Source organism: Notolabrus celidotus, chromosome 5, assembly GCF_009762535.1.
Source record: "Notolabrus celidotus isolate fNotCel1 chromosome 5, fNotCel1.pri, whole genome shotgun sequence".
In the NCBI taxonomy this organism is placed as follows: Eukaryota; Metazoa; Chordata; class Actinopteri; order Labriformes; family Labridae; genus Notolabrus; species Notolabrus celidotus.
This window is the reverse complement of record NC_048276.1, coordinates 13,120,118-13,231,475: the sequence shown is the minus strand read 5'-3', so window position 1 is coordinate 13,231,475 and position 111,358 is coordinate 13,120,118. Positions and strand designations below refer to the sequence as shown.

The 111,358-nt window shown below is 39.9% G+C and overlaps 6 protein-coding genes across 17 annotated transcripts; 1 reads left to right on the top strand and 5 right to left on the bottom strand.

The window, feature by feature from the left end:
* Positions 1-5,225: 5,225 nt before the first annotated feature.
* On the bottom strand, positions 5,226-19,286 carry LOC117812593 (A disintegrin and metalloproteinase with thrombospondin motifs 15-like). The gene is given in 9 exon segments (XM_034683477.1): positions 5,226-6,731; positions 6,860-7,035; positions 8,595-8,767; positions 8,875-9,052; positions 9,138-9,421; positions 12,046-12,102; positions 12,105-12,212; positions 12,353-12,485; positions 16,868-19,286. Coding segments are annotated over 9 exon segments (2,835 nt in total). The 5' UTR covers positions 17,804-19,286; the 3' UTR covers positions 5,226-5,941.
* Positions 19,287-19,464: 178 nt separating this feature from the next.
* stk36 (serine/threonine kinase 36 (fused homolog, Drosophila)) lies at positions 19,465-26,716 on the top strand. Of its 5 annotated transcripts, XR_004631254.1 has the most exons (21): positions 19,569-19,955; positions 20,037-20,177; positions 20,957-21,034; positions 21,122-21,252; positions 21,344-21,593; positions 22,039-22,132; positions 22,259-22,446; positions 22,533-22,705; positions 22,789-22,867; positions 23,074-23,205; positions 23,287-23,463; positions 23,552-23,643; positions 23,734-23,797; positions 23,893-24,003; positions 24,099-24,173; positions 24,263-24,380; positions 24,463-24,589; positions 24,689-24,869; positions 25,080-25,620; positions 25,700-26,015; positions 26,402-26,716. XR_004631254.1 is itself a non-coding variant. In XM_034683473.1 (20 exons), the coding sequence occupies exons 1-20, from the start codon at positions 19,872-19,874 to the stop codon at positions 26,504-26,506; spliced, it is 3,336 nt and encodes a 1,111-aa protein (XP_034539364.1). In that variant the 5' UTR covers positions 19,465-19,871; the 3' UTR covers positions 26,507-26,556. The 5 variants fall into 5 exon arrangements, 4 of the variants coding, with proteins under 4 accessions (XP_034539364.1, XP_034539367.1, XP_034539365.1 ...); XM_034683473.1 differs by having other exon boundaries at positions 19,465-19,955; positions 25,080-26,015; positions 26,402-26,556; XM_034683476.1 differs by lacking the exon at positions 26,402-26,716 and having other exon boundaries at positions 19,566-19,955; positions 22,789-22,894; positions 25,700-25,838.
* Positions 26,717-27,473: 757 nt separating this feature from the next.
* atf5a (activating transcription factor 5a) lies at positions 27,474-32,437 on the bottom strand. Its single transcript, XM_034682896.1, has 4 exons — positions 32,199-32,437; positions 31,063-31,311; positions 29,562-30,750; positions 27,474-29,449 (listed from the first exon to the last, which is right to left on the bottom strand). Exons 2-4 carry the CDS (start codon positions 31,202-31,204, stop codon positions 29,263-29,265), a joined length of 1,518 nt encoding a protein of 505 aa, XP_034538787.1. The 5' UTR covers positions 31,205-31,311; positions 32,199-32,437; the 3' UTR covers positions 27,474-29,262.
* Positions 32,438-40,021: 7,584 nt separating this feature from the next.
* Positions 40,022-81,004, bottom strand: phldb1a (pleckstrin homology-like domain, family B, member 1a). Of its 5 annotated transcripts, XM_034684373.1 has the most exons (26): positions 80,937-81,004; positions 78,071-78,111; positions 71,109-71,207; positions 70,366-70,489; positions 69,290-69,460; positions 67,656-67,781; positions 65,426-66,450; positions 60,642-60,863; positions 60,413-60,544; positions 60,170-60,328; positions 59,399-59,527; positions 58,414-58,569; positions 58,206-58,316; positions 57,083-57,172; positions 56,848-56,970; positions 54,961-55,083; positions 54,654-54,812; positions 54,333-54,473; positions 53,375-53,482; positions 53,211-53,289; positions 52,334-52,481; positions 51,931-52,021; positions 50,269-50,415; positions 46,743-46,962; positions 41,710-41,795; positions 40,043-40,978 (listed from the first exon to the last, which is right to left on the bottom strand). In XM_034684373.1, exons 3-26 carry the CDS (start codon positions 71,166-71,168, stop codon positions 40,838-40,840), a joined length of 4,071 nt encoding a protein of 1,356 aa, XP_034540264.1. In that variant the 5' UTR covers positions 71,169-71,207; positions 78,071-78,111; positions 80,937-81,004; the 3' UTR covers positions 40,043-40,837. The 5 variants fall into 5 exon arrangements, with proteins under 5 accessions (XP_034540266.1, XP_034540267.1, XP_034540264.1 ...); XM_034684374.1 differs by lacking the exon at positions 78,071-78,111 and having other exon boundaries at positions 80,937-80,989; XM_034684372.1 differs by lacking the exons at positions 78,071-78,111; positions 80,937-81,004 and adding an exon at positions 74,088-74,197.
* Positions 81,005-81,856: 852 nt separating this feature from the next.
* On the bottom strand, positions 81,857-82,518 carry LOC117813118 (histone H2AX). Its single transcript, XM_034684215.1, has one exon. It carries the CDS (start codon positions 82,417-82,419, stop codon positions 81,991-81,993), a length of 429 nt encoding a protein of 142 aa, XP_034540106.1. The 5' UTR covers positions 82,420-82,518; the 3' UTR covers positions 81,857-81,990.
* Positions 82,519-84,048: 1,530 nt separating this feature from the next.
* c2cd2l (c2cd2 like) lies at positions 84,049-109,244 on the bottom strand. Of its 4 annotated transcripts, none has more exons than XM_034683692.1 (15): positions 108,945-109,242; positions 108,222-108,649; positions 95,218-95,313; positions 94,828-94,947; positions 93,152-93,262; positions 92,224-92,337; positions 91,118-91,217; positions 90,899-91,031; positions 90,314-90,378; positions 89,534-89,655; positions 88,846-89,017; positions 88,649-88,741; positions 88,100-88,233; positions 87,377-87,590; positions 84,049-85,847 (listed from the first exon to the last, which is right to left on the bottom strand). In XM_034683692.1, the coding sequence occupies exons 2-15, from the start codon at positions 108,573-108,575 to the stop codon at positions 85,597-85,599; spliced, it is 2,079 nt and encodes a 692-aa protein (XP_034539583.1). In that variant the 5' UTR covers positions 108,576-108,649; positions 108,945-109,242; the 3' UTR covers positions 84,049-85,596. The 4 variants fall into 4 exon arrangements, with proteins under 4 accessions (XP_034539583.1, XP_034539585.1, XP_034539584.1 ...); XM_034683694.1 differs by having other exon boundaries at positions 88,100-88,194; XM_034683693.1 differs by having other exon boundaries at positions 84,722-85,847; positions 88,100-88,194; positions 90,899-91,034; positions 108,945-109,244.
* Between the last annotated feature and the right edge of the window lie 2,114 nt (positions 109,245-111,358).

The following is a 111,358-nucleotide window of genomic DNA, read 5'->3' as shown; positions in this document are numbered from 1 at the left end:
CAGAACGTGTCAGATAAAGATGCATGAAGTTTAAATCAGCCACTCTCAGCTGAATCATTGGAATAGTTTCCATCGGCAGCAGACAGCTGTGGATCTGTCATCACTGTTGTTTTTCAGACGAATTTTGTTCCTGCTGCAGTCAGCAGACCTCCTCAGAGATGTGCATTAATGAGCTCTTGTTTACTGAGCCTGTCCATTTACCCATTCAGAATCACATGGGCTGTGTGCAAAGCTTTTCTCTTAGAATGGATATCTTTAAAATGGGCTGTGGCATGCAGTCCATCTGACTCAGCAAATACTGCAAAAACAAAATCTGCTGCATATCAGACAGAAGACACCGCATAGATGAGATATCACTGGGCTTCTTGTCCTAATTGCTAACAGGAACCCTTGGGTCTATAATGGTTTAAGTAATTAGGGGTAAGCCTTTCCTTGGTAGGGGGACTATAAAAAAGAAGCAAAAGAATGTGGAGTTATGTTGGGTTTTTTAGTGGTAATGTAATGATGCGCTGCTGGCTCCTCTAGCTAGTTAAGACTGTGGCTCAGTTTTAATCTTTTGCAGCAGTGGTGAATGAAGAAGAGCTTCTTTTTGCCGAAATGAAATAAAGAACATTCAACTTTTGTCTATTTGTTTATTGGTGAGATTTGTTCTGGACCCAGAATAAAGAAGAAATGATAGCTCTGCTTTAATAAAACACGGCTCTTATTTGATTAGTTCTAGCTATAAACACTAACATACCTACCGAAGCAATTTTTGAGTTCTGGGAATTCTTTGAACAAACAAAAGCAGCTAAATGATCAGATAGGTTGTAAACAAGTCATCAGTCAAGCCAAATTACCTTCACCACTTTATTTTGAGGTTGAACCAAAATGTCTTGGGAATACTTTTTAATGCTGGGGAAAACACAGAATTACAGTCTGTGTGGCAGAGCAGACCAGGAGCAGAGAGAAAAAAGGATGTGCATGGATGCTAGAGGGTAGTTTGATAAAGATTTGTACTGTTTGTCGATCTATAAGAAGAGTTTTTTTCAACCCTTTTGTCCAACATTCTTCTTTTCAAGTTTAGGATTCTACTTTTAGCCTTGTCACAATCTCTGTTCCCGATTCCACCAAACTCATCCTGTGTGAGAGATTTCTTGAATCTAATGATCTGTTATTCTACCAAAGTAATTTCAGAACAGTGGAAGTATTTTAAGCTACATAAACTGATCACTGTTTAAAAGACCGAAACCCATAATCCTTGAAGCTAAGTTCAAGTATAACATAAACCTCTGAGTGCATGAGGTTTATTGTTTTAATTCAAAAACTTCACTTTAGAAAAGCTGGTAAAGCCAAACTATCTTTTGATAAGAAGTCCGGCACAACAAGCCTTCAAACCTGCAACAAGATATGACCATAAACCCAGGCAAGAGGCAACTAGGGGGAAAGAATAAACATTTCCATTGGCTCTCCTCCAGTATTTTCTCTATCTGCACATATGTAGGTCAGTGTATTCAGCCTTTTTGACGTATTACTTCTTTTACAAAAACTTTTAAAAATGTCTGACATAAGACCTCCCGTGCTAGGCTCTGACCTTTTTCTCCAAGTCCCCAGACATGCATGAGTCATGGTGTCAAAATCGCAAAATTTCCACCCTCTCACACACAGCTGCATTCTTGGACTGGTCATGGACACAGACAGACAAAATGAGTCCACGTCAACCGGCGGAAAATAGCTGTAGTTGCATGTCTGAAATGTTGAGCGTGAAATAAAGGCACAGCAGAGGGGAGTTTACAAGCTACAGTGAGCTGCTACAAGGCATGCTGGCCACCCAGCTTACCTTTAGATTCACTGACGCTGCAGATGTGATGGCCTGATGTTTTAGAGAACAGAAGTCCAGACATTAGAGAGATAAAAGAGAGCGAAGCACATTGTCATATGTACTGGAACATGTTTTACAGTGAACACTCTCTTAGTACTACTCTTTCTAATGCTTATTATTAATGCTGATTTTGCTATTATTTGCCCATCATGGAGCAGTTTCTCTCTCTAGAATGGGTGAGAATCGCAGAGTAACATATGATACAATACAATGCAATACAATACAATATAATACAATACAATACAATACGATACAATACAATACAATACAATACAATGCATTATGATACAATCCAATACAAAACAATACGATACATTACGATACAATACAATACACCACAATACAATACAATACAACAATACAATACAATTCAATACAATACAACGCATTACGATAAAGTACAATACAATACCATACATTACAATACAATACAAAACAATACAAAACAATACATTACAATACAATACGATACATACAATACAAAAACACTATGATACATTAGGATACAATACAATACATTACGATACGATACAATACAATACGATACATTACGATACGATACAATACAATACAATACAATACAATGCATTATGATACAATCCAATACAAAACAATACGATACATTACGATACAATACAATACACCACAATACAATACAATACAACAATACAATACAATTCAATACAATACAACGCATTACGATAAAGTACAATACAATACCATACATTACAATACAATACAAAACAATACAAAACAATACAAAACAATACAATACAATACAATATGGTACGATATGATATGTTGTGTTACGTTGTGATGCGTTACATTACATCACGTTAAGTTGCAATGCGATATATGTTAAAATTCAATTCAATATATTAGTGATATTAGTAACGTTAGTTACATTACATTTCGTTATGACAGGACAAAACAGTATATGACTGCATAAGATGCGTTACCATTCAATATCATAGTATATGATACAAATGACCCATAATAACAATTATACTATGAAAACAGGGCTTCTATGATCATTTATCAATTAAAAGACAATTGGAATGATATACTACAAATAACTAATGTATAGAAAATGTCCTTAAAAAAAGGTAAAGTGAAGGATTAATGTCACTAGCGCCACCAGGAGGATTCGCGAAGTAGTGATGCAGTGAGTCAAACTGGAGGGGAAATCTGTTCATAGCTGTTACTTTTCAATTCAAATATCTTTATTTGGCGCCAGCAAAAAGAAAATTGAATTGCACAAGGAGTCAATGCTGAATAATGATATATTGTTGTATCAATATCCTGTCCCACCCCCAGTAAGTACTATACATTATTTGGAATAATTTTGAATTACTTGAACTAAGAAAAGGCTCTCAATTTTTTATTCCCGGCCTTACTTGTTTAGGCTCAGAAATTGCAATACCTTAGATGGCTCAGAAATGATTCAGTTTAAGGATTTAAATTATCTTTTTCCAATGTCAGCACACCCTTACAGAACAGGTTTTATGTGAAAAAGCAATGTATCAGGCTGGATTTGCTTTATGTTTTGTCGATATATTACTTCTTATTTCAGTGTATGTTCTTGTGTTTGTCTATGTCTGTGGAAATGCAGAAAGGTGCTGTGGAAAATAATTTTCCCAAGCGGACAATAAAGTCTAAAGTCTTTTGAAGTCTGTTTTAATTCTGAGTTTTAAAAAAAGGCTTATTCTAAATATGAAGATTTTAACTTTTGTAGTTTTGTTGTTCAGATTTCACATCATTAGAAAAGTTGGTGGACTGGTCACAGCAAGAAATGACTCATGTCTGATCAGTGAAAGCTTGTTGGGGTACAGGCCACTGGCTGGGCTAATTGATGAGCTACTATAGTTTGCAAGCTAACCCCTTGCACAACAGTTGTTTGGGCTAGTGCTCGTCAGTCAGAGTCAAAGAAGCTCTTAGAACCCTATTTTCCTGGTCTGGGTTGTTTGCTCCCCTTGCTTGGAATGGTCAAATAAAAATCCTTAGGAGCTTTGATGCTAACAGGACTAGAATTTCACAGTTTATCTAAAATCATGTAGTTCTGTAATTATTGTGCCTAAGTTATTATGAAAACAATCATAGTATAAATCTATAACTGCCTTTGAGTGTTACTTATAATAGAACTGCATGATCTGCCATTGATTCTCATTGGAGTAGTTGTACAGTCGCTGTTGTTGTGACCACTCACCTGTTCTGTTGTAGACATGAGAAGTTCATCTGCACTTGAGTTAAAGCGTTCCACAGACTTAGGACAAGAAAGAATGAAACACAAGTTGTAACTTTCCACTGATGTCTTTATTTTTGAATAAATATATTTAAGTCAAAGACAATTAGGCCTACAAATGCCTGTGTAAAAAAAAAAAGATTAAAAAAGTATTTACAGATTTTGCACAGAGCTGAATAAATGTATACATAGTATACAGTACAGTCCATGCAGGTCATACGTTTCTTTTGCTGTACAAAGTGCAAAAGCAGATAGAATAAAAAAATAAAAAAGAAAGTGATAGTCCAACTAACATACGATCCATCGTTTAGTTGAAGGTTTGACTGGACAATGTGGCCTCTTTAAGAAACAAAACAAGAATATAATGGATTACAGGATTTCATCAAGTGTGTAGAGAGAACAGCTTGGCTCAGGCTGCCGGGCCATGAACAAGGAGATCCAGGAAAACACTCGTCTGTACAGCGTAACAGAAGACCTGCCAGATTTTCCTCCCTCTCGGCTTTATTATTTCATTGATAATAAATTATCTGTTATAACTGTGCCAGACAGGCATGACTTAACATGGTGGAACATTATGAACTGAGAGAACCATCGCTGTGGTCACATAATAAAGGAAGTGAGGGAGGCAATCAAACATGCTGCACACATGAGGCAAGAATTGAACACTTGTGTCTACATGTGTGAGTGTGTGAGTCCATATGATGAGCTGTACAATGTTTGGTGCGGCCTGATGAAGTCACCGAGCTGGCAGCCACGAGCTGACAGGGAGAAAAACCACTGGCCATTGTTTCCTGTTCTGCTTCATTTAGGCAGATCTGTCCTGAAAGGGACCAGTGTGACTTTAGATCTAGTTTTAACTGTTTCCATCACAGGGGCTGAGTTGGCTCTGCAGACAATCAGAGTCTACTAAGCAGATGAGTTTTTGTTAGCTTTAGAGGACAAATACTAGCTAAGTCTGATCTAATCTCTGCAGCATATAATGATCTGAACTTTTCTTTATTGAATCACTTTTAATCTTTGGAAAGGCTCCCTGAAAAATCTGGAGTTGCTCCAATTCTGATATCGTGGTAGTGGAAGTGCTTAAAGAGTAATCACAGAGAGCAAAATATAAGGAATCTGTGCTTTTCCACCTTATATTGACTTTTTATTTTGCACTTGGATGATTAGCAGCACCTGGTATTGATTGCTACTCCAGTCCAGACATCAGGATTGACATTTAAAAGGGTATAATCATATCAGCACATCTCTAGAAAAATCATGGATAAGTAAGATTTTGTTGAGCCATGAGCGTATTGTCCTTCTCTGTAAAGTGTTGAGCAGCCCATGAGCATTACCTTTTGGTCCATTTTGTAAAATGTTATGCATGTCAATGCTGGTATGTTTGCTTTTTTTGGACCACCAGGAGGCTATATAGAGACTTTTGCAAGCCTGAATCAAAACTTTCAAACCTGCTTTTCAAATATTATGACTTGAAATGGGTTCCAGACTTCAAGGATAAACTGGATTAATTGCTTGCAAATGGGAATTCTGTATACTGAAGGTAGAAAGAATTTAGTAAAAATGTAATTTGACTGTCTGATTTGTTAATTTGCAATCAGAGCAAGGCCTGGACAGCATCTTATGAAGTCAGAGTAATGGCAGTGAGAAATATCTTCCAGCATTTATCCTGCAGCTTTCACTCTGCATCAGATATTCTTGTAGTTCCTCTGAGCAATTTTCCCATGATGCAGGTGGAAACCCCGCACCTTGCAGACATAGGTTTGTTTGATATTTGCAGGTGGATGTAATTCAGTCCACTGAAATAAAACAACGATTTTTTAGTCTGTAGGTTTAAGTCACTAGCAAGGGCTTAGGTTACAGAAGTCCAGCTCCTGTGGCTTACGCAAGCCAGTGCAGTGGTCTCTGGGGAGAAGATGTCCCTTTGTGGTTTTGCAGTTCAATGGCCGTCTCTTGAAGCCCTTCCCACAGCTTCGGGAACAAGGTGACCACTGCCCAGTAAACCACTCAGGACATGGGTCTCCACAAACCCTGGTGGCAGGGGGTCTTTGAGAAGAGTCACAGTCCAGCCCTGGCTTACCGTCCGGTGTCAGACACTGCACCATCCTCCTCTGGATCCCAGTGCCGCAGGTCACAGAGCACCTGTCCCAATTTGAAGATATCCATTTGCCAAGAACAGGATCCACCTTGCTGTATGACTTCTTCAGCATGTCATCTTGCTTCTCTTTGACACCATCCTCAGCCAGGACACTGTTATGGGAATTCACACTCTCCTTCTTCAGAGTCTTGTCTTCTTTGGTTTGACGGGCGAGGTAGAAGGAGTAGCGGATGCGAGGAGGTGTCATCTGGCCTGCACATAGCACCTCCACAGTCAGGACTTCTCCCAAAGGCTTCACAGCCTGTATGGTCTCTGTGTGTCCCGCTGTGCCACTGTAGCGCAGCAGGCTGTTCTTTACGATGATGTCCCTCTCCCCAGCTGACACAATGTAGTTCCCATTGAGCAGGTAATGGCCCTCACTGTTCTTCACTGCCAAGTAGTTGTCATCCCCCGTCATTCCCTTGTAGCCTCGCTGACGGATGTCTATGTTGGCTGAGCCTACTGGCAACATGGCCACAAAGTTGTAGCCATGCCTGAAAATCAAAACATATTACAGTCAATGAGAGCTCGGAGTGAAGCTAATAATTCGATCATGTTTTCAAACGTTGGAATCAAATAAAGCAATAAGTAATAGTTTCATCACAATGCAAATTTTACTCACTCAGGCTTCGTGAAGAGTCCTGACACTTTCTTGCAGCCTTTGTTATCTCCTCCACAGATTCCACACTTATCAAACTTTTTGTTGGAGCCAATTTTTCCATCACAGCCGGCCTTGATGCACTTCCCTTGGACGCACACTCCTGTGGAGTCTGGGGAACACGGAGTCCCATCCACAACCTGAAGAGTACAAAGAAGCTTGCCCTTTAATCACCATTCTGTTTATACAGTATACTAGTTTATACACTATACTTGGCACAAGGAGGTTAAAGATCATCCAAAACCCACTGCAGTCCAAACAACAGTCATTTTGATTGAGTCTGCGGCATTTCTCACTGCGGAGATGTTTCTACTACACAATGTATTCAATGACAGTCCCATAACTCAAAAACACAGTTATTTATTTCTAAATTGAGAGGCATGAAGGCAAAATAAACTTTGAAATTGTCCCCCATACATCAGTCATTCAGATAAATAAATGATACTCAGTGAACCCATCAGATACCAGGATGATTCAAGATGCAGTATATTCTGTGGAGAGGGGTATCCAGGGCGTAAAATTAACACCCACCAAGCGCCAATGCCGGGTAAAAAGTTAGTTTGGCGTGTAAAACAAAAACACACACCCACCAGTGGCCGATGGAAAATTTTGTATTGCATGTGAAGTTTTGTTTTCATACTTTCACCCATTTCTGCCGACTGTCATGCTATTTTGACCCTCGCGGCACGCTGTACTTGTGTTGTGATTTGGTATGTCGTGAACAACGTGATGTCAGCTACTGGAGTTCTATTCATTCCCTTTGCTTGAAGAAGCACAGCGGGAAGAGCATTTCAAGGAAGATGTGGCAACACATTCCAAGCATGAAGCCACCGCAAACAAAAAGGACGAACAAAGAGGCAGGAGACGCTCAAGAAGAGGCACACACAGCTAAATGGAGTAATGTCACTACGTTTTTATTTGGCTGGTGAAAAATATTTTTGGCCAGTACATTTTTGGAGGTCACTTGCCAATGGCAGATGAGGTAAAAAGTTCATTTTATGTCCTGGGGGTATCTTAAGTGTGACTTTCAACACAACCAACCACATCACTGATCTGCAAATACATGATGGACAAAGTCACTTCATCTAGTTGTGAAATCTCTGACACAGACGATGTTCAACTTTCTGTATTGACCTTTATCTTTATAACATCATTTACAGATACCAAACTAAATACATCATGAGCAAGCATGTAGCAGCAGTGGCGAGAACAACCTCCTTTATCAGATGACTTGAGCATGACTGGACCAACAGTCATCTACTTTGACAAGTGCGGCCGAGACGTATCATAAACTCAAGCTCAAAATATTTCACTCAACTTCCCAAAGGCAGAACTGTAGACTCATTTTTTGGTTCATCACTCTGTGGTTAAGACACCCAGCTGCTATGTGATTCAGAGCTACGTGTCCCCTGAGTGCTCTTATCAACTCCTCCTAAGCTGCTATGATGGAGTGAAGTGTGAATTCTGCTTCACTGCTGCTAAAGCTCACTCCACACCGTTATCTGAATGAGCTAAACCGTCCTCCACCTCTCCTTCATTCCTTCCCTCACACTCTGCACTTAGTCCCAATGCAGCTGGCTGACATAAATTCATGTTCTCCCAGATGAACCTGCCGTATTTTCAACTTCATGTCTCAAAGTCACACCTCATCTGACGACCACTTAACTGATCTTTATATTTCCTAAGTAAAAGGGCTTACCTTGGGTGACAGGACGTAGAAGTAGCCGGTGCCATTAGCCCGGCAGATGAGTTTACACCTGTCATTGGTGGACACTCCAGAGTATTTGGGCACCCAAACCACAGAGTGAGCAATTCTGTTAGTGTTGAAACTGTGTCCGCTGCTCTCACACTGCTCCTCACGATAAGTCTTTCCTGCACATGGGGTAAAGAGGGAGGAAGGGTACAGGAGGTGAAAGGTGGGAACGCTCTAGGGGGAAAAATGTCATTGGACATAGCTGTCTGTTTTGAACGTCCCGTACCTGTATCAGAGCAATGGTTCAAGTTGCAGGAGCGGTATTTGACCCGAACCCCTTGGCAGTATTTACCCCCATTTGACGGAACTGGGTTGTTACACTCTCTTTTAGACAGTTGGACACCACCTCCACATGTACGTGAGCAGGAACCGAATGGGCCCCACTTTCCCCAACGGCCGTCCACCTGGAAATGTACAAAGCAGTACATTATTGAAAAAAGTACAACCATGTGAACCTTCTGTGTGTTGATATCAAAACTCAGTCCTTACCTTTACAGTTTGGACCTGTTTGTTGGAGCATATTCCCCGGTCGCAGACCTGTTCATCCCCACAGTGGGTGCCATCAGCCCAAGGGAAGTGACGCGTCATACACACCAGATGGCCATTGGATTTCCCTGTGCACCACAGGCGGCCGCATGGTGGCTGCATAAACGGACAGGGCTTGGAGTTTTCTCCGAATGCGAGCTCACACTGGCGTTCAACATTGTAGGATATACCCGGCCGGATGTCAGGGAGAACCAAAGGTTTCTGAGGCTGATCGAGCAAACATTCCCCTAGAAGAAGAAGAAACACCATTTAATACATTGAGGCAATACCTAATGTCTTCTGGTTGTAAGCAAGCGGCAACCTCCGGTCTCAAAGGAAGAAGCTCATGCGGAAGTGTCATAAACTGCAATTCATCAAGAATCCGCTCGAGGCTGGCTGCAGAAACACCGGACACCACATAGACACCAATTCAAAAAAGAAAATCTTTACAGCATTAATAAACATGTTTACAGACTGGTTCAAAAAATGGCTTAGCTACAGTGGCTCATTTCTCTATCGACACACTGTATGGGGGGTGAATTTTTTTCTGACGTGACGGTTCAGAAGATATTAAGATTACGAGTTTTTGCCCAAATAAGGACATGACTGACTTGACTCCCGGTCCGGAACACATAGCTGTTGGCTAGGAGGCTCAAACTCTGCCTCTTTACGTCACACTTTGACTGGTTGAGTTCCGCATTTCCAATATGGCTGCCGCCGTCGATTGGCAGCGTTCAGGAACAGATGGGTGACGTCACGGATACTAAGTCCATATTTTATACAGTCTATGGTTTTAAGGCTTCTCTTTAACATCTATGAGCACTTAAAACCCATGATTAATGATGAAAGCTGAAATGTGTTTACAAAATAATAAAACAGAATTGTAAAAAAATCTTGACTGACCTTGTCATTAAATGTATGTGAATGTGTGTGAATGTGTTGTGGGTGGGTGGCAATGTGGGTTTGGGGTAGTTTGCAACTATTGCCCTTGTGATTTTGGTTCTTTCAAGGGAAACCACAACTTGATGCAGTGCATGCAGTGTATGCCACATACCACACACAGATTTATACACACAAACATAAGCAGAGAAAATAACAAAAGCTCCCCACACACAGCCACCCACTCTTATCCGATCCTCAAACTATACTCCAAAACCCACAGCTTTTGTTTGACTTGTAAAGACAAAGCTGCATGAGATTAATCTTTTAGTTTTTGTTATGAGCATAAAACCTTAGCTTCCAACTCTTGACCTGCAGCTAGCCTGCAGTGCAAAGGTCAACTGCATGGACTCCATTTACAAAAAATGGGGCACAGAAACCTTTCCTGGAACAGGCTAGTAATGGGTGGAGTTTGACAGGTGCTTGGAAACATAAAAGATCAATGTTGTTGGATGAGAAAGTTTCCAGGTGGAGGTTTTTATCACTCAAAACAAGCAGTGCTTCTTCTCACCCTTATGGGGAATTTATGCATCCACAGAGTCATTCACACTGGGGGAAAAAAGGGTTCTCTTAATTTCTTTATTATGGCATTTGTGTTGCAGTGAATCCACAACACATAATAGGGCAGTTAGTGAATGGGCTGTAAGTGTTGGCAAATTAGTTTCCTCTCATTTCACTGCAAATTTGGCAGATGAAACGCACAGATTAACTGATTGTACAGAATGTAAACAATTCACTGAAACAGCTGAACTCCACCTCTTCCTTTCTGTTCTTTCTCCAAAGAGCAATTATAGAAAACAATAGCTGGCATCTTGTGCATGTGTGTATGTGTGTGGAGACAGGAACAGGTTACAAATGATTGTGGACGAAGCCCTTCGTGAAAACTGCCTCAAACATGTGGCAACATGTTTTTTTTCTCCCCACTGCTTTTTGAAGTTTAGATTTATGACAGGCAGCCTGGAGAAACCAAGTTCCAACATTGTAAGAAATCACTCCCTGTCAAGTCCAAATTGTTCCTTTTCGTCTCCAGTTTGTGTTCCTTTGTTTAAGACCGTCTCTGAAATGGACTCACAAAGTAGCAAAAGGGTTTGTCTATTTGGAGCAAACCTGCATGGGAATCACTGGGCAGATACACCTCGCTGTCCAAACCGTTGTGGTGACTCTCCCTTGAACAAGCCCTCTAATTTGGGACAGATGTGGAGGCAATTTTAAAACAAACGTTTAGCATTGCTCCAAGGCCAAGTCCTGTGGTTTGGCCTGCTTGGCAAACAATCCGCATCCAACCAAATACATTTCTCTTTGGCATTTGTAAGTCCTGTCTATGACCACAGCACTGAAGAAGGGTAGGCAGACGCCACATTCGAATTACAGATGGATACTGAAATTAAATTATGCTTTTACTTTGTGTTTGCCTCGAATGATTGAAGTCATATTGAAACCCAAGATGTTGACAACACAGGAAAATTAAGTAAAAACAGAAAAAGTCAGAAGAAGAGCTGCTTTTCAACAACTGAATAAAAGTCACGTTTTGATGAAATGTGAAATTTTTAACAGAAGAAAAACTAAGATGAAGTCCTGGCTTTTAAACTACCCAACGCAATGCTAGTGCAGTTTGTTAAGGATGGAGGTGATTTATGGAACAGAACAGGCAGCTAATGAAGCCTTGAGCGGCTTGCTTTAAACAGGGATGAGAATTGGGGCCACTTTCTTTTTCTAACTCTGCAGACCCAGATTATTATCACCTTATAATGTTGTTTTTAGCTACATCATTTGAGTCTCTTTTTGAAACACAGCTCCTTCTGGTGCCACAACACACTTGAAACAACCTGACTTTTTATCACATATGTAGCAGTACTCGCCCTTCTCACCTCTTCAAACACACTTTGAGGCTGTTTGCAGTCAAACATGAGAGTCAGAGGTCATGGAAACTCACCGTGCCCGCTGTCCAGGAATTCCGTGATGATGGCAGCACTGCAGGGAGACCAGGGCTGGTGCGGTTGATCTGAATCAGAGTGGGAGACATCATGTGGTTGTCCTGCAGTTTGCCAAACACATCTTCACAGGCCTTCACGTTGTCATGGGGCATGTTGAACACGTGTCCTGTCAACAGGGGGGGGGGGGGTGGGAGGTCAGATTTCTTTCACAAATTCAAGACACAATATAGTTTTGTTGACAAATTGGTATATGCACCAAAACCACAGGAAACATAATGTTTTTGATTGATAAATGATGTTGCTCACCAAGTTCATGAGCAGTGGTGAAGGCTGAGGGGAGGCCATCATCTTCGATCACAGAGCAGCTCCTTTTGGGGTCACACATGGTGCCGACATCTGCCATGCCAAGGGTGTCACAGGTGGATGCTCCACACAGATCCTGGGGAAAAAAAGCCATTTCATTATTACTTATGAAAACCATAGACTGTTAATAAATTTGGAAAATACCCAACCATATCCTCCTGACCTAAACAAATGAAACCAAAAACTCCTGTGACAGGTGCTGATGACATATTATGTTTGACCCATGACACATCTACTGCAGTCAGTCGCTAGGTGGAGCTAAACATGTTTGGGCTTCACTTTTGGAGAGTTGTTGTGCTGTCTACCTTTTTATACAGCCTATGATCAAAACAAAAGGAAAAAAACATATCAGGAAACTCAAAAGAACTTCGGCTTGCTACAATTTCAGTGGAATTTTGTGTAAACCGTGGATGTCATATCCATCTGTTATGTTGACATAGTAATCCTGTTGCAACATACGAAGATGCACTGGAAGACATCATCAGTGTTGTAACTTGGGGTCATTTGGTGTTACAGATATTACAGCATCAGACTCTCTTATGTGATAATGTCGGTCCAGACAGTTATTTCCGATCATTTAAAAATGAGACCAGTCCTAGTGTGACCTGAAAAGTTGATCTTTATGGTTGGATTGTCCTGCTGGATTACAGAAATGACGTACTTTGACGTAAATGTTAGCCAAAGCTCTCCAGAACTATGGTTGTATTGTAAGTACAACGGACAGTTTGGACAGTGAGGAGTTGGTTTGGAAACTTGTCCACTGTCTGACAATTTGACCTTGCCTGTTTCTAGCCATGACTTATTTCATGTGGTGTCACCTTGTTCCAAGACCTCAGCATTTAACTTGGAACTACAATGCTATTGAAAACAATGGCCAGAACTGTTGAATAAAAACAGAAAGAGTCATTCGTGTTAACAAGGATTTCCACCACTCAGTTTTGAGGTGTCATAAGTGGGCGCAAGTGTTTAGAGCACCGTCTCCTATGACGTAAGGCAACCATCCTCATCACAACATTTCCACAGCTCAACCAGAGCAGAGTTTCCAGATGACCTATTTCTCCGCCACATGGGTTTAAAACCTAATCTTAGAGAGTATCCATTTGGAACTGAACCTCCTAATCACAGGACAACATCAGCGGTCACCGCCACAGGGAACCGCCCATCTGCCTGGCCCATAAACAGCTCCATCTCTACATACCGAGAAACACAGGAAAACCAGCGGCCGGCAGCTAAAACAGATAAAGCACAGCACTGGTTTACGTCACACTGCCCCGAAAATCCTGTGCTGTACTATATGTACACTAAAAAATTCTGTGCCAAGTGAAGACCTCGAGTCCTGTGACAAATCATTCCTAGAATAAACCGCAGAACCGCAATTGTTGGCCAGTGCAAATCTAGTCCAGATGTTCTCATGTGCAGACGACATCTGAAAGTTTGGTCCATTTAGGAGCAGAAAATAAAAAAGTGTAGGACGGACAGGAGAGAAGAAACAGCCGTGTCAATGAGTTTATACTTTGCTTTGACCTACTTCCCACATCTGTCATCTATCTTAACATTTTTATGTGTTTGTGCAATTTAAAAACAATATGTGAGTTATCTCAGCCAATTACATTTCTACTTAATTTTGTGTACACAGTTTGGTGCATGTGAATACCATCTGGCTTATGACAGTCTGTGTTTTGGCTGCAACATTTAAACCATCGTGTTGCTAGGAGTTTCACTTTGTACCTTCTCAATTAAAAACCATGAGAAGTGGAAAAAAGGTCTGATAAAGCAGTGAGACAATGTCTTGACAATGTAGGTGCACTCTCTTTCCCAACCCATTACCTGTGATGTAAGTGAAAATTAACATGCTGTGAGTTAAAGTAAAACCACCCCCTCTCTCCCAGGGGAAACATAAATACATCAGATTTACAGTTAGTTTTTTTTTTTACACAATCGCTGTTCACAATGAGCTTTCTGTGTAACTTAATGAACTGAATAAACATTCTTTGCACAAAAAAAATCATCCTGGCTGGAAGTTTAAAGAAAACCACAGTTTGCCTGTGGACAACACCGAGTTGGTCTTCATAAAACCAACAAATTACTCTGTGGGCTGTAAACAGCAGACAATGGATGTGTCTTGAATGCCCACTGAAAGCTGAGGTAAACCTGAACAGCACCACTGACTAAAGTGACTAATTTTGAGTCACCAGGTTGAGAAGGAACAAAAGAAAGACTGCTGTCTGATTTCCTTTAATGCCTTCTCTGACTGGCTGAGCAGAATGCTCCATAATGAGAGGACATGTATGCAACAGATAGTTTGATACCTGCAACTGTAACATCCTTGAACCTTGAGTGTGTGGAGGGTATGTGTATGCACTCTTCTTCAATGGCGAAACACGTCATTCAGATTCTAAGAAAACGAGAGCTGACAGCTTTAAGTGTGATGTTATGTCCATTTGCATTATGGCTCTTGAATATGTACTGACCTAGTCCTTTTCGTGTTGAGATCCTTAATCTTTTGTAGATGATGTTATCATCCTGAAGTTATCTTGTGTGCATTAGTTCACTCTGGCAGTCAGTACAATATTATATCTTAAAAAAAGGCTTAATTGTTGTTGTGCGGAAAGTGAAAAGTGACTGAAGCATAAATAGGATAATCTAAGCTGTAGGTTTCTTCTGTAGTACTGCAGCAGGAGATTGCAATGACAAATAAGAACATGTATGTGTGTTTATAAATAGTTGAAGACTGATATGCAAATATGTGTTCAATTATTGTTATTTATGGCAGTTTTTCTTGGACCATATAGTTCAGATGGTCCATCCAGAGAAAATGTTAAGGGTAAGAGTCACAGACAATTATTCTCTCCAGTTAATTCTGTCTGCTTCTGAAATACAGAAACTGCTTATACAGTCTGTCAGCTCTCCAACCAAAGCAGCTAACCTACCTCATCCAAAATAATGTTAAGTCTAGCGGTAACACAGTCCTTTGACGTGTCTTTCTGCTTTATATAGCATTTACAACCACATGACTCACTGTCTAGTACAACTGAATGGGGTCATCTAAATTTGTGATGATTTACAACATCAAGTCTGCTTTTGAACTTTTGATTCACAAACCTAGTGACACCCCTGATGTCATGAATGGAATACTCTTATGGAGAATAGTACCTGTGTTTGAGGAATCATGGCCTTAACAGGAAGAGCAGGAGTCCATCAGCATTTAGCAGCAATACAGGGATTGAATGAGAAAGAAAATGAATAAGAGTAGAGAGTGTGCAGAGAAGCAACAGTGCAAGTCAACTGCAGCTGTGCAGAGCTGCCCCTCTGGACTTGGGACAAGCAGGTGGGGCAGAAACATTGAGGAGAATGACTTTTCTGACATGCACAAAGACCCTCTTCCTCCCCGCCTTCACTCCCCCACACACTCCATCTCTCCCTTCAGGGGCCTGTTTAATGAGGAGCAGAGAAGTTGGTGGGCAGGGCTGGAAAGCCCACAGCTGGAGGAGGAATGGGAAGGGCTGAGAGAAACAAGACACTTCCGAATGATGCATCCCTGAGGGCTTGAAGTTTCTTAAATATGGCAAAGTTACAGGTAAAACAAGCATATGTTTGAAGTCTGGCAGGATCATGTGTCATGTCACGACTCTGACCAAAAGCAATCAGATGCCTTATTATATTATGTTTAAGTTTTTATCTCAAGGAGTGGATGTTTTGAGACTGTTATTGTATCTGCAGTTGACCATTTGGCTGTGGATTGTAGACTATCCAAACATGATCTCTCTACAGTTATCCCTCAGCTTGATTTGTCAACTTTTTTCCAAGTTTTCAAGGTTGAAATTATCGCAAAACGGCTCAGCTCCACCAAGCACTCACTTCATGCATCAGTGTGTTACACTCTGGCCAATGAACGTGAGCAATGACTTCATCACTGACCCTGTGTCATCCTGCAAATATTTGGGAGTGCAGAGAAAACTCAGAGGTGGGTTCCAAGTCCATAAACTGCCCTCAAAGGATCCATGAAGTGCAATCAAGACTCCCTCTGTTAAGCTCAAGTGATTCCCTAAGTGACACTGCCTCAGAGTCAAAGCTATGATGGTAGATGTTCACTGAGTGCATGTTCACCGAGTTCAGCAGAGGTTGAGAGCGTGTTTGGAGAGCACACAAATTAAGTGATTGCAGGAGAGGTTTGGGAAAAGTATGTCAAGTCTACAGCATTCTGAGAACCAAGTTAATATCTTACCATATTAATGTTTTCCTCGAATACACAAGTGGCAAAAATGTGTTCTGTAGTAAGATTATTTTTATTAATATTCAAAAATATATGAAGACGAAAATGTGCATTTCAATGAAACATATTCGATTCAAGCATTTTTGTGCGCAATTACGCATACTAAAATACTACATTCCCCCATGTTACCACAAACCCTTTAGTGTGAAACTTTTTTTTCTGTTTTTTTTTTTTTTTTTTTTTACCTGTCTGGTGAATAGGATTGCCGTGTCCCAGTAGTCCGGATGCTTGTCGTTGTTCTTGTTCATCTTCTTTTGCCAGGTGCAAAAGTTTCGCAGCGTCATGGCAGCGTTCCCGGACACCTTGGGTCCTTTGTCCTCCTCAGTTATTATCACGATCTTAACCACTGTTATGCTGATGGAGTTGAGGATACTGGGGTGTCTGTAGAGCTTCGCAGCCACTGACATCAGAGTCAGGAGGTAATGTTTTAGGTCATCTCCATGGAACTGGGCCATGGACTCGTCCGCCACCACAAGCGTCTCCACGTACCTGGGCACGGATGCGAATCTTTTAGTTCTCCCCATTCTCTTCAGCATCGTTTCTGTCACATTGCTGTAATCTCTCAGATGCTTGTATTTCTCCAATGATTGTGCAAGCTGGAGACTGATGTCGCTGTCCACTGCGCACCTAGAGGTTGAATTGAGCTTCAGGTTGTTGCTGGTTCTGCGCCGGATGATGTGTGCGCTTTCTGCGCTTGCGGTGTAATTCTGCACCGGGCTGATAAAATATTCCCATCCTTGAAAGCCAAACGCACCTTGTAAACCCTTACAGAGGCTTAAAGCAGCATAGGAATACGGGTCTGAATTCACATGTCCGGAGTAAAAACACCGGCTCAAGTCAGCTGTTGCATCGGTGTTGGAGATCCTGAATGCGTCCTGTTCAGAGAGTGAAGGAGCGATGAAATTGGAGTCCTGCATTAAATCGATCACTAATTCCTGCTGAAAAGCTTTTATTTTGAGGATACGTTTTCCGTTGAGAATATCCACTTCGTTGTCCAAATGCTTCCCGTCATGGTTGTGGTTGTCCAGTCTAATCGGGAAGCAAAGTTCACTTTCCATACAACGGGCAAGCTCTAACAGTGTCACCACAAAGTAGAGGAGAAAAGTTGTTCTGATAAACATGACGATGTTTGCATCCAAGAAGGAATGCAATGATCAACGGAGAAATATATCGTTTTGAATTTGCAAACTCAGGGGAAGCAGTGAGAGCCACAAATGAGGATGAAGAGAATAATCCAGAGCGCAGGACTTTAACACAATGAAGGTCGTACAAGTCCACTCAGTGCAAACTCCTCCTGGTCATGACCCATTCCCATTCTCCACCTGTGCGTGCTGAGTCGACTGCTGCCCTCTGTGTCTGTGGACTTTATGCATTTTAGTCTTGTGTCAGAAATATAGAAGCTCAATATCTCCTCTGAAGGGGGCAGTCTTTGGAGGCGCTCATTGAATGCGCGTCTCAGACTTCTTCTCCGGCCACTTGAAACTGAACAGACAGCAGGCCTGTCATCATGTCCCAACACACTGTGATGAATTATCAGATCACATACTTTCAGGCTTTATGTTCTCAGACTCTATCTGACTCCACATACAGAACTCCATCAAGTCTTGACCAGACTTACATGTTTGGGAACATTGAAAAGATGAAGTTGTTGGATACATAAACACAGACTATTGGAACAGCAATATGCATCAACCCCCCAATTAGGAATATGACAACAAATTATGCTGCAGTCATATTGCACAACATTGCATTTTCAGTCATTATCAGTGGAACTGACGATACTTCAAAAAGACATGAAGAAAGGTGAAGTAGCAAAATAAACTTTAATGTGCAGTTAAGTTTCTCTGAGGAGTATCAGGCTACTTATACATATCAACTTTCATGTCTTGTTCAGATAGATCTGTTTCTCTATGAAGGCTATATCACATATGACACCTGGTGGACACTAGAAGAACTGGCAGCCCTCTATTTTAAAATCTATTTTAATCAACATTTTACCCAGCATCCCAACTCTTATGGAATAGGGGTCAACAATCTTTTAGAGAAATGTATTGTATTTTTACTCAGCTGTGGTGACATAGTACTTTCCAGATTTTTTATTTTACTTGCCATGTAATCAACCTGCAAAATATATTAGTTTGTTTTTTTTTAAAAACCACACACAAACCTTACAAAGAAAATATTAAACAAACTTGAATTCACACACACACTCTTCAGTACACCTGCTTTTAGCTTAATTTATGTCAGTGAAACACATTTTTTGATTCAGGGCTGCTACTTGCCCCAAAGAAGAAAAAAGAAAAGTGAGGCTGAAAACTCTGCCTAAATAAATGGGGAACTCCTCATGTACTGTAATTATACTTGGAGTAATTAAAGCATTTTGTCCCCAGAGTGTTTGCAATGCTTAACAGCACTCTGTTTAACTCTTATTCTTACTTCTACTTTTTTTTTTTTTTACTGTACGGGTACATGCATGCATCTGTGGCTATGCCTCTGTGTAGGCATGCCTATGTTTATATATATACTGTATATGCTGATGGGTGGGTAAATGTTATATTATTTGACTGTACTTTTGTAATGTACCTCTTTTGAAAATATAAAAGTTGAAACAGAAAGCATTTTGTTATAATTATGTGGATAACCTGGGGTGTGGCGCCCTCTGCTCTTCACATGAAGTCACTTTCCTCATTTGTTGTCCGCTCTCAGTCCGTTGCCAGGCACGCGGCAGTGGTTGCGTGGCTAAGGACCCTTGTTTAAATGGTGTCCAAAAATGAGCCAGTTTAAAATTTGTACTACAAACCAAAGTTATAATTTCAACAATGATCACTTGTTTACTTAAACCCCTTAAAAGCTTCGTGTGCTAATATGGAGTTTTTAAACTCTGACAGCAAAACTTTACTTTGACTTTTGTTACTTTTGTGAAACGGCAGTTAGATATGCTCACCAACTTGTGTCATAAAAAAGAAGTTACCGTCAAAAGTAAACTGAACAGCTCAAACGTCGAAAATATTAGCATTTTCCATTATGCTTTTACCGTAATTTGTGTCTTTTTTACTTTAAAGTTCGAATTTCTTGCATTCATTTTCATAAAATGAAGCAAAAAGTCTATTCACTGTCGCCGTCTTAACAACAGTTTAAACGTTTTTCCGTTCTCTGTCGGTTGTGTGTTTCTGTCCGTTAACCGTAGACATGAATTCGTATCACGTTTTGGAGCTGGCCGGTGAGGGCTCGTTTGGCCGAGTTTACAAGGGAAGAAAAAGATATACTGGCCAAGTACGTAACTTTTGCAGGAATGGTTTGTAGCAACGTTTTGTTCAGCTATCACTTCATCCTGTGTGTATATGTGTCCATCAGGTGGTGGCTCTGAAGTTCATGCCGAAAGTGGGGCGATCAGAAAGGGAGCTTCGAAGTCTGAAGAGGGAGATTGAGATAATGAGAGACCTCAAACATCCAAATATTGTCCAACTCTATGACAGTTTTGAGACTGAAACTGAGGTATGTAAACTATAATCACATAAAAGAAAACACTATCCTAATCGGTGGTGGACAAAGTGGACAGCTTCATTACTTCAGTCAAAGTATAGATACTCCATGTCAAATATTACTCCAATACATTACTTGAGTTAAAGTACTGAAGTACTTGCTTTTAAAAATACTTAAGTATTCAAAGTACTTCTTAAAACATTCTATTTTCACAATACATAAGTGCAGTCAAGAATGCATAGAAGTACATTCTGTTACATTCTGTTTATTTAGAAACCATTACTTGAAATCTCTTAAAACTATACCATGGAATAGAAACAGAAACTAAGTTACTCCAAGCACAGACAACTTAGTTTGAAATGTTCATCTGGAATGAAACAAATGTTAAGTAGCTCAGCACGCTTTCTCAGGTTGGACAGTGAATGTTTGTATGTTTGGGCAGAGTGGGAAACAGGGAGAACATTTCCAAACGATACATATCATTCTTCATTTCAAAAACCTCTAACATGGGCTGAAGATATGGCCATGGGTGCTAGGGTGGAGAATTATAGCCATCATTACCACCTCTACATGAACTGCCTGATCTGAGGGAAAGTTGCTCTGTGTTTGCTCCACATTCAACCGTGGTCACTCAGTACTCAAGTAAATTTACTTTGTTACTGTCTACCACTGATCCTAATACACAAAACATATAACCCAGGTAATCATTTTAGATTACTTGATATAAGTAAGGATTTTAACATCTGAATTAACAATCCCACAACCCATACTTCCTTACATGTCTGCAACAGGTTGTGGTTGTAACTGAGTTTGCAGAGGGCCAGCTGTTTCAGATTCTTGAGGATGATGGACACTTACCAGAAAGCCAGGTATGTATTATCAGTGAACTATTCTATAAAGAAATGATAAAATGTGTCACATTATTAATAACATTTGCTCATTGTAATTCCTCCTAGGTGCGTGAGATTGCCTGCCAGCTGGTCTCAGCTCTGTATTATTTACACTTCCATCGTATTCTTCATCGTGACATGAAACCACAGAACATTCTGTTGGGGAAAAGTGGGAAGGTGAAACTGTGTGACTTTGGGTAAGTAGATGTCATGAATTTTAAAGTAAAAGTTGCTGAATTGATAGTTTCCACTAAAACAGAAAAATCTATGATGCAAACATTGTTGTAGGTTTGCTCGGGCCATGAGCGTCTCCACCTTGGTGCTGACTTCTATCAAGGGAACCCCACTGTACATGTCTCCTGAGCTGGTGGAGGAGAAGCCGTACGACCACACCGCTGATCTCTGGTCTCTGGGCTGCATCCTATATGAACTCCACACGGGGGCGCCTCCTTTCTACACTAACTCCATCTTCCAATTGGTGCAGCTTATAGTCAAGGGCCCAGTCAAGTGGCCAGACAGTATGAGCCCCATGTGTATGGTACAGTACAACCACAGCTTACTCATCCTTGGGTCAAAGTTATTATTTGTAAGAAATGAAAACAGAATAGGATTTCAACAAGACAAGCCAATCGAAGGTTGATTAGGACATTTTTGGTTAAAGATGGCCTAAAACTCAGCTCAAGGGTAGGATCATAGACATTTTTTAGGTTTTAAGTCCAAGTAGAACCTGAAAACCTGAGATATTTTGGTCCAGAGTCGGAAAAAAATGTTTGATGATTTGAAGTTTTCCGTCATTTTGTGGCTTTAAATTTGTCTAGCATAATATTTATGTTCCTTACATCTTAAACAAAAACACAGGATTTTTCCCAATGACCCTCAGTGACTGCTTCCAGCCTCCTTATGGTACCAATGAATTTGAAGCAGCAAGTTCTTCTGATGTATGACATTAAAATCTCTATGCTTACTTCCTGTTTCCTTCGCAGAATTTCCTGAAAGGTTTGCTGACCAAAGACCCTCAGAAGCGGTTGTCATGGCCAGATCTCCTGCACCACCCTTTTGTTGCTGATGGTGTTCTAGGTGATGCATAATAACTTGAGTTATAATGGGGCCTTTACTACATAACCCTAATGCTGTCTTGTGACCTGAGATTATTCTGATGTCTAATATTCACTCCCTTCTCTCCATGTGGGGGTTTTGGCACAGTGCTGACAGACACAACCTCTTACATCCCTCTGACGGTCACACCCAGCCCAGACACGCTGGCGTTAAAACTTCAGCAAGTAGCAGAAAAGACGGTACCCATCTTTGGAGAGGGCAGATTGTTACGAAAGGTCCGGGAACAGACAGAGGCTGGTAACAGAGTAAAATCAGCTACCAGTGACTCTGCAAAGGTAAGCCTCAAATGGATTTTTCATTCTGGAATTAGTCACGTAGAGACTCATTGTGGAGCCTTAATCCATTCTGTCTGCGTTTATAGAAAAAGAAGGATGGAGTGAGAAATGAAAGAGTTACCTCTGGGATGGTACCAGCACCCCCTCGAGTCAAACCCCCATCTTTTGATGTCTCTGTTACCTCAAGTCACTCTTCAAAGACAGCTGCCAGTCAAAGCCTTGATGCAAAGACTCAAGCCTGCATGAGATCCAGAACCAGGTGTTTATTCAAGTTCTGATCCGATAAATACAACACTAATACATTGATCTCTGTGTATTCACTATGGGCTTTTTCCTCTGCAGGGGTCAGATCAGCAGAGACTATGATCAGGAGTTCCCCTCTGTAGAGGTCGGGCCCCGGCTGGTGCGGAGATGTAGTGAGGTCAGTCAAAACACACTGCATGGTCAGGTCAGTGCAGACTGCTTTTATTCAGATGTTAAACATTTTTCCACTTATAAGATGTCCCTGTTCCATACTGTAGGGCTTATTTTCTCTTCCAGCAAAAATCTATTCTGGTCACAGAGAAAGTGGTCATTATGTATAAGGAAAGCATGGCCCACAGCATCTATCATCCTCTTTCCTTTCAGGATATCGACAGTGAGGACTACTGGCAGAAACTGGCCCACGAATCAGATCCAAACAGGCAGCCGCAAGAATTACTAAACCATAGCGCAATTATACCTCAACTTAAATCCAAGTTACAAGCATTTAAAGCTCAGGTAGGTCATTATTTTCAACAGAACATAAATTGATTCCACCTCAGAAGAATTTTGCATTTAGCCTCTTTTATGCTTTTCCAGCTAACAAGTGGTGATGTAAACGTAGCATGGCAGATTCAGCTACCACTGAGGGTTTTGTACAACATGATTTTGACCTCTGACCTTGAGAAATTGAGCCAAATCCACCGTGGACTTGGACTACCTCATATCCTATTTGATCTCATCCATGATACAGTAGAAAACTTCACTTTCAACCGGGTAACTGCACACAAATGGAACAGTATTAAACAATGAATTTTTTTACAACAGCTGGATACAGACTTTGTTGTACTTTTGTTCTCCTCAGCATCCAGAGAGTGTGCCAGCACTTCCAGAGATGATTGTTGTGCTTGTCATGTACTGGGAGAAGCACTGTGATTGGGTGGAGGCAGAGCAAAGGTTTGACTACTCAGATTTGTTGTAGTGATTGATTAACATAGATCACAGTCATTCAACTATTTAATTGTATCATCTGTTCTCTTACTGTAGACTGGAGGAGTTCACCAAGCCCTTCATTACAATTCTAAGTCAACAAGACCTCATACATTTGGGAGTACGTATTCATCAATGTGTGTGTGTTGCTATTGATTCTGGTTTAAAGTGATTTTGCAGGTTGTGTAACCAGTTGATTTTGATCTCCTCTTTTAGCCACTGGCTGCATCTGTTTTGTCTTTGTTTATAAAACACAATACTGATGTCCAAATCCATATGGATGATCTCTCCTCCTTGCTGAAAACAATACTTTTGGACTCATTTGAGGTACAGAATCTGTGCAAAGACACATTGAATGTTTGGCAGTAAATTGACTATTTTGGATATGAAATGATCCAGCATTGTGTCCTCTGCCTTTTCAGTCTCAGTGTTCTGTTCCCTTTGGCTGGGGACTCTGTGACGGCCTCCTGTCTTTACTCCTGCACACACTCTCTGAGGTCAGACAAGTGATAGAAAATAACATGTAGGATTCAGAGATGATAAGCAAAAATGTTCCCTTGATTTTTGCCTTTATACCTTTCCACAGCGTGACAGTGTGTCCGTATCGTCAGGTTTGGATCCAGCACTGTTTCTGGATCTGTTTAAGAGAATCAGTACTTCACTGGAAGCGACGAAACCAGATACAGACTTTTGTTCAGCAAATGGTAAACATATAAACCCTATTAAACGCTTTATGATTGAATACCTTTCAATAATTTGTATCTTATTTTTTTCTTTCAATACCAGGGTTGTATTCCTTTCTGTCAGCTGCACTGTTAGTCTTCACAAAGGACCCATACTCGTGCATCCCTCTGTTTTCTGACTGCCAATCAAAAAGTGTTTTCACTCTTGGCCGCCTGCTGGGCACTGACTGGTTGGTGTTCAGATTTCCTAAATATTGACGCACTGTTTTATGTGCACTAGCACAGCTATTGCGCCTGGAGCTAACAATAACATATTTTATACCCAACAGTCCTCATTTGTTTGCTGGAGGCAGTCCTGGGAGACGTGAGGCGGATCTGAGTCACGACAGCCTGTCTGTGTTGAGCTGCCACTTGTTGTGTTTCCCATTCGCCCTGGACCTGCCTTCACACATCATGTCCACCATTATCCAGCTGTACGACAGTTGTGGCATTGTTACAAGCCTCCTGCAGGTCAGGGCCTTTACATGCTCCAATAGAGACCTTACTGACAAACATAATACTCTGATGCAACACAGGATAACTCTTGCAATAGGCTCTCATCAGGCAAACACACCGCTGTACATCTTAATGTCTCCTGTGAGAGCATTGTGTTGTTTGTTGACAGCTGTTTGATCTGTGACAGGCTGTCTGGATGATTTTTGTTTTTTCGTGCTTTGGCAGGTAATTCAACTTCTTCCCGCTCCACTATTAGAGCTGCCTCTCTCCCTGCTGAGCCGTTTGCTCCTGTGTGACCCCAAGCGCTTTGTTTCTCGCCTCAAGGACAATAGATGTGGTTTTCTTGTGTCACCTGGTCAACTCACTGCAATCAAAAGTCAGGCTCCACTTACCAGAACTGCCAGCTCCCTGCTCTCTGACTTTCTCCTGGTGAAGGAGCTGTGGGATTCGGCAGTGGAGCTCCTGAATTTGTTGTCCCAAGTAGCCCGATTTTCCCCTCCACATGCCTGTTTCCAGCTTCACCTGGAGACCTCAGTGCTGCACAGAGCACTGGCTCACTCTTATTACCAGATCAGGGCTGCCACATGCAGACTTTTGGGAAATCTGGATCCATTCAGTCCCACTACACCACAAACTTTAAAACCTGACATCTTCAAAAGCATGATGGATTGTCTTTGTGATTCCTACATGCCAGTCCGACGGGTGGCTTGCAGGGCAGTTGGGAACTGGCTGGGGTTCATCGCAGCAAAGGAAGAGCTAAAACAAGGTAGGTCCAGTGGAAAGGACAGAGGCACAACAGGGTGGGGCGCAGAGGAGCGACAAAATAAACACGCATTTCCACACAGTATGGCTGTGGGAGATTTGGCTACTATAGCAGAACTGGAAATGGACAAGGAGGAGATGAGCAGGTGGCTGGAAGAAGCCAGAAGAACCGTGGCCTTGTTGGCACCTCTGCTCTCCGACTGTGATGCCCTCACGCGTCGTCACTGCTGTGCTGCACTGGGCAACCTGGTATATGTTGGAGGTGCTGTGTCCTTGTTGTTGAAGGAAGACGTGACAAACTTACTTCTAAAAGGTGCTTGTGCTGATCCCAACAACGCAGTGAGACAAGCCGCTGTAGGAACTCTGTACCTGTACAGCCAGCAGGATGCAATACATCAGGTAATGAAATGAAGAGGAGGGCGGTGTCAATATTACATTAAGTCTTTTTCCATTTTCATAATTGAGTTATAAAACCTTTTTCTGTACTACTTTTTATTATACAATTACACTGTCTTTGCTACATGAGAGTATGTAGCTTCTTAATTGAAGAAAACAACTCATTGTTTCCCTTTGAAGCCTTTAAGGCTTACCTATAAATCCCTAATACTGCCTTCAGCAATGACTAATGCTAATGCATTTATTCCTTAAAATGAGAGTATTACTGGTTATAGTCAATTACATATTCTTAAAATATTGAATACAATTTTATGCCCAAATTAGACACACCTGTGCTGGCACAACAAACACTGATACTCTCAGGGTACTGTCTTTTGTCTCTACTGCAGGTCCTGATCACCGTGAATGCCATCACAAAACTTCGTCAGGCTTCACAACATGCTTCTCCTCAGTGTGACTATCAGCGGCTCATTGCACAGCTGACGGAGAGATAGTCAGCGATTCAATGTCATGTGGAAAAAAATAAATTTTCTTTACACTTACACTTCGTCTTTAAAAATTGGAGTTATTGTCACCATGTACACTTTTTTATTAAGCATTCTTTTAAGTAAATGGAAGGGGTGAAAAAAAAGTGAATAGTGTGAATTAAAATGAAAATGTGAACACAAGACCTTACTAAATAAAACTGCTTTTCTTTCAATGAGGCGATCTGATGTTTCATTTCATATTACAACTTTTTCTAATTGAATAAAAAAAGTGGAGTGTAGCTACTTTTGAATTAAGACAGAAAACAATTTTATATAACTTTAATTTGTCTGAGGAGATTCTTTTAATTTACACTCCTCAAATCATAAGTCGCTATGAAAGAAATCAGTAACGCACTTCTGTATGAAAAGGAAGAAAAGGTTTAACTTTTGTACAATTTGATATTTTTCGAGTGTGTGTAGTTTTTAGGGGTTTAAAGAAAAGCAGATCATTCTGATGGTCTTGGGAGGTTGAGCAGATTTTGAAGACATTTTCAGTAAAGTTGTGAAATTGTCCCTTTGAAAAAAATGTGCTTGATTTATTGAAGGGTCGGGCGCGTCGGTAACTGCGGCGGAATTTCCTGAACTTTTTTCTTTGGACCGCAAAAAAATCTTATTTCTCGCAGCTTGACAATTAAGAAATAAACATGAACGGTTTACTTATAAAATTTTAGTTTTTTCCTTCCATTCGCATCAAACTCAACATCTGTGTTTGACCTGTATCGGCCTAGTTCGACCAAAAGGCGGAATGTGTCTGCGTCCTTTAGGCCGTAGAGTTTTCAACTTTCATTTTTCAACTTTATTAATTTAATTTAAACAGGTTTTGATTGATTTTGAATCACATTAACATCATATTTATTTTTCTATGTAAAGTATAAAATACCATTTTAATTAAATATCTCCAAACTCGCGGATAATAAAATATAAACACACATCACACTGTTTGATGATTTTTTTATTCTTAATGGAAAAAAAGAAGACGTCACAGGAAATGTGCATTACGGATAAGTGAACTTGAAATTACAAAGCATTTTATGTGCCTTCACTTCACATTTTTGGTTGTAACAATCGCAGCTGATAGTACACCGCAGGGGGTCAAACAATGTGACATGGAATTCTTTACAAGAACTGAACAAACAGTATGAATAATGTCGGCGAGCAAGCGCTCATACCAAGATTGTCTCAAAATAAATATGCATAGAAATAAATCTACCCTCGGTATAGGCATGTTGAACGGTAACAGTTGTGGTTGTTTGCTTAGCAATAAAGAAAATTTGAAAAATAATTTAAGATAGTATCCTCTTACACCAAAGCTAACACTTTAAACGCCTTCACAAATAATCTAATGAGATTTTTTTAGTTAAATTTCTACAAAGAAAAGGCTAACACACTCCACTCCCTGAACATACAAAAGTTCTTACAAATTAGTGCAGATCAGCCAGAGGCCTAGAAAACTTATTGCCTTAACAAGCAGTTTAGAGAAAGAGTCTCCTACTTGTCCAGAAATCCTACATTTTCTATTCCATGAGAGAGAAAAACATGCAGAGGAAGGCTGCTAGATCTCCACTATAGTTACAATATTTGTACAGAAGAAAACCTTTTTTTTTTAACATCAGGAGAACCCACAGCAGTGAAATCTTTACCACGTAAAATAAAGGACATACGTCTGTACACTCCTGCATCACATCATCCTTCAAATTTGTTGCACTGGAGAGCAAATTGCATATCCTGAGCTGCAAAACAGATTGTATTATTTGCAATATGCAATAGAAAAAAAACAACACAATTTGCCACAAAGTACCATAAAATATCCACTCCAGTGTCCACTTTCAAAACAGTGCAAATGATAAATGTCCCTTTTGGTCACAGATTTTATAGTTTCATTCATATTTTCAATCACTGCAGAAGAAAAAGACAGGTGATTTAATTAATGGGTAATAAAAAAAACTAATCAGACCAAGTGAAGTTCATAAAAAAGCAGTTTGACATTCTGCAAAATATAAAAGTAAAGAAGGAAAAGGAAATCATGCTTTACACATTGTCCTGAAGTTTGTTGTAACAATGTTAAAATGATAAAATGCTACATTTTGCTTCGTATTTCAGCTTCTCCATCAACAATTGACAAGTCAATGCATCCACTATGCTTGTAATATTTGACATTTTCATAGCGATTGAAATAACAGTTGTTGTTATAAGGGGTTCTGTAAATTCTCATCTAAAATATTTGGTTTGATAAATGTATTGAAACAGAAATGATGATGCTGTTTTACATGTTGACACAAACAACAAATAGTACTTGATAAGCTATTGAACAGGATGCGAATATTGGGGAAAAAAAGAACAAACTTGAGTTCTATTGCTGACATCAATTCCAACGTAAGGCTACAGAAATGATTAAACCTGCGTTACACATTATATATCATAACTATTTCAGAAAAAAACTCTTTAAATTCATAGATTTACGCAGTGCGAGTTGTATTGAAAATGATTGTCATTTAAAGCATTGCAATAACACAGTGCAGGCTCAAGTGATCAGAATTGCGAAAGCAATGGAAGCATTGGATAGTGTTGATTTAAAAAGTTAAAAAAAAATTCACATTAGCCAAGCATGCATTTACCCCGTCTGTCATGAAATAAAAAGATTTAACATTCAATTCTGGACAATCATAAAGACACAAACGTTTTCCCTGTTTGCCTGCTTTGTTTGTACTTGCAGGAGTTTGGTGTTAGGCTGTTGAGTCCTGCTTGAGCCTTTGGCTGCGAGCCTTGTAAACTTCAATCAGCAGGTCTTTGACGTATTGGATTTCACGTTCTACCGACTCTGCCTTGTCCCGAAGCTCCCGGTTCCTCCCTTCAAGGCAATGCAACTGATCCTCCAACGAATCTAGCTCCGCCCTTTTCCGCTGGCGATACCTACACACACGCAGAAAAAAACAAAAACAAAAACAAAGATAAAATGGGGATCTCCACATTTGAAATCATCTCAGAAGATATGCGTCAAACAGTCTAAAAACAAATTTTGCACCTGTGAGCAGCAGTTTTGTTCTGATCTCTCTTCTTCTGTTTGCGCTCGCCACCTTCAGCTGGTAAGAGGTCCTCTTCGTATTTCAAAGCACAGTGGTCTTCCTTTAGCCTGCATGCTTGTCTGTGCCCCGATGTTTCTAGGTTCAGACTCTCCCTTGCCATTAAGAGACACTCTGGACCCGGATCGTCCAGGAAGTTACAGTGTAAATCATGCTGCCCTATCTGCAGACTCTCTGACTTCACCTGTTCATTGATGGTGCCTAGGAAGCTGTGATAGGCCTCCGACTGTGGTGTTGTTGGAATATAACACCCCTCACCGCTCTCTGATTTCCAGGATACACTAGCTTTTGTGACCTCCACACTTGCTTTGATACTATTCAGCACCTCGTTGTTAGTGCTGCTCCCGCTGACCTCCCTCATGCTGTACATCAGCAGATCCTCCTTCTTATGTTGGACATCAAGTGATCCACCAAAGCCGAAGCCACCACCAACAACCTTCGCACCACCTATGACATCTTGACTGAAGCAGCAGTTTTTCTCTTCTTTTGGTAGAACAGCACATCGTCTGACCTCGACTGCACTACCCAGACAGTAGCTCTTCCCTACCAGCTGCTCCTCCTCAACACAGCCGTAGCTACCGGTGAGGGTCACGGCTGAGTTACCTGAGTTACTTCCTTTGGAACTCAACAAACTGTTATCGTAGCTTTCACTGAACCTCACACTGTCGGGGACTCTTTTCCTACCACACCCACTGGGGCGACTGCAGCTGTACGGGGCGTGTCGTGGAATTTTGGATCGCCCAATGGGCCCTCCACAGATGCTCAGCAGGTCCAGTTCTCCAGTTGCCAGGGTAACAAGGAGTGGGCTGGATTCCGATTGGCTAGATGTTGAGTATGATGCGTATGGCAGCTGAGTGAACGGCTGGGGACCCACCGGCAGTGGACCCCTGTCGCATTTTCCCAGCCGGGGCCCTTTCTCCGGCAGTGGTTCGGACAGGAAGTAGTCCTCCAGCTGGGCTAGTTCCTCTTGCAGCAGAGAGGTCATGACCTCCAAGTCAGAGGGCACCTGGATATCATTGTGAAGGGGTGAAGGGGGAAGGGAGGCGTTGGTGGAGGAGGGAGGGGAAGGAGGGTTTGGGAGGTACGAGGAGAAATCCACTTCTTCCGTCATCCAGTCAGTGAGACCATCACCTATAGAGGAGGGAAAATAAAAGCTATCGTTACGTGTTGTTTCATGAAGGAAAACGTTACAGGCAAACAACAACGCTCATGCATCGTTTTAAAAAAAAAATCTGTCATCCAACACAAGCAGCTACCTAACTTCATAAACGGATCAATAACAGGTGATGAAAAGCAATCATAATTTTAAATAAAGTTATAGCATATTGATATATCAGACGTAGCTACTTTATTACTTACTGTTCAGGAAGGACGAATGTGCTGCAGTGCCGAGCCCACCTGAAATGGGGAAAAATATAAAAAAGCGTGCTCGCCGCAACTCACCAATTAAGTGCTGACTCTCCTCTGACACCTCCCCCCTGCACCCCTGTGATTGGCTGTGGTTAGCCTGTGGGTGAGAGAGAGCGAGGGGGTCTGCCGGGCAGACACGAAGACTCTTCCAAACAGGAGCTGATGTTGCCATCATTTTGTCTGCTGGTGCTTTGATTCAGTCCAAGTCCAAGCATATGCTGAGAGCAAGCAGGGTCTGACAGATGGGCCACAGAGAGCAGGGCTGGGTGAGCATAATGAAACCTGGAGGGGAAACACAAACAGGGATCAGTAATGTGCTGCCGAAAGGATGCAACTTATTCAGGAAACAGAAAATGGGAATTCCACTCCTTCTGATCGCAGAAAGTTTGTCAAAATGACTCGGTCTGTCGATGGAGATACTACAACGGGGAAAAAAAGCACCTGCAGATATCATGTTGGAACAAAGGTGTTTTCATCTACCTTACCAACTTGCCTTACCCTATTGCTTGACTCAAAAATAGTGATGACATATGACTCAAAAATTAAGACTATTCAAATGAACAATCCAAACATGAGGTAGTTGACGATGTAGAAGCAGAAGCTGTGTCCTTTGGGTTTTGATCTGCCTCAGAGCAAATACACTAGGGACCTTGTGACGCTGTCAAGGGCCAAACTGTTGTCAAGAAGCACCTGAGTTAGGCTGAGTGAGTCACTGATCATTAATCCAGATTAATGCAGATCAGCTACTCCTAATCTCCAATCCTTTGTAAATTGATCACCTCTGCTAGATCACATAATCAGGTTAACAGTTTTAAGTGATAATATCGTTGTATTAGAATGAAAACCTGACAATATTCAAGTGACAGCCCAATGCATCTCCACACTTACATCACTGACTATAATACCACCACAATGTAACACACCTATCTTTTGTTAAATAGTCCACACTGTTGATTTATAAACAAAGCCCTTTTGAATCCTAGAAGGACCTTCTTCAACAAAGCATGAAAAAATCAGGAACTTGTCCAATTCATGATAAAAAAAAAAAATCCAGCCAAAAAACAAACGGACCTCTCTGCAATGGTAAACACAGACAGACAATTACGACACACTGATGCATGTGCCACTACAAAAACAAACTTCACACACAGTAGTACAGTCTCACTTACTCCATTATTGCAGAGAAATGTGTAGAGTTCTTGGAGGTGCGTTGCTAAAGCAAAGCACGACTTCTGTTCGGGTCCAAACACGTAGTAAGTTCAGAGAGCCATGTTTTCGCTCTAAATGTCCGGGACAGTTGTTGCTTTGTTGTGGTCGACCTGTAAACTGAGGAGCAGTTTAATTGTGAGACGGCATCAGTTCATTCACACCTAGCAACCAACTGCGTCACCAGGACAAACCGTGCTGCTCAGTGTAGATCCCTCCGCCCCCTCCCCTCCGAAGGACGTCCCACAAACGCTCTGCTCCGCTACATGATGAAAATAAACACTTACTAGTTCCTTCATGTAACATTTTATGTAAAAACAAGAAGTGAATAAATAATAATAAAAAGAAAAAAATGGTTTTAAAAATGTCCTTTTGATTTATTATGAATATAATAAAACCACGTGCACAGAATCAAATTATAGCCTTCCCCCAAAACGCCAGGACAGTAACTGATAGTACTATCTGTACAATTTGGAAGAAAAGGAACAATGATAGAGGACAAATGCTCACCTCACTATAGTTAATTTAAGCAGGGGATAATAAACAGGTGGTTCCAGTTTGCTTTGTAGTGTTCATAGAGAAGCAGTGGAGTGTCCAGAGGGGTGGACAAGGGTGGCACTGGCACCCCTTGAGATCCAATTGGCCACCCCAAAATCCTAAATTATGATTGGCTATTTGCCTTATCAGAGGTGGGGTTTCTGTTTAAATCTGTAATTTGGGATGAGTTAAAAGCAAGCGGCAGCTATGAAGCCCATGCGGAAGTGTTATAAACTGCAATTCACCGAGAATCCGCTTGAGGCTGGCTGCAGAAACACCGGAAACCACATAGACAATTGCAAAAAGACGATCTTTGCAGCATTAATAAACATGTTTACAGCCTGGTTCAAAAAACGGCTTGGGTCTATACGTAGCTAATCTCTCTATCGGCACACACTGTACAGGGGGTGATTTTTTTTTTTCTAACATTACGGTTCAGAAGATATTAAGATTACGAGTTTATGCCCAAATAAGGACATGACTGACTTGACTCCCAGTTGGGAACACATAGCTGTTGGCTAGGAGGCTCAAACTCTGCTTCTTTACGTCACACTATGGCTGTTTTTTATTTTTTTCAATATGTTTTTATTATATTATCATTTTCAGAACAAAACAACAAAATTCAAGGCTCAAAACCAAAAAAAAACACGAATAAATAAAATTATAATAACAGACCTTTACACTATGGCTGGTTGAGTTTCGCATTTCCAATATGGCTGCCGCCGTCGAGTGGCTTCAAAACAGCGCTAAGGAACAGGTGGGTGACGTCACGAATACTACGTCCATTATTTACACAGTCTATGGTCCAGAGGGGTAGCCAAGGGTGGCACTGGCACCCCTTGAAATCCAATTGGCCACCCCAGGGGCCACCCCAAAATCCTAAACAATGATTGGCTATTTGCCTTGTCAGAGGTGGGGTTTCTGTTAAAATCTATAATATGGGATGAGTTAAAAGGCTGACAGTATGTTTCTTTATTAGTGCCCTCAAATGTGACTTGAAAAAACATCTTCTGTAAGTCCTTAAATTAAGAAATGTATTTATTGGGATAAACCCCTTGAGATGTGCCATCTTGTTTTAGAGGGGGGTAAGCTTTTTTTTATTTTTTTAAGTAAAGGGCAACTGTTTAATACTTAAATGAAAGTAGGTTGTGAAGACAGAAAGGGTAAATGTTATTTCGGGATAAATGCCCTGGCCACCCCTGCCTGTGTGAGAGCCTCAGTTGGGCCACCCCGGTCAAATAGTTCTGTACACACCCCTGTAGAGAAGCAATCTGATTTAGAGGCTGATTTATACTTCTCTTTTAAGTGTCTCCCTCAGCCTGTTGTCAGAGATGGGTGGCGCCACAGTTTCTTGACAGACATAGACCGCCCCCTTTAAAAGTGTATATGACTGACCATTACCTGCTGATAGGTTTTGAATACACGAACATGGCTTTCGTATTACTACTACAGTTCTCAAACTGTACACAACTCTGTGGCATGGCTTTGTTTTGGCAGGGGACTATTTGATTCACACCGCACTTTGTTTTGCGGCAGCACTCTGTTGCATCTCCGTTGCATCAGTGGTCCTCGCTCTGAGCGATTGGCTGCGCGTGCTCAGACTGTGCTGTTCTCATTGGTTGGAATCAGTAACATGTGAAATGTGATTGGCTGACGGCAGGTGAGGCACAGCGTCACTGTGTTGTTTTGTCTTTTTTCTGCAGTGCAGACTGTGCACATGTTTGAGGTAAACAAACCGGGCGTGGATGTCAGTGCGGCAGTTTTTAAGACTGAAAAAAAGCTCAGACGTCTTGTGGCACAAAGCTCATTCATATATTGTCAGAACGGAACAGCTTGTTGTAATAAAGTCCGGAAGGAGAATGTATCAGAATGTAACAAACTGTATGAGAGTACATACAATTTATGACGCGACTTAGGAGATACCCTGTAAAGTAAATTCACTTATGGGTGCACATTTTTTAGAAATGATTTCTAATGATTATGTCAAATAATGATATTTTCATTTTCTCAAATGTGTTTTAAAAAAAACTATCATATAAGATTATTCACTTTAACAGTAACTGTGTCATAAAATAGTTTGACACATTATTCACCCTTTGTTGATGACTTTTATTTAAATATATTTAGTGAACCCTCATTATTGTGGTTAATTTATTAAGCCACAGAAAAATATATTTGCTGTAAATGACTGTCAATTACTTTTATTTGAGGAATAAAGCTTTGTTTTTCAGTTTTCAGCAAATCCCGACACTAAGTGAATGAGCTGTTCTCCTGTTGCTATAGTAATAGCGGACACTGCCCCCTATTTTAGACTTGTTTTTTGGTTGCTGTTGCCATGGGATTTGCATCTCTCTCTCTCTCACTCCCTCTCCTTCTCTCTCTCTCTCTCTCTCTCTCTCTCTCACCGTACCTGCTGTTTTCCTTCCACCTCTCCTCTGTTTGTGCACCCCTCCTTCTCCAAAAAGTTCCTCCATCTCATTTGCTGAGTTGCTTCTCTGTGACATTCTACATTTTGCCAAAACCAATTGGCTCATTTCCAGTTCTGCTGAATTTGCATATTGACGGGACACTAGTGTAAAGCCTCTAATAGATTTGTCCACAGAACAGCATGTCTATGTATTGATTTATACCCTGAAAACATTCTACTTGTACTGATTACACGCGAGCACATTATCCAGGATGGCCCTAGAGCAGTTTTTCCAACACAAAGGCAGACCTGTCCTTTGAAAAGAGTTAATCTACATTAAGTCTGTGTGTGTAATTTATATTGAATTGGATCACATGTTGTCTAGGTCTCTGACAAGTCCATCTGCGTCAATCTGAGTCATTTAAAGTGACAGTCCTGTTTCAGGCGAGCCATTCAGCAAAATGCCCACTAAGTAATGGCTGTAGTATGAGTAAAGCTTTTAGACGTTTGTCGAAAGGCAACCTGATGCAATCTAGATAAATGTAGTTGTAATGGAGACCAGATTGAGATGGTAGAAGCTGGTGAAGTTGGAGGGTCTCTCAGGAAATGGCTGACAGCTCTCCCTGTCGGTATTAATTGGTCCACTGAGGGCTTCCTGTTTGCGTATCATGAGAGAATCCAAGGTGCTTCTCATACAGGTTCTTCTACTTTTCCATCTTGTCTTCACCATTTAACTATGACTCCCTTTGTCTTTATTAAGGGGTTAAATGTTTTAATTATGCAGAAAAAATGTCTTTACGTCTCTATCTTGTCTCAGATAATCTTCGCGGCTCAGACACTCAGACCAAAGTTTGGATAATCTACATTTTCCAGGCGTCTGTAACAAAAGAAAGGTAAAAACTTTAAACTGGTGGTAGAGTGAAGACACCCCTAAACTTTCTTCAAACTTGCATTCAAATGTTTTTCAGATGTTTATAATCATATCCAAAGCAAGACAAGTCAGTCCATCAGTTGACATCCAAACATTGTCTGAATATTGTGTATGAGCCCAGAAGTCAGAAAAGTCAATGCTGCACGCCAAGTGCACGTATGGCACGTTAGTAGGGGTTTCACCATCATTTCATCATCATCTCTCTCAGAATTTATTGTCCTCAACTTTTGCCCCTCTTTGAACATACGATGAAAACATGGAATTCGGTTACAACTTGTGAATAGGAGCCTCTCAGAGGGGATTTGGGGATGTTTTTTGTGTGTGTTCAGTTTACAAATCACTTCATTTGTTTCTGTGTTTGGCATGAAAACAGATAATGAAGTCTCCAAAAAGTGACAAGTGTAATATGATTTTCAATCATGAACATTATCAGGGCAATTTACATTCAGCCATGACAGATCTGAGGCAGTCTGTCACAGGGTTGTGTTTGTTTACTATTCCTCAAGGACTCCATGGTACATTAGAGGTTTTTTGATGTAAAGGACTACAGCTCCTGTTTTGCTCTCCTCTGGGATGTCACAGCTTTCAGGAGATCTCGCTTAACTCGCTTTAACTGACAGCATATCGGCCAGCAAAGCTCAGACATGATATGAGTAAACTTCACATTGTGAAAGTTTGTGTCATATCCTCATGTTGAATCCACAATGAAAAAATGAAAAACGGAGTTTTAGTTAAAAAGTCTAGGAGGTGTATCTGGAGTATGTCACAGAATTCAAAACATTTAATAATATGAATGTAACTTAAGATATTTTTACAGTTTGTGCATCACTTTAAAATTTCAGCTCCTTAAATAAACAGATCTGGATGGTTTCCTATGTGTCATTCACAGCACTCAGACTGTGTCACGCTGCCCTTCAAAGCCATGCAGCCCCCAGAGTCTGGACGTCTGCCACCTTTGAGTTTTACACCTATTTTCATTCAGCTCAAATGCTTCCTGTTTAACTTAACTGTCACATAGCTTTTTTCATTCTGACACTGACCTTTAATTTTAGTCAATCTGACTGAAGCTGCAAGCAGGAACACATCAATTCCTTGTCATTTACCGGTCTGTTTTCATGTCATATTTGAGTCTTTTTTAAGAAAAGCTTTCATTTCAAGACTTTTTATGAACACATCTATTGATCCATTTCCTTCTGAACTCATATGAAAACAAATAGACAAACAGGGTGAAAGGTCATTGCCATGCATTCCTGATTAGTAAAAGAAGTGATATTCAAAGGTGTTAGTTAAAGAAGCTATAAGGAACTTTTATTCTGTATTTATTTTGGGACCCTGTGATCTAACTCTTCTCCACTGTCAAACCCTCTCCTGCTTCCTTTGGCGAACTCATCACCAACTCTGAAACTTTGCACAGGTAATCAAATGAAAAAACACTTTTGGTCCAAATGTGGCACATAGTAAAAATAACAGATTAATGTTAGTTTGCTTTTTTTAGTCGTGCGCAGGCATGAGTACTAAAGACAACTGTTTTAAAAGCAGTCAATGCTCTTCATTGGAGATTTGAGGTGTATTAACCCTCCTGTTATGTTGCGGATTAAATTGACTCTTTTAAAATCTATTTTAGGCAGTACATGCCTACCAAACCAGCTAAATACAGCATAAAAATCTGGGCAGCATGTGACAGAAGAGGTGTTGTGTTAATTTATAAACATCACTTCATAAAAACATAAAAATAAAAATAAAATAAACAAAAATCTATGTCATGTAAAACTATTGTATTTATATTTAGGGATTTCTAATGTACATTTAAAAAAGTTTTAACATTCATTTTCATGAAAAACTAGTGAGTTATCCTCATTGAGCCATGATCTGTGAGAATTAAAGAACACCAATGGACTAAATCTTTATTTAAATGGTTAGTAATGGAGTTAAAAATTAGATTTAAAAAAACCTGATTTGGATTTTTGGGGGGTTCTGACACTTTTGGAATACCTGAATATGCCCCGGGTCAAATTGACCCGGGAACATTATTGCTGTTCCAGAGAAACTAACATAACAAGAGGGTTAAAAAGCACTTATTTTAACATATGTTTTAAAAAACAGATTTGAAATATGAAGACACTTAAAAAATAATTTATTGTCTAAAGTTGGATTGATAGAACCAGGACTGAACACATTCAGTTACATCAAGTTTTCCCACTGTGATCACACTGTTCACTCAACTTTAATGTTCAGTTCAATAAAAAGAATAATCTCTCACACTGGGGTGCAGCCTGCAATCTATATTTCTGTTGCCCTCATTAGGTCAACATGCGGCGCTTAACTTATTCTCCCCTCTGGATATTTTTCACTCATCATTGTTGTGCTTGGCGTGAAATCTGAAAAACATGTTTCTTTTATTGTAATTTAATGAAGTGTATGTATAGTATGCGCCCTTTTTAAAATTTAACTACTGTCAGTTTAGTTTGCCTTCAAAGAGAGTGACGATCATTTGTTCAAAGCGGTAAACATATAGAGAGGAAGTATCACTGGTGCGTCAGATGCATTAAGTGAAAGCTTCTTTCATCTTCTATATGTGCGTCTGTGTGTGTATGTGTGGGTGTGGGCATGTTGGAGGCAGGGCAGCAGAATTTTCCCTTTAATCTCCTAAATTAATTTGAACTCAGACGCGGATATAAAAACTTATAAATTACAAATGTCTGCGCTGAAGCTTTATGAAGGATGTAGGAGTGGAAGTCTTTGACGGGCGCAGATATAAACTCACACTCATGGCAGAGAGACGTCTCTATTTCATCAGAATGCTTGAGCTTGTTTTCAGACAAGGTTAATATCTCCCATTAATATTGACAAAACACATGTGAGACCAGTGCTAATTCACAGTTCGCCTATCATATTTTGTGCTTTAAAGGCCTGGGGGAAAGGCCAGTCTCATTAATATTTCACCAACAATAAGGCTGGGTGTCACTCACACTCATCACCGCGGTAATGAGCTCACACCGGCCTCTTAAAGATCTGTTTATTATTCAGACGGCTGCAGCAGAGACTTTAAAGAAAGTCAGAGTGTGGCACCATGTGTGAAAATCTCTCCCAAGGTCAGAGAAAAGCAGATGATTGGAATGAAAAGTGCACACACACATATAAGTGTGAACCTTTACCTGTTGTGAACTAAACTGGATGTTCGTTTTAATAAATATCTCTAAACGTAATTTTTTTTCCCCCGTCAAACCCGGGAAAATTGAAACTTAACCTTTCATGAGCTGAATCTAATCAGTTCCTGTCAGGGGGGAACGTGTGTTTCTGTGATACCTGAATGTCTGTTAAATATTCCAGTAATTCCTGCTTTAATTAATCACGAATCCCAGTCATATATTATCATCCATCTGCACATGTACAACAGATAGAGGGTGTGAATATATATTTACATGCAGACATTTAAACAAGAACTTGTTTATGAAGACTTTTTGAGATGCTCTTTACATGATTTTGAATTTCTCGATGTTGAATCATGCACGCTAAGTTCCATGTAATTTCACTCCATGTTGTTTTTTTATCCACGTGGTCTACATTAGTGCAGAGCCAGCCACACAGTTAATTACATTGTGCTAGAATTAAATATACGGGGTCTGTTTTTAAACACACAATCAGAGCTAATGAACCCATTAACTGATTCAACCACCTGACCATTCTTGTGTAAAGAGAGCGCTGTGTTAAAGGGAACACCTATTGTGTGCTCTCATTTAAATATGAATGTTAGAAGCTCATTAGGGCATATGAGATTATTGAACGCAGCTCGTTAATTAACAACTTGTTTGTAAGGAACACTAATTAAAGAAACAGGAACCGGTTTGTAACTGAATGTTCTCAGTTTAGCCAATTTGTCAGCAACAATCAAACAAACCAACAGCTGCATCATACATTTTTATTTTTTACATGGTAGTTTTACAATATCTTCATTAAAGTATGGTCTATGAATTTTGTTAAAATTGCTTATAGAAGGTTTCTTTAATAACTTTTTTGTTAAATACAGATACATAAAGCTGCGTTATTTTCCTGAATAAAAAGCTCTTATACCAATATATAAAGTCATATTAACATTTGTATTGTAAAAATCTGACAAAATTATTACAGAAAGTATTTGGCACCAAGTAATGTTCAGCAGATAAGTAACATGAGTCTTTAAAATAGCTTCGTTTTTTCTGATTTTTTTTGTGGTGTTGTATAATATTAAGATATTATTTATCATCTGTGAAAAGTTAACAAACTTGAGGGAAAAAGTACAAATGTATGTAAAAAAAAAAAAAAGATAGTAAATATCTGTTAAAGTGATAACAGCCCGACAGTTTGAGCTGAAGTGTGAAATATTTCATGTGTTTGTTTTGATATATATAAAAATGTATTTGTCATGTTAACATTACATTTTGTTGCTGGGTGTGTTCGATTTTAAATCAATTGACAAGCAGCTCAAACTATTCTCTTATAGTGGCTGAAAGATAACAACAAACCATATATCCTTACAAATGTACCTCCCACTCCGCCCTCATTTGCTCGAATGCATCAGGCTTCTTTTTTGAGAGCTCCACATTTTTCATCTCTTCAAACGTCCAGCTGTTACAAACCGTCTCGAGCTCGAGCTCCGGCAGGGAGCAGCTCAGGTGGAGTCTCAGGTGTCTTGGTGCTCATTCATTCAGTCCCTCCTTCATCCTTCACATCTGTCACCCGCTGGTCCCTCAGCTCATGAACTGCGTGTAGCCCTCGGCGCCCGTTACTATGACATCCATCCAGATCCTCATGGCCTCCGGGGACGGGGCCACCATGTAGTAAAGGCGGTCGTGGGTTTTCACACAGAAGGTCAATGACGGGTTTGGGCTCTGGAGGATGAAAGAGAGAGGGGGAGATAAATTGGGATCAAAGACTGCAGGCGGCACCTGTTGCATTTTTCCTCAACGATGATCATCTGAACAACACAGTGCACGATCATAGTACCTAAAAATCTGAACTCTGGCTAAGCCTTATTTGGGGGGTTTATAAAATCCTGCATCTGGGCTAATTTTAATGACAAGTCACTTAAATTTAAGATTAAAAAATCTTAATCCAATTTGCTGTAATTCAGATCCTACCCTGCCTCTAAAAGTGGCTTAAAGTTATTTATATAAATTAACATAATTCTATTATAATCACTTTAAAACACAAAGTGCAAACTTAAAGGGGGACATTACATTTTTTATTATGTATAATTAGTGTTCATAAAAGCTGAACATCTGACAATAATTTATTCACTTTATACACCATACATTACTAGTGAGACTAAAAAGTGTAAAAATATTATTCATTAGAATAATATAACGTCATTTTTATTTCTCATGCATTTTCTTAGTTTTGTTATTTGGAATTAAAGTTAAAGCAGGTTCAGGACCTTTACATGAAATAATGACTGTTTAAAAACACATGTATTCAGGAGGAAAAATTATTGTTTGAAATTAAAAATTAAGATTTTATTCCAGTGCCTACAGATCAATTAAAAAACCTGATCCAAGACAAACCTGCTTAAACAGCAGATGAAGTTCTGAACAGCATGTGATGATAAAAGAGTGTTTCTTACCTTTGTAGCGCTGCGTAGGTGATCGTAATAAACCTCTTCAATTGCCTGAAAGTAAATGAGTCCTTTCAGTTTGGTCTCATGCTTGTCTGAGGAGAAAAAGAAAAAAGAAACATATTAAGACACATTTCATTATGTCTTGTACTGATGCAAGACCTCTGTCAGCCCCAGCAGCACATCAGCCTGTGATGTGGGGTAACATTTAGATGTTTGTTTTCTGTCAATTAACAAGAAAAAAGTATTTATTCAGAAAAATAGTAATTCATGAATGTATTAAAGTTTATCAGATAAATAGTCACAGTTAACTATTATGATTAAAGTGTTCTGCCTTAAAAAAATGTGGTCTATTTTTTTATTTTAGTAATGTTACTTTTCAGACGGAGGAAACAGAATTATCAGAACAATAAAATTAAAAACCTAAACCATCTGTTGTAATGAATGCTTCATAAAATATATAAAAATTGGACTCAATGGTGTGAAAAAGTGCACAAAAAACACTACAGCTTTCAAACTGGGATTCCAGCTGAAAATAAGTGTTGTTATTATTTTACAGTGAGACTGAATTGTTAGTCGTGCAGATGATATGTAACTTTTCTCAGCAAGTTGGCCGAGTTGAAGTCAGCATTAAGACTGCGTTCACTTAAAATCCTTGAATGACTCATTTTGTTCTTTGATAAAAATACTTACAATCATTTTCTAAAATGTCCTGCTCAAGCCATTGATTTCTATTTTGATGTCTTAGTCAAAAAGCTTTACATCCTGAAACAATCTGTAAAAAATAACAATTTCTGATGGGCTTAATTGAATTTCTTTAAAATGTGAATTTGTGTCTTTTCATTGTTAAGTTTCAATAAAAGCAGTTTGAATAAAACAGATCGACACAAACATCCATGAAGAGAGAAGAAGCAGAAAACAGTTGTAAAATAATAAAGGTGTTAACTTTTTTTTTCTCTCATCAACACATAACCCATGAATAGGTATGAGCAGCGCTGTTTCACAGCAAAAGTTAATTACAGCAGTAAGTCTATTTCCAGCCATGCCTGCAGTCTTTACCATCCTATTAATCTGACTTGTTTTCTTCACTCCTACGTTCTGGATTGTCTCTGTGTTTTTTAGCCTTTTTCCTGCCGGCTAGGTTTACTGCTTCTTCTTCATCTTTTGTACATCTTGTAAAGAAATGTGTCTCTTTTGTTCCTGATTTGATCTTCCAGTACAACATTTCCCTTTAAGCAGGTCATACTTTCCGTCCAGTCCTTTGGATTTCTGTTATTTCTTCACAGAGTACCTTTAAAGTCACTTTGTGGAATAGTTTGTATAGTTTCAGGGAAAGCTGCGGAAGAAGTTAATCAGTCATCAAACTAATAGATTTCTCTGGTTTTGGGATTAACTGCAGGCATCACTGTGAAGTATACTTTTTTTTAAAGTGTCTAAAATCTTTTTTTACACATCTGTTTCAGAGTTTCCGTGTTCCTCTCCTGTCCAAATAAACACTGGTCTTCTTGTTTCTCTCACGCCCGGCTACGAAACAAACATCCAGCAACAATTAAAAGAAAATCTTTTGAAACACGTCTGACACTTTCTCCTGCTTCCCCCTTCTCCATAAGTCAAATCTGCTTAGTAATGAGATAAATGTTTTTGAAATGTGAGTTTCGTTTTATTAGTCACGAACAAGCCAGGAGCTAGCCTCCTCCCCAAGAAAAACACATCCAGAGAAAGTATTGCATCTTATTTCATCACCATCATCACCATCATCTTCGTCAGGAGTAAGAGGGTGAAAAGGCTAGGCAAGTGAGTGGAGAGAGAGCAGCAGAAAGGAGAAGAGGGGCGACAGTAATGAAAATATCCCTGGATCCTATTTTGAACGGGATTGTAAAATAATGTCTCCAAAACACGCTCGTGAATTATTCAGAAAACTAACTGTGCTCGTTTCAGATTCAGGGGACAGTCTGATATCCGTGAATTACAAACTCTCTTCAGTTTGAACACACAAGAACAAGGCGACGATTCCACTTAGTGTGGCTTTAATTACTGTTTGGTTCCAGATGAACAAACGCTGGTTGGGACAGAAGTCAGGGTTTCACTGAAGAACACAGCAGAGCGCAGCACTGCTGAGGGCTGAACTGAATAAATCAGGTCCGAGGCCTTGTGTACTGCGGGAAGTTTTTTATACAGAAAGTTTTTGAATACAAGATCTGAGTTTCCGCTCATTTTATCAGACTCTGTAAAAGGCCGGAAACTTCAATGAGACGAGCAGAATCGAGCAGAATTTGAACACAATGTGATCTTTTATAGGAAGAGTTCTTTTATGTAGTGTTTTCTGTGAAGTGAGGCAGTGTAGAGGGTATTAAGATGTCTTTGAGAGGGGCTTTAACCTGAAGGCCACAAATGCATGAGGGAGGGAAGGAAGATACTCACAAAAGTAGTTTCTGCAAATTTGCAGACAATGAAATGGATTTGGAGAGAAAGCCCTGACTTATGAAAATGTTTGGAGGACAAATTACAAGCTGAATGTGTTGAGCTGAAAAAGACTGAACTTCAAAATGTTTTATCTGCCGCTGAGTCAAATTTACTGATTTAGTTATTTCAGAATCTTGGGAAAACTTAAAGGTAATTTTCTAAAGAAGATGATATATCATGGGATCAGTTATGTTTCACAGTGGTAACACAGACAATGTTCTTTTAAAGTTGTTAAAGGTGAGACGTTGATAAACTTCTCCTCTCCTCTACAGTCTGCAGCAGGTACAATTAAATCTTTTATAACGCCTGAGTCTATCACATTTAGACGTTTTATGTTATCTGACACTTTCTGGTTAAATGACTTGCTGCAGTTGTCATGTTGTCACCATACATGCTGTTTGGTGCTCCAGATCTCTGCTAACATCAGACGTAACAGAAGGAAAGAATATTTTGTGTTCTTGTGATAGCAGATTGATTATCTCGTCAAGATGAAAAGCTTGAGTCTATCAGATCGCAGCATACAAAAAAAGAGTTGTATTTTGTTTTTCAGCTTTCTTACTGCGGCTCTAAAGAAGTTGTTTTCATTAAAACAATCTAGAAGACAGACAGAAGGGGTGATTGATGGATCCCTAAACGTCCTGTTTTTAATAAGAAATGATATTAGGAAGTGTTTTTATAAAAAAATATTTTCGGACATCTAATATGTTCATGACAATATTTTGACATTAATGTCACATCTGTGCTTTGTGTATTTTGATTTCTTTATTACCCTAAAATCTAGCATTTACTGTAAGTTTGCAAACCTGTTACCTGGTATACCAGGGGTTCCCAAAGTGTGGGTCGGGACCCCCTGGGGGGTCGTGAGACACAAATGGGGGGTCGTGAGATGTCTTCCAGAATGTTTTTTTTGTAAGCTATCTAAAAATAGTACATTTTACCCATTATAGTAAAAAATATCGACAAGTAGCTAACCTTGAAATAAAACCTTGAAAATAGAAAATGTAATGAGTTTTCTGCCTTTCTTTTTGCCAGATGACTCCTAGTTTAGGGTTAGTGAACAGTTAATTATCAAAAACATAAGTAGCAGTAGGTTAATTCATAACAGCACAGGAAACACAGACACATGCTCACATTGGTAGCTAATTTTCTCCAGACCAGCTAAATGAAGCCACATTAAATCACTTAGAGGGACACTGGGGGTCCCGAGTCTTTTGCACTTATATTTTGGGATCGCCGGCTGAAAAGTTCGGGAACCACTGTGCTACACGTTATTTAAGCTCAGTTTTCTCTGAATGCATGATTATAACCTCATGGCGGAGAAAATCTACATCCAGAATGCTATCCTGCATATGTAGTAAATACTGTAACAGTAAAAATCCTTCTCTCTTCATTTTATATTGGTATTTTAGTCGCACTGGTGTATAGCATACAGCTGACTTAGTCGATTAAAATAAAGGTTTTATTAATATGTGTGTTACTCACCAAATTTTATAGCTTGAGTTTAATATTGTTTGTTCCAGTGCGTCTTCTACAAAGAGTGCCAGGTGTAATGTATCTATTTTACTATTTCCAATGTAGTGTTTTAACAAATGTCTTGTTTAATAGATCCTTTTAAAATGCAGTAATTCTTGCTCTCCTTAAGAGTGAAGGAAGAAAGTTTGCAGAGGTGTAGATATTACCTCTTCAATAACACCTTCATGCTCTCTTGTTTATTGCATTTTATTTTGAGTGAGAACTTGTCATCTTGGGTTTTTTTTGTTGAAATTTAGCCAAATAATTTGTCATCAGTATGTAAAGAGAGAGAAAAGTATTCCTGTTGCGATACCTTCTCAGTTAATAAAGTACTGAAGTTCAAAGTTAAGGCACCAGTTCACAGGAAATGCTCTTGGAACAGCAAGGGCCTTTAAGTGCTGCTTAGGACTTGAAGTTTAAGACACTCATACTTGTTTTCATTAATCTTGAGATAGTTTAAAGCAGGAGTTCCCAAACTTTTCAGCCTATGACCCCCAAAATATTGGTGCCAGAGACTCGCAACCCCCTCTGTCCCTCAAAGTGATTTAATGTGGCTTCATTTAGCTGGTCTACAGAAAATAAGCCTACCTATATGAGCGTGTGTCTGTGTTTCCTGTGCCTTTATGAATTAACCTACTGCTACTGATGCTTTTGATAATTAACTGTTCACTAACCCTAAACTTAGGAGTCATCTGGCAAAAAGAAAGTCAGAAAACTTATTACATTTTCTATTTTCAAGGTTTATTCAAGTTTAGCTACTATTTTTTCAATATTTTTTACTATAAAGGGTAAAATGTACTATTTTTAGATAACTTATAAAAAAAAACATTCTGGAAGACATCTCACAACCCCCCATTTGTGTCTCACGACCCCCCAGGGGGTCCCGACCCACACTTTAGGAACCCCTGGCTTAAAGTAATGCATGTGCCTGTAGGAAACCAAAAACAAATGATATATCTTCAGGTTTCTCCTCATATTGATAACACTTCCTCAGTAAACTAAGCTAAAGACATGTTTATTGAAGACACACACTCTTATATTCTACACTAGTGCTACTGTTTCCTCACCGACGTAATAAGAGAAGTTCCTCTTCAGACGGTCGAAAACGAACCAGCGTTTCTTCCATGATTTGATCTTGCCGCCCATCTTCACCAGGTGGCCTTTGCACATCTTCTCAGTGAGGTTGACGAAGGGGCAGGTGTCTATGCAGTGTCCTGAGGACTCCACATGAGAACGCAGGTCAAACTCCTCCTTACGGTTTGGCAGGTAGCGCGTCATTGGACGGGCCTGCAAAGAAAATGTTTGATAGTATTACATGTCAACCAGGCAGAGTAAGAAGATGAAGATATAGTGGAGTAAGTAGCAGAACTGTTTCAGGTCTGTTGGGGCTAAATTGAGTCACAAAGTATTCTTAAGTTAACATACAAGTCCAGATCAAAGGTCTTATTTGACAATTCTTGATACACAGCGTTCTATTTGGGTTACTCATTAAATATTCACTGAGTATGATATGATGATCTTTGAGGCTGAATGTCTTGGTTTTTATTTTAATTCATCCGGATTTTATTTTAAACTCTTTAAGGATTTAAGTTTTAAATAAGAAAAGTTCTATGAACAAATTATCATGAACTGGTTTTCCTTTTACATCGAGGGCATAAAAACAAATCTGAAATCTGTTTCATATGTTGAAATGTTAGCAGAAACTTACCCTGACTGTGATGAAAAGTAGCTAATGGAGACTGTAAAAGTGGAGGGAACAATAAAAGGTGATACTAACATCTCTCTTGCTAATATAACTTGTATCCTAGCAGCAGCATAAACCTGTTAAAGCTCCTCTTAAGAACTTTTAGTTTGTGTAGATATTGATGACCCCTGTGGACGAAGCAGTACTTCTTCTCTGTTTGCAGATTTTGTACCGAACATGTGTATGTAGCGTTTTACCTCATCCAGCTTTCTTTTTTTTTTACAGTCCAAAATATTATCTATAAAAAATCTCACAGAAAAAATGTCAACAAAGGTTGTTTTGCAGCCAGTTTTTCTCGCTGATGGTCTATTTGCACCCTGCACTACCTCACTTACTGTTTTATCTATTCATCTATTCACTCCATTATCCATAATTAGTCTAGTTTAGTTTAACTCATATAGTCAGCCCTTTCTAGTCTGTCCTCATGTTGTTGTTTCGTCTTGTTTTTATTTTCTGTCTTTGTTGCCAGTGTATTGTTTGTCGTTTTATTTGCACTTGCATTGCTTTGCACCTGCCATGTGAGAAACGTTATTTTGTTCAGCTGTATACAAGCTATCCAGATGAATGACAATAAAGTTTGAGTTGAGTTGGGTTGCGTTGAGTTGAGTTGCTTTAGTGTTGTGTCGTCAAATCGAGGCATCAGCATTAATTTCAGTCTGTTTGATAACCACTGAAAGACTTTTCACAGGAGCTTTAACTATAAAGTTAGCTGAAAGCTGAGGGCAACTTGCTCCAAGCTACTTTATTTGTCAGCCAATTAACCAGGGAGACTCTCTTCTGAAGCTCATTTTTCATCCAGCACATACACTCAATTGTAAGCTAGCAGAGTGGGAGGACATATTTGCTAAAACTGACAAAAAGTGTATTTGACTAGAAAAACACGCAACCTTTACATAATAATTAAAACTAGGGCTGCAAAGAACACTGAATGGGCCTAAATGCATGGCAGAGTTCGGCTTCTGTTGTAGTTTGTTGTAGATTGTGTTGCACCTGTTTTTGTCTTGTCAAAAAAGAGTAAAAATATCATGTGGACACAACATGAAGTGAAAGCGCAGAGTGTAATGTCTATGCTAATCGACTGAAGTATGTCACACAAGACTTACTGCCTCTTACCGTATGTGGCACAATGACAAAAAGGCAATTTTGACTTGAAGGTATATTTGGAATGAAACTTTTATAAAATATGTCAGATTTGGACTCCGTATGTTAATGGAGTTAATTCTGGAAGGACCCCTAGAAATGGTTGTGGTCTCTTTTTTGGCCCGATTTTTCACAATGGTGGACTTCCAGATGAGATTTCACCTCGAGGTTGAGAGAGTATTCTTTAAGTAAACTATGGGTAAACTGCTGGGGGCGCTTTCAAAACAAGTTCCCACTCCCATTCTTAACACCAATGAAATACTAAATTTTCATCAGATCTGATGTGTGTGAAGTTGTCATGTATTTCAGGCATATTCAGACTTTAATAATAGAATTGATTTGCTCAACAACAAAAAAAAAGGAAATCTAGCAACACTGGCATAACATTTTAACCCTCCTGTTATGTTTGTTTCTATGGAACAGCAATACTGTTTCTGGCTCAATTTGACCCGGGGCATATTCAATTATCCAAAAGTGTCAGAAACCCAAAAAATCCCAATACACATTTTTTAAAATCTAATTTTTAACTCCATTACTAACCATTTAAATCAAGATTTAGTCCATTGGTGTTCTTTAATTCTCACAGATCATGGTTCAATGAGGATAACTTACTTGTTTTACATCAAAATTCATGTTAAAACTTTTTTTTAATGTACATTGGAAAGCCCTAAACATAAATACAATACTTTAACATGACATAGATTTTTGTTTATTTTATTTAAAATTTTTATTTTTTTTATTTTTATGAAGTGATGTTGATAAATCAACACGACACCTCCTCTGTCACATGCTGCCCAGATTTTTATGCTGCAATTAGCTGGTTTGGAAGTCATATATTGCTTAAAATAGACTTTAAAAAGGGTAAATTTGACCCGCAACATAACAGGAGGTTTAAGTGTTCACCTGAAAAATGCTAGACCAATTGTTTCTTCTACTTTCTGGTCTCCATCAACTCTTAAGGGCAATATCTGACTCTTTAGCTGCTTAATGCTCCACTGTCAGAGCTAGTTAGGAACAGTTTTTGTCTGCTAATGGTTCAGCAGTGTACAGCTGGCGTTTGGATCTTTATAAGCAGGAAGAAAAGCTGTCAGCTGGCTAAAAAAAGGACTTTAATAGAGGAGCAGTGAGAGGGAAGCGAACCAGTATAGTTGCATCAGTAAAAACAAAATCATGTGGTGAAAGAAGCTAAAATTCAATGTTAAGTTGACGGGAGCAAAGGATTCAAGAAATATAATAATGGTTATTATTACACAGATAATCATTAATACTAAATTAATAGAAATTATAGACAGCAGAAGCTCAGGACCAACGTCAAGGGGGCCTACATAAGTTGGATTAAGTGTTTCTGTATTTGATAATAAGGGGATATTTGTTTACTGACATAACTGACAACTCAGATAACTGTAAATTCAATACTTTCAGTCAAGACTTCAGCTTTATTTATTTGTACATTATGTTTCTGTGCACCCTCCTATCCATTTCCCTCTCTGTTCTTCCTCTCAAACTCTCCTCCCTCCTTGCCACCCTCTCCTCTTTCTCTCCTCTTCCCCTCCTCTTCCCTAAGAATCTTTGATCTTTCCACACACCCAGCCTCTCTTTAGTGTCTCTCCTCTCATCCTCTCCCCTAAGTCTAACGTCCCCTCCTCCCTCTTTCCCTCCCCTCCTCTTGCGTCTCTCTGCCGCCCGTCTCCTCCCGCTGCTCCACTGACCTGGGAGAAGTGCTTCTCTCTCATCTTCACCTCCTCCTCCACCAGCCTCTGCCTGTGGGCCGTCTCATCCAGAAGCCTCCTCTCAGCCTCCTCTCTCCTCCTCCGCTCCTCCTCCAACATCTGCCGTCGAGCCTGCACCTCCCTCTCCTGGGAGCGTCGGCAGAGGAGACAGAGGCACAGATGGGGAGAAGAGAGAGGGGAAAAATAACAGGGGGGAAAAGGGAGATGGGGACAGTATGTAAATGGAAGGCAAATATTGCAATACAAAGTGAGTGAGTGTCAGAAGAGGCACAAGAGAATTCAAGTCCCAATCCAGGGTTTTGTAAAATATATCCTTTTAGTCTGAATATAGAAGAGTGAGCTTTGCTGATGTAAAATGATCCTTTGCAGCTTTCAGACACTTACATTCTGGTCTCCTTTATTTCAACATGTAGAAATAATACAAAGGTAAACAAAGTACTGATTACTTCATTTTACTTTTGCAATCATTCACTATGTGTGTTTTCTTTTTCTTTTTAACAAAAAAAAAATCTGGGACTCCTGTGATGATTCAAAGTTAGTGTTCAACAACTCCCACGAGGGGTAACGTGTTTGGTGATGATATGTCACAGTTATACAAAATCTCCTCTACAAAATTCAAATCCAACTTTAAATACAAAGAGTATAAAACATGGTTATTAAGTGTTTTAAATGAATGTGTAAAGTTTACCTCCCTCCAAAAGTTTCCTGCAGTGATTATAAGATTAATTATTTCACGTTATTTGCATACATTTGCCCCATCATTTTATACTGATATGTTGCATTATGTTACCGTTTTTGCATGATCCTGACTTCATATGTAATATCAAAATAATCCTTGCCTCCATTTAGGCAGTTTTTGCTGGATTACCTTTTGTCATATATTTCCTTTATCATGAATTAATCTTAGAATCAAATTTATTTTGAAGAATTTTTCTTGTGGAACTTTATTTCTATAAACTTAGCATGTAATCCATTTTATTTTCCCCATCGTTATTGTTGAAATTGTTGTCACAAGGTTCCTTTAGCCACAATGCCTTTTTTTTAACCCTTAAAAATAAAAGGTTTGATTTTGCTCAGAGCTAAAAGAGCTTCGATATAAACAATTTGCACAGAATTTCTTAATTTCAAGGTAGGAGATAACCTCCGACAGTAACTTCTGTCTTCAGTATTTGTAAAAGCTGTAGTTTAATTATTTTTTTAAACTAGAGCTGCAATGACAGTAACTTTTGTCTCCAGTATTTGTAAAAGCTATATTTTTTTCATTTAACAAAAAATATTTTAACTACAACATTATACCAAAACCCAGGACGATGTGAAAAGCTTGTTTTTGAAGAAACAAACCAAAGATAGTACATTTTTTATAATTGTCAGAAAAGCTGAAACTGTCTGTATCATGTTCACTTATGCTTGATTGGCTAACCCTTTTAAAATTCATGAATATATTTGTTAAATGGCCAGAATGATTAAATTTTTTATGTTTCACTTCAAAAACACTGAAACAATGAATGGTTTATAAAATGAGGAACTGATAAGCGATAAATGAAGAGACTGTTGCAGCTCCTGGATTCATGTTGTGAGTGATGGGATGAGCGATGACCTTCGTGAAGTCGTTGCGTCCACCTTCGCACAACAGACACTCACTCTGTTCTCTATGAGCCGGGCTTTCTCCTGCTGCGCCTCCTTCAGCATCTTCTCCATCTCCTCTATCCTCTGGGCCTCTAGCCCACAGGCACTACAACACACAGAGGGAGAGGAGTGTGTGATGACACGGCTGTGACAACAGTAAACACACATGCCTGGAAACCAAACACTGACAGCAGGAGGAGACGCAGACAAAAACAAAGAGCAGCTCTAAACTGAAGCTTTGAACTTACTGAAACACTGAAAACTAAAAACAGTTGGCATGGCAACAGCCAGTGTACCAGACATGTAACAAAACATGTTGTCACAGGAACAAAGCCCAGTGACCCTTCTCCTGGGAAACGGGGCAGATTTGAGTGTTCCCATGGAAACAGAGCCAATTGCTCATTTCCCAGTCTCTCACCTTTCTGGGGTACAGGCGGAGTTGTTGCCGGTGGAGACGCTGGTCTCCATGCTGTCTGAGCTCTCCAGGCTCAGGGTGTCATACGCCTGGTTTCCACTGGGCGGCGTCTGGTGATGCAGGATGGAGTGATGAACTGTGGGAGACATATCTGTGTAGGCAGAGGGATACAGAGACAGCTGTCACAGACTCCCAGCGCCCTCTACTGACACAAGTCTGTGCACCCTGTTAATCCTTACTTTATTAAACAAAGTAGCTCTGACACACTAGAAAAAAGTAATTCAAAGCTATTGGATTGGACCGCATTTTGAATACGGTGTGTTTGAAAGGAAAAACTGATTACGAAATCAGATCAGGGTTAATCAGGTGATCCATCAGGATTGTTATCCAGTTAAAACCTCCATATTGCGGTCAAAACTTTCGAGTAGGATTGGGTTATTTTTTATCCAAATAATCTGGATTATCCTGATCTCACCAGATGGGTGAATCAAGGCTGAATTACATGAACAAATTGTGATGAAACTTTCAAGAAGATCAAGCAAGGCATCACTTAAATGGTGATGGTGATGGTGATGGTGATGTTGATGCGTAAGGCATTTTTAGGATTGTTTATGAGGTGGACTTTGGAGTGGTAAAAATAAAGGTTCTGCTTCCATTAAAATGTTACCAAATAGCTGTAAATATCAAACATAAAACATTAAATTAAATGCAACTGTCAGTGGCTTTCCGTTTGTGTGGATTTTGTGAAAAGTGAGCTAACTGGATTACTTGATCCTACATAACAATATAAGTGGTTTTCATAAACTGGATCATTTGTATCCAGAGAATAAAACTCTCCAGTGAGCTGTATATTTGACACAAGACTGAGGGACCACAGTACCTTTGTTCTGCATGACAAACTGCCTCCTGGACTCCATGTCTAATGGGTTTGACATCTCTCTCAGCATTAACTGTAAACCCTGAAAAACACATATGAACATCACTCAATCAACTACTTGGCAGGTTTTCTATGATTAGCAACATGTTTTATACTGATATGCTCACCTTGCTAGATGCATTTCTTTCATGAGCAGGACCACTGGAGTGCAGCAGAGCTGCAGCGCTGCACAATGCTGCCTGACCAACTTCACCATCTGACTTTGACTTTAATAGCTGAAAGAAGAAGCAATGATTAGTTACGTTTTTCTTATATCCATGAGATTCTTTAGAAATTGGTTTGTAGGTTGAGATGTTTGACTGTTAGAATTTATCTGAGCAGTGATGGACAGTAGTTAAATATACTAATATTATTATTATATATTATTATTATTATACATAATATTAATATTATTATTATAATTATTGTTTTTATTATTATTCATTATTATTATTATTATTATTATTATTATATTTATTTTGTACACAAGTATTCTTCAAAAGTATTTCTCTTGAGTACATCATTTTTGAAGTACTTCATATTTCTTAGTGTTTTGTATGTTCTTTGCAGATTTAGGTATTGAAGATGTGCCACATTCTTGTGAGTGAAAGACCTGCACAATTCTTCCAGCACTGCATCATTGGCAAATAACATTTTTATATGTTTGTTGTAAAAATGTTAATGTCAGCTGAAGACATACTGTTTTTTATTCATCCTAATCTGACAGAGAAATTAATTTTCTTGTATCTTAGAAGTGAGAATAAAAAGCTGTTTCTGAACTCTGAACACTGATGAATCAGGATACTTTTCACAGCTTTCACTGTTTTATTTGTTTTATTTATGCTTGCAGACTTAATGCCCTATTAAAAGATTAGACTTACCCATATTCCAGCATCCATTTTCTCACCAATGGTGACAAAGTTCACGCCCTTTCATTAAAATGACCAATTAACAAAGTACCATTTACCCTAGCAGTCCACATTAACCCTGTTTTATTTTGTCCACTAGGGGGTCTTATAGTCAAAGAAATGAGGATGGTAGAATGGCTACAGAGAAGATGTGAGCGAGAAAGAGTGGAGATTGTACCTGCCCCTGTCTGCGTGTGGAAAAAGTCTTTGCAGGCAGTGGAGGAGGACATGACTGAGACTCTCCAGCAGCCATGATGTCCTGGTACCAGCGCTCGAGATTAAGTGGAGGCATTACATTCCTGCTCAGCTCAGGCTGGCTCTAAGGTGATGAAAAGCATTCGAGCAAAGAGAAGGGAGCAGTGCAGGAGCAAAAATCAGTGCCAGAAGCATCAAGCAGGTAAAAAAAGATAAGCAGGACAAGAGTTCCTGCAGCAATATAAAAAGCTGTGGTGGGGCTACAAGAAAAATAGGGCCCATCAGTTGAGAAAGAACAACAAACCTTTGCAGATAGAAAGGAGGGAGGTCCACATGCAGCAGAGTGGCATGAGAAGGTAGATTGAGAGTTGGCAAGTTGGAATGATGGAGTAGATGAGGAAGAGGAGGGGTCAAGTCTCTGCATCCCAAAGATCTGGCTCAACTGACTAACTGTGATGTACTCCTTCAAACAGACAACCAGTCAACATGGACACACACAGAAACAAGACATAGACCAGGATGAGAAAACAAGGTGAAATACAAAGTTTAGAAAATGCAAGAAAGACTTTTTTGTGATATGAAACATATCAGAGAGCAGACAGGGTTTCTACCTCACATGGCAGAGTTGGATGTACAGTGAGGGACAGGCAGTGGAGAGCAGCAGGGGAAGAGGAGTGAGGTTGCAGAGCAGCACTTCCATACATCTTATAGACATCAGAGAGCCTGAGGTACTCCTGCACCAACAGCCAAACACAGGGGTCAGAGGACTGAAGAGTCAATGCTTAAAGCCATGCATTGCTTGCATTCAGACATCAGAGCTCACTAACCCTCTGTTTAAGACGGGTACATGGCAGACACTTCAGATTAGTAATCCCCAAATTCATCTTTCAGGTATCTAGCATAGACCTGCTTATGAAATGATTATCCTCGGTTCTCCATATTCACAAAGCAGCCATTTTTCTCATTTTTTCCAATTCCTACTAATTTTATGTGACTTTATAACACAGCATGGAAGGGTCTGAAAACCTAGCTAAAGGTAATGGTGGCTAGCTAACAGAAATATTCACTGAGAATTTGTTGAATGCTAATATTATCTATTGTGACCATAACAATAAATAATATAAAGTATGAATAACATAGGTAAGGACCAAGCAGCAACCTCCGGTCTGAAATATGAGTCTAATGTGGAAGTGGTAAAAACTGCAGTTCCTCGAGGATCCGCTTGAGGCTGGCTCTGGAAGTACCGGAAACCACATACACACCAATTCAAAAAAGACGATCTTTACAGCAGAAATAAACATGTTTACAGCCTGGTACAAAAGACGAGTGTACTCTGGACAGCTCATTTCTCGATCGGCCCACACTGTACGGGGGGTGATGTTTTTTTCCAACGCGGCAATTTCGAAGATATTGAGGTCATGAGTCTTCCAATGAGAGGCACAGCTGCCTTGATTGTCATGCGGGAACACTGTAGCTGTTGGCTAGGAGACTCAAAGCCCGCCTCTTTACGTCACAATCGCTCGACAGCAGCAATATGGCTGCCGCCACCAATTGGCCTCAAAACAGCGCTTTAGAAACAGATGGGTGACGTCACGGATACTACGTCCGTATTTTATACAGTATAAGGTATGGATGTGGTCAGCGTGATGTCACCTATTAGTTTATTTAGAGTGAAGCCCAAAGATAGTAGTCGCCATATTGAATTCTCAAAACAACTCCAGCATGAAGAGAAAAAGAGGTGAAGTTGGGGCCATAGCTTAGCTGCCTGGCAAAATGCTACAACACCTGTCTGTCAAATAGCATGTGTTTCTAGTTATGCCTAATCCATTCAATACTCTGTAATAAATACAGAGGAGTTATAAAAGATATTTACCCCCCAAAATGTTGTATTCGCCAAAAGAGTATGCTGTGTGTTGTATGAATGTGTATTATTTATTGTACTTTTCTTATTTATTTATGTGTTCTTGTGTCATTGTGGTGACTTTTGTAGGAGCAGGTAACGTGCAGCACTGATGTCAAAGACAAATTTCCCTATGGGGACAATAAAGTACATCGTATCGTATCGTATTGTAAAAAGGCCTTTAAATGTGGGGTTTCCTTTGTTCTCAGAGCAAACCTCACATTGATATACCTTGGAACTGCAGGTTTTGGCACTTGTATATGGGGTTCAGTTTTTAACACTGGAGGTTGCTGTTGTCTTGTAGCTAATGCAATTTGCTGTTTGCCTTTAAATATGGCATGCTTTTCATCATAAGCTGTTCAGTAACCATTGGAAAAACAATTCAATAATAAGAATTAGTCATTTTCCCTCTGTTCCCTGTGTTTTCAAGACTTCAAAACATATACATTTTATGAGCATTTGTGATTCCTCGCCTTAGAAAGAGGCTGATGTGTGAATATAGTAAATTACTTCAATTAGAGAGTGTATACTTGACAATCTGGAGAACATACAGGCCTAAAAACATAGAGAAAGACAAACACTACAGCACAGGAATTACCTCTTGCGGCCTAACAGGATAGAGTTCAGGGGAGGGGATGTGAGAGGAGGAGAAGGAGGCAGAGGAGGGACAGGGGCTACCGTCCACATAAGCAAGGTCAGGTTCACTGATGTGAAGGAACTCCTGTTTGAAAAGTTTATCTCAGTTTTAAAAAATAAAGCAGTAAGCCTTCCCCAGCTAAGTAAGTAAGTCAGTCACCACAGACAGTCGTGATGTCACTCATGTTCCTGCTCACCTCTTTCATGCTATTGCTGTGTTTTGGGAAGTTTCTCCCTCCTGTCAGGGCGTGGTACCTCTTCTCCATGGCAATCAACCTGTCCTGCTCCTAAAAGGTAAAATCCGTACAGACATAGTTAACACTGCAATGAGTTACTGTCATGAATTGAAATATTTCCCCTGGTATATACTGCAATAACTCAAAATCTTACCAAGTGAAATTGTCTCATTTTTAGTCAATTGTCTTATCCCACTTGATCTAAGGTAAATTTACTTAACAAGTAACATTTGAGCAAGATAGAGGGACTTGTTTTAAGACAATGCATCTTAAATATCTTGTTAAGTCAAAAACAATCTTGAAATGATCTTGTTTTGAGTTGTAATTAGAAGAAACAAGGTTTATTTTACATTTCATACATTTTTCAAGCTGAGATCTTATTTGTAGAAGATGGATAATCTTGATTTTGCTTGATTTAAGTAAATGCATTTTATTGGAGAATCTATCAGAAAACAGCTCAATTGATAAAAGAAAGAAAGAAAGGAAAGTTGTTTTTTTTAAGGGTGGGTTACAGTTTTCAGGCACTGTTCCTTCTAAATCAGATAAAAATATACATCCTCAAACTACATGCACACAATGAAACACCTACTTTTGAGCATATCTGGCTTATCCTAAAAAACAACATGACTGAATATTAGTATATCCAGCTCATTATGAGAAGACATTATATCTCAAAATGCTCAAATTAAACTTTGTAATCTTATTTAAAGTACAAGATGGTCTTAAACCAGGAGAAGTGTTGCTATAATACAACTCAAATTAAGGTGAATATATCTTAAATGAAGAAGTTGACATGAAATGTATTAGTGCAGAAATCTTTTTTTGAGTGAAAAAATACTAATTGTTAGCATACCTGGCGTATTCTGAGACACTAAGCTTAAAATTACTGGTAAAATATTGCTTAAAATATGTTTCCCCTGCACAGTTTTCTAAATATTACGGCTTATTTTAAGAAATCTTACCAAGCAAATTTTCACTTGTTCTATTGGCAGATTTTTTTGAAATAAGTTTTTTTTTCTTGTTTTTGGAGGGGCATTTTTTCCAGTGTAAGCTACTGGTGTATTAATTATCTTAGCAGGCTAACCTTGTATAACAGCTGCAGAGCCACAGCCCTGTCTTTAGCCATCCTCTCACAGTCTTGAGTTGCTTGTAACCCCAGCTGCTGCACCTGAGCTTCCAGAGCACCCATCTTCTCCTGCAAATAAACAATGCCTGTCTCTTAATGCCACACTGAAATACGATCTTGTATCAGTTACTCATGTGCGCTTTGTGTTTCTGTTTCTGCATCCTACCTTCCTTTTAGCAACGCTGCAGTGATACTCAGCTCTCTCCTGAAGAAGCTGCGAGCTCTGGGTGTCCTTCCTCTCCTCCAGGCTGCTCTCTGCCTCCAGCTGACAAAACTCCAGCTCCTCAAACTGCTTGGTCTCAGACTCCAGAGCTTCAGCTTTCTACATGCAGATGTACAAACAGGTTATTCAAACTGTGTGAATCATTCAAACGAACTTACCCAAGAGTAAAGCAGATGATATTCTTTGGTTTTCTTGTTGTAAACAAAATCCCAAGAAAAGACCAGAACCAACAATGAGTAACGAGCTTTGTCGCTTTATCCAAAGCGGGATGTTATTCTCCTTCAATGATCATCAATAGTTGAAAATAGTACAAAAACAGAACACAAGCAGTATTCACTTCACTGCTTGAGAAACAGGATTTTTCCTGAATATCCTTAGGCTGTCTTCACATTTGGACACTGGAGTGATGCATTGTTTGTTTTAGTTGTTTTCATGGGATATGTTTGCAATACAAGGACATTATCTAATAATGTCAACGATAAAGACACTATCTTGACAATCTAACTATGATCTGCCTGAAAGGTAAAATGTGACTTGAATCATTCATTGTAAAAGGCATGCAAACTTTTAGGGCAAAGCTGTTAATGAGGTTAATTTTGACCAGTTGCATTTTTACTTTGAGCAGCCAGAAATAAGGAACTGCAGGGGAAAAGCAGCAGTCTGAAAAAGCTGCCAAAGCTTGCAGAAGCGTAGCTTAATATACAGTTGAACTAACAAATGTGATAGTCCTTATGAGTTTAGATTATATGAAGAGCAAGAGCAGGAAAAGAAGAGATGCACAGTCTGCAGAATTATGAGTAACTCTGAATGCCTATAAACAGAGTCAGCGTTACATCTGTAGCCTTCTGTGCAGATCATACAGCACTGGTGGTATCTGATATTTTATAACTCACTGTTGCCAGCCTGTGGGCTGTGTGAGAACACTGACCCTGCTGAGCTGCTCCTGTAACTGTTCCCTTTGAGACAAGGGGCACTTATCAAACTGCCTCTTCAGCTCATTGTACTCATTCCTCTGCTTTTCCAGGGCCTTCCGCTCAGCCGACACATTAGCCCTCCCCTAAAAACACATAGACACACACACACACACACACACACACACACACACACACACACACACACACACACACACACACACACACACACATACACACACATACACACACACACACACACACACACACAGATACACACATTTGTCCGCATTCACACACAAATACACACCAACGAAGGGAGAACAAAAAAATCACAGACAACTCAAAATCCATGCAGCCAAGCTTTAAAGTTATCAGACCAGGGCAGCTGAGGAGTTAGAAGATAAAGCAGAGGCAAGGTAATGAGAAGGGTTAGAGGTTACAATGCTTTGAATATTTAGTAAGGTTAAAAATGGAGGAAACTCCAAGTTATGTGCATGTCTGAATCAACATTTTATTGTTTGTCACATCCAGCTTTAAGTCTAATACACTTTTTGAACCCAATAAGCTTTTGGAGGAGAAGACAGTTTGTGCTTTGTGTTTTAGGACAGACAGATAAAACAGTAAATAAGCAGTGCAGGTCAGTTGAAATTTTCTGCAAAAACAGTATATCAAGACTACAACACATTCAGGAGGGAGTGAGTTTCATATATCCAAACACAGATGTTTAAGAAAAGATCAAACATTTACGTGCAATAGGAGCAAACTGCATTTACAGTATCACATACAGTTTTGTCCCGGCTGCCCACCTTGTCCTTCTCTTTCTGGGTGGCCTTGTCCAGCTGGCTCAGTTTGAGCTGCAGCTGAGAGATGATTTCATTTTCAGCCTCCACCTGCTCCTGCTCTGCCCGCCTCTCTGCCTGCAGCAGGGCCTGCTCCATCTCCACCTACAGACAAATACAGGGTCAGGGTCTGCAAACCACAGGGCACTGTCCAGCTAAATAAATACTCTAAGTTGAAACAGCTCCCACCTCCTGTTTGGTCTCTTGTAACTGCTGCTCCAGTTCACTGACTCTCTGCTTTATGTCATCGACCCGGGCCAAAATCCTGTTTCTCTCCTCTTCCAGGTAGGCCTGCTCCTGACCGGCAAATATCTCTTCACACTGGGGAAGGATTTAAATATTAAACAGGTGTTCCTTCTTGAAGAAAAATAATCCCTTACTTCTTTACCACACTTGCCGGCATGTGTGTATTTGTTACCTCTTGGTGTGTGCTCTCTGTGCTGCTGGACTCCTCTCTCTGTGTTTCCTCATCGTTCTCTCTCTGGGGTCGGTCTAATCCCTGAAGAGACAACCCCCCTGCCATGTCTAAGCAGGTTCCTCCCAGCAGCCCACTCCTCACAACCTCAGCCAGCTCTGCAGCGCTGTCCTCGTGGTTATACTCTGCACACAGATTCAGGATGGTCTCCAGCCTCTGTCGCTCCTATAGAAGAGACATACAGGAGACATAAGCATGCTGTCCTACATTAAAGATCATATTGCAGATTAGCTTCACGTGTCCTTGGCTGACATTGTCCCATTTAGGCAGCTGTCCCTCAGACACTGGCACGGGACGAGTGTAACCTGATAGCAGGAGAGAAGCTGATGTAGTTTGTCTCACAGGAGGGGGCTCATAGTAAAACCTGTCAGAGCAGGAGCTGTTTATGAAAACTTTTTAATAAGGATGGTTGCTCCTTTAATTCTCCTGCATTGTGTTGTGTTTTTCTTTGATTTAAAGCCACAAAGTTCTAGTTTGTCACCCGAGTGTTTTTCCAATTTAACCAAACAATGGACTGTCTGCTTTAATCTAACAGAATAACAATGAAAATGTGTGACAATGATTAGAAATCTGAAAGGATGTGCTGCAAAACTATTCTTTCCAAAATCACCCGCCAACCTCTGTCTGGTATTTAATTTACACAGGCTGTTAAAATAACTGTACGGACTGTCATCGACTTCAACTGTAAAATTGAGTACCACAGACGGTTAAATGCTGTGTGTCAACTTCATGCCTGGAAATAATATATAAATGGTAACAAAAAATCTCACTGTACTAAACCAAACTTCAGACTAGTAAACTCTATGACTCAGTAAAAAAAGGGCGTAACGATAAAATATGATGCTTTGAAGAAACAGATATTTTAATGATTCAAGCAGAGGATTAACATCTTGAAAACATTCTAATTCACTGTCTTGCTAACTAATAGAAACCACTCTCATATCAGTGTCCACTTTTTGTCCACTCTCACTGTCAGTGCAACAGAAGTCTATGTGGACTTGAATTTTGATACATTTTTTATTATTTTGACCCATTGTCACCACATCTAGCAAAATTAATGAACTGTTTTCTCACTCAGCCTAATCCACCAAATATTTGTAAGAACACTTTATGCTGCACAAATATATATACTATTGTTTAAACCTTATCTTTAAAACCTTGATAACTGCTGAATCTGTTAGATGTAGGTGGATAGATTATGATCACTGCTTGACACCATGAAAGCTGAGTGTCTTTGATAAGGCATTAATTATGTTACTATTTAATTGCTGAAATTACTAATTCTATACTCTAGCAATCAATCCCAGCTGACGTGCACCTCCTCCAAAATGTAACTACCCGTAGAATCGACGCTGACCGCAAGTCCTGTGATTGGTCCGCTCGGCGGCTTGCATTTCCCGCATTTACAGCACTTCCGGGATCCCCACAAATCGGCCGTGTATTTAATCTCATCCTCTCCACTCTTCATAATCATGTCTGTATGATAAACAGCAACATGTATCAGATGTAGATTAACATAACACGCTGTGGAAAGTAAACAGAGATCGGAGCGGGGCCGGCTATCAGAGAGACCAATAGCGCCCCCCAACAGTGTGTTTTGGGGAAGTCAATCTTGCTCTATACAGTCTGTGGTCGTGCTCCATCAGAAGGCAAACAAACTGAATTTCAGCACCTCTAAAGGCAACAGATTAGCATTTTATATTAAGTTATGTTTTATGTGACATATTTTGTGCTGTTCTCATACTTGGTAACTTTCTCATTATACCCTCAAAAAGAATGAATGCAAAGAACTTTACTTCTGCTTCAACTTGAAATTAAAGGATCAAAACACTGTTAACCCTCCTGTTATGTTCGTTTCTCTGGAACAGCAATAATGTTCCTGGGTCAATTTGACCTGGGGAATAATCAATTATCCAAAAGTGTCAGAAACCCCAAAAAAACCAATAGACATTTTTTTAAATCTAATTTCAACTCCATTAAAACATAAATAACGCAACATAACAGGAGGGTTAAACTTATATTCTTCTACCTAATAAAAAAACCAAAATGTTGCTTTTTAATTGCAACAAAAAACAAATGCTTTAAGGGGCTCCACAAAAATATTCGCAAACCAAACCCCATCAAGAATATAAATATTTTTACTCCGTGTTAAGCCAGCAGTTTGGCCTCTTTCCAGTGGAACAGATGCTAAATTTAACTTTTCTATTATATCTCTTCCTCCCTACAGAAGCTCTGCCCTTTACTTTCAGTGAGAGATAAAGTGCAGCAGTGTTTTTAAAGTTCAGCATTATCCACGGTGTGTGCTTGGTTTATTAAATGAGATTAAAAAAAAACATGAAAGACTGTGCCAACTGTGCCAAGAGAGCAGTGTGCCTAATGAAGTGCATTCAACTCACTGAAGGGATTTCCTCTCTTTGTGTCTCTTCTATAGGTCTACAGTTTATCAAGTTAAAGTGCTGTTTCAAGGCTGATATACAAACAAAAGAAGAGCATAGGACCCAAAACATAGCTCACCTCAATCCAGCCATTTGGTCATATGAGGTAGTTGTAAAAATCTCTACAGGTGCAACAGAAATGACACAAAGAGTAGAGGGGCCATTTCACTTAATTATTGAACTTACATTTCAAAATATTAATGTAATCCTTTTTGCTGTCAGACTTGTATGTAGCTTAATAGAGGAAATTCACACGTATGAATTACTAACACACATCCTTGGTCAAATAAATTGTTTGTTCTTTTGCTCATAATCTGTTTATATGTTTGCTCACACTGTCTGCACATGCTGGATGACTCAACACAAACTGTATCAACTCCTGTCAGTCAAACTCTGACACATGTTGTCAGTAAGTCTCTTATTTGTTACAAGAAACCTTTTGGTTCCTGAAATAGTCTGTGGACATGGAGGGCCGGGAATCGCCCCCCCCTGCCCTGTGGTCCGTTCAGCTGTTAGAAACAGGCCAGGGTGGGGGCTGGTGGGTGTGGACTGAAGATGGATAACAAGTATGCAGACTCTGTATTACACTGATCTCAGCGGGTCTGGATAAGACAGAGCCTTCAGTCAAACAGGACCAGCTCAGAAAGTAAAAGCCACTCTTCCTTTTGATAAATATAGTGTTGAGCAGCGACCAGCCGCACCCTCCACTCTGGACCTTAAGACATGTGGAAGAATGTTCAGCCTGCGTTACTCAAGGCCACAGGGGCCGGCGATGCCAGTAATGCTTTGGGGAGATGAGCTTGTGGCTGTGCGCCAGGAGATTTAGACAAGATATCTGAATACAGACATGGTGTCTGCAGGGCCAAAAATCTCAGCACCCCCTACACTTCACTAATTTAATGTCCTTCAAAATCAAGAAAGTTATTATCTCTCATGTCACTGTCCTCTTAAATGCTCTGTACAGTTTTAATGCTGTATGGTAAAGCTAAGATGTTTTGTCACATTGAGGACGAATCAACGCAACTAGTTCTCTTGCTAGCTGCATAAATAACGTAAATTGCAAAAAAAATGTGCAGTATTTTAAAAGTTTGTTTGATATATAAATACATTAATTACATAATGTTACAAGAAAACAGGTACCCTCTATGTGTGTCAAGGTAAAATAACAATCTGCCCACAACTGCATTCCAAGTAATTTTTTGAATCCAATGAAAATTCATGATACTCTGATATAAATGGTCAGAGAAGATAAAGTTAGCTTAGCATAAAAACTGGGGAAAAAAGTTACAGAATCTAGTTGAAAATGTGTTACACTGTGACTTTTGTATCTTATCAATAAGATCTGTTAATAAGCAGTTTCAAAAGAGAGTATTTTTTTTCTTAACCCTCCTGTTATGTTGCGGATCAAATTAACCCTTTTTAAAGTCGATTTTAGGCAATATATGCCTTCCAAACCAGCTAAATGCAGCATAAATATCTGGGCAGCATGTGACAGAAGAGGTGTCATGTTAATTTTTTTAACATCACTTCATAAAAAAAAAAAAAAATTCAAAGTGTAAAATAAAATAAACAAAAATCTATGTCATGTAAAACTATTGTAATTATATTTAGGGCTTTCCAATGTACATTAAAAAAGTTTTAACATTAATTTGAATGAAAAACAAGTGAGATATCCTCATTGAACCATGATCTGTGAGAATTAAAGAACACCAATGGACTAAATCTTGATTTAAATGGTTAGTAATGGAGTTAAAATTTAGATTTAAAAAAATGTGTATTTTTTGTTCTAACACTTTTGGATAATTGAATATGCCCGGGGTCAAATTGACCCAGGAACATTATTGCTGTTCCAAAGAAACGAACATAACAGGGGGGTTAACAAAGCTATGCTAGCCATCCATGACTAAGCAGCTGGTAACATAATCACACATTTAGCAAAGTTAGTTTTAGATATTTTTCTCTAACTCTGCTGAGAAAGGCATTGGACATAGGAGCTACAAAGAAGTGCTAATGTTGCCTGCTGGTTGTTTAAACTGTTTAAAAATAAGCTAACAGCTTGTACTAGATGCAGCTATGAACCTGTCAGCTTGTTTTTTTTCTCCTAATATGGCAAAAATCTACTACTGCGGATTCAATGTATACAAATTCCAACGTTTAATATACAAAGAGCCACAAGTGGTTTCTTCCTGGCTATCTCAGGGAAGATCCCATGAGCATGGACACTTGTTTTGACCCCGTTCTGTAAAAATCACCTTTTTTCTATAAGCCATTTGTCACATGTGCATCACTTACCATTTTCTCCATCTCCTGCTCCCGCAGCCTCTCCTCTCTCTGCCAGCGGTGATACTCAAGCAGCTCATCCTCATTGTCACTGATCTCAGAGATGCTGTTTTTGCGTTCCCGGGTACGGGGCTTTATATGACTCTGGTCCCTGCTGGAGGATCCTGCCATACAGGAGGTCTTTCTTTGGCTTCCAGGACTAGAAAAAGGAGATGAACCAGATAGAGAACTCAGGCCTGACATTGTGGCTCCCCCATGACCCTTCTCCAGCCCAGATAGTGCTGATGGACTCTGGGCATACATGGCCCTCATGGATTCTGCTTTTGAAGCAGTCAGTTTGCGGAGGCCCTGGGGGCTGTCAGGGACAAAAGCTGCTGAGCCTGGTGATCCTGGAGTCCCTCTGCGGGACGTGTAGGGGCTGTGAGGAGGAAGATTTCTCAGGCTTGTGGGTCCACTTGGCTCAGGAGTCCTGATCCTTTGAGGGACATCTGCATGAGAAAGATCTCTCATAGGACTGGGGGATCTTTTCTGCAGGGAGGAACCTCTCACTCCAGGACTGGGTGGAGCTGTAGGGGACAACTTGACCGAGGCTGGCTTTTTAGAGTTTTCTGTGCTCTGCCCTGACCCCCTGCTAGCTGATGCAGGACTTGAGGTGGCGTCCGCTCTTACATTCCTAAGAAGCTTTGGGCTCTCCTGGGACCTCAAAGCACCACTAGCACTGCTTGGAGCCACAGACAGTGAGCTCCGAGGATGGGGCACAGGAGCGTGGTTGGTATGAGGAGACCTGGAAGGTATGGGAGGAGTTTTGTTACCGAGGTTCTGACCACGAAAGCTGCTTGAGTCCTCTGTCGTGGAGCCGTTTCTCCCATTGAGCATGTTTGGAGGGGAGTTCTGACGAATAGGCAGTTTAGATCCTGATAATGATGAGGGGGTCTTCAGCACCAAAGAGTCCTGCAGGTTCTTTGCTATGTTGCTTATTTTGGAGTCACCATTGCTTGCAGGAGACTGATAAATCCCATTTAGGGCATTGTGGGAGTCTGAAGGGAGACAGAAACATTTGTGCATGAGCATAACGGAAGAGGACACTTGAGAGGACAGTTGCAAAAACACACATAAACAAACACTGTGGGAGGGATCTGTCATCTTTGTCCTACTAACATCCACCTCACCTCAGGTCAGGCTGTAGCACACAGCAGGTGGCCTGTGTGAGGAAAAACACACATGCCTCCACGTGTTGTTTCACATATTAACCCACAGAGTCTCTGTGGCCCACTTTAAATAGTGATGAATGTCTCAGAGCCCATGTGTATGAACCAACCCCAGCAGTTGGGACGTCGGTGCTCCTCAGTTGTGTCATAATCCTGCAGGGATCTGGAGCTGCTAAATATAAAAGCTGCAGCCGTGTAGCTCATTCAGAGCTGATGAAATCAGGGGCTGGTCAGGAAAGAGTGGGCCATACGCACACTGGCAGGGTGTGGTGGCTCTTATTGTACAGCCGAACACATAAGGTCAGTGGAGAATGGATGTTAAATATCACAACTAGCAACCACTGAGAATTATATAACATCATCAACAGTGAAAAGAGAGATTAAGAGAACCCTGTGTCAGAATGGGGTCACACCTTGAGCAACAGAACACAGATTTTAATGAACTAGATCACAATGTAGGCCGAAGATAATTAGTCCAAGTTATTTTTGCATCCTGGTAACCAATATTTTAGTTACACTCCAAAACCAATTGTACTTGAGGTATGAAAATCAAGAGCTGGAAAAATTGCTGAGAATTTCAGATGCAAGGATACAAAATTACTTCTTTTGTTGTAAACTTAAATTGTTTTTTACATCATCTCAGTAAGTATTTAAGTCACCATCTGTTAATGCTAATGCCCCAAAATGTTGACAGAGTGGACAACTTGTTTGAGCACATTACATCATCCTCCTTCCCCAGTGGCCAGAGTCTCATGATTCGTCTGTTTTATTTCAACAAAACTTATGGAGCTCCCACTGTGACTACACTTCAGTCATCCCAAAGCATCTACTAAGCCAAGAATAGCAGGAGGAAACTGTGCAACCTTCACACACACAGGGTTGTCACAGGCCAGTTTCTATATCCCAGATGAGTTATATTACCTCCCACATTTCACTTCGTATGAACTCGGCCTAAAGTGTGTTTTCACTGCAACTGGATTGCAGGAATCGTATATCTGAAATAAGATGTGTAATTATAAAAGTAGGGACTTTACCAGTTGGGTGAGTTCTTGTGGTGTTCAGTCCTTGGTTTCCTCCAGGCAGCATGCTCTTCATCCGCAGGGCCTCCTCTGGATGGTTGAAGCGGAAAAAAGCCGACTGACCAAAACACAGCATGCACCCTGCCAGGAGAGGAGACAACGTAGACGGAAAGATGTCCATCATGTGTCAGCACGAGTTAAATGATCTAAGGGTGTGAGAGTAAACAACTATTTCTATTTCTATTCTAACATGCCTTGGATACCACATTTCAGTTTGACAAGTTGGTGTAAGTTTGTAAATAAGGTGACTGAAGACTTAAAGCAAGAGCCAGTATGAGAAACTTAAAAAAGAGATATATATTTTAACTCACATGTAATTACCCAACACGTGAAATCAACTCCTTCTTCTTTTCCTTAATTCTCAAGAACATTTAGTATTTCCAAAGTCACACGCTGAATTTTTTTTCCGTTTCTTAATATTCCGCGGATAAGTCAAAACTTATTTCATCCTTCAAAGTGAAATCAAAGATCCAAACAACAGCAAAATGGTCCCATCTGATGGGGGTGCAGCTCCTTCTTTCATTTCCAGGTTGTTTAATTCAGTATTTCATCACCGTCCTTTGAATGAAGTAAAGCCTGAAGTATTCTTGTTGAGCAGCTGCTGCCTCCACACACACGAGTGGATCAGCTTCAAATGACATTCTGCTGTGGCTGCTGGCTTGAATCCCATAGAGAGGGGACTGAGGGGGGGCGGGACTGTTGTGCCTTTTTTATGACATGTTGGCATGTTACTGGAAGGAGATGAGACTGATTTGTTTTTGAGATGCTGGACAGTGGTATGGTCCAACTCCATTGTGTTTAAAATTTGCCAACACCCAGTTAATGTATATACCATGGTCATGCATGTAAGCTATGATTTGTATATGATGGTACATCACAGAGACTTTACATCAGCAAGTAGCATATCAGTGTATGTCATCACTGTGACAAATATAGGAATTTAATCAAAAACTAACGTTCTGGATGGGTTGTATCCTTCAGCTGATGACTGTTTAAGATAATAATTCATCAGGGGGGCAGATTTTAAGGCACTTCCACCAATGGCTTTGACACATTTTAAATGAAACCACAAATGTCAGCCTCATCATGGCACCAGAAGAAAGCCTGGCAATCATACAATACCTTAAACATCTATCATCTGGAAACTGTGAGTGTTTGTCTCAAATTTTCCACATTCCATCTTGTAGATGTTGAGATGATATATGGGGAAGGTAAACTCTTTGAACTGCTGCTGGCACCAAAAGATCAAAGTACTTATGAATCTTCCTCTAGGAACCATGAATGCACACAATGTAATGCCAATCCATCAAAGTCATGATTCAAATACAGCCTGGGTCACTCATGGACTGAACTACCCTGCTACAAACATTGTGTTTTGATGCTGGTCAGACAGTGACCCCCACTATAACCAGGTAGTGATTGCCTGGTCAGCATTGAAACACAACATATGCTGTTTTTTGTTGTTGTTTTTCAGGGTTTTTCGCAGGGTACTGACAGGATGATTTCCAACCCACTGAAGGCATGACAAATAAACACCCTGACCCCATCACTCATATAGCAGCAGTAGAAAAATCTTATGTCAGAGCTACCTTGTGTCAGGCGGTACTGTTTGGTGATGGGAAGCCCATCCACAGTGCACTGGTTTCCACATGGGTACAGGGTGATGCAGCCTGCTTGGTTTTCTATGTAGCAGTGCTTAACTGCAATGCCAGGGCCCTGCAGAGGAATATCTGTCCCGTCGCTGCCTAGCGTGGTCCTTCCTGCAACCAGAGAAAACATTTTCTCAGCGTCAGTTACCAGAGAGCCATGTGTGCCTGTGAATACTTTGTGAAGTATTCTTAGGTTGCTGTTTGAAGCCAGAGGTGACAGATGTCATCTCCGAGGTCAAGGCCATACGGGCGGAGTTACAAATGCAGTTAGCATGTGACCTTATTGAATGTAGAAGGACAGGTGTTGAAGATGTGTTTGGCCTGGCAGATTAAAAGATTCTTGCCAGAGAGAATTAATGTAACTGCTATTTAATGTGTTGTAATTGAATTAACAGTGATATTAATACAGCTGCCTGAGTGCAAGAGGTTTAACCTAGCACAGACCCATACGCTAGTTATTCTTATGTGATAGCACAGAAGAGAAATAGCAAAGAAAATACCCAGGAAGCTCTTTTTCTGAGGTGCTTATGTCACACCCTCTTTTACTGTAAGGGGTCTGGGCTCAATGCAAGACAAATAAAATTACAGACAAGGGTGTAATTGCAAGTGTGGTGAAGTATGAGCAACAACATGATTGTTATGAAGTTATGTGTCATCAGTTTTTGTAAATTCAACACTAATGACAAGTTCAGCTGCTCTCTGATTAAAGAACAACTATGTTATTTAGGATGATGTGCTGATGGAAGCGTCTGTATGTTCTAACTATAACATAGAGTGTTGTCTGCACAGATATGTCTGGGCTAATGGGCTAAAATGTTAGTACTAGAGCAAACGACAGGACTGCTTAAATAAACAACAGTTTGAAAGAGTTCATTCAACAAGGACATGCAGATATAGATAGATAACTCTATGATGAGGATGTTTATGTCATGTTGTCATACTGAAAGTTTCCAACCCCCATCTATCAAACAAAAACATTCACTTAAAATTATGCAGCTTCACACACAGGTCTTTACCTTCCTGCAGTGGTAGTAAGGTTATAGCTGTGCTCAAGCGTCCACTCCCCAAACTAACCAGGTGAGGACGCTCTGCCTGGACCCTCAGAGACTTGCCTGTCTCAATCAGGTCTAAAGGAGTGCTCTGTAAAAAAAAAAATCAATTGGAAAGACATCTTTGTATAATCCTGATACCACAAAGTTACACACCTTGCAATTAATTTTGAAGATGGCATCAATTTCAGCAGTGCAAAATTTAAAAGTGAAAATGTGCGACAAACTAAAGAGTAAATCATTAATATTGATCGATTAAAAAGAAGGCCAATACATTTACTAGATGGATTTCATTCTGCAATGTGTGTTTATTTTCTTGATGATTTAATAGAATATGTGGAAGACGCAATATTTATATGAATCTGCTGCGAAGCTGGGAAAGGCTAATCCTGACCGTGTTAGCTACAACATAATACCACAGCATTATTTAAGTTGCTACAATATTAATATAAAATATATACAGATACAATTTATACAAAATGTTCTTTAAATTGGGTATCACCTTAAAAGTGCAGATATGTCCTTTCACTTATGCGTTGTGGTGAATTTGGAAACAATTTGTTGCCAAAATTTTAAACAATCTTACATTTTTACTAAAACTGGTTAAGTTAAGTAACAGTGTGCCACAGTTTTTTTCAGTGTGTCATCAGTTCCCCATAATCTATCCTCCCAAATCATAGTCTCTGAGCCTGAAGTAAGACATGACTCACCTGTAAGACCTGGTGCGTCTGTCGCCCCTGTTCCCCTTTTGTTCTGCTTACACGCTCCATGTCTGCTCGGCTGTCAGAGTTATCTGACACATGTAGATCCTGCAGCAGACACACACATACAGAGAGAGAGAGAGGAGCAGGGCATGAATGGGGGCACTGGGAATACTGCTACTACAGTTGTACTACAATGGGAACAGAGCTTTCCTTAGAAACCAGCCTGCCCCACTTATGAGCCCATGTGACCAAACCATTATAGTGGGTAATTGTCTCACCAGAAACAGACACACAATGCCATCCATCATAAAGCTGGCACTGATTTATTCATTTATCTAAGAAAAATGACTGATTTTACCCTTTGACAAAAAGATTAGCACAATTAGAATGCTATTATCTGAGCACAGATGGGGCTTTCAGCTGAAATAAATGAGCTCTGCAGGTGTCTGTACACCAGGGGTCAGATCCACTGCCTCCTGAGACCCTGATGACTCACTGTGACTCATGCACAAAGTTAACACACATAAACACACATGCCTGCACTGACACAAGTACACACATACACAAACACGCTCCATGTTAGTAGACAGATGCTGCAGATTACATCCAGCTGTCTGCTCATCAGACGAGAGAAAGAACAACCCGCGAGGACCAGACAGACCTCAAACAATCACATGCAGACACATACGCAGCACAGATGACTCACCATATTTTTCTGCTAAAAGGTCGTAGCCTCAAATGCTGTCCTGTTAACAATTTGGTATCAGATCAGCATTCCTGAGCAGAGCTAAGGCAGACAACTTTTTTATTGTCTACTGTCTGTTTTGTCTACTACAGAGCAAAAAGTGTCTTCAGAAGTAAAACTAGACATCTTTACTTGAATGATCTTACAATCAGATCAGATCAGATTAGATGAGGAAGCATCAAATCGAGGAAAGATTACAGAACTGATCAACATAGTGTCTCTGTATGTGGCTCCAATTGTTTTCAACAGCAAGTCAATACATTAAACCTTATTAGCATAAGTAGTTTGGACGTATTATTATTATTAATATTACAAACATCAGCTTCCATTTGGCAACAGATAACATTAGCGTTTAACCACAAATGTTAGCTTAGCAATAATCTTGGATATTTTACCAAATGTATTGTTGGCATTTCACCATTTATTAATTAATGAGTAAAATAAAACAAACATTGCACATTGAAATTTAAAACAGGATGTTATTTCAAAGTAGGAAAGCATCTTTAAAAATACACTAGCCTCTGTTTGGCTTATTTATTCTATTTTTTAGCATTCAACCACTTTGTAACTAAAATTGCATTGTATAGCTACCATTCTGTTGGCTTTGTACTAAGCTAACATTTATTAAACTTATGGGTAACTTAAGCATTTTATCACTTCCTAGCAAACATAACATTAGCTAATAGCATGTAAGCTAAGTATTACATTCCAAATTAACTTCACTTAAGTTTAGTGTGCCTTTCCCATTGTATCACAGTTATATTAGCTTTCCTATCTAGTGCGTAAATGCTAACACTAGCTGCCCCCACAAAGTAAGAAAACATTTAAAATCTACTTGTTTATGTTTGACAAACATTGCGTTAGCATTCAACCATAGCTTAAATTACATTATTTAGCCAAAATTACATTATCTAGTTATTTAACTTTTGACAGTGGTTAACATTGGCATTTTCCCTTCATAGCTAGCATAACATAAGTTAGGTAACATCATGTAAGCTGAACACCTAATTTCAAGCAAATGTTACCTGAGTTTGACATGAAGCCTTTCCTATTGGATAATTTAAAACTATTAAAATAGTTTTATTAGCTTTATGATATTTTCTTGCAAATGACAATATTATCTAGTGTAAATGCCACCATTAGTTCTTCCCTTACCATATCAGGCTATAAGATAAGTTGCTTGGACAGTTTTTCCTCTGAACTTTCACTTTTCATGGCCTTTTCATTACAAAGCTGTGAAATTATAATTATGTTATAATTTGTGAGATATCCTACATTTCACAGCCTGCAACTTGAAACCCTCAGTAGAACATTATAACAGTTTTTCAGTTTTAAATCCTGAGCATCATGTCTGAGATGAAAATAGCTTCTGTAAATAGTCATTAGTTTATGATTCAGGTCACTTACTGAGTCTTTCACAAAGACCTCTTGACCTGTATTTCTCATGTAGTCAGGCAACACATGACTGTTTCGTCAAATACAAATGATTCAGCTCTTTGTTGCTCCATACTGACATCACCAATCATTTCAAATTCTCCTTAAAAAACTTTCCAAAAACCATCCACAGCTGCTGGGCTCCAAGATTAGACCGGGCCGAAACAACAGGACGTTCTATCTGCGTCTGATGTCACCACAGACGGCTGAAACCACACATATCTGACAATCCCGTCCAGTGTGTGTGTGACACAGAGAACAGACCGTCCCCTCTGTTCAGCTCTGACACTAGACCCCTCACGCCTCTGCCATCAGCCCACTGCCTGTCAACACTGGCCCTCTTTGAGCCACGCAGCCAGACACAGAGCCGGAGAGTGGGCAGGGAAGTGTGTCTCTGGCTGTCTGACTCACACATACACACAAACACATGCACACTTTTACACACATGTGCTCCTACTCCCACAAGCCTCAGTGATTTAAAGTACACACCCAATCCGGAGAATGGTTTTAAAGCTTGAAAATGCAGGGCCTTGCGCTGTAACCTGTCATTACGGGGGCAGTTATGCCCTTCTGAGCTGCCATGAGCTTCTGAAAATAGACACCACCAGCCGCACAGTTTGCACCGCTTCTCTTAAAGAGAAATGATTTTAGCTCAGACTGGATAAAATAGAGGAAAAATGTTGCGTTGAATTGATATATTAGATGCAGGAGGCTCTTATTTTGGTAAGGCCAAATGAGATAGACATAAAACAAATCAAAAGCAGTGCTGTCACATACATTCAAGAGTTTTTAAATAGCGCTCTTACCATTTTGCTCCTCTTATAGACTCCTTCAGATAAAAGCCACCCATAAGTTTTCCTTCAGTTTCTGTAATCCATAGCGCAGTGTCCACATGCTTGTTTACGTCTTACTCTTAGCTTTTTTCATTCACTCACTGTGAACTCCTCTGCTATTTCCCTCCTCCCAACCCCTTCTCCTCCCTCATCCCGGTGCAGAGTTACATCCCTGACACGCGGCAGTGGAGGGGGACCCGGCATCTGCACTTACTTCTGACTCTAAGGTGTTTTCTTTTTTTCACTCTCTTTAAATGTGCCTGTATTTAGAGAGGGCTGGAGATGTATTTCCTGAGATGAATTCCCTCCTACAGGATTTCCATCCATTAAAAGACCACAAAGACCTCACCACATGATCTGAGGGGGCTGCAGTAACTGTGTATTAGTAAAGCAGGTGTTTAAAGCCTGATCCAGGGAATAAAAACATAGTGTTGGAGATGGAGATGGAAAGACCCTGTGTCCTCTTGACTTCTGAGCTGTGCACCACTGATGTAACAAACAAATGAGAGGGGTATTTCCACTCTTGAAAACAGTTACACAACTATATCTGATAATATGACTCAGCAATATGGATTATAATGCGCCCACTATGCTTGATACATCAGTAATGTTGGGACAGAGAGTTACTACGCTCCACAGGAAGCGAACAAACATGTGTGAGCCATCTTCTAAGGCATCCCACAGGAACCATTTGGCCCTACACAGAAGAGAGAGAGTGGGAGAAAGACTCCACTATTGATCTCTCAGGGCTTTTCCCATGGTCGGTGGGCCAGAGAGGATGGAGGAAATGAAGAAGCAGAGGAGTCACTAAGGAAAAATATAAACAAACAAACAGAGGCAGCAAAGAAACCAGATGGACTCAAAGCAGAATGTGCAGAGGAGGTTTGATGTTCAGAGTTAGGGATGATGTGGAGGATGCAGCTGAAGGGGTGAAAGTTGCTGAATGTCCTTCAAGCAGTGATTTGGGGGTTGATAAGTTACTTTTTAATGCAGCAAATAAGATCACAAAGCAGAAAAAGATGCCTAAATTAAGACTCACTGTAAGAATCAATATGTCAATAATGGTCTGCTCCAATATCTAGTTTTATAAAAACAACAATTCAACCAATTCTGCATTTGCTCTACTGAATTAGGTCTAATAAAGTCAAGCATTTGCATTCTGCTCAATATAAATCATGCAAGATCTTTTTTTTCCCATTTCAGTAGCATTATATGAAGATTTTAAAATATATAAAATCATTGAAACAAAGATGTGAGAAGTTGAAGTCTGGGACATTTTAGAGCAAAAAGTAACTTTGTGGTGGTTTTAAGGAATGAGATTATTTTTGGAGTAAATGTTCTTTTTGTTTGAATATGAGGAATTTGTAAACAGCTGCGAAAACAAGTGTTTCAAATAAGGTTTTAACAAACAGATGCAGCATTGTGTCCATCAGTTAAAACCATCTGGTTAAGGAAAAGAATGGCTTTCATTTGCTTTGGAGTTCAAGCATTTGTCTGGACAGTTTATTGAAAGCTAAAACATGCAAGGTGATTCATGTTCAGTATTAATGTATGTTTGCCATCTGATGTTGATTGTGAGTAGCCTATTATGACTTTATTTACAATCTGAATGGTCTTGGTTGTAAGTCTGACTTGACAATAGACTCCACATTCAAACAGACTGTGAGTGCTGTGGGAGGATGACATGAGTTCATCACTACTGAAGAGTTGCCAGTTTGAATGAAGTTTTCATATTGGTCTTAAATCATGTGTCTGCTTTTCAGTTCATATTGGACCATCTGTTTGTAAATACACACTGTTCTGTTCTGTTCTGTCCAACCTGACTTTTTGAGCAGATGTCTGCAGATCTGTTCAGGAAGTCTGGACATGACATTATAGTACACAGGTGAAGGAATGCACAAGTCCAGTCAGGTAGAACAGGATAATATTGACTGCATTGCTTTGAACCCAGTGTGCACTTCCTCTCAGTCTGTGCACCAATTCTGCCTCTTCCGCTGAGTGTGACGGACCATAACCTGACCTTTGCTCTAACCCTGAATGTAACTTAAATGAAACAGAGCATGACGTGCATTCCTGACAAACTCAAATGAGGACAAGAAAAAGTATCACCCTGAAGTAGCAGTGATCAAAGACTCATTCACAGATCTATATAAATAATAATCATCAGAAGCAAAGTCTTATAATAATAATATTACTAATATTTATTTATAGGGCATATTTCTAAACTCCCATTACAAAGTGCTTTAGAAAACTAAGCATTTCAACACTTGTGCTCTAATGCAAAGGATGAGCGCTCAGTGAAGAATTCCCTCCTACTATATGCCTCATTCCAATATCTATACTCTACTGATAACTTACATAACCTACCACTAATGTTACCCAATACCCAAGCATGAAGATAGGGGGGGGGGGGCAGATGGGCAGTGGGAGCCAGTACATCACAAGAGTTATCAAGTGAGCACCTCCCCTTATGAGTGTTTCACCAAGTAAGGCCCACAATGTCTATGAGAGGCTCTACGGGTATGTAGCTCAGGAGTCTTGGAACCATACCCTTCTTTGCAAGCGCTCACCATCCACCACACCCAAACACCAGCATGCACAAGAGAAGAGAAAAACCAAAGAGTCTATAAAGGCAGAGCAAGGGCGAGGAGTCTGTTAGGTCTATAGCTCGCCCCCAATGGGTTAGACACATAGACTGTAAATAAAAATGGACAGCGTTGCTCCGCCTCTTCCCGTTGTACAGTTCTGAAGCCAAAAAATCCCTCTCCTGGGCGCAGCCATTGTGCAGCCAGAGCCTGTGAAGCCTTTGTAATAAGCTCCGCCCTACAGCGTAACGTCACAAGACGCTGTGTGCCCTTTGAAGTTTCGTTCTACGGCGGCTGTGAATCAAAGGAAACCCGGAAGTAAAACCCCGTTTTTTAAACTCTAATAACTAACGAAAAAGAAACTTTTCAGAAAAAAGAGGCCTTGGACACAAAACACTCAGATACTAACTACATATAACCACAGCATACAGATGTGAGAAACATTCGCACGACATGTATTTATTTTTTAAAGTTTGACTTCTCCCCCATTCAAATGAATGGGGGAAACAGATTTTTTGACCTATACTGCAGCCAGCCACCAGGGGGCAGTCACACTGCTGAAAGCCTCACCACCAGGGTCGTATCCGGCACGCTTGGTTAGACAGTACACTCTACCTCAGACTACTTGGATAACATGATATCTGATTTTGCAACATTGTCAGTAAAATCTAAACATATCCTGTTATACATTCATGTACCCATTTCAGCCTACATAAAAGAAGTCAGAAAGTTCAGAAAGTGCAGGCTCACATCACAAAACCAGCAAAAATAGAGATAGCATGAAAATGACATAGGAGCTCTGCTGGTATCCTGGAGTCCCTCACCTAACAGATATGCTTTCCCTCTACATCTGTTTCTCAGAACTTACATAAGAAGTGTGAGGCATGTATGTGCAACAGGTTCTTATCGTTACGATCATTGAGTGTATCTTATCTATATCCCCAAATGCATCACATTAGAGGGTTTGTCTGTAATCCAATGAGAGATAACTCAGAGACAGTGATCTCATGCGCATATTAATTTGTCTAAAAGTGTCCATTTAAAGAGCAAAAATAAACGCTCTGTCTATAAAAAAAAAAACAATTTAAACCTCCAACTGTTCCCTCTTTAATCATCTAAGTTATAAAAAGTGGTAAGCACAAAAGCAATTATGAATGGTTTCAATATTAATCATGAAAGTTTATAAAATCTCACACACATTGCATTGAGAGTGAGAAATAACTGGGTAATTACAGGCTGAAAAGCATGAGTTTAAACTGCAACAATAGCCCCAGTATCTCCAGCTCTAACCCACACACACACACACACACACACACACACACACACACACAAACACACACACACTAAACAAATATATTTGTCTCTCATTACCAGATTTGGCTCCCATCATCTTCTTCTCTGTTAGATGGATCCTTCCAAAGAATAAAACACATCAGAGACGAGGCACTCTCCAAACTTTTTCCCTGAGAAACCTCTCCCTTGTTGTCTCTCTTTCTCTCTCCTCCAGGATGGAAATATGCTGTCAGTCCTTCACTCCGCCGTGGGTGAAACATTCAGTGCATCCACATGCATCTTTCTGCCGGGTCCACCCCTCTTTCCGGCTCTTTTTTCTCTCCCCACTGATCATTCCTTTTTCCTTTTCATTTAGCTCAACCTACTCTGCAACCCTACTTTCCTCTGTGAGGGAGATTAAAGATTTGTCTCAGATTAACTACTCCAGTGCTTCTTAGAATTCCTGACATATTTAAAGATCTCTTTCTTGTTCAGTTTATTATTTAACAAAACTCTAATGAACAAAAAGAATGTTTTCAGGATTAGATCAAAGCTCCAGTATGGTTACACTGGCTTAAATTTAATAGCTGAAGTTTGTTTTTCACTTTGTGAGACTTTGAAACATCAAACTGCCACTTAAACCACCATTTCTGTGACTTCACATCCCTGCTCTATGCAGCAAATTACAAAAACATACAGCCACAGGCAAAGTTAAACCAAGGAAGAAGTGAACATCTCTGTGTTGTCTTAGCTCTGCTCTGTCCCAAACAGCTGGGAGGAAAAATGCTGGTTATTTTAAAGCCTTTTGACAGAGTGCAAATCAGTAAATTATAGTCATCACAGCCAAAGGACACTCAGGTTTTCCTCCCAGGCTGGAATTTTTAGCCTGGCTGTTGGTGTTGGACACGTTGTCAAGGACCAAGTAATTGGTTCAGCCTGTCCTGGGCTCAGTTCAAACTTGGTGCGTCATGCTGCTTTTCCCAGTAATAAAACAGTCAAAGCAGACAAAAATATCTGCATGCTCTCCTCATGTGAAAAGGTTATAGGTGGTTTCAGCCAAGTCTGGGATTTATTAAGAAACAAGTAACCTGCACCACAGATTACATTGAAAGTACATATCTTATGGACTGATAGATCTTTTAGATAATTCTTGACGTTTTGTTACTCTCACATGCTGCCAATGAATACTTTAATTCTGTTATTTGTATGTGGTTGTTGTTCTAAATTTCTTGGTGTTAGATTGAGAAGGTTGATGTCTGTGGCATCAATATGTTCAATAACCTGCCTTTAATTTTCCTTAAATGAAAACACACATGGATGTCGATGCATCACATATTTATCAAAATTAGACATGACACTATCGACCCCTAGTGGCACAATCAGCGTAGTACAACTTTATCATCATGACCAGCTTGAGTTTGGTGACATATAATATTCTGATGTGTTTTTTTTGCACTGTTTTGTTTTATTACTGGCAATTGCAACTTCCCAATATGGTAGGAGACGCATCTCTGTACTGTGCGTCTGTTTGGCATAATGCAGGTGCCAGACCCTTCCTGTATCCAGTCTCTATGTGGTATAAAAATGGTTAATTGTTTTTTCAGACTACACAAAATACGTGAAATTAAACTAGAAAAGTGCAGATTTCGGACTATAGACCTTAATTGAGTTAAGAGCTACCCTTTTAATTTTGTTTTGTTGATATAATAATTTAGGTTGATCAACCCCAACGAACCCTGAATTGAAAAATGTAAAATCCTGCAAACCATCTAAATGGAACAAACTGGTCTAATTTTGGTCTGGTATTGTAGACTTACAGCCCCCTGTATTTTGATGTTTATACTACAATCTGTAAATAGTAGACAACACATTTTATGTTCAAGTCTGCGTACCTCTCTTTAAGTTATGTACTGTTATCATTTTTATTTAATTTTACTGTTATTGTTATTATTTTACATAAGTCACTTGTCTATTTGTAATTTTATTCCTTTGTTTTTGTCTGACTGATTACTTTGTCGTCATTGTTGATTGTCCTGTGTGGACAATGTGTCCTGTCAGTTATTGTGTTATGATGTAAAAATGTGAAATCTAATAAAAAACTGTGATCATAAAAAGAAAAGTGCATATTTCCCTCTTTCTACATTAAAAGGTGGAATGTGCAGTAATAAATGCAAATATGTATACACTTCTATCGTATATCGAAACTTTATCCAACTGCTGCCACAGCTTGGTGGCCTCTGTGCCATGCTGCATCACGACACTTATGTAAATAAATGCTGTAAATGGCAAAGAATGAGTAATGAGTTATAAGAGTATACTGAGGATCAAATGGGATCATACAGGTCATAGTGGCAATGCAAGTTGAACCGGAATCACGTGCGTGTATGTGCATGATCGGATGCCGCGGAAGTTGTTTGTGTCTTACATTTGAAAAGGAAACACCTGGAGCTCCAAGCAATAACCGTTTCTGTGTTTTTAACCGCAGAAACACTTTTCCAGGGCACTTAGACTCAACACACAGGTGTTTCAACTACAACCAGACATTCGGAACAAAGGGCTCATGACGTGTCAAAGTAGATATGCCTATGAACTTTAATGCCAGCATAAAGGAGCAATTCCCATCTTTGTGATTATTTGTGAAATTGACATTTTGAGATGTTCAAAGTGGTTTCTTTTGGAGGCAGAAGTGTTTAGCGTTAGCGATTGTCAGGATTGGTAATCTCCTCCAAATTAATAGGTTAAAGACTCAGACCACCTGAACATGCACTCTTAAATTGTTTGCCAGCTAAAAACAAACGCTAGAGGAGCCCACAGGACTCTTTGATTCATTACTGCGGTGGCTGCATCGGTGCTTGGCACGGTTTAAATCGCAATGCGTTCAACAATATCAACACTATCAGATTGTCTTGCTCTAACTAATTTATGTGTACTAAACCACCCTGACTTGCTCAAATGCAGCACTTACCAAGACCTTGGAACAGACCTACTGCATGCTCATGCAGGTTCTGGTCCGTGGGGGGCGTGTTTATTAACCTAACATGCCCCAACCCCCCTTCATGGCGCCATCAAGCTACGAGCTGTCTGTCATTATTTTGGGTTAATAGAAAGTAGGTCAATTGATGCAAAGCTGGCCAATTTGTTCATGGATACCTCGTGGAGCTATTAAGATGGGCTCCATGAAATAGATATGCTGTAATCCAGGGGTTCCCAAAGTGTGGGTCGAGACCCTTTTGGGTGTTGCCAAAAAAGGAGATTGTTTGTCGTTGTAATGTCCAAAAATATGTTGTATTTATTTTAGTTTATTCATTCATTATAATTATGATTATTCATTTATAATTATGGTTTGTATTTTTTCTTTTTGTTGGTTTTTATTATTACTTAGATATTATGTTTTAACTTAAGGTGAACCAAGAAATGCTGAAAAAAAAGGCTTGTTTTTTTTTGTTTTTTTTTAAATTGTACATTTTACCATTTATAGTGAAAAATAGCGACTAAAATAGTAGCTAAACTTGAAATATAAAATAATTAAATATATAAAAAGTTTTGTCTTTATTTGTTGCCAGATGACTCCTAAGTTTAGAGTTAGGGAACAGTTAATTATCAAAAAGAATCAGTGGCAGTAGGTTAATTCATAAAAGGCAAACACAGCCACATGCTCATATAGGTAGGCTAATTTTCTGCAGATCAGCTAAATGAAGCCACATTAAAATCACTTTGAGGGACAGTGGAGGTCTCGAGTCTTTGGCACCAATATTTTGGGGGTCGAGAGCAGAACAGTTTGGGAACCCCTGCAGTAATTTATCAGTGACTTGCTCCTACAGCTATAAGCTACTGTGTGCCGTTTCCTTCAAACAGCATGATCAACAAGGAATATCGATGACCACGTTTACAAAACAAGCGCGTTTATTAAATAACAGTGTGAAAAACCAAGAGGGGATGAACAGGAAAAGTTTCTCTTTGAATGAGGAATGAGTGGCCCTGAAAAGGGCCTTTGGGGTTTTAGTTTATTAGCAAACAAGCTAGTACTCCTGGGACTGAGAGGAGGCCTTCTTTCCCGCCTTGCCGGTGCTAGCCGCTGCCTGTCCGGTCTTCTTGGGCAACAGAACGGCCTGGATGTTGGGCAGGACACCGCCCTGGGCGATGGTCACACCGCCGAGAAGTTTGTTCAACTCCTCGTCGTTCCTCACAGCCAGCTGCAGATGACGAGGGATGATACGGGTCTTCTTGTTGTCTCTAGCAGCGTTTCCAGCCAGCTCCAGGATCTCAGCGGTGAGGTACTCCAGCACGGCGGCCAGGTACACTGGGGCTCCGGCGCCGACTCTCTCAGCGTAGTTTCCCTTACGGAGAAGACGATGGACACGGCCCACAGGGAACTGCAGCCCGGCGCGGGAGCTGCGGGTCTTTGCCTTGGCACGGGCCTTTCCTCCGGTCTTGCCTCTTCCAGACATGGTTAGTTATAAAGTCAGATTTCGAAGTCAAACACTTCAGGAGTAAAGTCGCAAGCGATGTGTGATCAACTGCAGCACGACCAGGATATAATACACGCGTTTGTCCCGCCTCACTACCTGATTGGCTGGTGGAATGAAATAGCGACATCTGATTGGCTGTCAAAGGTCAAAGGGTACAGGAAATCAGTGACTATTGGTTGGGAGTCTGTGGTATTTAACCAATCATGGCGGGCTCTACGGAAGAAGCAAGGATGATTGGCTGTTGTTAGGGGTGGAAACACAAGACCAATCGAATATATTCCCTCCAGCATTTACTTTTTGGCGCCTCGTTTAAATCCGAGTAAGAGTAAAACACTTTAAAAGACAGAAAGTGAGTGAATTGTTAAAAACTGCTGAAAGGTACTATGGGCACTTTGGTGGATGGAGGACCAGAAAAGGAGGCAGGTAGTCATATGCAGTGACTCAGCAGCAGTGTTAACAACAATTAAAGAGCAGAAGCCCAAGTCTAGACCAGACATATTAGCAGAAATAAACCTCACTCTGTATAGACTTCACAGAGCAGGGGAACCCAAACAAATCCCATCTAAAGTGGGATTTGTTTGGGTTCCAGCCGGTTCCAGCACATAGAATTCCTTCTAGGTATAGAAGGAAATTAGGGAGCAGATAGTACGGCAAAGAGAGATGCAAAGATTATTAACAACATTAACCCCAGAAGAGAAACTGTCAGTTCTGCTGGGAGAAGGGTCAGGAGCTCCTCTGGCTGCTAAATATGTGTCTGCCTGTCACAGCCTGAGGGACGCACCATCCCTTGGTGTTTGATTTTGGGTGGGGGTTTTGTGAGTGTGCCGCAACTGGTGAGGATATTGAGATATGCTGTATGGGTAATCGTTCATTAATGCGTATAGAGTATGTAATATATGGTTGATATGTATGTGATGATTTCATATGTAATGAATATGGTGTGTGATTAATGTATATATGGTGAGTGTAGTGTGTTATGAATATATATAATGTATTGTATGAATTTATGTGCTTTGGCAATAACATGTCTTTGTTCATGACAATAAAGCAAATTTGAATTGAAAAAAATTGAAAAGATGGAAAGCGTTGGAATGTGTTTGCCTTATGGACTGCCAGAATATAAAGAAATGATAAATAAGTGGGTTAAAGATGCATGGCAAAATGCATGGCAAAATGAAAGAAAGGGATGGTCATATTTTGAAATTCAGAGTACAGTGGGAAAATAAAAATATTATGTTAAGTGCAAAAGAAGAGATGCAGTAGTTATAACTAGACTGAGGCTCGGGCATTGTGGGCTCAAGAGTGGGCTGGCCCTGATAGGGAAGCACCCTGATGGAAAGTGTGACTGTGGGGAAGTGGAGTCAGTGCATCATGTTGTCTTGCAATGTGAGAGATATGCTCAGGAAAGAAGGACGCCATTCAGAGACCTGCAAACAGCTGGAGAAACAAAGTTAAGAGGCTGATGGAACACTTGCACAGAACCGCAATATACAGTACAAACAAATCTAAGAAATGATCTAAGGACTTGAATCCTCGACCTGAGGAGGGCAGCAATACGGCGTTGTTGCGTCTAGCCTGCCTTATCCAAAGAAGAAGAAGAGGAAGAAGATTTGTTAAATATTGAGGGTTTATTTTGATTTCATTGGTACACCCAGGTATACGGATATCATGGAAACAATTTGCATCTCCTAAACGGAGCAATGCTGCCTTTGAGAAAAATAAATCCTGCAGTGGGGCACAGTTCTGAGCAGAAATTACTGGCAGATGTAGAAAAGGTAATTTCACAGCTGTTGAAAAGCAAACATATGTGTGTGGGTGTCCGTACCCACTTTTTTTACATACTGGTTCTGTGTGCCGTTGAATGAAACAGGTCCCCTCTAAACTTAAGGTTCCAGTTTCCATTTCACTGCTAGCCCTGAGTATGTCCTCATTTCAACACTCAAACCAACACCTTGTCATAAACCAAAGAACTATTCAAGCCATTTATCAGTCATGTATGACTTATATTTATGTAAAAGAAATACAGCATGATGATGCTCCTAAATGTAAATATAAGATAGATTTTGCATTTTATAGTTTATGATTATAAGTTAAGCCTGTTCTTCAAAGGAATGCTTGCAACGCTGCGAGGCATTACCCAAAATGTATGCAATCTTGCTGCCAGCTAATGATTGTTATTGCATTAATGAAAGTCCATGTGAGCACAACTGTGGCCTTAATGTGATCTGAAGCACTTTTAAAACTAGATGGAGTCAACATGAGCCACAAGAAAAGTAGTAAATCATTTTCATTTCTTTTTACTTAAAGAAAAATGTCAGTATTTAAAAAAAATCAAAATGTGTTGCCCTGCTTGGTCGGATACAAATCCTGATTAGTTGAAAATTCAAAAGTAAACTTAAATGCATTAAGATGTTCCACAGACGGTACTTTTAAAAAGGAAAAAGTACAGTAAATATATTATTTTTCCTGTGTCTTATATAAGATACAACATTGAACAACATTTCAAACCAATGTACAAGCAGTTATGAATGAACACTACAGTTAGATTGAGATAGATTTTTTTTGCTTTAAATTAAATTTGCGTGGAAAAACACACAGCAATGTTTCTATATTACAGTGCAATAATGACAATAATGACTTGTCTTTTGGAGGGTAAAATAAATAGCATCTATTTCATATGAAGCACATAATAATAAATTACCGTTATATAACCCAGGAATATTACATGTGCTGAATTTACATTTAAAAAAAAAGAAGTTTACCGTCCAAAGTGCAGCCAGTAGCATCATACTGGCATTTTATACCATTAAATAATGCAAGGGCTTTTTTCAGCATGAGTTTAAAACTCTCCCACTGTAATTCATGTTCCATCTGTGCACAGGACATTTCTTTGCAACTATTACCTTCTCCTCATCGCACAGCAGAGGAAATGGATTTCATTACCCCATTTAAACTCTTGAGCACTAGGTTAAAACATGATTTCTGTCCTGAGAGTGCAACAAATATCTGTCCCAAGGAAAGCCCTCCCAGAGGTGTCCTCTTTTCACTGTATACAGGTGACAACCCACCTGGGGTGTCATGCTGTAAAAGACGGGACTCGTGTTAAGTTTTCATACAGTGAAAACAGAGGTCTTACAGTCAGGATGACCCTAAAAATCAGATATCCAGAGAGCTCGCTCCTCCGTTGGTCGTAGTGGCTTTGCCCTTTGATTTGCCTGATGAGCGAAAAGAGAAGCGTTTGATGAGACGCCGAGAGAAGCTGCCGGACTTTTTACGGCTACTGGTTGACGCAGCAGCGAAGTTATTGCCCATATTGGAGATGTCTTCATGTGACTGGCTGAGGCAGGACTCCTTCTCTCGATGTCTCCTTCTGAACAACAGCTTTGTCCCACTCTGCAGAAAGCTCACTGCAAAAAGCAGATAGAAAAAAACAGGGTTATAAAATGGATATCTATAAATGCAGTATTCAGATCTTGTTGAAATACACTAAACCAATCACCTTAGTACCAGTTTAGGACACATGCAATGATTGTAAGAGTAAGCTCCCTCTTCAAGTTGATATTCACAGTGAAATCAGTACACAGCCACTCAAAACACTTTGGTCTGTTGAGTGTGTACTACAGCAAAACCTCTAGAGGGCAGCAGCAGCACTTAAGAGTGTGTCATAAAACGGCCGGTAAATCAAATTATAATTAATTTCTGATGAAATGAATTAATAGAGTAACAAAGCTGAAAGCATTCCCACTTAATTATGTGAGGCTATAAAAGATGGTATGCATTTATAACTAATTGGAATATTAAACTAAAACTGAAAGAGGCCAAAAACAACTGCAAGCAGAGGATTAAGGCCAAGTTGGGACAGAATGGTATGAAAGAGGTGTGGAATGGGATGAAAAAGAAGACATGCCGCAATAAGCCTACACAAAGAACTGAAGGAGACCCATAATTTGCTGCTGAGTTGAACCGATACTTCAACAGGTTTGACACAACCCCGATCACTGAGAGCTCATATAGGGGTTCTGGGTCATCAACTGCCAACTCTGCCCCCATTTACACCTCTGCTGGAGACTCTGCTTCTTGTCCTATCAACAACTTAGCTCCCTTACCCCTCTTAGTTTATCATATTTATAATATAATAATAGTTAAATAATTTTAGAATAATGGCTATCAGTGTAAAATTGAGGTTGAAAAAAAAGCATTTAAAGATTCAGAAAATCTGGAGAAATCTCTGTACAAAAAGGACCTGGCCGAAAACAAGTGCTGGATGGCTGTGATCTTTGGGCCCTTGGGCAGCACTGCATTAAAAGCAGACATGACTCTATAGTTTAAATCACTGCATGGGCTCATAATCACTTCCCAAAACCACTGTCTGCATCCACAAATGCAGGCAAAAACTGTACCATGCAAAGAAGATACCATACAGAAGCAATATCCAGAAATGCCAGCTACTTCTCGAGGCCAAGGCCCATTTAAAATTGACTGATGCACAGTTCAAAAGCCAGCATCCATGATGTAGAACCACAAGTGCCAATGGCATGGGTGGCTTTCACATCTGGGAAGACGCCATTAATGCTGAACAATATAGGTTTTGGAGTCAAAACTCCAAAAAATGGTATACTGGGATCCCAAATGTTAACAGAGTGTTGTTAAAAGAAAAGGTGATGCAACACAATAGTAAACATTTCCTGTCCCCAGTTTTTTAAAATGTGTTGCTTGCACCAAATTTTAAATGAGCATATACTTTTCATAGAGTTGAATCCTTGAGCTGCTGGCTTTGCATAATTTTCAATTAAATAAAAGCTTAAAATATTCATAAATCATCAAATTCAGTTTTTGAGTCTATTACAAGAGAAGTGAAAACATGTAGTATAAAATACTGCTCCATGTAATGATTATAATGTGCAGATAAAGCAGTAAAAGAGGACAACCGAGGTACCTTTATGGTCCTTGAGGCTGCGGGTTTCCAAGGCACCAGTTGAACCAGTATCTGACTCCACATCATCCACAGATGGACGCTCTGACACGTCTGAAGGTGTGGTTTCATCTGGGTCTTGATGATGCCCGGCGCCATAGTTGTTGCCATGCATGGCTGCGTCCATGGCTGCAGCATAGCCGCTGGATAATGCACAGTCATCGTTGGAGAGGGGGACCTAATGAGTGACAGAGAATGAATCAAATGATGCCCTTTAAAAGGCTTCTTTTCCAGTGAACTCTATGTCATATTTTAAGTGGAGCCTGCAGTGAATACATGCCAAAGGCTTTCAGGGCAAAATCAGGTCAGAAGACTCTCATTCTGCCATAATGTGGTCCTATGTGGGGCTGTGCCTGTGGACTAAATTTAGCTCAAGGTCATTCAGCCTCCTTCTCATTGTATTACCGATTTCTTACAAGTAGGTTTTTGTCATAGCTTCTGTGATTGGAATTCAAGTCTATGAGTCAGTTTAAGTATCTGCACTCTTGGGTGTAAGCAGAGGCTTACAACTAATGGGTTCCCAAATACTGAGAAAGATGTTTTCAAATCAAAATAATTACACTTATTGAAACCTAAACTTTCATTTGTCTCACAAAGCAGACATGAATGGCTCGTTGCTCTTTGATTAACCAACGTCAGCACAAATCTAAAAGGCCACTATGTTTGACGAAGTGTTAATTCTCTGACCTTTGACACGCCTGAGATGATCAGTGTGCTTCTTTTTGTTGGTGTCTTCCGAGCTGCTTTGGAGGCGGACTCCGTCAGCTGCCGAATGGCTGTCTCTGCAACGGGATCCAGGCCATTAGAGAGGCGGCTGCTCTCTGAGCAACAAAACACAAATATGTAAATCAGCACTTTACTAATTAAATGTCATTTTACAAAACTGTCTCAAAGATTTGCGTTTGTAGGGCACATTAATTTAAAAATGTACGGTTTATAAAAATGTTTGTATTAACCTAAAAACACTATTTCTAAAATCTATGAGGGAATATATTAATTTGTAAGTAGGGTCAGTTCTGTCCTCTACCATTTTTTTCTCTTGGCTCTCATAAGCAGGTGATGGGTTCCTGTTGTTAACCCTGTAAGAGTTTTTACACCAGGAGCACCTGCACAGAGGGTACATGATGCGTGCTGAAAAGTGCATTCCTCTCCTCTCACGTTACACAGCAGCTTGCTGCTTATCCTACTTTGCATCTGTTATGTAAAACAACGTCTGCCCTTCCAGTCTGAACTCACTGCTGGGATTGGGGCTGCCTTTGGCATCTGACAGGATGGTGGGCTTCTTCTCAGTCACCTCCACTTTGGCCGGGGAACGCAAAGGAGAATCACCTGAAAGGCATCACAGCACACATTTTTACGCCAATGTAAATAAAATCACACCATCATTTATCTTTTGTTGTTCATATTGTTATACTTAAATCAGTCAAAGTAACCTGGGCTGTGTTCCAGTTTGAGTCTAGACTGGACGGTGGTGACAGTAGTGACAATGGTTCCATCTGGCATGATGGTTCGGTCTACATCCACTTTCTTGGTGGGGGTGAGGGAGGAACGAAGTGGCAGAGCATTGTGGGTACTGCGAGGCTCCTCTGTTTCAACATACAGTAGCTGGGAAAGTAAAAATAAAAGTAGAATACTTTATCTCTTCATGGTTTAAGACTGTTGATGTCACACATGAAACGTCTACAGGGGACAGACTTTCAGCTGGCATGAGTGAGCTCTATTTGAGCTGTCATGTTGACCTCTAGAGCTGATGTCAGTTGACTTATCATTGTAGATAAAGCAGGTAACAGGACATGCACAGGACAACAGGTAGTGTTAATGTAAACGTCTGCCTACAGAGATGTAGCAGATGTTATTGTAATGCTTTCTTTGAAAAATATATAAATTACACAAAGGAAAAAAGGCAACAAGTCAGCAGAGACAGCTGTCACTAGAATGACAATGGACTGCTGTTATACAACACTCCCTCTGCCTTTGTTGTGAATCTTTGTTTCAGTCCAGCTTGCTTGATGTTAGATAATAAACTATGATGTAACCACACACTTCAAAGCATGAGAATGGCTTGAAAGAGGTTTTTTTTCTCCATTACTTTACAGAAATGTGCCACATCTCCTCACTCACCTCAGCTGTGACTGTAGAGTGTGGAGCCAAGCCATGGCCGGGGCTTATCGACAGTGTGTGCTGTCCAGTGGGAACTTTGCTGCGGAGGTCAAAGGTGACGGAGGCATGGCCAGGAAGGTATTCTATCCATTTTAAAAAATAAAATTTGTATTTATCACAGTAGCAACAGTCCAACTCATCCTGGACATGCACTTTTTGAACTGCTACCCTCTGGAAGACGTTTTAGGACATTAAAAGTAAAAACAAACAGACTAAAAAAAGGTTTTAATTCAAGAGCCATTACTGCTCTCAACACTGCTTGAGTATGGGCTTTTTGAATAGTGACTTTGTGCAATATAGTCAAGTGCAATACACAAGTGCAATAATAACAAACTGCAATAATAAGACTTCGTGATTTGATTTGTATGTTGTGTGTGTATGACAGTGTTTATATTAAATTCCTGTATTTGTTATTTTTATACATTGATTGTTGTTGTATTTTGTCTCTTTTAAATGGCACCTAATGAGGACTGCACCTTTCAATTTCGTTGTACTTGTTGCATTGACAATAAAGGCTTTCTATTCTATTCTATTCTATTCATTCTACAAACAGAATTAAACAGCCACTTTATTCTATCTCTTTTACAGTTTATAAATCAGAAAAATGCTAACAAAGATCATTACAGCCTGCCAACAGTACTTTTAAGGCATCAATGATTCTGCTTAAGCAGTCTAAACATTCTTGCTGATCAGGTCTCTGAACCGCAGCCAACAGTAAATTGCTCCACAGCAGTGGCTTACGCTCTTTTTTGCCATTTCGCTCCAGAAGTCTGACTCTCAGTTCTTTGGTCTCTAGGCCCAGATCTCTGCAACACACAGGGGGAAAACAAGTGTGAAACCCCATGATGTAAAAGTACCCTCATAGAAACCACATGAATCAACATCATTCATCTATTACAATACATTCAGGGGTGGGAGGGCTTCATTTACAATCATTACAAGCAGACATAAATCAAATCACTAGGCAAGGCTAGGCTAGGGGTGGGAAAAAAGGATGAATGAAGTAAAAAAAAATTTATAATAATAATAAGAGGTAAAAAGGGCAAGAATCAACAATGCAATATAAATTATATTTAATAAAACAGTAAGAAAGGTTAAAACATTAACAGCATATTAATGAAATGCCTTCCTCTAGCAAATGTGTCCCTTATATTCTCTTAAAATTCAAACATGTCTTCTGACAAGAATATTCTTGATAAATAAGTCGATTTCAAAGTTTAAAAATGTTGTGAGATATTTTAAGTTGAGGTACAGAAACACATTTTCAGGGTTTTTTTTTCATTTTGGCCTGAACATCACTTCAGCAGCACTTAGACACGGTCTTACAGCGAAATTTCTTCGCTCCATTCCAGCAGGGCGTTGGGTTTGCTGGGCACAGACAGGAAGCGTGTTGACCTCTCTGTGGAGGGCTGGTCCAGGTTCAGGACGCAGCACAGCTCCCCTGATCTGGACCACTGACCTGCTTGCACACAGAGACACAGTGAGACCTACGCAATCAGCAGGAAGCCGGGCGGAAATTATCTTAGCTGGGGGAAAATGTCTAACCTTTACTTAAGGTCGCCCTGAGCTGCCGGAGCAGTAGTCGTCTCACCAAGACGCTCTGGGGTGCAGAGTTTAATCCCACAGACAGATGGTCCATGGGGGCCTGGGAGTGTGTGGAAAGAGGGTTCAAGAGCAAAAGCAGTTTCAGCACAGGATGTATCATGAAGCATACAGTCTTAATACAGTGTTTATGTCTTGCTTCATGTCAGATTGTGGGTGCTACATAAAAATGTAAGATCTGTTCTTGGGGAGGGGATGTTAGTAGAAGGAGTGTTCTGGTTCTTGTTTGCATGAAATGCGTTGCCTGAGGAATACTGATCAATCACGTATCAGCAAAGCAGGCCTCAGGGTATGCAGGGAAAAACAGTTTTTATGAAGAGCAAAAGCAGGCCCTGATAACACCACAGCACGCATTAGAGGTAAATTGATGACGGTTTATTTATCAATGTAAACAGATATCTGCAAACAAGAGCAGCTCACAATCCGGTCAAGGTCAAACATTTCAACTTTCTGCTTGCTGAAGCCAAGCAGGATTTACATTTCCTAACTTCCTGGGACTCAGCAGAAACGATTGATCTGACCTCCATTGAAAAAACAAATGTTTAATTCGTTGGTTTCTTCTCCTCTTGAGGACTAACCTGGCAAAGCTTGCATTTCATTTTTAAAAATCCACACAGTGATGATGTTAATTTGGCAAACTTAAGATCTTTTATTTGCAAGTAAATCACTTTCTTTTTTCTGAAGTACGTCAGAGTGAATCCTCTTTCTAACCTGCTATTTACAGTGAAACTTAGACTCACCAAAAACAGATGAGTGGTCACTACTCAGGGGAATGTAATGAACAATACAAGACTGCATTGACTTTGCAGACAAATCCCAAAGGGGCAAATTTTACTTTGCTTTTGACCAGAACACACAAATGCTTCCCAAGTTGCTATTAGGACTGTCATCAAAGCAGAGAAAAGTATTTCTGGGCCACACGTCGTTTATCCCTAAATGTTGCTATACACCTATAAAAGCTGGCCTTCGTCAGAGAAATGTGTTGTTTCAGATGTTCCTTTAGAGTTTGTGTCTCAGCAAGTCTCTCTATAACTGCAAAGCTTTCTTACCAGTGGAGAAGACACACAAGTCTTGAGGTTGAGGACCATCGCCGGCTGAGTGCTGAACAGAGTGTCTTCTATTAGTCCCTTAATGGTGCCAAGGTCTGCATCAACCTCTGGGCTCTGGGAGGAATGAGAAGCAGCTTATTACTCATTGATGTTTAAGTTACAATTTCATTTAGCAGACACTTTTGTCCAGAACGATGAGCATCTGAGAGTGAGTACAAACAAAGCAAGGATCCAGACAGGAGGGAGGCAACATGTGCAGCAAAGAGCTTCAAGTGCGCTCAGACACAGGTGCTGCCATGCATGCACAGGGGAGTTAAGCAAACTAAAATATTTGACTTAAAGTGTGGCTTTTAATGTTTTTTTTTGTCTCACATCATTGTCATTATAATAATTTCAAAGCATGAAAAATAGAAAACCCTTTTACTGCGGCTTTAATCTCTTAGTCTGTAGAAGATGTGTTGCTCCTCGAGGGGATCTGAATATTTCATCCTTTCAATTAGCTTGACTTCAAAATAGAAAATTCATGCTGTTATGTTATCATTATCAGACTCAGTGGTTATCCCCAAGAGCTGTCTTCAGAAGTGAAACATCTTCCTTTTTCCTAAATTTACTTTGTTGCTGTCTCCGACTTAAGCCATCACGTAGCAGGCACATTTATGCAACCATATTTAGAGCGGCATTTCCTTCATGACTCATGAGGAGGGTAAAGAGGCACAGAGTGACTCACATGTAAAGCATGACGAGTTGACCAAGATTTATGAAGTCAGTTTAAGAAATAATTTGAATAACGAGTGGTTCCTTTTTTGATCATACATGATCTTTGGTTTTAAAACTCTGAACCGTTCCAGAGCAGTTCACTAACATGATACTGTGTGTCTGCATGAGGCAGACATATCATATTTGTGGTATCAGTATCAGACGTTCTCACCTGTCTCTGAAGCTTGCACGGAGACACGGTCAGAGTAAATGAGGGCTGCTTGGAAAGAGTCCAGGACATTAGCAGACCCTCATCCGCCATCTCCTCCAGAAACACCACCACCTGATGGAGGCAGGCAGAGGGGAGCAGAGTTAGAAAACACAGACAACATAGAAGCAGGCTGTACCAGAGGACAGGAATGAAGTTTAATCTCATTAAAAGAGCAATATAGTGGAATTTAGTATTCAGCATTCTCTCATTAATAAGTCATTAAACTGATTCATTATGATAACTTATTACTATCAGGGTCTTGTCCTGGGAGATTGGCAGACTCTTCTAGCATCTGAAACTTTAGGTAATACTTTGAAGTAAAACTGTAGGTCATTTGAATTGCAAAACATGCACAGAGATCTCCTTTCTGCTGAAAAGAAGAAGTTCATATGAATGCTAGATGGTGGGAAGCAGTAAAGGTGCAGTGTGTAGAATTTAGCAACATTTAGCAGAGCAGCCTTTGCAGAAATGGTGTATAATATTCCCAAGTATGCTTAATCTAACTGTTTTGCTTTTGTTGACTTAGAATTAACTTTTTAAATCTACATAGGAGCAGGTCCCCTTGCTCAGAGGTCACCATCCTGCACTGCCATGTTTCTACAGCAGCACAGAACTGTCAAATTATTAACATGAGCGCTTTTGTATTTAGTGAGTGGCCACCAAACGGCAACTCCGGTCTCAAACGGTGAAGCCCATGCGTAAGTGTTATAAACTGCAATTCATCGAGAATCTGCTTGAGGCTGGCTGCAGAAACACCGGAAACCACATAGACATGAATGGGAAAAAGACGATCTTTACAGCATTAATAAACATGTTTACAGCCTGGTTCAAAACAGCTTGGCTCTACGTAGCTAATCTCTCTATCGGCACACATTGTATGGGGGGTGAAATTTTTTCTAACGTGACGGTTCAGAAGATATTAAGATTACGATTTTTTTCCCAAATAAGGACATGACTGACTTGACTCCCGGTCGGGAACACATAGCTGTTGGCTAAGAGGCTCAAACTCCACCCCTAAACGTCACACTGCCTAGTTGAGTTCCGCATTTCCAATATGGCTGCTGTCGCCAATTGGCTTCAAAACAGCGCTCAGGAACAGTTGGGTGACGTCACAGATACTACGTCCATATTTTACACAGTCTATGGTGGCCACGTGAGATGTATCGTTTGGAAAACACATGAAAAAAGAGGGATTGTTGTGCTAAAAGAACTTGTGATTGACAGTCAATTTTCGATGGTTAAAATGTGAAAAATGGAGGATCACTGGAGCTTCTTCTTCATGATGGCCACCATCCCTTCACTGTTGGGAGGGGAAAGTAAGGGAATCTGACAACCTATGATCTAACCGCTACCTCTAAATATTCCCTCTTTTACACACTGTACCTTTAAATTGAGGTGGAAAATCACTACAGGCAGTATGCATGGATTATGGGTTTAAAGTGCACCACTGAAAAAAACAGAGGCTATTGATTGTCAGAACCCGTAACACATAAAAGATTCAACATCCACTGACCATTGCAGTGTTGACCAGTTTTTTTTTTACACATTTGAATAACAATGCAAATGTTGTTCATTTGTTTTAGAGGCCTTCCCTCAAATGTGCAAATTGCAAAAATCCAGGTGGTGTGCTTTTGTACCTTCACCACCGTAGGTGCTATAGTGATCTGATAGGTGTCCATGGAAACGGCAGCGGGTGACTGCTGGGTGACGGTCACAGGAAATGTCATTGTGTCCACCCAACATTTACAGTGTAACACCTGTAAAACAAAATAAAGATACAATACTGTAATGTGAAATACAGTCATGTTTGAAGGCACATAAAAAAAACTCACTGGTTTCTAACACACCTCCTTTTAGTCAAATGTGTCTCACGTAGCTCACTTGACTTCACACGGGAATTTGGGCCATGAATTTTTTTTCCAATGTCTTGCCCCAATTAAAATTTACTGGGTGAGTGACTAAATATGTCTGCCTCAGACGTTAATCCCTGCATGTGTTAATGAACATAGACCACAAAGATTACTCACCATTCTGTGTGCTGATTGGTCAGTGCACGTCACACTATCTATGGCAGAGGCAGTAGTTAGCTGGAGACTGCTGTCAAAAGTGATCTGGATCGAGCTCTAGGGAGAGATGGAAGAGAAGAACAAATGTCCTAAATATTACATAAGAGGAAGAGAGGAGACACTTGGGGAAGACATGCAAGATTTTGGACAGCAGTGATGCAGCCTTTCATGCAAATAGTTAGCAGTTAGTCACAGTCCTCGTGGATCTTTTGTCAAATAGTAAATTAAACTGCTGTTGTACATTTGAATTAAAATGCAAAGTAGCTGAGGCATGTCATGGAGTTTAATTAGTTGGATGGATTTTGTCTTTCCCAATACCTAATCTGATATCTAGACTTAATTATCCTCATATGAATGGTAAATGAACTGTGTTTATATAGCGCTTTCTCTCGTCTTCTGACCACTCAAAGTGCTTTTACATGACAATTCACATTTGCCCATTCACACCACATTCAGACACTGATGACTGAGGTTGTTTTGTGAAGAGCCCACCAGTATCAACGTATCCCATTACTCATAACCTTATCCCATTAACACACCAATAGCACAGCCACCTGAGGCAGTGTCTTGCCCAAGGACACTTTGGCATGCAGACAGCGGAACCAGGGATTGAACCCTCGACCTTCCGACCTAGAGACAACCGACTCTACCACTGAGCCACAGCCGCCCTATGTATACAAAAAAATCCTTTTATACAACTGTGACTAGAAAAAAGGCATGACAGTAATATATTTAATCAACTGTTAACAATTAAACCCTGATGCATGGGATATGAGTTTTTTATTTGTTGTGTGGCCTGAAGTAATCCCATTTTAAAGCAAGATGAGCCAAAATTAGCTGCTAACATTGGATGATATACAGATGCCAGGCCTGCTTGATTAATGTTTAGATTCAGTATTGCAACAATGATGTGAGGCATGATGAACAAACAAAATAAATAACTAAAGTTATTTAACACAGTTTTTTTTTAACTCTACCTACTTCATGTTTCATACCACAACTGTGTTTGGTCAATAGGCGCATTTCGACCAAGAGTTCCAGGGTCTTTTAGCCCCCAGAACTACTTTCCCTCAAACTAAAAGGTTCCTGTGCCCCCATTGTTGTCTGCGTTTCAACCGCGGGCTAAAGTCCCAGGTGGACTGTGCAAATCAGGCCAGTGACGTATGGAGAGGACCTGAGGGTCGATGACAGCTAGCTTGAGCTTAATCTAACTGCATCAAAATGGTTTGAAAGCTTGGTCTTCATATTAAGAACTCTATCTTATAGGTCAATCATGCACATTTTAAGTATTACAGCACTACATGTTTACATAAAATATTTGTTCTTAATTATTGCAATAAATGTTGTTTGCAATATACTTAATTAATATGCTTGTACTGTGACAGCATTGAATTGTAATTCATTGTGCAGCCGTAAGAGTTGCAGAGATGTACAGACTAACATACCTGCTAATACCTGACACTATGTTTTAGGAAGTATGGAGTGCATTTCTTTAAAGATTTGCAATTTGAAGCGTTTTGAGCGCTCTCACACATGGTGCTAATCATTTTATTCACATGGTAATAATAAAATATAAACCTTAAAAAAACCACAACTTTGTCATTGGTTCATTTTCCTACAAGAAACCTCTTTGCAGAAACAGAAATATTGCTTTAGGCAAATTCAGTGATTGAGTCAACAAAATTAATTAGTGACTTTATTCTCCTGGGATACCTTTCACTGTTATCTGAATCAATAAACAGTCTCTTACAAGGTGCCATAATGTGTATATAGAGGCAGCAGTTTCCACAGCCATGCTTGTGTATTCAATGAATGGCAAAGCAAGACTGATTTTTCTCCAGGCAGCTCAGTGGATTTGTGCACTCAGATGAGTAACGCCTGAAGGAACTGGCAAAATAATTACAACATATGTTTGACCAAAGGCTGCTAGTGAATACATGATGTGAGTTTGTGCTCGTCCTGCAGAAGTTGTTGGATTCCCTGTCTGGATCTGACTAATAAAAAAAAGTACAGTGAGTCTCTGCCTCACCCTTCAAGTGTCCATTATCAGGACTGCATCAGTCAATGCTTAGTCATGCTCACAGCAAGGCAGCTTTCACTGTGGGAGTGTTAGACTTGGAAGAGACCCCTCACAAGGGGAATTATTGTCTTAGTTGTAAGAAAAGATTCACCAGCAATGTGGCAACACCAGTGGCCTACTATCACAGCATGAACATGCCAGAGGATCTGTTTCAGACGACGGCTTTTACTGTCTCAGGACAAACAAACAAGAGAAAAAAAATCCCCTATTGTCAGAGCATATGTTCTTCTAGGTCCAAGTCCAATCGCTATCATGTACAACTGTGGAGGCGGGCAGAGGTGGGAGGATGATATAACAAAGTTTGTGGTCTGTGTGTGTGTGTGTGTGTGTGTGTGTGTGTGTGTGTGTGTGTGTGTGTGTGTGTGTGTGTGCGTGCGTGCGTGCGTGCGTGCGTGCGTGCGTGCGTGCGTGCGTGCGTGCGTGCGTGCGTGCGTGTGTGTGTGTGTGTGTGTGTGAGTATGTGTGTGTATGTGTGTGTATGTGTGTGAGGGCAGGAAGCCAAGTGCAATGCTGCAAGCTGACGTAGGTTCCCTGGACCATCACTGCAGTCACATGACCACAGAGTACAACCGGCTGTGTTTACCTCGGTTGGCTGGAGCCTCTAAAACTGCTCAGTCACCCAGCCGTTCATTACATCCAGAGTGCAGAACAAATATGATGTGATGTATTTCAGATTGTGAGGGCTTTGGAGAAACCCGATAATCACGTGGTTCTGATTGTGTGTGGTTTGTAGATGTAGCTTTGCTGATGTTTGTGTCACTGCAGTCAAACACCAAAGGCATCTCTGCAGTGAGGATAATTAGAGGCGGCACAGGGATCTGAGCAAATTCTCCTAAATGTCAGAATGTTTTGGGACACACATTCTGTAAAAGGAGTATGACTGCAGAAAAATTACATCATATTTTGATATCATTTTTTGCTTTTCATCAGAATCTCATATTGGAGACGTAGATGGAAGATATTGGTAGAGAGCTAGAATGTTGTATGTATTTATACAAATAATTGTACATATTTATTCCACTTACATCACATGTATCTTCAAATTAATGCCACCAAACACGCTCCTGCGTATTACAATGTATAAACTTAAGAATGCTCAAGTCCGCGACTCTTTATTACAAGTAACTGTTCATTCGCAGCAGGCTTAAATCTTTGTACTTCAAATATGCTAATGTAAGATATTAAAAAAGGGCAAACCCATATTTTTGCAAATTACTCTGGGACACATAGCAGCAGAGGCTCATCAATATCAATGTCAATCAAATTCCCGCATGCCTGAGGGAAGGTTATGTCATCAGATATTTAAGTCTTTGTTGTGTCTGGCACTTGGTGCTGTTATTATCTACTGTGAGAATTATTTTCTGGGCTGAACTATAATCCCAGAATTGTATGCTGTAAATCTGGCCGTGGTGCTAGCTTGATATTTTGAAGAACACCTGCTTGGATTTAAAAACATTTAAAATGGTGTTAATATGCTTTTATCATATTTGAATTATACATATTAAGTTACATTTTGGATGTCAACATCAAACTTGGGCAAAGTTTCAAAGTAGGAGGTAACAGGTGTTTGAGTAATCCAACAGCAGGCTGCTCTGAACGGCTTGTTGAAAAAGTTACACGAGTATTCAATGAGATTAACAGGAGATTTGCTGAAATCACGACATCACCAGTTGGTGAGTCTCCCTAAAAGGGCAAATTTGTCATTTTAAAAAGAGAAACACAACTTTTTTTCATGCCAATATTAAAGGAGGGTCCTAAAAAGCCATGTTTTAGAATGCTGGAAGGGGGTGGGGTCTGTACAAAACAAACTTATAAAAGGTGCTTTTCAGACAGATGTTGAAATGAGGTTTCAAAGACACCAGCCTGAGTTTAGTAGGAAAAAAAGTTGACTTTTGTATCATGTAAAGCTAGTTCAAAGCTATCAGAAGGACAATATAAAGCCTGAGAAATTAGTTCCTCTCTTTAAATATTGTTAATTTATCTATATCTCCATGTTCCGTCCAGAGAAACGATCAACTCATTTGTTAATGGCTCTTTATTCCTCCACAGACAGTTGACTTGGACATTTTGCATCCATTGGCCTCTTGATAGCCATCTGGTGCTCTGTGGTGTTGTGTATCCACCTGGCAAAAGCTACAGGGCTCATTTTGTCATGGAGAGGGCAAAGCTAGCAGCATAACCACCACACGTTTGTCCTTGTGAACCACCGCTGTTCATATGAGTATGGAAGTTGAAGGTATTTCTGGAGAGAGACAGTTCCTGGGGACATTCACGGTGTCACTTCAGGTTTGTCAGAGTCAACCCTTTGGGTCCGGCTGTCTGAAAAGCATGTGGGTCAACCAGAAATACACTCCCCCTGTGGCTTTTGATGACCCTCATCTTCTTTTATGTTTTTTTTTTTTTAGCAGCATGTATCTCAGTTTTAGGCTGCGAAAAGGTACAGACTTGCTAGGCTAGGTCTATATCTTACTTAATTTCTTACTTTAACCTCACTGTTATGTTCCAGGTCAGATTGACCCATTTCAAAGTTCAAAAATTTACAATAAATTGTTAAAAGTATTTTTCCGGAATGAAACTTCTTCTGCTTGGCTTAATTAGCGTAATTAACGTACAAAATAAGAATGGTTAATCTAATATATTTGCAAACCCCCCTGCATGATTATATTATATAGATACTGTTCGTGGGTCAACTTGACCCGGCAGTCAAAGTGGAGGCTAAAAGGGGTCAGAAGTGTCAAATACTAAATGTTTCTTTGCAACTGTGTGACATATTTCACCCCAATCACAAACCCACACGTGAAAAACAAGTGAGTTATTGTCATTAAACCATGATCTGTGATGATTAAAGAACACCATTGCACTAAATATTGATTTCAATGGTTAGTAATGGAGTTAGGAATGAGATTTCAAAAAATTGCATTGGGATATATTGGGGTTCTGACACTTTTGGATAATTAGATATGCGCCGGGTCAAGTTGACCCAGGAACATTATTGCTGTTCCTGAGAAACGAACATAACAGGAGGGTTAAGAAAGCAATAAGTGATCTTTATTTATGTTCAATGAACAATGTTAGCATTCAAACAAAAGCTGTTCTGACAACACATAATGACTGAATAAGACATTTGTGTTTTGTAACCTGGCTAGCAATGTATCTGAAATACTATTCATACTTGTTAACTAAGTTAGCATGCTAACACTGCACACAAAAAAGCAAACACTAGCTTGTTGAAACTACCAACAAATAACTTAACATTTGCTGGTACGCTAACATGCTTAACTTTATTCGACAGCTAGACCTATATTAGCATTACAACGGTGTTACTCTGAGCCTGTTAGCACACAGCTGTTTGAATTTAGCCTTAACTGTAGCTAGTAAAGCTAGCTAAAGACTGTAGCTTTCCCGGATTATAATGGCCAGGCCAGTGAAGTTAAAATAATATGTATTTTAAATTTAATATTAAATCCAGTATAAGAGTAAATGTTTGTCTAGCTGTAGTTAATCAAATTGCTGAAATGTGGTCAAAAAAACAAAGACAGAATGAAACTGCAATAACCTGTTTTTTAGCATTTATAGGACCTAATATCAATATAATGGATAGTGTGTGACTCCATTGTAAATGCTGAGTCAAAGGACCTGCATTGTAAATTAATAACTGCCAGAGGCATTAAGTAAAATTTGGTCACTAAAGTAAATTTGTGAAATTATCGTTCTGCTGTAACTGAAGCAAATGAGTGCAGAGGGCTGAACGTCCCCTTTCGTTGAGAAGAATCTACTTGAGCATAATCACAAGGCATTAATCATCAACTGGCAGCTCGCAGCCAGAGAGGGAAGAAGTGAACTGTGCCCTCAGGCTAATCACCGGGCTCTATATAATTGCAGATCTTGAATGGACAGGGAGCTTCCTTCCCTGCAGATGCACACTTCAATGCTCTATTACTCCCTCTTTACCACCCACTGGACCCAGAGATGGTAACTGCGCATCATGTGTCAGCTGCAGATGCAGAAAGGGTCTGACGATGCTATTATCTACTGGTCGAAAGAGGCCAACCAGTCCAGTCCTTCAAGCCTGATACAGATACTAATCCTGCTACAGACATCTGAACAGCTCCATATCAAGTCCTCCTGCCAAGGCAAGATTATATCCAAAGGCTCCCACATTAACACTTCAGCAACAGGATAAACAACTGAGTCATGAAACACACTGCAAGATGGGATTAGTCTTCAAAGGTGCAGAAGTAGCTTTTTATTCATGTATCTTTTATTCCTCTGTTTAACCAACTGAAACAAAACCATGCTTAATGTTGTGTGTTTAATTTACATCACCCTCAGGAGGAATACACTTAAAACATTACAATGCTTAATTTTAAAGCGCTTTATCTATACAAATACATCTCATTAACTGGTAAGTGTGTGAAAACTACCATCATGTAAGCTAGCACATGCATGTACTGTGTGTGGGCGCTTATACAACGAGACAAAGTCCTCCTGCTGACATTGCCAAGCAGCTACGATGAAGCCTAAAGCCAAAGACCACAGACTCTCAATATCTATAGAACTGTAAAGATCCCAGCTGCAACACATCACCAGTGCTCAACAACTCTGCTTTTCACCCCACGGCTGCAACTGTCTCATCTTATCCCCATCTTCAGAAACGCTCTGATGATCTCTTCAACTTATCAAATCTCTTTCCAATAGTTTTTCTCCTTGTGTTTAAGTAGCCGCCACAAAAGAACAAGCTGCTGATTACATATCTCTGATAAAGAGTCTGAAGTACACAGTGGCACAAACACCTTTTCTCTTCAAACCCAAACAGTGATGCTTGAGGTCAAGCATTTGTTGCTGTTCTCTGTATTTATGTAACATCCTGCAAATGTGCTGTCATGATTCAGCCCCATAAAGCAATTTTTTTGAGTTGTGGGTTTTTTTTCATACTGGATTTCAGGGGTCAGGGTCATGGCTTCCCTCAGGAGGACATGTTTTGCTGCAAGGATATAGCAATCTGAGAATTCTCAAAATTAGTGAGACAGCATGAGCTGCTCTGTGTTTACATGGGAGTATTGGAGAGGTCCAGGCTGATATCACTCTCTGATGCATTGAACTAGAAAATAATAAAGGAGGCAAAGCCTGACTTCTGAAAACTACAGTCAGAAATCTTCATAACAGCATTCAAATAAACTGATAGATCAGTGAGCTCAGATGTGTATCCATTCTAAATGATCTGAACGAACAGAAAGAGCCGTCTAGCATGTTTTGTTTGATGATTAATTTGTTCTACTAAATGATCAATATAAAGAACCCACACTATGAGGTTTAAGTAAAAAGCACAAGCAAAAACTTTCCATTAGTGACTGAGAGTAAACAGCTTCATTCACTGATGGGTTGGATTAAGTGGAATGCGTCAATTTTGCAAGCCCTGACATGATAATGATTCTGCGATGGGCCAAACAAGCAGGCTACACCAGTCCTTGCGTGTTGTTTGCACTTTTCTTGCATTATTAGCCAGCTAAGAGTCAACTAATGACAAATTGTTAAATTCATAATCTAATTAGACTTTATGCAACTTCTTACCAGCCAATTTCATGGTACAGCGAGTCAGTCGTTCACAATAAACAGCGGCAGTGTTCAGACTGAAAAATACTTCTGCATTAAGAACAGAAAAGCACAAGGGTTCATGTTGGTGTGTGCATAATGCTACAGATAAGGGCTGGAAAATGAAATAAGAAACATAAAGCTGAGAGTTTGAGTTAAAAATCCCTCACTATAAAGTTACCAAACAAGTTACAGGAAACTCCTACATGAGCATTCTTAATCGTCGGAAAGCAGAAAAGGCCAAAAACGTGTGAGTTTTGAAACAAATCGAAACTTTGGTTTCATGCAACTCAACCAAGAATCTCTATGTTGTCTATGTCATGCAAGAGGATACCTATATGACAGGGTAGCATATGGAAAAGATTCTTCATCACAACTCAAACAACTTTATAACACAACATAAATACTTTTTTTCAAAGATCAGTTCAGAAGTTGATGCCAGTGGATCACAACATCATTTCATTGGTCACCATAATGCATTCCCAAATGGCATTATAACCATTTATTGCCTATTTTAAACAACCTAATATGTAACCAAGGCTTTATCTAATATCTTCATTAATGATTACCTTGGTATTTATTTCTCCTGTGGATTAGTGTTCTCTTTGGAGTACAAGTAAAACATCAATTCCACTTCCTTGTCTAATACTTTCCCCTGCTTGCCGAGCAACTTCACATTAATAACAAAACTACAGGAAGTCACTACTCCAACCCCAAAAAAACATTAAACCTTGTCCCTGGTACAACCACAAATTAGTGTTTCAAACAGTGTTTGCACAACTTCGGCATAAAACGTGCTAACTTGTGAGCTTATTTGCCATTGTTTCCACACTTTTTGCTAAGCTAGCTTGCTTCGCGCTCTTTGGCTTCATATTTAGCATCCTCTATGTTTTCTTAGACAAAGCAAGAGAAATAATATAGGTATGTCCAATTATGTCCAACCATTCTTTAATTTTAATTCATTGTCTTGCTTGAAAATAAAAACAAATGTATTTCCTCAGAGTAGGACGAATAATTATATCTCTTGACTGTTTACTTTGACAGCTTAAAACCCCCACGACATGTATTTAACTTTAACAGAAGACATTAAAAAACAAAAGCTTCATTTGAGAGGCTGGAAATGAGCAGTTTGTCCATGTTTGCTTGGAAAATTGCTCAAATTATTGCAGTAATTGTTTACCTTTTTCAAGCTCTACTTATTAATTTGGCTTTATAATCAAAATTTTGCAGACGATGCTGAGATATTCCTGTGTTAGTGGAAATTTGTGTTCGTCTTTTGGTATATAAACATTAGTTTATAATTTGTGCTGAGTGGCAGCAGAAGGGGAAAACTAACAAAGAAGGGAAAAAAAATATTTAAAAAAAGTCTCTAATCTTCAACCAACTACGGAGGAGAATATTAACTTAATTTTCTATATTACTTTAACTCATTCACTTGATTTCCTTTGGATGAATTTCAACATAATTATTTAAAGACCTCTGTCAGCTTCAATCCAAAATGCCACACAAGTACTTAGGTTAATGCTATAATGGATTTGCTGCTAATCCCCACATGATGACACTGAAGACGAATCTTCATTCGCCCTGTGTTCCTCCAGGAAAGCTAATGTTTGGCCCGATGCGGATACATGAACATGAAATGCCAGTCAAAGGAAAGCTGGTGTGTTTAGGACCGTAGTTTGGATGGTTTCTCTGGAGTCTGTTTTGAAAGTGACCACAGCAACATGCCTTGCAGGTGGCAGGTGCTGACTGTGTGCGTGAAGCAAAGAATGCTAAGTGACTCGCTTGTGGCCACCTATTACCTGCCACAAACCCCCACAGCAGGTTTTTCCTGTCAGGTTTTATGGTAGGAAGTGAATAGGCAGAGGAATAGGTAAACTCTAAGATGCAACTCTGAGTCTCAGCATATCAGAGGAAAACAGAGTCCTGTGTCAACACAGCAGGCAATGTTTGTGATTATTTCATATCATTATCAAGTTTCATTAACATCCTGATGTGATTTGCATACATCCCAGACACGTTTAGACTAACAGATTGCTCTGCACCTAGACACAATGACTCGCAGATTTTTCATTGTGATGAGAGAGCTCAGAAAGCTTTGGCTCACACTCTCAGTTCTCAAACTAAACACCACATGGACAAACAGACTTGGACAGCTTGTCTCTGTCTCCGCCAACAATGACGTATTCACCCGGCCTGGAGAATTATATCAGAATAAACAATACATGTCTTATCACTGGGAGTGAAATCCCTGTGGCTGGCAGGTTTTTCAAGCATTTTATAAGTCCAAAGGTCATATAGTCATCATGGATCAAACCCAGAGAGGAGATGAAGGTATGAAAGTCACAAAACACCCAGGCACCTCCTTTGTAAATCACACAAACCCTTTTTTATCTGCTACAAAACAAACTAAACAAAATAAACTATTTCCAATCTTTAGTAAGGTTTTATTGTGATCTAGCTTTCATAATGGTTCATGAGAAGGCAGTGTGAACTCCTAAGTTCAGCCAAAGTCCGCTCCTATGCTGTTGAGTTTCTTGGTAACTGATGCAAGTCATTACCCAGGGTTACCGTAAGATAAGTAAGCTGGCACATTCTTATTTTCAAACCATCAATCAAAGAGACACAGAGGCGCTCTGTTTACTGACCTCTTATCACAAGCAAAATATGATCTACACTTTGATGAAAACAGATACAAGCTCTAAAGCTGCATACCAGAACATAATGTGGTATGCATAGAGAAATTCACAAAGATGAACCTTTGACCATGAAGGACTCACATGACGGAACACGAAGCAATAAAAAGTCTTCAAAGCTGCTCATTTACTGTCCACTAAAGCAGTGTAATAGTGTATGTGGTAAAATTCAATATAATGATGTAGAAACTTTTCTCGCATTGGCTGTGAGAATTGAGGCCAATGGGAAAGTGTTAAAAACTGCAGTTCATTGAGTGTCCACTGGAGGCTGGCTTTGGAAGTACTGGAAACCACATGCACACTAATTCAAAAAAGACGATCTTTAAAGCAGAAATAAACATGTTTACAGCCTGGTACAAAAGGCGAGTGTAGTCTGGATAGCTAATTTCTCAATCGGGACACACTGTAGGGGAGTGAATTTTTTTCTAGCGCTGCAATTTCAAGGATATTAAGATTACAAGTTTTTCATTGTGAGAGGCACAGCTGACTTGATTGTCAGGCGGGGAACACTGCAGCTGTTGGCTAGGAGGCTCAAAGCCCGCCTCTTTACCTCACACTAAGTTTGGATGACTTCAGCATATCCAGTATGGCTGCTGCCGATGATTGGCTTCAAAACAGCGCTTCAGAAACAGATGGGTGACGTCACGGATACTACGTCCATTATTTATACAGTCTATGGGTTGAAGTCATTATTAGAGGTGTAGATCACGTTATATCATCAAACAATATTCAATTGATCCTTGATGGTATATATAATGATTTGATATTTGCTGTATCACAATGTCTGCCATGATAAGAATTGGATGCATGGACTTCTAAAGAGAGAATGCCCACTAAATATCATATCATAAACTATGACATAATTTTACAATTTTATAACAGGACTCTTTTACATTTACATCAAAAACAATCTTTACTTTCAAAAATCAAAAAGGACAATTTATCTACTTGCTTATGTGTCCAATCGATCTCAGGCTTTGGGGGACTTAGGGAGCCATGTAATAGGGTACTAAACTTGGAGGTCATAGTGGGGTGGGTTTCTTCACTGAGTGCTCATCCCTCAATGAGCATCCTCTCAATCACAGTACCTTTTGTTTGACTCAAATTAAAGCCCCTGTTAGGAGTTTTTTCAGTGGTTATGAAACAGACTCAAATTAAAAAGCTAAAGAGACCGTTAGTGACAGGATTGACTACTTTAAAGTGATTTCTAATGTCTGACATTTCTACCGCTGGGCAGGTGTCAAATACAGCAATTTAACACACTTTGCAGAAAAAGCCTTCTTTCATATCTTCAACAGCAATATTCATAATAAGTGATACATTTGGCCATTCAAAGTAAGCAGAATGATCAAATGTTGTGTCACTTCCCTCCATGTACAGAACAAATAAGCAAGGGGATAAGACCTACCACTTTGTCTGGGGGGGGGGGGCAAAATCAGCACAACACAAAAATTATTGAATGTTGTGTCTATGCTATAAACTGTGTTCCACTAGTATGTATTGTATTAGCAAAAACAGCAAAAATATTGATTTTTTCAACAATGAAATAAGATCACTGATAGATGATGGATACACGGAAATATGGTATTGTCATCTGTGAAAGATTTGATACCATGAGTATTTCCCCGAAGCTTTAACTTGAACATCTGAGGGGGAACTTTGTCCCCCTCCAAGGTGAGCTGACCCTTATGAATTCAAAAGTTTTGTTTGTTGTCCACGCTCACTATGTGGATCCATGTGACCCCTTTAAACTCCCTGCAAACTCATCTCTCATTCAACACTCACACACGGTTTGTGGGTGGGGGGTATAGAGGATCTGTCTCCTCTTCCAGTGCTCAAAAGGAAACATCTGACTGTGTGGCAGACTTTGATTCACACAGATCAAAAGAGCTACTTTAAAGGAGAAAGACCTTTAGGAGCGTATGAAAAGCCTCAAACACGTGCTACACTGCCATCGGCCTGGAGTAGTGGCATCGCTTAGCTTAACAGTGAAGTGTGAAGTCGTGGTGTTGATGTAGAAATATGGAGAAAAAAACCCTTGTTGCACAATGCAGCTAACATTAATGCAGCCACTTATTTATAAATAACAACATTACAACATCCAGGCTTTAATTATATCTGCTGCAGTTGTAACAGTTTGATTGCGTTACATTATGAGCTGCAGGAAAATGTGAGAATACCATTGCTCTGCTTGATTCTGCCTCTTCCCACTGTGATCGAACACATCCATTTCCCCTCACAGACCGGGTATCAGACTATTTTTAAAAGGTGTGGGTGTTCATACTGTGGCTACGCTGCCTGCCTTTAGCTCTCCGCTCTTATGTGCATTGATTCAGAGCTGTTATGCAAGCCTCTGCTCCCCATCCTCTTACTGATTAGACACTCCAACTCCCACACCTCCACCTCTCTGCCTACACACACTTCCAACCAGCACACATGGGCACACTGACAGTATCAGCCCTTGCTTAACTATTTATGCTTTCTACTTAATGGAGTAACCCTAGGCGTGCTCTTCTACACACTGGCATCATGTTTATTAATTTGTGCTACCCCTCTCCACTCCATCAAGGCTTAGAGATCTTAAATTTGAAACTCACCCCATGCCTGCAGGCCTGCTCATTCAGAGCTTTGACCCAGCTCCTCTGGAAGTGCTCCCTGAAGGATTTGAAGGAGAACAGAGAGGTCAACAAGCCTTTCACCCCGGCCTCAGATGCAGGACCTCCATCCCGGCCAGAGCGTAGCTTGAGCAGGAAGCCCCAAACACCTCCAGCCTGGCTATGAGGGGGCTGCTTCCAGGAAGCAGGATCTCTCCCGTCCTGTTTGGCTGCTCTCTTGGCTCTCCAAAGCCGCAACACGGTCAGCAGGTACTGGAGCAGCCATCCCAGCACAATCAGCAAGGAAACAAGGAAGAGACCCACCAGACACAGCCAGCTCAACTCCTGGAGCTCCATCAGCGTCTCCTGGAGCCTCTCATATCACCAGGTCCGGGTGGAAATATCAGGACTGTCAGTCAGGTTCTTCTAGCCTGTGAGTGTCAGCAGTCAGTGTCAGTCATTCAAAACCCTTACAAGTTATACATCAGAAATAAATGTAGGATACACTGAGATGGATGATCTGGAGGTTCCATTTGGCTTGTTTGATTTAGAACACATTTAAACACCACTTGACTGGAATGAAAGCAAACCCCAGAAACTGCGTGCACGCTATGTAAGTATCAGGGACTACAGAGCACGCATATTGCACCTCATGATGCAGCGTGTGTAGCCAAAATTAAATAAGATTAAATAAATAAAAAGGAAAAAAGATCCAACATCACCCACCGTTTAACTTAAACAGTCCGAGCAGCAGGCTGCAGGTCATCGACAACAAGACATCGGTAACATGAAGCTGGCTCCGTGGCAATGTGCAGCCAACAACAAATGTGCGTGTCCCATCTCAGAGTCATCGGCGCTGTGTGGGCCGGTGCGTCTCTGCTGTCATCTATCGATCCGAAACAAACCCTTCGCTCTCCCTTAGGACGCTGCTGACCTCCGGTGGGTTTCAAATCTGCGCTGCTGGTACCCTCCTTCCTCTCCTGCCTCTCTCTACGATGATAATATGACAGAGAGCTGCAGTGACCTACAGGTGGCGCTGCAGGGAAGAGACGCAACAGCAAGACGGAAGTGAAGGGCAGAAGCATCAAAGTAAAAGCATGAGATATGAAATGGATGAAACCAAGGATTTTTTTAAATTTATTTTTTACATAAATACCTGCGCCTTTGTATTTAAGTAAGCAAGTGATTCTACGGTGGCTCTGAAGGATAATAGTTTTTTTTTTTTTACAAAGATTAAACATTTTTACAAAGTTGGAGACAAATTTACATTTTGGAAAACCTTTTTTACATTTTATAAAACAAATGACATCAGCAAAACACTTTTACCAGGCCAAAACAAATTTACATGTAAGGATTTTTTTTTACAATAGATGAAACACTTTCACAAAGTTGGAGACAATTTAAATATATATTCATTAAAACTATCTTGGTGGAATTGGAAGGTAAGAAAGGCAAAATGTTTTGATATAGACAGCTGGCTTAAAGAGTATTTGTAACTGATCTCTATGGAGCAAGCAGCATCAGCACTTGTAGATTCAGGCAGTGGCCACAGAGGCTCTTTGAATTTTATTTTATCAGTGATAGATAGATAGACCTTGATGGCTCCTATTGATACTTGAGTTTAAACCCCATCAATTTTGAATGAACATGAATGTATACGTTTTATTTATTTATTCTTCAATTTTCTATCTCTTTATCTATACACTTTACAATATTTACACTCCACCCCGTGCTCCCGTGTCTTGTCCTGTTGTAGGTTATCACGTTTGTTTGTTTATATATTTGTTTGTTTGCTTAGACCTTGTCCAGTCAGAATTGTGTTGCTGTATTATAATTTGTGTAATGAAAAAAAAAATCTTGGTTAACTGACTCAAATCTGAGCTACATATCAATATATATATATATATATATATATATTACAATTCTCCAAATGTAACTGCACAATATTGACCTTCAGACTGTCCCATCTCTTAAACATGATTATTTGAAGCCAAGTGACTTGTTTACTAACAACAAGGAGGCATTATTTGGTATAATGTAACCACAAGAAGTCAAATAAAACTCTAAAAACCTATGGTTTACTTTCAATCAGATTCAGCCACACTTGATGCTGTGAAATAAAACAATTTCCCACTTTAAGCATGAGACACGCATCTCACGTAGCCGGAAAGAAATTCCAGAAAGGAATTCTCAATGTTTGTGTATTTATTCAGACAATTTTAGTTATCTTAATGCAGTTATTACAAAACAAAAGAAAAGCATAGTAGAAAACAATCTTATTTCAGGCCCATTAAGGAGCCCCCCTCCCACTTGGCCCTAGGTCAGTCCCCACAATCAAATTTGTGTTTAAATGGTAATATGTGCCTTCATATTTCTAATCAGGCATACTTTTTTGTGTCATATACAAACTTATTTTACTTATTGTGTTATGGACCTACCTCATCCTCCTTTACTAACAGACTGCTGGAAATCCACAAGAATTAAGTGAAAGAAAGAAGTAAGAAATAGTATTGAACAACCAGGGGTGTCAAGTAATGAAGTACAAATACTTTGTTACTTTACTTAAGTAGAAATTTTGGGTATCTATACTTTACTGGAGTAATTATTTTTCAGCCAACTCTTTACTTCTTCTCCTTACATTTTCACACAATTATCTGTACTTTCTACTCCTTACAGTTTAAAAATAGCCTTGTTAATCCTATTTCATTTCGGCTTGTCATCTTTAAATAAAAACACATTTATGCACATTGTCATTACATTAAGGCTATTGTTAACATGCCTGTGAAGTTTGACTTTTTGCACCATTAAATACATATAGGAAACTAGTCATCATATCTCCTGTTCCATGAAACACGTTAATGCTCAGTAGCACACATATATGTTCTTTAATGTATTTGCATTGTACGAAAATGCTTTCATTTTCAATGGGCATAAATGCAGCTGAAACAGGTGCAACCCAAATATTTCAACATAATTATTAATATAACTTATAGTCATTAGAAAAATGTTTTTTGGGGAGGTGGGGTAGTGCACTATAGGCCCCTGTGGTGCAGCCTAAACTTTTGTCCTTAATGGCATTTTTCCCTCTTACATTACTTTTACTTTTATACTTTAAGTAGTTTTGAAACCAGTACTTTTAC

Excerpts from the sequence above, each read along its gene's own strand:
- stk36 (XM_034683472.1), top strand. The coding sequence starts at position 19,872 with ATGAATTCGTATCACGTTTTGGAGCTGGCCGGTGAGGGCTCGTTTGGC. Across the intron at positions 23,464-23,551 it reads AAAACTTCACTTTCAACCGG|CATCCAGAGAGTGTGCCAGC; the intron begins GTAACTGCACAC and ends TGTTCTCCTCAG. Across the intron at positions 26,016-26,401 it reads AGCAGGATGCAATACATCAG|GTCCTGATCACCGTGAATGC; the intron begins GTAATGAAATGA and ends TCTCTACTGCAG.
- atf5a (XM_034682896.1), bottom strand. The coding sequence starts at position 31,204 with ATGATGGCAACATCAGCTCCTGTTTGGAAGAGTCTTCGTGTCTGCCCG. Across the intron at positions 30,751-31,062 it reads GGAGAGTCAGCACTTAATTG|GTGATGGTCTCACTGACTGG; the intron begins GTGAGTTGCGGC and ends CCTCCTCTATAG. Across the intron at positions 29,450-29,561 it reads AACAAAACTGCTGCTCACAG|GTATCGCCAGCGGAAAAGGG; the intron begins GTGCAAAATTTG and ends GCGTGTGTGTAG.
- phldb1a (XM_034684372.1), bottom strand. Across the intron at positions 55,084-56,847 it reads ATCCTGTTAGGCCGCAAGAG|GAGTACCTCAGGCTCTCTGA; the intron begins GTAATTCCTGTG and ends CTGTTGGTGCAG. Across the intron at positions 54,474-54,653 it reads CCTCCTTTCTATCTGCAAAG|AGCCAGCCTGAGCTGAGCAG; the intron begins GTTTGTTGTTCT and ends TCATCACCTTAG.
- LOC117813118 (XM_034684215.1), bottom strand. The coding sequence starts at position 82,419 with ATGTCTGGAAGAGGCAAGACCGGAGGAAAGGCCCGTGCCAAGGCAAAG.
- c2cd2l (XM_034683691.1), bottom strand. The coding sequence starts at position 108,575 with ATGGAGCTCCAGGAGTTGAGCTGGCTGTGTCTGGTGGGTCTCTTCCTT. Across the intron at positions 93,263-94,827 it reads TAGCACCTACGGTGGTGAAG|GTGGTGGTGTTTCTGGAGGA; the intron begins GTACAAAAGCAC and ends TGCCTCCATCAG. Across the intron at positions 85,848-87,376 it reads CAGCCTCAAGGACCATAAAG|TGAGCTTTCTGCAGAGTGGG; the intron begins GTACCTCGGTTG and ends TGCTTTTTGCAG.